Source organism: Coregonus lavaretus (genome assembly GCF_964263955.1).
Source record: "Coregonus lavaretus genome assembly, contig: HAP1_SCAFFOLD_276, whole genome shotgun sequence".
NCBI lineage: Eukaryota > Metazoa > Chordata > Actinopteri > Salmoniformes > Salmonidae > Coregonus > Coregonus lavaretus.
Window position 1 is genome coordinate 99,141 of NW_028157844.1, and position 144,179 is coordinate 243,319.

Genomic DNA, 144,179 nt, shown 5'->3' on the forward strand with positions numbered 1-144,179 from the left:
CCATATTTTCATACTCTAATTACGTTGGTAACCAGTTCAGAATAGCAATAAGGCACCTCGGGTGTTTGTGGTGTATTGCCAATATACCCCACCCCCTCGGGCCTTATTGTTTAATTATAAACTGGGTTGTTCGAGATCTGAATGCTGATTGGCTGAAAGCCGTGGTATATTAGCCCGTATTTTCATACTCTAATTACATTGGTAACCAGTTCATAATAGCAATAAGGCCCCTCAGGTGTTTGTGGTATATTGCCAATATACCACGGCTAAGGGTTGTTTCCAGGCACTCTGCGTTGCGTGGTGCATAAGAACAGCCCTTAGCCGTGGTATATTGGCCATATCCCACACCCCCTCATGCCTTATTGCTTAATTATCTTAGTAAATATGAGGCATAACCAGACCTGGGTCAAATACATGTAAAATACTTTCAAATGCTTGTGTTGCACTTGAATTGGTTTGCCTACAATGGGAATAATAGAATAGTCCCAAAAGTGCTAACTCCCAGATAAATCAAGCACATGTTAAAGTATTTGACTTATGTTTTTGATCCAGGTCTGGGATAGAACAGTCAAGGGGTAATTATATTGTTCAGCGTTCACACACAGCTGTCGCGAAAACAGCATTTACCTAAAAAAAAAAAATATATAATAAAGGGAAAAGAGAGGGACTCAAAACTCGTCGTGGAGGTCTCACTAGCAACAACATTTTTATTTTTATGAATGCATGACCTATCGTTCACACACACACACTCCCACTCAGCAACGAGGATTCCATCGGATCTCGAGCGCTCTACCTGAATGGTCAATGGGGGTCGTTTCAAATATGACTCGGTTGTGTGCACATCATTGCATTTGATTGCTCATTCACGTTTTTCCTATAAAGGAGCTTATAGATTCGTTTATTTTTTATCAACTACAATTAGACCGCTTAGAGTGTAAAGTAATAATTGTCGTTTCTGTAGGCGTACCATCACAACAACATTGTTTAAAAAGTTACTCAAGTGTATAAATGTATTAGGTCTAAACGTTTAGACTATTCGTTTATCTGCAGACTAATCATTATTAACCTGAATATACGCAGCAAAAAAATTAGACTCAATTGCAAGTTTCAGTTGAGAAAAATAACAGGCTATTCAACGTGGCCATGTATTTTTTTTAACTGGACTACTAGGCTCTACATTACCATTTGTTATTGACGCTATCCCTGTTATATGCAACGGGCCCCATACACAGGCTATGAGAAAAGAGCGCGAGAATACGACGACAGAAGTGAGTCTATGAAACAAATGTATTATACAGAAATGAATACAAAATCTTCATTAAAAGGTTATCTATAATACTATGCATGAAGTAAACCAATGTTGACGGGGGGTTTTGCCGATCGCAAAGGTGAAATGCATGTAATCCTTCCAAAGAGTTCTTATCAACTGAATGTAGTTCCATTATAAAAAGTTGAAATAACTCCCCAAACTATTTTTTTCACCCACAGAGCCTTCAAAAACATTGGTAAAACGGTACAAACCCTCCACCAATCCCATTGCATAGAAATTGTAAACAGCATTAGGTTGATAAACGTTACCTGTGAGGGAGCTTTTACGCACGAGAGTTATTTGGAATTCTGAAAAGCTGTAGACCCACCCAGCGTCGAATTCATAGCCTACACATCACCCCTTTCTCTCTCCAGTCCCTTCCCCCCCTTTCCCCTTTCCCAAACCACACCCATATCCTCAAACTTTTTCTTATCTTTAAAAAGTCAGGGACTTTAAAAGTCGATGACAAATAGGCAACGTTTCCCTCTGTCAAAACACTGCGTGAAGTCGAGTGATCTTCAAAGGGGCTCATTGAATTAATGGAATAACAATTACAGATGTGTCAGAATGTGTGCAGAATAGTCCCAGTTTGCAGTATATTCTTAATTCTAAAAAGAACCAAACAAACAAACATGTTGCGCTCCACTATAGCCCCCTTCCTGCCCTCAAAAGGGAGAGGCTATACCTCTCCCTTTTGCTATGAGCTCCAAACACATGAGCACAGTATTTTACTTCACATTCATATAACTAAACAACAACACTGTCACGATCGTCAGGGAGAGACCAATGCGCAGCGTGATGAACGAACATGTTTACTTTATTTAATTAAAGCAAGAAACAAAACAACAAACGACTCGTAACGTCCTTGGTAACAAATGACCAACACGGAACAAAAACCCACAAACACAAAGTGAAAAACATACAGTTTAAATATGGCTCCCAATCAGAGACAACCAGCCAACAGCTGACACTCGTTGCCTCTGATTGGGAGTCACTCAGGCAAACATAAAAATCAACAAACTAGAACCCCCAACATAGAAATAAACCACATAGAATGAACACACCCTGGCTCAACAAATAGAGTCCCAGAGCCAGGGTGTGACAAACACCCAATTCCCCTCTGTACGCAGTATCGACCCAAAATATGAATCATAGAATAGCCACACCCATTCCCTATCCATGTTTTGGGTAATGACATACTGCACACTTCATTGCATTTTTCCCACCACATGGTTTATGGAAGTCATTTTGTACTTAGGACTACTACTTTTTTTACCATCACTATTTCAAGGTGTTAACAAATGATTTCTACTGTATGTCTCTTTTTCTTCCATGATGAAATCAAATCAGATTTACGTTTTGTCTGAGTTAATTAAGGTGCGCAACATTTGCATAATCCGTTTGGAATTACAGCTGTCAGTTCCAATATACAGAATTGCCTGTAGAGTTTAACATTCTGAGGTCAAATTTACAGTGGTTCCAGTTATCCTAGATGAGTGTTTCCACCTCAAAGCTGTCCTTTTGTGCAGTAGGTAGGCCTACTTTGGACATGTCTTGGGGAGGTAAATGGTTGTATTGATTGTGTCAATCCCAGAGTCAAACACAGAGAGAAGTTCAGACGAACCAAGATCCGCAGAAAGGGACAGGTTCATGAAGTCCATTGTGAGGAGACAAGATGCTGTCTGGTATTCGTGTTGGAGTTAGTGTCCAACTCAAGTAACCAACCCAACCGTTTCCACACAATTGAAAGTAAATTACGCTATCACTGATAGCTGTTTGCGGTGTCATGCCTTTAAGGAAAACTGTTGCCAGTTCCCTGTGGACTGGAGAAGATTTGTGATTTATCCAGCACATAAAATGTAATGCCAACATACAGTTTAGGTTTAATGTCCCGAGTCAGTTACTTTACTGATGTGCTGTCTGTCATTACTCTGAAAATCTGCTTTGTTGTACTCAAACTGCTATAAGGTTGTTCTTAAGTCAAACAATGTGGTCCTCTGTAGCTCAATTGGTCGAGCATGGCACTTGTAATGCCAAGGTAGTGGGTTTGATCCCCGGGACCACCCATACGTAAAAATGTATGCACACATGACTGTAAGTCGCTTTGGATAAAAGCGTCTGCTAAATGGCATATTATTATTATTATTTAGTCAATCACAGGACCTCAGTGGGTGGCCCCTACCATGGTGATGTCCAACAGAAATATCAGCCTGACCATGACACCTTTTCAAGTAAGTAAATATATAGGCCTATTTAGGCTACAAAATAATACAAGTATTTCCTTATAATCTTACACAAATGATAATGAGCCTGTTCTAATGTAACCCTATGACCTGAAGATATTGCCTCAGTTAAACAGCAGATCTACTTACCAGGCCCCAGAAGGGACATCAAAAACATGTTACACACCAGTGGACCCCACTGTCCATTGTGGGAACGACATCCTGATGATCACATTCCAAAAACAGGACATTCCAAACTTCTTAATTGACAGATGTAAGTAAAGCCAGATATTGTAACACTAGTAGGCCTTGTGGAAGTCATATTGTAGTAGTCCTTGTGGAAGTCATATTGTAGTCGGCCTTGTGGAAGTCATATTGTAACACTAGTAGGCTTTGTGGAAGTCATATTGTAACACTAGTAGGCTTTGTGGAAGTCATATTGTAGCACTAGTAGGCTTTGTGGAAGTCTAATGTATTTTTTTATCGCATTTTTCTCCCCAATTGATGGTTACGATCTTGCTGCAACTCCCCAACAGGCTCGGGAGAGGTGAAGGTCGAGACATGCATCCTCCAAAACATGACCCGCCAAGTCGTGCTGCTTCTTTACACACTGCTCGCTTAACCCGGAAGCCAGCCGAACTCATGTGTCGGAGGAAACACCGTTCAACTGATGACCAAAGTCAGCTTACAGGCGCCCGGCCCGCCACAAGGAGTCGCTAGAGCGCGATGAGCCAAGGAAAGTCCCCCGGCCAAACCCTCCTCTAACCCAGACGGCGCTGGGCCAATTGTGCGCCGCCTTATGGGGCTCCCGGTCACGGCCGGCTGTGACACAGCCTCCCTTCGGGCTGTGGCCTCAAGCTGAAGACCTCGGACAGAGGCGGTCCTGATAGCACACTACAATGGATGCTTTGTTCACCAGGAGGTATTGACACTCTCCACTTCCTGTCCTTTCCCATCTGCCCCTCTCACTTATGAAGACTCTGTGGATTTCTGTTCTTACTGTTTTGGGCTACATGCTGTGTATGTTTGGTCCTGAATCATTCCTTGACATGTAATGCATCTGAACAATTCTATTGATGGTTACATTGCGAAGGAAGTTGAATAATGACTGTTTGCATTGCAGCTTTCTAGAATGAGTTGGCCACATTTCTGCTCATAGTAACATCCATTGCTTTTGCAGGGGACAGACTACATTATGCCAGTGTATTGGTATGGATCTCCAGTGAGGGCATTGTGTCCAGTCAGGGTGCCCTCTCCCAAGGCCACATGTCTGGGATCTGAGATGGATCTGATGACCTATGGAGAGGGGACCGTGGACAGACAAAGTCCTGAGTAAGTACTGCCATGGTAAATTAACATGACCATTTTGACTATGGCTGCATCCCGATTCTCCACACACATGCATTGGTGTAAGAAATGGTTTTAAAGCGAGTTTTCACCATTGTTAAATCCATGTCAGGGAGTGTGCATGTGCACGATTTGGGAGAAGGGTGGTCGGAGAATCAGGACTCAGCCTAAACCAGTTGAATAGGAGTCACTGAGCAATGTCTTTGACCTCTGACCTTCTCGCCCCCCTCATTGAATGGTGACTGGCTGCCGTTCCTGTATGCTGCGTCCTGGTGCTGGAACCCAACTGAAGACGCTACTGAGCCTCTGGTGTTTGTAGTTCCCTACACAACCTGTGGGGCTACAGTGAAGGTAAAGCTATGTATGGAACTGTACACAACTGCCATGACATAATACCTGCCATGACATAACAACTGCCATGACATAACAACTGTCATTGATGTATCTCAACCTAATTATAACGGTTTCCTGTACATTTGGATTAGGGGGTAAATGGGTAAACTGTCGGTACCTGCAATTCCAGAGGGGATTTTATTATTTGGTCAGTTTATTTTAAAATGTATACCTTACGTAAGGGTATTCTTTTCTCTCTCCTATAGAATGGCATGTATACTGTACAACCGGTCCAGGGAAAAGGAGATGTCTTTCTCCTGCCCGTTACAAACCCCTTACCCACGACACCCTAAACACCCCAACAACCCCGATTATGACTCTTATGACCCTGGTGCATCTCCAGACTCTATGTATTCTCTGCCTCACCAACCCTAAACCATTTCACACCACCCACCCATTCCCCAGGCCCAGCCTCTCCCACCATCCAACCCCCTCTCCCAGTTGTGCCTGTACTACAACAACACCAGAAGTTACCCGACACCCAAAAACATACCAGGGACAAGGCTGTTACCCCTTCCCCTCCCCCTCCACAGCCGCTCTCTCCCATCAAGTCCCCAGCTAAGCCCCCAACCCCCCCCCCCCCCCCCCATTCGCTTTCCCTTCATCCACTACAAACCCGAGTTACACATGCTACCCACTCCACCCCCCATCAAGCCTGTTCCTTTTAAGCCAGTTCCTTTCAAGTTCTCCCCTGAGTTTTCCCATACCACCTCGAGCCTGCTAAGACATCACACAGTCAAAGTGTTGAGCAGCACCAAGAGTATGTGCCTGTGGAACAGCAACATGCATTTGTGGCTTTGACATATGATTCTACTGTTTCTGTCACTAATCACCCCAGTTCTCCCCAGCAAGAGAAGCCTAATCAACATGTACACCAACACATCAGACCTGTCACTCAACCACCTGCTATCACTGCCCCTCCTCCTCCCGCTTCTCCTCTTAATCCTCAATATCATCAGTTTAGTCCCTCTATGTATCAACACCCACAGAGGAAGCATATTGCCCCTGTTCCTCCAACAAGCACACCATAGGATCCAGAGGTTCCACAACTCCCCCATATGGAGGCCGTCCAGCACCAAAACCAATGTTGTAAGTATGGCCCTCCAGCCCTCCTACCCCCACAGAATAGGCCTTCTCCTCCCTTTGGACCTCAACACTATCACCCTAGTTCACCCATCCACTATTCATACATGTACCACTACAAACACTCTAAGCCTGGTAGTCCCAGTAAGCCCACCACTGGCTCTCATCCTCCACTCTACCAGCAATACAGTGTCCCTGACCCCAATTTATAGTATTATCAGAAGCCCAAGTATGTAGCACCTCCAGCTCCTTCTAACCTTCCAAACATCCAGCATCACTACCCTCCATATCAATTCCACCAACAACGGCCAAATCCTAGGTTCCATGCCCCAGCTCCACCCCCACCTCGTGAAGAGAACCCTTCTTTCTCTCTGTATGGTTTTCGGCACCCTGAACCTGATGGACCTCCCCCTCCACCCCACATTTCTACATCTCCATACTTACCGTACCCGCGTGCCAAGAGAGAGGCCCACCGGCACCGCAGTCCACTGCTTGGTGAGCAGCATATGTCAGACAGTGTTTCAATCTATTTTGTTCTCTAAACCGTGAGAATAGTGAATGCACTTGTAACAGCTTTGAACTGTTTCTCCTTCTCAGGAAATGCAAGGTGACAAACCAAGACCATGCCTGGGAGGAAGTATGTTGTCACCAGATGTTGAATTTTGGAAATATAATGTCAATAAAGATGAGTTTTTTTTTAATTCCCCTTTGCTCCATTCATGGTCATATTGTAAGTAATAACTCCTTCACAACCTACTATCAATATGAAGCGAATATAATATTGAATAGAGGGTAATAAAACAGATATTTATATCCATTGATCTGAGATCCTGATGATTATACTGTGAAATACACATAATCAAATGAACCCATAGGCCTAGACAAACTTTGAGATGTGCATATAACTTGAGGCCTAGTAAATTACTAATTTGTGTATGAAACTCATAACATGAAGCCCCTGAGGCTTTACTAAGGCTGTGTTTAGACAGGCAGCCCAATTTTGATATTTTTCCAGTAATTGGTCTATTGACCAATCACATCAGATCGTTTCACAACAGCGTTTTTTCAGAGCTGATTTGATTGGTCAAAAATTCGTGGAAAAAAATCTGAATTGGGCTGGTTGTCTAAACGCAGTAGAATGTGTCTAGACTAGACAGTTCATGCAGCTTTGTTATTTTGATCATGGAATTACGAACGCGTCCACATTGTGGCCAGATTTCCTTTTCCCGAGCATTCTGCAAACGGTGCAACAGGCTAAATCTGATAACACAACAACAACTTGATGGCATTAGCCAACTACTGTAGCTAACTGGGCAGTGATAAGTTGCGTCAATTCAAATCTGGTATTGGAACAAAAAGAGGTCAATACACGTCTTCTAAAATAGACTAGTATTTTAATTAATGCAAAACACTTCAATAGTAAATATGATGTTCGTATATACGGGTCCACTGAAATACCACGCAGGGCAGACAGAGAACTGGTCCATTGTTATAAGTTCTTCTTTAAATACTCTGACAGAGATAGTTCCCGCTCCCTGCTGGCCTATCAGAGTAGAGGCTGAGCGTGGTTTAGACTTACTCAGCCTATCGTTGGCGCACAGGCTGGTCCCAGCCCCTTGGCGCTTCACTGTTGCCAGGTGTTTAGTTGTTTTCTCCACAACTTGTCCAGAGAGTCAGCACTTTTGCAGTACACATGTCCTTGAGCGGTCTAACAAAGAGGCAGTGTTTGTGTATGTGAGACACAAGCCTTATCTCCCCCTACTCCCTAACAGTTCCTCACATGAATCACAGCTTGTTATGTTAAACAGTCTATATCAGTACAGCACAAACCTATTATGTTTAATCATTAATGTATTCTTTCTAAGCTAAGCATCACATCTAGTTATAAGAAAATAGATCCCCACAGCAGCTAACCTCTGTAACTAGCCAGCAAAGCTAAACGGATTGCAAACAAGTTAGCATAACTCTTTTTTCGAAACAAGCTAACTGGCTAGCATTTATGAAGCCAGCTAACACGTTTCTCACATGCTATGAACTTGGTTGTTTCTCCCAAAACACTTGTGGGCGGAGTATTGCTGACGTTTTCTACTGTATGTGCTTTCGGTAGCCTGATTGCATCAAGACCAATGATGTGTATAAACCCTGGATGACTGAAAGGAGGCGGTGTATTGCAGCCATCGTGGTCCTCCTCAACTGTAAAAAAGATTTAGGAAGCAATAGAAGTGCATTTATTAATGTCTACCTTCGTTTGACGCGTTTATTCTATTACAGACACTTCAATACATACGGTTCAATTATATTTTGTGAGCTAAACATTTAAAATAAAATGATAAAACACAAAAACATTTTCTTAAAGTATTGTTTTTAAAGAGTACTAATGTTACTGTCCCACTAAAACAAAACATACTTAAATAAATGTAATTTTGTCCTTGAAATATTTAATTGAAATACTGTCGAATTCCATTAATTTCTATGGACTGCTCCTACTAGGGAGTGCCATTGCATCCCTGACCCCCTGAACACAATCCGACCACAATGCGACTTTTGTGCGTCTAGACATGTATTTTCAATGCAGTCTTCAATGCGATTCTGATAGCAGAAGTCACATGTAAATTGCGATTCTGATAGCAGAAGTAAATTGCGATTCTGATAGCCGAAGTCACATTTAAGTGTCAAGTGTAGACACAACCACAGACTTGCATGTTTTTTCAAAAAGGAACAACAGCTTTTTTGAAATGTTGGGAAACTTGTTGGAATGTGTTGGGAAAATTCCTTATCAAAGTTTTGTTGTAGTAAGGTTAATTGAGATGGAATCAGCCTTCTCATAACTAGCTGCCATCTGATCGGTCCTCACTAATTAGGCCTAATTAATTGCCCTGCAGTTGCTTTTACCTGCGTGTTGGCCTCCGTGCGCAAAAGCATCAACCTGGCAATGTCTTCCGAACAGAAGAGAAACATAATTGTGTTTTTATGTATAATAACTGTAGCATTTTCCAACTTGCTGTTCTGTGGTGCGTTGAGTGTAGAAAAGATTAATGTTCTCAATGGTTTTAATCCGGATCAAGAAAAGGCGTCAAATGCTGACAGAGAGTGGAGGATCAACAAAAAACAAGACGCTAAGCACAAATCTGAGTATCTGGGCGGATGGGTCATTCTTCGTCGCAATCTTCGACCTACTGTTAATAATTCCAGCATCCAAGAACAGAGTGCAGAGTTCACTGACGTTCCTGAGAACCTCATAAATAATTTCAGTCAACCCAACCTTGCGTTAAAGGCAACTGATTTGCGGGCGCCTTTGAATCTGCGTAACGGTTTCAACGTCCAGAAAAGATCTCTGGATTACAATGCTGGATATCAAGCAGGCTTCAAAGGTGAATATCTGTTTCTATTATTAGATTCGACGAGTAATAGTCACATGTGCAAGGTTGCAGGTGTAATTACAGGGTACAGTAAAAATCTTCACTCCGAGCAGGTCAAAGTGAAATAAAAACAAATGTAATAATAAAGAATATAAATAAAATATATACATATTAACACTAACAATGGTAAATGTCCATTGGCAGGGTACATGTCTGTTAAGGAGAGGGATAGGGGGAGCAGGTAACTGATTAGTGGTGGCTATTCAGCAGCCTGATGGTCTGGGGGTAGAAGCTTTTGGCCAGTGTTCCAGTTTTTGCCCGCATCTGAGTGATTGAAGCGGGGAGAACAGGCCGTGGCTGGGCTCCCTGATTTATCTTCTTGGCATTCCTGTGACACCTGGTGTTGTAGGTGTCCTGGAGGGAGACAGCGTGCACCCAATGGTGCATTCGACTGAGTGTAGCACCTTGCTATACCAGGCTGTGATGCTGCCCGACAGTATGGGTTCGTGTAGAACACTGAGGGTCCTCTGGGACAGGCCACATTTCTTCAGCATCCTGAGGTTGAAGAGTCGCTGTTGTTCCTTATTCACCAAGGTGTCCGTGTGGTTTGACCATTTCACCTTCCCAAGGAACTTGATGGTTTTTTTTTACCGTCTCCAAGGCGGCCACGTTGATGAGGATGGGGGCGTGCCCAGCCTGGTTCCTCCCTGTAGGCTGTCTCATTGTTGGTAATCAGGCCTACTATTGTCATGTTGTCAGCAAACTTGATGATGGAGTTGGAACTGTGTGAGGCCACGCAGTCGTGGGTTAATATCACATATTAGGATGATTTATCAGCAGTATATGCATTTTAAATAGGTGTTTGTACATGGATAAAGATCTCCTTTTTATCCAATAGGTTTTGAAGGCCATGGTTTTCAAGGGAAGGTCTATGGTCCATCAGCCGACCACAACCCCCACTCCAGTGAATGGCTGTCGATGAGGCCTCTGGTCCAGTGTGATGATAACCTCATGACACTCACTGCATCTGGACGAGGATACACAAATCTACTGGTAGATAGAGGTAAGCGTTAGAGACCCACCCAACATTCCTAAAAGACCATAACCTCCGTGTGAAAGCATCAGTGACTCGTTATGGAATATAATTAAATGGGATCATTAGTTTAGTTATGTCTGGGGCCAGGGGTGTATTTATTTATTTAGAAGATTCTGTTGCAAAACGTTTTGCAACGGAAACCATTTGCTCCAAACGGAACATTTTGCAATGAAAACTTGAGGTTTTATGGGACAAATGAATGTAGGTCCCCCCTGTTTGGTTCCATTTGTGCTGAATACAACCCAGGAGTTTTTCCTGGCAAGGTCATGTGGTCTGGAAACTCTTGGCCCTTAGGTCTCTTTACCTTGAATGTCCTGGGGCATATTCATTATGGAAACCATTTACTGTTTTAAGAACCAGACAGAAGCAAACAAGAGTTCCTGAATATTGAATACGCCCCTGTTTATCATTCCAGCGGACGCCTCTCCCATCTCCCTGTTCCAGCTGCCTCCGTCCTGCGGCTACCATGTGAAGACTACCTGGAGAGATATGGTGATGATGGCACCATACGATGGATGCTACATCATGCAGGAGGTAGAATATTTTCCCCAGTTTGCTTAAGGCCCCACACCCTCAGTGTAATCCCCCCCCCCCCCCCCCCCTTAATCATATCACAATCAACTTTTACCAGCTGACTGTAGACCCAACAATAATACCTTTTTGTATTAAAATATGCAAATGAGGCATTCTCATTAAATATGCACATATTTGCATATTGCGCAAATCAATTTTTTCTGGACACTTGAAGTCAGCCTAAAAATGCATATTCTGTCCAAAGCAGATTTTTCCAAAGGAAAGTGTGTGTGTGTGTGTGTGTGTGTGTGTGTGTGTGTGTGTGTGTGTGTACCCACACACACAGTACCAGTCAAATGTTTGGACACACCTACTCATTCCAGGGTTTTTCTTTATTTTTACTATTTTCTACATAGAATAATATTGAAGACATCAAAAATATGAAATAACACATATGGAATCATGTAGTAACCAAAAAGGTGTTAAACAAATCAAAATATATTTTATATTTGAGATTCTTCAAATAGCCACCCTTTGCCTTGATGACAGCTTTGCACACTCTTGGCATTCTCTCAACCAACTTCATGAGGTAGTCACCTGGAATGCATTTAAATTAACAGGTGTGCCTTCTTAAAAGTTAATTTGGAATTTATTTCCTCCTTAGTGCATTTGAGCCAATCAGTTGTGTTGTGATAAGGTAGGGGGGGGGGGGTATACAGAAGATAGCCCTATTTGGTAAAAGACCAAGTCCATATTATGGAAAGAACAGCTCAAATAAGCAAAGAGAAATGACAGTCCATCATTACTTTAAGACATGAAGGTCAGTCAATTTGGAAAATGTTCAAGAACTTTGACTAGGCCATTCCAAAACTGCCTGGAGAAAACCAAACTCTGCATTGATCCAAAACACACAATCAAGTCTACATGAAAATTGCTAAAAAGCAACAAATTGGAAGTTTTGGAATGGCCTAATCAAAGTCCAGACCTAATCCCAATTGAGATGATGTGGCAGGACTTGAAACGAGCAGTTCATGCTTGAAAACCCACACGTCACTGAGTTAAAGCAGTTCTGCATGGAAGAGTGGGCCAAAATTCCTCCACAGCGACGTGAGAGACTGATCAACAACTACAGGAAGCATTTGGTTGGAGTCATTGCTGCTAAAGGTGGCACAACCAGTTATTGAGTGTAAGGGGGCAATTACTTTTTCACACAGGGGAATTGGGTGTTGCATAACTTTTTATGAAATAAATATGTAATTGTTGTGTTATTTGTCCACTTATGTTCCCTTTATCTAATATTAGGTTTTGGTTGAAGATCTGATAACATTCAGTATCACAAATATGCAAAAGTAGAGAAAATTAGAAAGGGGGCAAATACTTTTTCATAGCACTGTATGTATGTATGTACAACAATCAATTCCCTCTGGGAAAATCTGGAGAATATACAGTGCAATTGGAAAGTATTCAGACCCCTTGACTTTTTAAACACTTTGTTACGTACAGCCTTATTCTAAAATTGATTAAATAAAAAAATGTCCTCATCAATCTACACACAGTACACCATAATGACAAAGCGAAAACAGGTTTTGAAAGTTTTGCGAATTTATTACAAATAAAAAACTAACACATTATTTACATAAGTATTTAGAACCTTTGCTGTGAGACTCGAAATTGAGCTCAGGGGCGTCCTGCTTCCATTGGTCATCCTTGAGATGTTTCTACAACTTGATTGGAGTCCACCTGTGGCAAATGCAATTGATTGGACGTGATTTGGAAAGGCGCACACACCTGTCCTATATAAAGTCCCACAGTTGACAGTGCATGTCAGAGCAAAAACCAAGCCATGAGGTCAAAGGAATTGTTCGTAGAGCTCAGAGACAGGATTGTGTCGAGGCGCAGATCTGGGGAAGGGTACCCAAACATTTCTGCTGCATTGAAGGTCCCCAAGAATACAGTGGCCTCCACCATTCTTAAATGGAAGAAGTTTGGAACCACCCGGCCAAACTGAGCAATCGGGGGAGAAGGGCCTTGGTCAGGGAGGTGACCAAGAACCTGATGGTCACTCTGAAAGAGCTCTAGAGTTCCTCTGTGGAGATGGGAGAACCTTCCAGAAGGACAACCATCTCTGCAGCACTCCACCAATCAGGCCTTTATGGAAGGGTGGCCAGACGGAAGCCACTCCTCAGTAAAATGCACATGACAGCCCGCTTGGAGTTTGCCAAAAGGCACCTAAAGGATACTCAGACCATGAGAAGCAAGATTCTCTGGTCTGATGAAACCAAGATTGAGCTCTTTGGCCTGAATGCCAAGCGTCATGTCTGGAGGAAACCTGTCACCATCCCTACGGTGAAGCATGGTGGTGGCAGCATTATGCTGTGGGGATGTTTTTCAGCATCAGTGATTGGGAGACTAGTCAGGATCGAGGGCTAGATGAACGGAGCAAAGTACAGAGATCCTTGATGAAAACCTGCTCAGGACCTCAGACTGGGGCAAAGGGTCACCTTCCAATAGGACAACTACCCTAAGCACACAGCCAAGACAACGCAGGAGTGGCTTCGGGACAAGTCTCTGAATGTCCTTGAGTGGCCCAACCAGAGCCTGGACTTGAACCCAATCGAACATCTCTGGAGAGACCTGAAAATAGCTGTGCAGCGACACTCCCCATCCAACCTGACAGAGCTTGAGAGGATCTGCAGAGAAGAATGGGAGAAAGTCCCCAAATACAGGTGTGCCAAGGTTGTAGCGTCATACCCAAGAAGACTCGATGCTGTAATCGCTGTCAAAGGTGCTTCAACAAAGTACGGCGCAAAGGGTCTGTATACTTGTGATATTTCAGTTTAGCAAAAATATCTAAAATCCTGTTTTTGCTTTGTCATTATAGGGTATTGTGTGTAGATTGATGTGGGGGGGGGGGGGGGACAATTCAATCCATTTTAGAATAAGGCTGTAATGTAACAAAGTGGAAAAAGTCGACAGGTCTGAGTACTTTCCGAATGCACTGTATCTAAGGATAACCACACAATACTTGGTGAATGCAGATGCTTCTGAAGCTGAGAAAAGTGAGTTGGCGTGTGGGGTGGTCTGACTTTCGGGAAATGGCAGTTAGTCAAGTACACTGAAATTAGACTGCCAAATGGCTATTTAGACCCAATCACCGTCTCTTCAAAGTAAGTTACTAAATATAGTCCGGTTTGTAACACTCTATGACATTAAATGAAGTGAGATTAAACATTATTGTATGTCCATTTTTAAAGTGGTTAAAATTAATTAAAATGTTGATTGTAGTTTGATAAACTAAAGGAAATATACATTTTCATCAAGTTTATTTTATTTTTATGTGTACTTTTTGAAAATACTAATATTTATGGACCAAAATATCAGCAAATCTCAAAATGTAACACTGTAGGTAGCTGCAAAAATATCATTTCAGCCTGTGGTGCCTGGCCTTGATGCTCTGTTCTTTTTGGAATCCTTCAGTCAGACTGCCTCCTGTCCATTCACTCTACAATCCACCCTGCTTTTGTACATAGTAGAACATGAGATTAATCTCTGTCTGTGTCTCTCCTCTCTCTTTTTCACTCACTCTCTCCCCGCCCCCATCAGCATGGTAGTTATGTCCTGCCCATGTTGTGGTGGGGCAGCCCTGTGAAGATCACCTGCCCAGTCCCCCATCCTGACCTCCGACCCCACCCTGTCCCCTCAGTACTCTGCTCCTACTTTGGCATGGCCATCCAGATACATGGAGGGGAGGAGGTCATACACACACTACAGGTCATAGGTGAGTTGGCTTGTTCTGCTCATGTTCCAATTTGGATTATGAGTCATTCATTCATTCTCTCTCTCTCCCCAACAGAGAACGGCAAGTGGGTGCCGTTTGTGTCTGAAGAGTGTGCCTACCAAGTTAAGTCACACTCAGAAGACCTCATATTTTATGTTCCCTTTACAGCATCATGTGTGACCATCGGAGTAAGTTTATAGGAAGTTGATACTCAATCATTAAATTCAGTACAACTTTATTAATCCCCTCTAACATTGAACTGAGCTTCTTCAGTGATCATAAACCTAAATATATATATTTTTTTCTAAATGTTTCCTCTTCCAGAATGGAGTTCATCGACTGATCCTATTGGACGGCCAGGACTTCATCCTCTCCTGCCCCTCACACCACCCTCCTCCATTTCCCTTCTTTCCCTCTCCTCCATTTTCTCAACCCTTCTCTCCTGGTGATCTGCAGCACCAGATACCTGACCCTGTGACCTTTGCTCCCACCGCCAGCCCTCAAGCGCCCCCTACCTCTCCTCCCATCACCCCTTATACCCCACCTCCAGCCCAGGAACAGAGGCCCCAACTTCCTGCGTTCCCCCACCACCTCCCTCATGGCATGTATCCCCAGTTCCCTTACCGTGGTGCTGGGTTTCACCCTCACCACCATCCTGGTCACGATCCATACCCTGGCTCCCATCAGCGTCTCCCATGGAGATACCCAGGCCAGCAGCCCTACTTCCCCATGGGGCCTGGGTATCACCCCGACGGCTCTGTAGACCACCCTGATTACCTTGACTCCTTTTACCTCCCCGCTACCCACAATCCTTCTATGCTCGGCCATTATAAAATCACACCTGGTGTCCACCGCCCTTCCGTTGTTGTCGATCCTACTCTTCTTATAGCTATCCGACCTCTTCCTCCTCCCTCTTATACCGAACAACCTCCTCGTCCCGCCTCTTATACCGAACAACCTCCTCGCCCCGCCTCTTTTACCGAACAACCTCCTCGCCCTGCCTCTTATACCGAACAACCTCCTCGCCCCGCCTCTTATACCGAACAACCTCCTCGTCCCGCCTCTTATACCGAACAACCTCCTCGTCCCGCCTCTTATACCGAACAACCACCTCGCCCCGCCTCTTATACCGAACAACCTCCTCGCCCCGCCTCTTATACCGAACAACCTCCTCGCCCCGCCTCTTATACCGAACAACCACCTCGCCCCGCCTCTTATACCGAACAACCTCCTCGCCCCGCCTCTTATACCGAACAACCACCTCGCCCCGCCTCTTATACCGAACAACCTCCTCGCCCCGCCTCTTATACCGAACAACCTCCTCGCCCCGCCTCTTATACCGAACAACCTCCTCGCCCCGCCTCTTATATCCCTCCAGCAAAGCTCCCTCCAGGTCCTCTGGACCCTACAATGCCCATAGTCTACCCACCCCACCACAGCTATTACCCATATCCCGTGGATGTGCCACACCACCCATATTCTCTCTACCTGACACCCCGCCCCCCTCTGGACCCCACTCTGACCACCCCAGCCCTTTACCCAACAGGTACAGCCCTGCCTGGTGCTACTCAACCACCCCAGACCTCACCAACCACCCCCTTACCCTCCTCCAGGACCATATCCAGCACTACTACTCACACTCCTTGGATGTCCATGAACACCCCTACTCTCCCCCCTCAGCCCTCCCTCCGCTGTCAAGCAGGACAGATGATGGTGTTGCTGCCCTCTGCTCTCCTGGACTCCATCCAGGTCAAAGGTCAGAATGTCCCTCTACTCACCACATGGTCAGTGTTACATTAATGCTCACTGACTTGCATGTGAAACGCATTTCTCTTTTCAGATCAGATTAATGGCTGGGTGTCTATCTCCAGTGCCCCTGCGGCTTGTAGATACATCCTGCAGATGAGTAAGGGTGGTGAAGTGATCCTCTATTCCCCTCTCCCTGCCTGCCACAGCCAGGCTATGGTGAGTCCCCCAACACTTTAATTCTGGGTCGTATTCATTACTGCACAGAGTAGAAAACGTAGCAAAACGTTTTTGCAACGGAAAATTAGTTCCTTATTGGACAGGTTCAGGTAGTCCCTCCCTGTTTGTCCGTTTTCTTCCATTTGGTGCTTGGTGAATATAACCCTGTTTTCATTTTGAAGTATTTGCTGTGAAAATGGATCTCACAGTTTGCTATTTTGGTGTGGCCCATTGAAGAGGGAGTTGTTGGTTTTGGCTGTTAAAGTACACCCAACATTTCCTCCCTCTTTCTCCATCCAGGCCCTCGACCCACACCACCTCTCCCTCCCCCTGAAGTTTTGGGACACAGTCCTGGGGCAATACAGAACTCTGGAGCTCCATTGCCCGTCAACCGTGACCCCATCACCTCACACCACTACCACCCCACCAACAACCCAGACCAGGCCTCCCACTCCCCCTAAGCCACACGTCTTCTGCTCTGCTCGCCACATGAGCGTGGAGCTGCCCCCAGGTCCCATATCTGGAATCGTTGTCAAGGGTAAGTGTGTGTCTGTTGGGGGGATGGTGAATGTTTCAGGTGCATATGGTTGTCATCATCCCTGCATGAGTTGAATTCTAACATGGTTGAGAGGACCTAAGCTTTTTTTCAGTATGTGGGGGGGAAATGTGTTGGTTTGTGCCATACAATGTTGCACCAGAACTGCAGCTTGGTCTTGAAAATGTAAATAATGGCTTTGTTTGAAAATAAAGGCCCATATTTTGTCTAAATGTCTTAGTAGTTGTGAAATAATGGCTACGTATCATTCTCAGACATCGAAGGGAATGAGAGGAGCCTGAAGGATGCCCCAAAGCATTGTGGGTATGTGGTGAGCAAGGGAAAGGACGGCATGATCACCCTGACCCTCCCCTTCAACTCCTGTCACATGACTGTCCAGGTGTGTGTTTATATGCTGATCTAGGATCAGGTCCTCCCCCGTCCATGTAATCTCATTTTATTATGATTTATAAGGCTAAACTGACTCCTACTCTGAGATGCTTTATGAATACGGGCCCAGGTAATCACCCAAGTCTGAATGCACCAGAACAACCATGACTACAGTAGTATTGTCCGATCTTTGTGCCTAACAGGGTAAAGAGCACCGCATTGATGTGATTTACTCCACGTTGAACGGACAAAAAGGAAAGGCCCAGTTGTCCTGTCCAGTTTCCATACCAGTTTCTAGTCAAGGTAAAACAACAGGTTAACCTCGTTCTGATGAATGCTTTGATGGCCCGAAACGTCAATCTTTTAAAAAATTTGTTTTGAATGGGGAGCGAGCGTTGCGCCTTTTCCTGTCCTGTGTTGTCTGAATGGAAATAAGGGAATATGTAGCTTGTTATATCCAGCTCATTCATATTGCTGGTCACTCCTGTCCATTGACATTTCCTGTGTATCCCCTGTAGAGTGTAACCTTCCCAGTGACCAGAGCCTCCCCTGCGGCCCCCGCCCTCAATCCAAGGCAAAGTGCCTCTCTCTGGGCTGCTGCTATAGCACCAAGCCCTCTGCTTGCTACTACCCCATGGATGGTAAGTATAACCCAAAATGAATCTCAATTTGTATTTTCTTGATTCTCGTGTCCTCTCCCAACCTTCTCCTCCAATGCATTTTGTGGAGGCAGGGAGAGGACATGAGGAATCAAGAAAATACAATTTAAGATTCACCCCTGCGATGAATCTTAATTGTCTGAGATATCTAGGGTCCCAATATCAGTCAGAACCTTAGGGAACGCCACTCTAGATCATGACCTTTATGTAACCTTTAGCTAACCCAGAGTGTATGCATGTCCTTTCCCAGAATGCACATTGGACCGCCACTTTGTCTTTTCGGTGCCCGCCTCCCTCACGGACCCCCCTCTGTCCCCCGCCTTGCTCGCTGCCGCCGGCAACCCCACCTGCACGCCTCAGAGGGTGACTCCCGACTATGCCCTATTCAAGATCCCACTGGGCGGCTGCGGGGCGCACAGATACGTGAGTGGCCCCTAATTATCTTCTTGTACCGTTTTGAGTAGATTTTTTTTAAGTCTGTTGATTAGCAATGTTTGGGACTCCATTAAACCTCATGGGTTACTGAATGGGTGCACTTCATTAATATCGCTCTCCAAAATGTCAGAATCTGAATCAATTTGTGTGCTCTGGAAAGCGCTGGGCTTAAAGCAACATTCCATTCAAACTATATTTTGGTATTTGTTTCATTAGTCCACTGTTGATACAGTCCCAAAATGTTTTGCATGTCAGCAAGTTTTCAAGATATAGGACTTTCAAAATACAGAAATACAGCGGGTATGATGCGGCTGTATTTCTGCCTGAGTTTCTGATTAAGAGCTCAGAGACACATGAAATGACCCCAGGAATCGATAGAACATGGCTCGGAGATGCCCCAAAACTATATATTTTTTAACTGTTCTGCTTGGTAAAGTCAGGTAGTGATTGACATCTGGGTAGGGTTCATGTAGCAAAATGTTTTGCAGTGGAAAACATCAATCTGTGTTTGTAATTGGACAAGTTCAGGTAGTATCACAGTTTTAAAACGTTTTCTCCCTGCTGAACTTGACCCTATTGTTCTAACAGGAGGTAGGCCAGACGGTGATATACATGGTGGAGATAATCAACACGGTCCAGTCCATCACCCTCAACTACGGCACCATCACCAGAGACTCTCCTGTTAGGTCAGTTATATTTAGTTTCTCCATTGGGGTTTATAGGCTGTTACTTAGCAAAGAAAAACACATTCCGATCAAACAAGAGGACATAATAATGCGTTGAATTATTTTGAGTGAAGCATTGTATTCAATAGGAATTACGTTTATTTTTTCAGTGCAGGAATGTATAAAGTAGCTGACTAATTCTGTAATCTGAGTTGACAATAGGTGAGTTGTGACCTCCCTGCTGCTGTTCCCGTTGCTCCTAGGCTGCTGGTTGAGTGCCGGTACACTCCTGGCTCTGTGGTGAGTGTTGGTTTCCTGGTCAAAAGCCCCTCCCTGGGCTCCTCCATTCAGGCCCAGGGGGTGTTGGGGGTCCAGCTCAGGATTGCCACAGGTATGCAGCTTCAGTTGCTCACATATCTCACCCATTTGCTGCCGTTGTTGGTTCCTCCAACTCCGCACTTCAAGTGGTAGTGGTTAGTCTTGCATGTAAACTTATGAGGATCACTTTTGGAGCATTTAACAGTATGTGAACCATTCAGTCAAGCACCTTGAAATGATACTTTGAAGTTGAACATATTAAAGTAACACCCTTTCCCCACTTCCTCTCCAGACGTGCAGTACAGTAGCTTCTACCCCCAGTACCACCGGCCCCTGCAGATGCTCCTGGGTAAACCCTTACACCTTGAGGTGCGTCTGCTCAACCCCCCAGATGACAAAGTGGTCCTGCTGGTACACTACTGCGTGGCCTACCCCAGATCAGGACAGACTGTCTGGGTACTCCTCTATAACGGGTACGCTGCAGGGTTACCTTTGACCTTCTAGGCTCCAACATGTCTGGGTTCAACAACTATAGCGAGCTCCAAAAGTATTTGGACAGTGACAGTTTTGTTGTTTTTGCTCTGTACTCCAGCACTTTGGATTTGAAATGATACTATGAGGTTAACGTGCAGACTGTCGGCTTTTAGTTGAGGGTATTTTCATCCATATCGGGTGAACCGTTTTAGAAATTACAGCACTTTTTGTACATAGTCCTCCCATTTTAGGAGACCAAAAGCATTGGGATAAATTCACTTATGTGTAGTAAAGTAGTCAACAGTTTAGTATTTGGTCCCATATTCCTAGCATGCAATGATTACATCAAGTGTGTGACTCTACAAACCTGTTGGATGCATTTGCTGGTTGTTTTGGTTGTTCAGATTATTTTGTGCTCAATAGAAATTAATGGTAAGTAATGTACACGTCACTCTTTTTGTAAATAAGAATAAAATGTTTCTAAACACTTCTACATTAATGTGGATGCTACCATGGTTATGGATAGTCCTGAATGAATCATGAATAATAAGTGAGCAAGTTAGACACATATCATACCCCCAAGACATGTTAACCTCTTACCATTAAAATAACAATAAGTGACTTCAAAATGACACAATAGATTGTTTACCATTCATTTCTATTGGGCACAAAATAATCTGAAACACAAACAGCAAATGCATCCAACAAGTTTGAAGTCACAAGCTTGATGTAATCATTGTATGCTAGGAATATGGGACCAAATGCTAAACGTTGGACTACTTTAATACACGTGAGTTTGTCCCAATGCTTTGTCTCCTAAAATGGGGGGAGACTATGTACAAAAAGTGCTGTAACTTCTAAACGGTTCACCCGATATGGATGAAAATACCCTCATTAAAGTTGAGTCTGCACTTCAACCTCATAGTCATTTTATAATTTCATTTCAAAACAACAAAACATTTCACTGTTCTAATACTTTTGTAGTGAACTATTCTTTGGGGTTCAATTTCAGTAATTCGTTTTACATTATAATATAGTGTAGACAAACTGTACATAGTGTCACTGGGCAGACCATCACTGTGATGGAGGGGGAAAAAGTATCTTCAGAAAGAGCTTTTCTTGTTGCGTTGAATAACCACATTCTCACCCCTGCCTCTGTAGGTGTCCTAACCACCTGGACCCGGCCCCTCAGAAGCCTCACCCATCTCCTCCACCCCCACCCTTCCACCAAGGCCAGACACGAAGGTTCACCATCTCCACCTTCCAGTTCCTCACCTCTAGACAGACCCAGAACATGGAGGACCATGAGGAGGTGAGGGCTGCCCCCTGCATTAGACCCTTAACCTGGAGGCAATGGCTGTCTTAATACTTTTAAAGGAGGGATCTTCCCCTGTTTTCTTTGCTCCATTCTCAGTGATCTGGCAGGGCATGACAGTGAAATTAATGGTGGGAAACTTATCTAGCCCTTTCATCTATCAATAGTCATGAAGAACAGGAGTCTTGAGACATAGCCAAAGGCCAAAAAGAGGCCAGTAAGCAGTACTGTCTGCAGGTGTGGCTGACTTGCTTCTCATCTGACCCTCCCTTTTCCTCTGTTCTCTCTCTCTCCTTCCCTCTTCCTCTTAGATTTACTTCATGTGTTCTACTGAAGTGTGTTCACCGCTGGATGGCAGCCTGTGTGTAGAGGGATGTTTCGGCCAGTGACTGTAAGGAACCATACGGACACGATGTTCAACCACTGGATACGGACCAAATGAGAGGGCAGAGCCCTTGTCAAAAGTAGTGCACTATATAGGGAGTAGGGTACCGTTTGGACGCATCCATAATAACATTCACATGCAATTTTTCATAATGATTTAATTTCCAGAAATGGAGCGAAAGGCTGACGTTTGGTGCCATACAGGAAAAATATGGTTTTGTAATTAAGGCTACTTGAATTATTTAAAAGAGAACTAATGCATTTCCTGTCTCTCCGTTCCACAGAGAAAAGACAGACAGAAAGCAATAATCAAGGAAGATTAACTGGTAAGATTTTCTTTGTCGGCAGTGGAACAGATTCAACTTTACTAATACATCTCCATTGTAACTTTTCTCTTTTCTTTCCTCTCCATCTCTCTGTTTTCATCTCCAGGCCCAAGGCTGCTCGTTCACCACTAATAAAAACCCTTAAAAGGAGACTGTGTGTTTCTTGCTCCCAGGCAGTCTAGTGTAGTTTGGATGGCATGAAGCTGACTCCACCAGACTCCTCAATTGTTTACGTTCACACTGACTCGGCCTATGGAGGTTCTAGGGAACAGCATGAACTAACATCCTGGATTTCCAGTGTTGGTCCATACATTGTTATAGCATTCAATGTGATTACTGTGTAAAATAGATTTTGAATAGATTTATAGGTTAGTATTTAGATAAGTCAGCAGACCTTTTCCATATTGCCTATACATACATTATTTCAGCCTATATTCATTAATTCCCATGAAGACCATACATTTTGACCACTGGGTGTCAGCCAAGCTCTAAACAACCAGGATATAGAATGCCTCCAGAGGCTCTTGATTTGTTCTTGAGGGGTCCAAAGACCTTGACCTGGCTATTGTGTAATAATAGGAGCGCAATCATGTAACCTTATTCAAAATATTTATTTTATTTACAGCACAGGTTAGTAGGCCTATAGCCTATTCCAAAGGAGGAGCACGAGAATCATGCGTCATTCATACTCTGCTCGTTAAAGAAATCTAGGTACAACTTCAAAATGCTGTGAAAATGAACATGGCCCTCACATGCCCCCCATTTGAAATGTTTGTAAGCACTGCGGCACACTGCGTTTTTTTATTGCGTGTGTGTGTTTGTTTTCTAAGGGAGAGAACGGAAGATATGAGGGCGCACGACCAAGGGGAACGAGGGAGGGAACTACACGAGAGCACCAGAGAGGGGGAGGGAAGATAATTTCCTTTCTGTAACGTACACGCCGCGAGAATACACCGGGATAAGGACGAAAAAACTAGGGAAGACTAAAGGAAATACCGCAGCCCCGTTGTCTTTTGTTTTGGGAATTCACCGAACACAGAACGGAAGACTAACATGGGGAGAGTTCTTCTCGAGGATTGACTTTCAATAACCCTCTCACCATGCGAAAGTCTGGCGAATAGACTGAAAAAGGCAATAGCAGTCAGGGAAGACATGTTTAGTGATTTTAGTCCTGAGCTTGAGGTAGGATGTTGATGTTTTTTCGTAAAATATTTCTGTCTCGGGCACAAATAAGGGGTCAGCGGTGAATGGTCATATTATTCCAGGCACAGTATTTGTATTGTATTTTAGTAGTCTAGTTGTTAATTAGAGGTTAATAAAACGATGTAATAGCCTAGGCCTTCTGCAGACTGAATATTGCTGTACATGACTAACGTTAGTAGGCTAGGCCTAAACACAAGGCTATGAATAGGTGAAAATTAACTACTTTTTTAAAAATATATTTTTAAACTGCGTCTTATCAATTGCAGTAAGGGCAACAAAAATACCCTTTGACAGAAACAAGCAGTTATCAGTGCTTATATCGAATTTCTTTATCAGATTATACATATCTGATCATCTTTCAAATCAAGGGTTGCATAACAGTGGATATATAGGGGCAGACTATATAAAACCGCAATCGGTTTCTTACAAACAATTTTGACCACAGAAAAGAGTTCGACAGAGGCCAAGGAAAAAGGGATAGGTGATCATTCTAACAATAGACAGGGAACATCAGGCGTTTTTAAATGTTAATGTCGACCGACGTAGCATCAATCATGCTGCCTGTATCTCGGCCTATCATGGACCGGGATCGAGAGCTCCAGGACACAATGGCCGGGGTGCATCCCAACTCGACCGGGGCTCCTGGCGCAGCTGTCCGGGGAATGAAGCGAGGAGACCCGGCATCTGACGCGCAGACATCGGCAGCTCTGGTGGAATCGGCAGGCGCAGAGTGCAAGCGTCCGCGGATTGACGGATCTGGAGGAGTCGCAGAGGTCGGCCAGGTGAGAGGGAACCGAGAGAGGAGTGGGCAGTTGAATTGACAGTTTTTCGAATTAATACGCCCACTGGCATGCCTTACAGCCAAAACACACAAAGCAAAGCGCTGTGTTATAGATGGCATTGATCTCAAGCTGCTGTTTTCAAGTTAGTTAGCCTGCTAATAGCCTAAATATTCGCTACTGTAAGCATTAAAACGATACATATGGCACGGGAAACACCATGCTAACCCAAGCTATCTAATCTAGCACTCGAATGAGGTCGCTAGGTTAGTTATCTTCCGACCATTTTAATCTATTCACTGGTGTGATTAATTAGCATGTCGCCAGAGAGATATAGGTGTAGGCTATCTCTGCTTTTAGCTCTCCGCCGACTCCGCAAGCAATATATATATAGCCTACTAATATCGACGACTACGGAGGCTGCTACAGTGTTGCCATGTCTTTTGACGTGTACTCAAAACTGTTACATTTTCCTAAAACGTTACAACGCTTCAGCTCTCCTTTCTAATTGTAGGCCTATTCAACGACATTTTTACTTGACTATGCTCTTGCTCTAGCGGTTACATTATTGTGCCCCCTCGAAAGCAGCGGTACTTGGCCTATCTCTATCACTGAGAAAAGGCATGTTTTCAAATAGCAAGTATGTAAACAAAAGTGACCTTTTGTTATGCTAAAACAGTCGTACTTCGTCTGGTGTCTTGGTGTTTATAGAATTAGGTTTATAATGGAAGTGAAATGTTTGCGTGTGTGATTTGGGGGGTTGGGATGAAGGGGAGTGGGGGGGGGGGGGGGGAACTCAAAGTAAACAAAGACGTCCCATTTTATTACTGGGATACAATCACTGACTGTTTATTTAGGCCTTTAGTCCTACTGTAACATAAGTCAAACCCACATGCTGTAGTCTATTGCACTTGGCGGTGACATTTGCACCACTTAATGATGCAATTGATGGAACTACCAGTATCATCACAACGGATTTATTTAAACCAAATCAAATTGGTCCGGCTACCCAGTAATTTTCAGTGTTGTCCCATATTTTCCACATCTCTAGAGAAATACATAGGCAGGATGTCACGTGACGCACTAAATGTATCATGTTGCGTTATTAAGTTGCAGCAGGAGGTTAACCGATCCATCCAAAGGTAAAATGCCCATCTCTTTGCCATTGTAAATAGCGGTAATGGAGGTGAATTGGCCAGTTTGCTGCCCTCATGTAATAGTGAGGGAGACTAATGGCTTTAGAGGCAGTTCACCACTATACTCTCCTTCTACAGGGGTGCTGAACGACAGTCTTATAGCATCTAATTCACTTAAAACAGACAGCATGGATGGAAGTGTGTGTGTGTGTGTGTGTGTGTGTGTGTGTGTGTGTGTGTGTGTGTGTGAGGGAGAGGTATGGATGGATCAATGGCCCCTTAGCTCCTAAAAAGGAATTGATAGTCTGTGAGTTGGTCAGTCAGGAAAGGAGCGAGAGACAGAGAACCAGGGAGAAAGATCTCTCCCCCCTCCCTGTTGGATCCCCCCGGTAGACCACCCCTCCCTGGTAGTAGGGAGCAGATTTGCCCTATCACCAGCAGTAAAGAGGCTTTGTTCGCTAGGCTAACGGGATCACCGCTTATTCAGGAGGGGGCATTAGAATCACACTGATCCCTGAGATCCCTATCTACAGGGGGAGGATTAATCACACACACACTGCCTAATGTAGGCGCTAGAGCTTAGTATCATATTTTGGCTACAAAAGCTGGTGATGTACATTTATTGACATTGCATTACATTCCTATTGTCTATTGTAATCAATAGGCTTACACAGTATTATCATACAGACTGTTCATTCTTACTACATTAGATTGAGTACTGTTAATAATTTTCAACTTAGTGAAGACGAGGTACCAGTGCTGTGTTCTTATTCCCCTGACCTGATGCCTCCATTAATATTTCAGCTGAAAGTAGGTTAAGAGATATTAAGCTCTCCTTCCTTAAGCAAGAGCAGCGCTAAGCTTTCCAAGAAATGACTTCATAAATGCATGCTTGCATTTCTCCACATCTAACTTCTTTCCTCTTCCCGGCCTCTCCCCCATGCGTAGGATGAATCATGGAAAGTGTTGTATTATAGGTGACGTTATTCCTCTTAAAGTAGTCAAGTAACTGGACACGTCTCACACACTTCTCTCTCTCAACATTCCCGCTCTCTTTCTTTCTTTCTCTCCCTCTCTCATTCTGTCTTAACCTGTACTGAGTGTTATCACATAATGTTTGGCACGCTGCTCATCACACCACATCATGACCTCTGGTTAATGCCAGTAGAATGGGATGTGGTGGTGATAAGCCATCCTGTTCCACCATCACGCAACAGAGGACCATCAGCCATCGCACACTTTGTCATAGACACTATTCAAGTTAGTGTGTGTCTCAAATGGGACCTTATTCCCTACATAGTGCTCTACTTTTGACTATTGGTACCTATTCCCTAATTGGAAATAGTGTGCTTGTGCTATTTTACACATTAAAGGGGGGGGGGGGTCAAAAGTAACAGTCAGTATATAGTATGGCCACCAGCTGCATTAAGTACTGCAGTCCATCTCCTCCTCATGACCTGCACCAGATTTGCCAGTTCTTGCTGTGAGATGTTACCCCACTCTTCCACCAAGGCACCTGCAAGTTCACAGACATTTCTGGGGGGAATGGCCCTCACCCTCCGATCCAACAGGTCCCAGACGTGCTCAATGGGATTGAGATCCGGGCTCTTCGCTGGCCGTGGCAGAACACTGACATTCCTGTCTTGCAGGAAATCACGCACAGAACGAGCAGTATGGCTGGTGGCATTGTCATGCTGGAGGGTCATGTTAGGATGAGCCTGCAGGAGGGGTACCACATGAGGGAGCAGGAGGTCTTCCCTGTAACGCACAGCGTTGAGATTGCCTGCAATGACAACAAGCTCAGTCCGATGATGCTGTGACACACCGTCCCAGACCATGACGGACCCTCCACCTCCAAATCGATCCCGCTCCGGAGTACAGGCCTCAGTGTAACGCTCATTCCTTCGTCGATAAACGCGAATCCGACCATCACCCCTGGTGAGACAAAACCGCGACTCATCAGTGAAGAGCACTTTTTGCCAGTCCTGTCTGGTCCAGTGATGGTGGGTTTGTGCCCATAGGAGATGTTGTTGCCAGTGATGTCTGGTGAGGACCTGCCTTACAACAGGCCTAGAAGCCCTGAGTCCAGCCTTTCTCAGCCTATTGCGGACAGTCTGAGCACTGATGGAGGGATTGTGCATTCCTGGTGTAACTCGGGCAGTTGTTGCCATCCTGTACCTGTCCTGCAGGTGTGATGTTCGGATGTACCGATCCGGTGCAGGTGTTGTTACACGTGGTCTGCCACTGCGAGGACGATCAGCTGTCCGTCCTGTCTCCCTGTAGCACTGTCTTAGGCGTCTCACAGTACGGACATTGTAATTTATTGCCCTGGCCACCTCTGCAGTCCTCATGCCTCCTTGCAGCAAACCTAAGGCACGTTCACGCAGATGAGCAGGGACCCTGGGCATCTTTCTTTTGGTGTTTTTCAGAGTCAGTAGAAAGGCCTCTTTAGACCTTAATTGCCTACCGTCTGTAAGCTGTTAGTGTCTTAATGACGTTCCACAGGTGCATGTTCATTAATTGTTTATGGTTCATTGAAGAAGCATGGGAAACAGTGTTTTTTAAACCCTTTACAAGGAAGATCTGTGAAGTTGTTTGGATTTTTATGAATTATCTTTGAAAGACAGGGTCCTGAAAAAGGGACATTTCTTTTTTTGCTGAGTTTAGTTCAGTCATAACAATAAAAGCTCTAACCTGACTGGGTTTATCCGAATGATACAATTTATGAAGCTGCTATTTCATATTCTTACCCTGGAGCTGCATAGCACTTTAAAAACCTTCATATTTCACTTTGGCTGCGATCCAAAATGCATAGGTAGAAATTAGAATAAGAACCGCAAATCAAGATTTCGGAGATGTCGAGGTTGTCAGATCCAATTTGATTCCTTATGCAGAGCTCCCTGCGTCTGATGTCACGCAGCGTGCGACCCGTGTTCCTAACCTAATAGGGACACGCCTGGGGTGACAGCGGCCAGGATGAATGACTTGACTACAACATTAATGTAGGTGGAGGATCACAGAGCAGCAGACCTGGGTTCAAAACTATTTGAAGTCTTTCAAATGCTTCGAGCGTTTGCTCTAGTCATGCCCAGAGAGCCAGATGGGCCGGGTTTATATATTTGGGGCTATACTTTTGGTCCATTAAAGTCAGGCCAGCTCAATCCAGCACATATTAAATGCTTTGGAATTTGGAATGATTTTGAATAGTGTTTGAACCCAGGTCTGCGGAGTAGTGAGCAGCAGCGCTCAAATGTACTTTCATTTCAGTCCGCCCGACCGAAATAGAATGAAACGTCAGCAAGAAAAATGTTCTCCTCTCCTGCTGTGAGTTTGAGAATATTTATTTAGTTTTGGTCCCATTTCTTTCAGAGGATGATGACGGTCTCCTCCACTGACTCAACCCCCAAGTTGTTTATTTTGGGTTCTGTGTAGCTGGGGTTCATTTGTTATCAGTGTATTGCAGGTTGACATTGTCTTGATAAACTGGAAAAAATCTAGAATCAGATTTTCGTGCCCCAGTTCTAGCATCAACCATCAGCAGGAACCATTCAAACTGATCCAAGAGCTGCACATACAGGCAACCTCCACTAAAACCAGCTAAAGCCCCTCTGAAAGCATAGGTCTGAAAGTGTAGGTTTTCTGTGTCAAGGGACAAAAATGGGTATAGAGCGCTATAATATACTATTGGATCTTCTGGCTGGCTATGAGGCTTAGAATGTAAGGGCTCTGTGGATGAAATGGAGTCACATCCTCCTGAGTGCATCATGCCTTCTTGGCCCTCAAGTTCTTTGGGAAAAATGGAATGAAATTTGATGTGGTTTCTACTTGGAGTCTACACCATAAGAAAGTGATCCTGTATCACATGATGAGTGAATAACCAGGTGGCCTGTGAAATTAAAGAATCACCCCTACACACACACACACACCCTGTGGTTTTGGGAGAGCACTGGATCCATGTGTACAAGAGATTACCACAATCCTGTGAACTGGTGATGTGAGTGAGAAACTTGGACCATTGGAAGTAACGGAACTCCTGTTCACGTTGACACACACACACCTTGCCCTTCTCAACCCATACCTCTGTTTTTGGGTTCTTTTTCACCTCCATCAAGCCCTATCCCGTTCCCTATCCCCCAGGAGTCCCCCCTCTCCTCCTCCATTTCACCATCTGTTGACTTCAAAGACATCTTGTTACTTTCTCCTGATCTCTCCCTCTTTTTCCTCCTCCAGTTTGTCTTCAGCTTCTCCTCAACAGAAATAGCCCATTTGTCCATGTGACAAAGACAGAAGGCATAAGTAGAAGTAGCATTTACATACTAGGATGGTTTCTTAAAAGGCTGCAGATGCTAGATGGAGTCACTCCAGTAGATTCACTGTAATGTGTGGGGATAGCACAACTGGTGTGTGTGTGTATTTATGAGAGTATTTTGGGTGGTTGTGTGCATTAGATTATAGCAACGCCGTTATCCAGAGTGCACGTGTGTATGCGCGTGTCTGAATGTGAGTGAGAGAGAGTATGCATTTTTGTATTAGTGTTTGTCTGAGTGGACATGCTCTGATCAGACAGCTCTACTCTCTCCCCCTCTCCTCTTCCCTCCCCCTCTCCTCTCCTTAAGGAAATTAAGCGCATGACTCTGCTTATGTATGACTTACTGTCTTTGTCCTCATCTGCATCCCAAATGGCACCCTATATAGTGCACTACTCTGACCAGGGCCATATGTACTTTGTAGGGAATAGGGTGCTATTTGGGACACAGTCCTCGTCTCCTTTGGACAGTTCTTTTTAAACCCCTTTTCTATTTCTCTCTCTTCGTCTAGCCCGGGTTCTTCCCTCGCTTTCCACTCCCCCCTTTTCATCCCTTCATTCTCCTCGATCGCCCTCCTGTTTTTGTTTTTTTTAGCTATTCCAGAAATATTTATTCCAGATGTGTTTTTACTGTCTCGCCCCGGCCCTTCCCCCATCCATCTTTCAACATAATTATCCCATTTTGCGGTGCCCCTTAAAAAATGTGTCTGGATTTGACTAGTATTCTTGCGTGTCTGTCTTCATGACTACAACAGTTCAGGGAATTTACCCACCATTTCAAATAGATGTTTATACTTTATTCATGTTAGTCAGGCTTCTAAAAGGCAATTAATAATTTACTGTTGCCTCAAAAGTCTGTTCTCGCTAAGTACATTTCTGGCTCTCCAGGACACTTACTCAAACGGCAGTGAACAAGCAGAGCAACTCTTCTCTTTACTTTCTACTTTTGAATTCCATAAAAAGTATTATGATGGAGTGTTTGTGTAACAGCGCCTGGGGCTTAAGGTAGATGGCTACAGCACTTATTGTGAGGGCTCAAGCTGTGATGCGCGCGGAGCAAAGTGTTCCCTCCGGGGACAACACAGGCGAGGGCCATTGGTTCCAGATGAAAGGGAGATGGGGTGGGGGGAGGAGAAAAACAGAAATGAGAGATGGTTTCTATGTAGCGATACAGAAAAAGACACAGCCAAGCCAATATATTTTATTCCCCTCAAACCAGGCGTATAGTAATTGCTGTAAAAAAGCGCATGCCGTATTTTAATAGAACACATTGCATAAATGCCAGTACATGGTGTTATGCGTGTGAATAAAGTGCATTACAAGTGTGTGTTTTATAATAGACAGTCACAGTTTAATTAACATCGGGTAACCTAACATTAACTGATAGCACAATTGGGGTAGAGGAGATCTTAATGAGGACACTAGGCAAATACTCACCAAATATTTTTTAGCTAGCCTACATCTCTCCTTCCATTGTCTCCCTTTCTCTTGCAACACCACCAATTATAACGGAGCAAATAAATGAGCGGAATCGGACAGCGGGTTGCATCAGGGCAGATGATGTGAGGCAGGCAGTATACTCCATGACACTTGTGACCTATTTCTGATTTAAGAGCTACTGTGAGTCTCTCTCTCTCTCTCTCTCTCTCTCTCTCTCTTTTGCCCCCTCCTCCTCCCTCGCTCTTTCTCTCTCTCCCTGTCCTCTCATCTCTCCTAACTAACACACAATAGCTCCACTGGGGTGAGAAGAGAAGAGGACACACCAGGACATTGAGTGGAGGAGCTAGCTAGAGGAGTGTGTGAGGCACAGGCAGAATTAATTTGATTAGTTTGGCCCTTAATGCATCAATTAACTAGAACATGGAATATACTGGTGAGGAGAGAGAGATGATTGGCTGGAAAGAGAGAGGGAATAAAGGAGTGAAGATTATAGAATTTAAAACGGACACAAAAAAGGGTCGAACTTGTAAAATGGATGTAAAAATTGATAATAATTGGTGACCTTTGTTTTTGGCTGGACAAACTAAACTAAATTTTTCTTGTTTTTAAATGTCTGCTCTCTTCTATTTCAGAACAATGACCCCCTGACCCTTGGTTACCATGGATACCCACCCCACAGTCAGGTAAGACTACGGTCTCCTTAACATAATTGCATACATATGAGACATTCACATATTTTATGATATATTTTCATTATCTTATGTCCTCCATTGTCCTCTTCCATATATGGGCAACGACATATTTACATTTTTTCTAAGCTCTTCAAGCCACAAGTTGGTGATGTAGATTTAGATAATTTCTGATTGGGAGCCTGACAGCTTCATATAACATTCACTGTATTAGTTTTCTCTTTGTCAATATGGGTTTACATTAGGTATATGGTTGCTCTCTAGATTTATTTTGATTTCCTATTTGCCCTTGGATAGCCATAAAATATGTTAGGAATTTAGATGCAATTCAATATCAAGATATGCGCAAACATACGGCATGGATGACGTACAGCTATCCTGCCAGTAGCTTCAATTTCTCCCTCACTATTCTAACACATAAGGGAGTTTGTTTTGAGTATATACTACAGTGTTTTCTATTATACGTTTGGACACACCTACTCATTCCAGAGTTTTTCTTTATTTTTACTATTTTCTACATTGTAGAATAATAGTGAAGACATCAAAACTATGAAATAACACATGGAATCATGTAGTAACCAAAAAAGTGTTAAACAAATCAAAATATATGTTATATTTGAGATTCTTCAAAGTAGCCACCCTTTGCCTTGATGACAGCTTTTGCACACTCTTGGCATTCTCTCAACCGGCTTCACCTGGAATGCTTTTCCAACTGTCTTGAAGGAGTTCCCACATATGCTGAGCACTTGTTGGCTTCTTTTCCTTCACTCTGCTGTCCGACTCTTGTCATTCTCTCAACCAGCTTCATGAGGTAGTCACCTGAAATGCATTTCAATTAACAGGTGTGCCTTGTTAAAAGTTAATTTGTGGAATTTCTTTCCTTCTTAATGCGTTTGAGCCAATCAGTTGTGTTGTGACAAGGTGTGGGGGGGGGGGTAGTATACAGAAGATAGCTCTATTTGGTAAAAGACCAAGTCCATATTATGGCAAGAACAGCTCAAATAAGCAAAGAGAAACGACAGTCCACCGTTACTTTAAGACATGAAGGTCAGTCAATTCGGAAAATTTCAAGAACTTTGTCGCAAAAACCATCAAGCGCTATGATGAAACTGGCTCTCATGAGGACCGCCACAGGAAAGGAAGACCCAGAGTTACCTCTGCTGCAGAGGATAAATTCATTAGAGTAACTGCACCTCAGATTGCAGCCCAAATAAATGCTTCACAGAGTTCAAGTAACAGACACATCTCAACATCAACTGTTCAGAGGAGACTGCGTGAATCAGGCCTTCATGGTCGATTTGCTGCAAAGAAACCACTACTAAAAGACACCAATAAGAAGAAGAGACTTTCTTGGGCAAAGAAACACGAGTAATGGACATTTAGAGCGGTGGAAATCTGTCCTTTTGTCTGATGAGTCCAAGTTTGAGATTTTTGGTTCCAACCGCAGTGTCTTTGTGAGACGCAGAGTAGGTGAACGGATGATCTCTGCATGTGTGGTTCCCACCATAAACCGTGGGGGTGCTTTGCTGGTGACCCTGTTGGTGATTTATTTAGAATTCAAGGAACACTTAACCAGCATGACTACTACAGCATTCTGCAGCGATACGCCATCCCATCTGGTTTGCACTTAGTGGGACTATCATTTGTTCTTCAACAGGACAATGACCCAAAACACACCTCCAGGCTGTGTAAGGCCTATTTTACCAAGAGGGAGCATGATGGAGTGCTGCATCAGATGACCTGGCCTCCAAAATCACCCGACCTCAACCCAATTGAGATGGTTTGGGATGAGTTGGACTGCAGAGTGAAGGAAAAGCTGCCAACAAGTGCTCAGCATATGTGGGAACTCCTTCAATACTGTTGGAAAAGCATTCCACATGAAGCTGATTGAGAGAATGCCAAGAGTGTGCAAAGCTGACATCAAGGCAAAGAGTGGCTACTTTGAAGAATCTCAAATATAAAATATATTTTGATTTGTTTAACACTTTTTTGGTTACTACATGATTCCATATGTGTTATTTCATCATTTTGATGTCTTCCCTATTATTCTAAAATGTAGAAAATATTAAGAATAAAGAAAAACCCTGGAATGAGTAGGTGTCCAAACTTTTGACTGGCACTATATATATATATATATATATATATATATATATATTATTATTTTGTTTTATTATTATTATTATTTTGTTTCTAATTTTTGGGGTGGTAAAATGTTTTCAATGTAAACTTAAACCAGATATAAAGTATTTGCCACCGCTGCTGAAAGAAATCCTAGCGGAAACACTGTACTAACTGAGATACATTACTGTTTGTGTGTGTGCCCTGCAGTTTACACAGCCCATATGACAATAAAAACAATACATAGGGTCCTACCTCATAAATGTGTGTGTGTGTACCGTATGTCCAGTGTGTTTACTAGGGTGTGTATTAGTGGCTGATTGTGTTATTAGGTGGTTTAGTTGGTGTTGTTAATCCTCAGATCATCCTCCATTCATCCTCCATGCTCTTTCCATAATCCCCTCATCCCTCTCTCTCTTTATCCCTCGCTCCCTCTCACTACGGATGCCGTTGACCATCATTCATCATGACCGTTTCACTTGGTTGACCATGTATGCATAGAATTAGAATTACTAGAATGGATATTCCCATTCCACTGTCTATATATCTATATACAGTAGGGGGGAAAAATATTTAGTCAGCCACAAATTGTGCAAGTTCTCCCACTTAAAAAGATGAGAGGCCTGTAATTTTCATCATAGGTACACGTCAACTATGACAGACAAAATGAGAGAAAAAATCCTGAAAATCACATTGCAGGATTTTTAATGAATTTATTTGCAAATGATGGTGGAAAATAAGTATTTGGTCACCTACAAACAAGCAAGATTTCTGGCTCTCACAGACCTGTAACTTCTTCTTTAAGAGGCTCCTCTGTCCTCCACTCGTTACCTGTATTAATGGCACCTGTTTGAACTTGTTATCAGTATAAAAGACACCTGTCCACAACCTCAAACAGTCACACTCCAAACTCTACTATGGCCAAGACCAAAGAGCTGTCAAAGGACACCAGAAACAAAATTGTAGACCTGCACCAGGCTGGGAAGACTGAATCTGCAATAGGTAAGCAGCTTGGTATGAAGAAATCAACTGTGGGAGCAATTATTAGGAAATGGAAGACATACAAGACCACTGATAATCTCCCTCGATCTGGGGCTCCACGCAAGATCTCACCCTGTGGGGTCAAAATGATCACAAGAACGGTGAGCAAAAATCCCAGAACCACACGGGGGGGCCTAGTGAATGACCTGCAGAGAGCTGGGACCAAAGTAACAAAGCCTACCATCAGTAACACACTACGCCGCCAGGGACTCAAATCCTGCAGTGCCAGACGTGTCCCCCTGCTTAAGCCAGTACATGTCCATGCCCGTCTGAAGTTTGCTAGAGTGCATTTGGATGATCCAGAAGAGGATTGGGAGAATGTCATATGGTCAGATGAAACCAAAATATAACTTTTTGGTAAAAACTCAACTCGTCGTGTTTGGAGGACAAAGAATGCTGAGTTGCATCCAAAGAACACCATACCTACTGTGAAGCATGGGGGTAGAAACATCATGCTTTGGGGCTGTTTTTCTGCAAAGGGACCAGGACGACTGATCCGTGTAAAGGAAAAAATTAATGGGGCCATGTATCGTGAGATTTTGAGTGAAAACCTCCTTCCATCAGCAAGGGCATTGAAGATGAAACGTGGCTGGGTCTTTCAGCATGACAATGATCCCAAACACACCGCCCGGGCAACGAAGGAGTGGCTTCGTAAGAAGCATTTCAAGGTCCTGGAGTGGCCTAGTCAGTCTCCAGATCTCAACCCCATAGAAAATCTTTGGAGGGAGTTGAAAGTCCGTGTTGCCCAGCGACAGCCCCAAAACATCACTGCTCTAGAGGAGATCTGCATGGAGGAATGGGCCAAAATACCAGCAACAGTGTGTGAAAACCTTGTGAAGACTTGCAGAAAACGTTTGACCTGTGTCATTGCCAACAAAGGGTATATAACAAAGTATTGAGAAACTTTTGTTATTGACCAAATACTTATTTTCCACCATAATTTGCAAATAAATTCATAAAAAATCCTATAATGTGATTTTCTGGAAATGTTTTTCTCATTTTGTCTGTCATAGTTCACGTGTACCTATGATGATAAATTACAGGCCTCTCTCATCTTTTTAAGTGGGAGAACTTGCACAATTGGTGGCTGACTAAATACTTTTCCCCCCACTGTATGCCTGTATCCTTGGTTGTTGTTCTGCAGCCAAATGGAAGAATACAGACTGTCCTCAAGTCCACTTACTGTATACCTCTGTGTAGTGTGGAATGACAGCTAAGGGAAAACAATGGCATGGTATCCTTTCACTGAAGATACCTAAAATGTGTACATTCTTAAATGACTCCTGCTCAAGGAAGCAGTATAAAGGAAAAAGCTATTTGGACCACGGAGGTATCGTGAGGGGATGTTTGCCTGAAGAGGTTAAAAACACGAGACAAGATGACAAGTCACTCACAAAGCCCCCTGAGGTAGAGGTGCTAAACTGTCACTGACAGCATGAGACGAGGTGATCAAAGACTTTCCGATGGAAGAGAGTGTCACGCAGGAGACGAAGAGAGTGAGAGAAAAACAGAGAGGAGAGAGGGAGGAGGGAAACAAGCTTCTGTTCTCTCTTTCTCTCACGCTGTAGTCTCGCTCTCTCTCTCTGTGGTCTCTCCCAGTGGTGCGAGCAGCCCCAGTTTAACTCACCTACATGGAGAGAAAGAGAACAGGGGGAGGGAGATACTGCGACACGCAGGGAGAGAGAGAAGTAGGGGAGGGGAAAGTTTGCAGGTGTGACAGCAAGGGAAAGGAGGCAGCGTAGAGGGAGGGGAGGAGGAGGTGTGGCTGGGGAGCGTCAGGCTATCTGGGTGAGCGAGGGAGAGCGAGGGATGAGCAGTGAACAGGCAAGGGCACAGCAGCGAAACAGAAGGCTGGGGGTAGAGGGAAAGGAAAGCACGAGAGAGGGGGAAAAAGGGAACGAGGGAGAGTGACAGGGACAGAGAGCGGAGGAGGTGGGGAGGGGGGATTGGCATGGTATACGGAGCAAGCGAGGGAAGAGGAGGGAGATTTTGAATCTGTGAAGAGCGACAGATAGACGGGAGAGTGAGCTGGAGAGGGGACACACACTCAGATAGAGAGAGGAGGAAAGGAGAGCGAGAGAGGAGAAACGGATATTTCCAGTTTTTGCATAAATACGATGATGGGACTGTACTATCCTTCCGTGTTGTCGGTGAGTTCCTATCTTGAAATCCCCTTTCCTACTGCTCTGCATGGCTTATTCTACTGTTTCGGTTGCTATTTTTAAGGAACAACAATTCAATTACATAAATTAGGTCTGTCTGTTCTTTAGCAGCGATTCTTAATTCAGTGCAAATGCCAAGCGTTGTGTCTGACCCCTTTTACTTGAGCGGTGTGCTAGTGAGGTCGTTTCATGCATGACTTTCCACCCAATCATCAGTCGGAAGCGTCGGTAAATAGGAAATAAACACTGGAATACTGCGCTGCACTAGGAGAGGGACAGAGATGGCAGCCTTTAAAGATAGAATGTGTATTATAATATGCTGTGAGCTTTGCTGTACCGTATTGTTATGGCATCTGTTCTCTTGCCCTGGGCCACTAGTGCTAACAGATACATTCACTGGGTACATTTGTATTCTGATTTCTCAATTCATCCTTCATAGAGTGTATATGTTTATATGCAGCATGTATGTGTAGGAATATTTGTTCCTACAATTCTGGAGAACAGGGAAAGGGATGTGTACATGTGTGAGAATAAGGATTTGTTTAGGATGACCGTGTAAGTACAGGCCTCTAGCCTACACTGTTCTCGGTATCTGAGTAAGCCTCAAGACATGGGTATAGGAGAGGGAGTACAGAAGGAATAGGGGAGGAGGAGAGAGGGAATGGGGGGGAGGAGCGAGAGGTAAAGAAATTCTGCAGCTGTCTCTGTATACGTATCCCTCTATGCTCTGAGCGAAAGGGACAGGTGCCCCAAGAACAGTTGTCTCGCTCTCACTCTGTCTCTCTGTCTTGCTCTCTCTGTTTCTTCTCAACCAACACCCCCCCACTCTCTTATCTCTCTGAGACACACACACACACACTTTGTTGAAGGTCGAGACTCTCGTGTGTGTGTGTCAGACTATCGTCATATCATTATATTTGAGGGGTGACTCAGTGGTCCCATCAGTGTGTTCCACCAGTGTCTGACTGAATACCCTGCTCAGTGCTCTGCTCTGCCTGCATTCATGCGTTGGCCTGTACACTTCTCTTTCAGCAGTACCTTGGAATCCTGCTCCCTTTACTGTTTGACCTCTTTTCCCTCTGCCTCTCCCTGGGGCCCTAGCAGCTGTTATCGCAATGTTTTCCTTTAAGAGCCCCAGAAAGAGGGGGATGGGACGGAGAGAGGGAGAACAGGAGAATGTAAATTGATTTTAAAGGTGACAGACAGCCCACCCTTGTCTTTGCAGGAAGGCCCATAGGAGTCATAGTTGTTCCAAAAGGATAGATTATACACAGATGGACTGATAGAGAGAGATATATGTATAAGCGAGGTAGATGGGTGTAGCCATATAATCGAGACAGTGAGATGGATAGTTCACTGGATAAAGCTAGTTTGTTGTGTGACGCAATAGAATGCTGAATCGCTGACTTTGCAGTTCTGTGGATCCAAAGTTGCAATTCACTTGAAAGGGGGATTTTTTGTGGAGAAGCACTGGCACAGTAAATTATAGTTTCTGTTTATTACGTGCTTTTACTACAGAGCTCTTTGTGCTAATAGGGATAGCCTAGCACTGAGAGAAAAAGAGAGGGTTGGAGAAATAGAGAAATATTTGCAGAGCCCCACCCAAGCGTGTGCCCTAAGGCATGGGAGAGACGCCTACCTGGTTCACCAGAGACACACACACACACACACACACACACACACACACACACACACACACACACACACTTACATAAACTATGGAGGTCAAAAGCTCTTGACATTCTGCACAGGCTTACAGTACCAGTGATTTATGATTCTGCCCCCTTCAAAATGGTCTATTAGTGTTGTTGCTATGACAATCATTCATTGATCTAGGTAGGCGTGAAGTGTAACAACTTTGCACAGGCCCACATGGCATGAAGCATACACAATGTCTTGAGCCATGCTTCAAATGTAATAATAATGGATTATTTAATGGATCCGGTTAATAGTGCAAAAGCTTTTACTATTGGGATTGTGGAAGTCATCTTCGCTGAGGTCCATTTGAATGTCCATTTGTATCCACTATGGCAGCACTAAAGGGATTTACTATTGAAAACGAATGATACACTTTCCAAAGGAGGGCAGAATGTGAAATCAACAAGCCTTGCTCCAACCGCTCAGTGCACAATGTGATTGACAGGACAACTGTCATCTAGGCACTAGTTTATGTACACATATGAACACGTTGGACATGGGAAAGCCATTTCGATTTGGTGTTGAGCACTTCCTGTCTTCTGAACAAGATTAACTAGTTCCATGGTCAATGACAATGCATTAGAAGAGGCGGAACGTCATATGTAGTGTCAATAGACTCCTGTGTGTGTTCACCTGTGTATGTGTGTGTGTGTGTTTGTCTGGGTCTGCGTGCGTAGTTGCATGGTTGACAAGCGGTACAGGAAAGCAATATTGATGACAAATATTGTCAAGCATGTCTGTCTTGAATGTGTACCTTTCATAAAGAGTTGCACTGGAGCCTAACGGACCAGTAATAATAGACACAATACAGGAGAGATGACAGAGAAAGTGGTGTGCGTGTGATAATCTGGAGCATGCATAAGACCCTACAAGGAAATGGATGTGGGGGTGGAGTGGGAGGGACTTCATGACAAGCAGACATGTTACCCTATAAGGAGATGTGGAGTGGGAGGAGTTTACGGGCGAGCTAATGTTCTGTTGCTATGAGGATGCCTGGCAGCGAGGTTGATTGGGGGGGTGGGGGGCAGGATGGATGTACGGTCCCGTCTGGATTTTATGAAGCGTAAAAAAAAAAAAGGGTGGAGTTGAGGGGGAGGACAGGGAGAACAGCAGCAGGAGGAGAGAGGGAAAGAAAGAGCGAGAGAGTGGGAGGGAAGGAGAGTGATGGGGAGAGGGGGCGGCTTAGGAGGATGGAATTATTTAACAAGGAAGGGGGGGGGGGGTACTTCTGCTTCTGCAGGTCATCTTTATGTTAGAAATGTATAGCTAGAAATGTGAAAAACGATAGCTGGTAAACGTGCCAAGAATGTTTTGAATTGTATACTGTTAGGTTCTGTGTATAATGTACTGACAACAGTACTGCACCTTTCAATTCCTGCATCATCTACAGTTCAGTAGTATCCATTGAATACCACCGACCCCCATACTTAATACACTCCAGTTCTTTAGAATTAGGCTGTAGACTAATGCCATACACCCATTAGATGAAGAGATCCCTGAAAAGTCATTATTCATGTCACACAGCCTAGATCTGGCCTGCTTAGCCTCGGTTATCTACACACGGACGGACGGACGGACGGACACACACACACACACACACACGCACACACACAGTGACACTGCTGCAGTCAGACAGGGCAGAGGAGTGCATTTTATAACATGCCACTCTCCTCAAACTCACTAGCTAGCCGGTGCTAACTGACCCGAAAGTAAGTCAGCTGCAGCTACTGTCTCTGAATCACAGGCTCTGCTGAACTGACGGCATAACCTTACACAACCAGGGACACGCGCGCATTTACAAGTGTGAGTTGACAAGATGCGTGACACATATCTGTCTACAGGACACCCCACATCAGTGACTATCTCTCCCTCTCTCCATCCCTCTTTCTCCATCCATCCCTCTCTCAGCCATCCCTCTCTCCGTTACGCAATCTATGTATGTATTCAGCAGATGCACTTATCCAGAGAGAATGACAAAGCAACTTTCAGTCTAAATCACATAACAAGGCGTTCCTGACAGACCAGGAGACCATTTCAGTCTAAATCACATAACAAGGCATTACTGACAGACCAGGAGACCATTTCAGTTGACGCTTGTCCTCTTGACATGGCCCTTGCCCCAAATGCCACCCTATTCCCTATATAGTACACTACTTTTGATCAGGGCTCATAGGGCTCTGGTCAAAAGAAGTGCACTATACAGGGAACAGGGCTCCATTTGGGGCATACCCACGGTGTACAGTATCAGGGCTGTGGATGGCCTGTGTGGAAAATGGAACATGAATATTGTCTTTGAAAGGTCATGCAGTCGTTCAGCTAAAATAGAAGAGGTGGCTCTATTCTGTATTTTGATTTGGCAGAATTGGAAAACAAAGCACAGGGATATTATTTGCCAATAGTTCAGCTTCAAGGCTTTTTCCTAGTCTAAATAGAACAGTCCACTGTTAGAAACATGTACAGTGGGAAAGGACATGCTGTTTGGGATAGGGGCTTGGGGGTTGCCCTCTTTAAAAAATATATATATTTCTGTTTTGTAAGAATCAAAATGACCCAGGTTTGCCCAGCGTCCCTGGCTTGTCACAGGTGCAAGGCAGAGAAAGGTCAGGAGCTGAGACAGATGGCACACACACACACACACACACACACACACACACACTCCGTCCTAACACTCCCTCAGGGACTCGGAATATATTGTACCACACAGCAGGAAAACGCTTCACCCAGTCTCTCACTCACTCACTCACACACACACACACACGCACACTCCATCCTAACACTCCCTCAGGGACTCAGGATGTATTGTACCACACAGCAGGGAAACGCTTCACCCCATCACACACACACGTTTTAGATATCACACCATTATTGCTATATGAACTGATGCTTGTTATTATCTATAGACAATGCCACAAAACATTGTCAGCTAGCTAGCAGCAATGACAAGAAGCTGACATTCCGCTAGTTTTCTTGTTATTGATTTTACATTTTAGTCATTTAGCAGACGCTCTTATCGAGAGCGACTTACAGTAGTGAGTGCATACATTTTCGTACTGGTCCACCATGGGAATCAAACCCACAACCCTGGCGTTGCAAACGCTATGCTCTACCAACTGAGCCACACGGGACCACGGCTGTGAGATCATGTCTTGTTTTGACTGATTTCATGTCAATGCTAATATGGCAAACATTTGCTAGCTAGCTAACCAACAACTGTAACAATGTATTTCAGAGAAAAGTAATCATTGTGCAAATGTATTTGTTTTCAATAAAGATTTGGCCACCAATTGTGCAAGTTCTCCCACTTAAAAAGATGAGATAGGCCTGTAATTTTCATCATAGGTACACGTCAACTATGACAGACAAATTGAGAAAAAAAAATCCAGAAAATTACATTGTAGGATTTTTAATGAATTTATTTGCAAATTATGGTGGAAAATAAGTATTTGGTCACCTACAAACAAGCAAGATTTCTGGCTCTCACAGACCTGTAACTTCTTTAAGAGGCTCCTCTGTCCTCCACTCGTTACCTGTATTAATGGCACCTGTTTGAACTTGTTATCAGTATAAAAGACACCTGTCCACAACCTCAAACAGTCACACTCCAAACTCCACTATGGCCAAGACCAAAGAGCTGTCAAAGGACACCAGAAACAAAATTGTAGACCTGCACCAGGCTGGGAAGACTGAATCTGCAATAGGTAAGCAGCTTGGTTTGAAGATATCTACTGTGGGAGCAATTATTAGGAAATGGAAGACATACAAGACCACTGATAATCTCCCTCGATCTGGGGCTCCACGCAAGATCTCACCCCGTGGGGTCAAAATGATCACAAGAACGGTGAGCAAAAATCCCAGAACCACACGGGGGGACCTAGTGAATGACCTGCAGAGAGCTGGGACCAAAGTAACAAAGCCTACCATCAGTAACACACTACGCCGCCAGGGACTAAAATCCTGCAGTGCCAGACGTGTGCCCCTGCTTAAGCCAGTACATGCCCAGGCCCGTCTGAAGTTTGCTAGAGTGCATTTGGATGATCCAGAAGAGGATTGGGAGAATGTCATATGGTCAGATGAAACCAAATAAGAACTTTTTGGTAAAAACTCAACTCGTCGTGTTTGGAGGACAAAGAATGCTGAGTTGCATCCAAAGAACACCATACCTACTGTGAAGCATGGGGGTGGAAACATCATGCTTTGGGGCTGTTTTTCTGCAAAGGGACCAGGACGACTGATCTATGTAAAGGAACGAATTTGCATGGAGGAATGGGCCAAAATACCAGCAACATTGTGTGAAAACCTTGTGAAGACTTACAGAAAACGTTTGACCTGTGTCATTGCCAACAAAGGGTATATAACAAAGTATTGAGAAACTTTTGTTATTGACCAAATACTTATTTTCCACCATAATTTGCAAATAAATTCATTAAAAATCATACAATGTGATTTTCTGGACTCTTTTTTTCTCATTTTGTCTGTCATAGTTGACGTGTACCTATGATGAAAATTACAGGCCTCTCTCATCTTTTTAAGTGGGAGAACTTGCACAATTGGTGGCTGACTAAATACTTTTTTCCCCCACTGTATAGTTACATGTTGTCAAAAATCTAAGCCAACCCCATATTTGAGTGCGAATCGGTTTTGTTGCTAAACAACCAAACCCGTCAATAGCAATCTGATATAGTAAATTAATGAAACACGTTGAATCTGTTATTTAATGGATCGTGGATCCGTAGCTGGACTTTTCTGTCAGTCTTCACCACTCCTGTCCTCTCCCTGTCCATATCCCATCCCCCTTTCCTCTCCCCCTCTTGTCTCTGTCATCTCTTTCAACACTCTCACCATTTCCATTTAGGGTAGCGATGCCCCTCTGCCAGTAAGCTAGGAATGCACTGTAGTGCGTGTGTGTGTGTGTTTATGAGAGTATTTTGGGTAGTTGTGGGCATTAGATTATAGCACAGCCGTTATCCAACAGTCAGCCTTTGTGAATTTTTAGGCGTGTGGGCGTTTGCATGTCAGAGTTAGTGTTAGGTGTGTCTATCTGTGTGTGGGCGTCGCCATCCATTGTGCTGCTTTTCTGTGTGGATGCTGCTGACCCCCTCAATAATAGATGGGCCTGTAGTGAATATTTAATGGACAACAGTACACGCGCACACACACACACACACACACACCGGGGGGATGGAAATATAATATCCGTGCCTGTAAGACTTTTAAACTGAACCTCTTGGGAAAGTGGTCTTACCCCTAGTGATGTTTTCTCTCAGGCTCTCTGTCGGTAAAGGAATACGGTGGAGTATAGCCAGCCAGTTACTTAAGACCACTCACCTCTCTCTCTCTCGCTCTCTCTTCCTTCTCGCTCGCTCTCTCTCTGGGCTCTCAGGATGCAGCTGGTGGTCAGGAGGGTCTAGTCCCCCCATCCTTCTCCGCCTTCCCCCCTCCTCCCCCTCCGCCCCCCCAGAACGGCTTGGCCCTGGAGTACGGGGCCAGTCTGTACGCCGCAGGGGCCATCCAGGGGTCGGTGGAGGCCGGACAGGCAGGCCTTAACACCCCGACAAGCGTCCCAAACAGCTTAACGACCCACGTGAGTTGTCTGGTTGTTTTAGCCACTCATTTGTTGGGTTTTTTATTTGCACAAACTTTACAAGAGTTTGTTTCACGCAGTGAATGAGGGAGTAAGTGTCTATTAAACGCCCTACTTTCTCTGCCTCTCACTCTGCCCCTCTCTCTCTGCCTCTTTCACTCTTTCTTTCTCTCAGCAGTCAGATGTGTCGTCACAGATTGATACCCAGTTGGTGGGTACAGGAGGAGGTGGCAGCGGGGGGTCCGTGGGTGACGACTCAGAGAAGGGGACCCCCAAACGCCTCCACGTTTCCAACATTCCCTTCCGCTTCAGAGACCCCGACCTCCGGCAGATGTTTGGGGTACGAGACCAGGAATATTGTCCTTTTTCCCATCCACAACCCTGACATTCTAGTGAAGTAATCTGTGATTGATACATCCATTTTGGGACTTTTAAATGAGGGTTTTAGTTAAGCTTCCTTAACATGGAGCAGGAAAAAGAGCAGATAATTGAGAGAGGCACTAAGGAATAGCATTAAAATGTACAACATGATTTATGCTAGTTTATATGTCCAGTACAATACTGACGCCTTGTGTTCAATTGTTGTATTTCATTTTCAATGCAGCGCTTTGCAGTGCCATGCTTATTGATGCTCCCCCCCTTTTTTTTCTTCAGCAATTTGGAAAGATCCTTGATGTAGAGATCATATTCAACGAGAGAGGATCGAAGGTAGTACACATCAAAATACCAAACCTGTTCATTTTAACTTACATTACATAATACTCTGCACAGAATTGACATAGCTTACACATATTTCTTCATCTCCCTTATCCCCCTCTCTTATATTCCAACCCTCTCATTTTCTCTCCATCCCCAACCCCATTCCCTCTCTAGGGTTTTGGCTTTGTGACGTTTGAGACGAGCGCGGATGCAGAGAAGGCCAGAGCCGCTCTCCACGGAACTCTGGTGGAAGGACGCAAGGTTGAGGTAATTTACCCTCCAAGAACGGTGGCCATTTGGTTTTTCGTCTTTGTCCCATGTTCAGCAGTGAAATTAAGTCTGGTTGGCTTAGTATGCTCTTCCATCTCCAGTTGAACTGTCTCAAGTGGTTTCGGGAATTCTGTTTGTGTTATAATAACCCCCTTCTAGCATGGTGCTGTGGTGCCTCGCAGAAAGATCAATGCGCACTATGTCTTGGTTTTACATCACTTCCTGTTTCGTGCACTGTCCATTTGCACGTTTTGATCTTCAGCTTTATGGGTCTGCCTGGATTGCAAAGCATGCTGGGTGGTTTGGCAACAAAATGATCTGGGAACAGTGTTTTACGTGACACCTTTACACACACTGTGCCTCTGAACGCTGCTTATGACACGGCATGCGAGAGGGCATATCTTGTTTTCTCTGCTGCACCCCTTCTTCTTATCAATCACCACCATCACTTCCACGATCAGAAGCCGGGGTTTATTGGTGTTCACTATTTTAGACAGGACATTCTCCCTCTCTTCCTTATTTTCTTCTGACAAACAACCATGCTTGCTTGTGTTTGTGAGAGATTCTCTTGCATGGGCTACCAATCGTGTTTCAGAAGACCGGTCAGGTGATGTCATAAAAGATGGCCGCCTTTTCTTTCCCCTACATTCAGATGCCTGTGTGCTTGATTGTGAGTCAGTGCACAGTATTGAAGTAGTTTGATTACGTTGCTGTATGTTGACATTGCTGCATGCATTAGGTGTTGGCAGGTGCAGATATTGGAATGAGGCTGCCATAAGGGAGTGTGGTGGTGAAGTGTTTGATCTGCTGTTTTTAGATTCACTATTGATTTTGGGTCTATATATCAGTTATTAAATAAAGGCAACCCACACTAATGCTCACCCACACCTCATACCCTCACTTGCATCCCCTATTTCTAAGAGTAATACCTGGTTTGATGGGAATGAGTTTCGCTGCGATGCCTCAATGTTTCTCTTTGTCAGCATGACTTGGAAGATCTTGGAAGAAAAACACCTCATGCTCTGCCATCGCTTTGGCTCTTGGTTTTCTTGGTTTTAGAGCCATGCTTTATTGTGAGCTCTTCTGCATGTTCTCAACTGTTATGCACTCCTCTGTTGTGTGAATGAGGGCGTAAGCATGTGGGTGTGAGTGAGAAAGAGAAATACGGGGGAAGAGGCGGAGAGAGAGTCGGAGAGAGTGAAGAGGGATGATGATACGGCTGTCTTCCCCTCCTTTTCCTTTTCCTCCATCTCTTTCTCCACTCTTTCTCTATCTTCATGCCAGTCGGTCTGTCTATCCTTGTTTGTCTCTCTCACCTTATCAACCTGTGTTTGTTTGACCCTCCACAGCTGTCCATATTAGGCTTGGGCGGTATCCAGATTTTCACACCGTCATACCGTTCTTCTGCCATCCCAGGATTTACGGGATTACCGGCATAGCACACAAGGGGCGCTAAAAATGCAAAAAAAGCCTGTTGGGTGTCTATTACTAGAATGCTAACCAAATAAGCATAAGTAATAGGGAAAACATAGATGCTGTTCGCTAAATGCTAACGAGCGAAAACGAACAAACGAATTGCAAAGACAGGCAAATCCAACTCATAATGTTATACAATCATAGCTAGTAGCTACCGAATGTCATTTTCGGTGAGTGTGGACATGTACAAGGGAAGGTGAACGAGAGAAATTATGCAAATGAACAAAGTTGTGATGCATGCTTTTCTGAAAGATCAGCATGTGTACACCGAGCAAAGGGGAGAAGAACAGAGGGGAAAATAAATGCTAGTAGGAAGCACAGGGGAAAATGGCAGCTGTACAGATAACTAACCAAGAGCTCTTTGACTTCTCAAACGCAGCAGAAAGACGTTTATAAGATATTCGATGGCAAACATTTAGTAGTGAGTTGTGTAAGTGTAACTTCATTACTTCATGTGTGCTGCAAAAGAGAGACGGCGATAGATATAGAACGCTATGGACTCCGCTTTCTCCCGTTGTGCTATTTACAGACAAACACTTGACTGGCTCAACTGTTCTGGGGAACTACGGTAAACTTCAGAATGTAAAATAATTTGACCGGTGAAATGAAGAACGCAATCTGCTTTATCTCCTAATGTATTGCACAAGTTGACTGCAGGTATTAACTTAAAAAGTAGCTACAAATATTCACATTTATTGAAAAACTTCAAATAAATAGTTTTGAAGGTATTGGAAAATCATCCCTTGGCTTTTTCCAAATACCCCAGTATACGGTATATATGGTATACCGCCCAAGCCTAGTCCATATACCGCTCTCTCTGTCCGTCCATTCTCCTTTTTAAGTGTACTCCAAAATAGTAGTTAGTTATGTGCAGTGTTGCGGTCGTTATTTTAAAAAAGTAATAGATGACCTATTCTTTCAGCATTAATTAGTTAATTTACTTATTACTCCCTGGGAAAAGTAATTAGTTACACTACTCTTTACTTTTGCGTTACACCACAGATGGTTGTGCAACCTCACTCAATGTAAACAATGTAACGCTACATAGGCCTATGCACCAACACAATTAGCCGAATAATGACAGACACAAAATCTACCATGGATAAGGGCAGCATTTCCTCTACTACAAGCTTGCTCAGCTCTCCCTGGGTTACAGCCTGTCCTCCTGAACGATTGAAATCAAACCTTGGATGTTTGGATGAGGTAGGCCCACAGTCATCTTCAGCAGCAGTGGAGAGGTGTTTCTCACCTGGGCGCAGTGTACATTTTTACAGTGTTATTCTTGTCACTTTGTCCTTCCAAACCAAAGTAATGGGAGTACTTCCACGCTGGGAAAGTACATGTTTTAGAAGCGTCTGCCGTTTTTCCATCTCCCTTAAGCAGTTAGTAGTAGAGTGAGCATGCATAAACAGGAACTTGGTGAGAGGACGAAAACAATTAGAATCGGGGACGTTTTATTTTATATTGCGCCAACAGAGGGAATAATAATCACATGTATTTGGATCAATAACTGTAATAGGAAGGGAATGATAACAGAAGTAACTGTAATATTATTACTCAAATTTGAACAGTAACTCCATTATATTACTCGTTACCACAAAAAGTATTATATTATTACTGTAGCACGTTACTTTGTAACGCGTTACCCCCAACACTGGTTATGTGTTGATAAGTTCTTAGAATATCAGTGAAAGCTGGGCGGTGACTTCTCCCTGACCCATAGGCTTCTAGATTGATCCCTCAACTGTCCCTCTCCGTCTCCCATGTGTATGGCTGTATCTGCTCATATGAATTGGGTATTTGTAGTAGTTGCATCAATAGAGGTCAGCTTTATGTCAAAAGGCGACCAATCACCTGTGTCTTCCTGTTGACTCAGGACCTATCTCATGACATCACTTCCTCTGTATACCTCAGGATGGGGGTGGTTGCTTTTCATCACCTCATTGGTTGTTTTGGTTTTGGTTAATTTCTTATTATATTTTCTCTATTTCCCCCTGATGATTTCTGTGTTGTTGTCAGTCTCCACGGTAACCGCTCGCGTGTCCTCACACCGTTTCCCCAGCAATGGTAAGTTGTGTACACATGGCATCATTTTTGAATGTCCCCCCCCCCCCCCATCCGCCAAATAAAGATAAAGTGCACCCTATACACACAAAAAAAAAATACAATAAAAGAGTCCTTGACCCGGCAGGGTTTGATCGAAAGGATCTGATTGGCTAATCCTGTGATTGATTGTGGAGCTGGCAAATAAAATGCTGATTAGATTAGAAAACCAATGGCATTTGACCGCATGGCCTTCCAGCCTCTATGTAACATTAAGATAACCTGATATAAAATGCATCTGTAAGCGCACTATAACTACCACTTTATGCATTAATTCCATTCACCACTCTAACTGCATTCAAACATTAATTCTAGCGCTATTTACTTCCTGCATGGTTGACTATGTCTCTTGTCATCTGTATCATATAGTGCCACTGTCATCTCTATGTTATGTATTAGCTACCTTTCTTTAGTGAATACCAAACGGTAGATTCCTTTGATTCAATTTGTTTGGTACATTAGTAGTGGATTGGCATGATAAAGCATGAATGCGATGTTGTAGAATAGAAGTCAGTCTTGGTAACTAGACAGTAGGTTTTGTGCGCTGGCTGTAGTTGTCACTGTAGCAGGCCTAAGGGCAGAGAGTAGTCTATTCTTCACATTAAAAAGGTCAAATGACTTTGTACAAGCTAAGGATATGCAACTGATGTACAGTACATCAAACTAGTGACCAATGGAGACCACCGCTAGAGAAGATAATCTTGAAACCATCATCAGTACCACGTCTGACTCTTAATAGGATTTTATTGAATTGGATGATGTGCCCAGACTTGTTTTTTTAGTTGTTTTTTTTGTAGTGGTTTGGTTTTGGATGGTGTGTGATGGTGGTGTCTGCTTCTAGTTATTTGTAGTGTGACACTGAATTGCAATGCCTGAAAGTGTTTCACGGTCACGGTCATGGTTTGATTTGTTTTTTTGAGGAATGACATTTGCATCCCCATATCCTCTCTCTCTCTTTATTCTGTCCTCTCTCTGTCTCATCCCTCTCTCTATCCCAGCTCATGTATTGGATCTTATATCTAGGCAAACGGTCAGACGTTTTGTCTTTGTTTTGATTAGTTTGTTCCGCATCTTGGTATTCGTTTTTTTGTTCATGAAAAAAAGGATTGCACATGTGGATGAATTTCTCTCTCTCTCTCTCTCTCCATCATTTATGTGTTCCCATGTCTTTTAATGTGGACTGGCTATTCTTCCTGCATCCCACTCTCTTTTTCTCTCCTCCCCCTCTCTCTGTATGATGTGTGTGACTTGATTGGGAAGGCTGCCAGAATGTTTTGATTGGTCTATATATGCTGCATCTGATGCTTGCTGATTGGCTGGTTTTGCTCACCTTCTGGTCATGTGATGCGCTCTTGATTGACTGGCTGCGTGTAATCTGTGTAGGACCTGTTCAAGTGATGAAACGTTTTGCATCGTGTTCAACAGAAGCTTACTTCACCCTCTTTTCCCTCTTTTTAAAGGTAGCAATGCCTGTAATGGTCTTGGATTTCTTTTGAATGCCTTAATCTGAAATGTTTTTAATTTTTGTTTTGTGTCAATGGTTAAATTATTGTATGTGCAAAGCTGCCTGTGAATACTCACACATTCCTTGTTTTTCTCCTTCAAAGGAACGCATGTATCAATCAATTACCATCACTTTACATCAGAACAATTAACCTCTTATCCAAGTGTAAACACTACTGTCACTTTATTCAATTCATACGACTCACACAGTAGCAGATAAATGTTGACAAGTACAAACTTAGGTTTTCTAGTGATCTCAATGTATTTGCGTTAGTTACATATGTATTAATAATCTGTGTTAGTAATGTCATAGCCAGTTCAATAAAGTGTATTTAGGCACTCATATTTCAAATATCTAGGGCCTATTTGTTCTGGTAGTACTGAAGGTTATGTTGGTGTCTGTATTGTGGGGTTTGGGCATAGAAATAGAATGAATAGAATGGGTGTCCCCATTCAAGTCAGTGATGGCATAATGGGTGGACTGGCAGCCATTGCGAGTGTACCAATAGGACCAAAGCAGGAAGTAAAAGCAGGAAGTGTACCCATCAGTCTGTGCTGTTTTTGTTTTTCTTGTTGTTTTTTTACTCCACTGACATTACAAAAAAGACAGTACATTCCATTGCATGAGCCACATTACGACATCAGTTAGCATTATTTGAATACCAGGCAACCATTGTGAGTGTACCCATGAGTTTAACAGTCAAATTTCCAGGGTTAGAGGTTCCAAGCCTGTTCTATTCATTCTATTTATATGGGTTTGAGTATACAGGAGGAGCCCATGTTTGTGCATGGAGCAGGCGTGTGTTTGTCCCTCTAGTCCGGTGTGACCCCTCGTCGTGTTGTCTTGACCTCTGACCTCTCTCTGACACCCAGGTCAACAACGCCACAGCCAGGGTGATGACCAATAAAAAAATGGTCACCCCATATTCTAATGGAGGAGAGGGGCTCGCCGCTCTACCTTATGGTAAAGATAATACTACTGGTTAAACTGCTAAATATGACCAATATCCTGCTGAATGATAACTTTTCTGCTTGTTATACATTAGCAGCAATGTAGTTACTGTGTAATAACTACATCAGTGTAGTTGCATAGTATCTGTTTTAACTTGTTGAGTTGAGCTGTTGTGTGACTCATATTTCTTATCCTCTTTTTCCTCTAATTTACTTTAGGGCTACTAAATGCCAACTCCCCTACAGCCGGGTGGAAGTTAAGTCCAATGGTTGGAGCCATGTACAGTCCAGAGCTCTATACAGGTGAGATGCTAACATTGTTAGACTAATTTCATCAACACAGCTGATGCCATGAGATGCTAACATTGTTAGCTTACAGTGTCTTCGTAAAGTATTCAGACCCCTTGACTTTTTCCACATTTTGTTACATTACAGCCTTATTCTAAAATGGATTACAAAAATATATATCCTCAGCAATCTACACAAAATACCCCATAATGACAAAGCGAAAACAGGTTTTGCAAATGTATTACAAATAAAAAACACCTTATTTACATAAGTATTCAGACCCTTTGATATGAGACTCGAAATTGAGCTTGGGTGCATCCTGTTTCCATTGATCATCCTTGAGATGTTTCTACAACTTGATTGGAGTCCACCTGTGGCAAATTCAATTGATTGGACATGTTTTGGAAAGGCACACACCTGTCCATATAAGGTCCCACAGTTGACAGTGGATGTCAGAGCAAAAACTAAGCCATGAGGTCGACGGAATTGTCAGTAGAGCTCCGAGACAGGATTGTGTCGAGGCACAGATCTGGGGAAGGGTACCAAAAAATGTCTGCAGCATTGAAGGTCCCCAAGAACACAGTGGCCTCCATCATTCTTAACTGGAAGAAGTTTGGAAGCACCAAGACTCTTCCTAGAGCTGGCCGCCCGGCCAAACTGAGCAATCAGGCGAGAAGGGCCTTGGACAGGGAGGTGACCAAGAACCCAATGGTCACTCTGACAGAGCTCTAGAGTTCCTCTGTGGAGATGGGACAACCATCTCTGCAGCGCTCTACCAATCAGGCCATTATGGTAGAGTGGCCAGACGGAAGCCACTCCTTAGTAAAAGGCACATGACAGCCCGCTTGGAGTTTGCCAAAAGGCACCTGAAGACTCTCAGACCATGAGAAACAAGATTCTCTGGTCTGATGAAACCAAGATTGAGCTCTTTGGCCTGAATGCCAAGCGTCACGTCTGGAGGAAACCTGACACCATCCCTACGGTGAAGCATGGTGGTGGCAGCATCATGCTGTGGGGATGTTTTTCAGTGGCAGGGACTGGGAGACTAGAACCCAATCGAACATCTCTGGAGAGACCTGAAAATAGCTGTGCAGCAACCAGAGCATATGAGCGGAGTGGAGCGGTGAGAATCTCAGCTCTTCGCTCACGGAGTTGTTCACCCCTCCGCTCCCCCGCTCAAAGCCACATGAGGCCAGTCCGCTCATTATCGCTCAGCGCTCAACGCAGTTTGCATCGCGCTCCACTCAAATCGCCCCCGCTCACTCCAAAAAAGGAACGAAATCTGCATGTATTTCACTTTTAGCTTAAACCACAGCCTTACTTTATCTCCTCGAATTTGTTGCATACAGACTCATCTCGGATTATCCATTCTGTCTTGAAACGGGGATCTAACACTGACGCTAAAATGAGATGTTAATCAGTATAGTATATTCCATAGCGAATTGACACGTTGTTTGCCAATGTTTCTGCAAAAGCAGCGATGCCCATTGGAAGTGCAGCGTGAGTGTAATCGGTGAGCAGGGATTTGATTTCTGTGACAGCAGGGAGGATCATCCCCAGGTTCCCCAGCTCCTTCTGCATTTTGTCTGTGAGGTCTGCTAGTGGTGTCAGCACACGGACAAGGTGCGTCAGCTGCGGTACTTGATTCAGGGTGATGTTAGCAACATTAGACTTGAGTTTGTTTTGCCATAACGGGTGTTTTTGGAACAACCGGATGAACGACTGAATCATCCGCAACATTTCTAAAAAACTGTTTTTGCTTTGTCATTATGGGGTATTGATTTTAGAATAAGGCTGTAACGTAACAAAATGTGGAAAAAGTCAAGGGGTCCTCATTCAAGTCCTCATTTCATCAGTATAGGTGAAATGCTAACATTGTTAGCTTAAGTCCTCATTTCATCAGTATAGGTGAAATGCTAACATTGTTAGCTTAAGTCCTCATTTCATCAGTATAGGAGATGGGTGAGATGCTAACATGACTAGCTTTAGCCCATATGTATTCTGTTATATTAGGACACTTCACCCCACAATGGAACTCAATCAAAATTGCCTGTTTCCCTTTTCAGTAGACTAACTGTTTGTTATTTTTGCCTCTCTCTGATTTCTCTGGCCTGTCTCTATCAGTCCCTGGTTTCCCGTACCCTGCGGCGGCTGCACAGGCTGCCACAGCGGCAGCGACCTTTAGGGGCGCCCACCTCCGGGGTCGTGGCCGGCCGGTCTACAGTGCTGTCAGGGCAACCCTACCCCAGCAAGCTATACCCACATACCCAGGGTAGGTGTTACTCAATTAAACACACACACACACACTTTTGCTGCATGGTGTGATATAACAAATCCACTTGAATTAATTGTGTTAGTTTGGTGCTGCACTGAAATACCATTTCTTTGTATCAACATTAGATAATATTGCTGTCTACAGCGCAGTGGTCACAAGCAGTCCAGTACGACTTGTAGGGCTACGTTTGGCCAAACAAGAGAAGTGGTAATTTATCTTGCATGTTTCACGTGTGTGTATTAATCTCTCACCTCTTTTTCTCTCTCTTTTCTCTCTTTCATACTCCCTTTTTTGCTCCTCCTCACTTTTATTTCCTTCCACTCCTCAATCACCATCCATCCCTTCTCTTCTATCCGTCTCTTTTTCTTGTCTTTCCTCCTCCTCCTCCTCCTCTCTCTCAGCATGATGTATCAGGAAGGGTTTTACGGTGCAGCAGACATCTATGTAAGTATACCTCTCTCCTCCGCTCTTTCTCTCTCATTCTCTCCTTTCCCCCCCTCCGTCTGAGGAGAGTTTTCAAGTGTGTGTGTGTGCATGGACCAAATCCACAGAGCTGTGTATATGTGGGTGATGTAGTAAACTTGACAATTTAACACACATTTTTTAAAATCATTTTATTAATTACATTATTTTAATTAGACAGATCTATAATAGCTGTTACACATTTAGTTATTGATGAATCCTATTGCTATATGAAGCGGTGCATGCCATGTGGAACATCCAATCTTCCAGGATCTACACTACACACCCTCATAAAAGTTCTATACATTCATGAATAGACTGCTCTATGCGTCGTTTGCCTGCGTGTGGAGTGTGATTGTGTACCTGTGTGTGTGGTACCAGGTTGACCATAGCTGTTCTCTGTTCTCTCTGTAGAATAGTGTTTCAGGACATTAGTGGCAGATTGCCCCAGGTAGGGTCCCATCACCACGTCACTGTGTGATCAGCCAGTGTGCATCCATCCTATTACTATGCGTTCCACTGACTGACTTGCTGCTACTGGTGTTTTATTGACCATCCCAGATGGAAATGCCTCTTTTTATTTCTGTTTCTATTACTAACTCACTGGATTCTGACATGGGTGGAGTTGCAGAACGTGGGAGAAAGGGAATTGTTATAACATGAATGACAATATTACCTTTAAATTTTTTTTTTTACATAACATGATGGATATGGATATGTTCAGTTTTTAAAAAGAAATAGTACAATAATATATATATCTATGTACACAGATAAAAACAATATAGGATTTTGCTACGATGCTTATGCAGGCTTTATAAAGGCTTTATAACAGCCACCCTTAGCTTTGAAATATAGCCAAAATGAGAGGTACACTTTGACAGTTATGGCTGACATGGTTTCTGAAAGTTGAGACTGAGTAGCTTAAAGCCAGTTTACAGAGGATCTCCAGGATCTGAGGATCAATGCAGGCCCACAGACTCTCAGGGACATGGGATATTCATCTTAATCAGTCATTCTGACCCCTTCCCAGTATCTCCCTATATCAGTTCCACCTGTGGCATGCTAACTGAATCAATGTTGGCATGCAGACACACTTATACCCCTCTCCCCTCCTCTTCCCCCTTCTCCTCCTCTCCCCTCCTCTCCCCTCCTCTCCCCCTTCCCTTTCCACTCTCTATATCCTCCTCTTCCTAACCCTCCCCTCCAGCAGATGTGTGTGTTACTGAATACTGGGACTTGGTCCTGTACTGATCTGTAGGGTAGAATGCAGTGGTGTGTTGCCTAGGAGATGACCTCCTCTGTTTTGAGTTTGGGTTGCATGCTGTCCAGCGTCAGTGATTGGTTGTGGCCATGCGAGTGTGTATGTGTCCCCTCCCCCTTAATCGGATTGGCTGACCGTCTTCTGTGTGTTCATCATCCGTTTTTCCACATTAAAGGAATAATGATCCCGATCATCTGTTTATTCATCCCCCTTTTCTTTAATGGTGTGTTTTCGATGGGAAGGAGGGGATTTCACACCTGAGGTTATGCACACTTTCGCCCATCTTTCTCTCCCTCCATGTCAAACAAAACATAAATGATCAGATTAATTGAATGAAGAAAAGTTTCAGCACACTGATGCAGGGCCTATGTCATGGCCACAAACCCAGGCTCTAGAGTGTTTTGTTTGTCATGGAGGGAGACCAACACAGGGAAAAGGCCTCCGCTACATTCTCTGAATGCCATGTTGCACCAGATTACCTGTTGTTGCTGCTTGTGTTAGTCTCTCTTTTTCTGCTGTTATAAAGTAACATAACTTCACTATCATTCATTCCTGGGCTATAGTATGAGGAAGTTAATAAAATCCACTAACAACCGTGTTCTGTCTGTCTCTCTCTCTCTCCCTCTCTCTCTCCCTCTCTCGGTCACTTCTTTAGGGTGGCTATGCTGCGTATCGCTATGCTCAGCCGACTGCAGTAGCCAGTCCTGCAGGAGCAGCAGCTGCCGCAGCAGCTGCCTACAGTGATGGGTGAGTGATAGACACAATATATTACACGAAATAAAGCAGTAGCTCACCGTACTATGACTACATATAGATAACAGATATTAACATATTCAAATTAAAAGTAGTGGGCCTACTTCACTTTCTATTTTGGAACACGTTTGGTTGCATATTTATGGATTTGTAATGTACTAATCTCTGCTCTCCAGCTACGGACGGGTGTACACGACAGACCCCTACCACGCTGCACTAAACCCTGCCACAGCTGCAGCCTACGGTGTGGGAGCTATGGTAAGAACGATTGTCTATTTACATTACAATCCACAGGAAAGTAAAGATCATAGAATTAGAATGTCCATTCTAGTAATTCTAATTCTATGGTAAAGATCTAGCCATTCACTAACTGCCATCTTACCTCCTCTCCTCTGTCTCTACCAGGCCACACTGTACAGGGGAGGCTACAGTAGATTTGCACCCTACTAAAGAGAACTACATTTCCCAGGAGCTCTCTCATCCTGTTTGAACAATCTCTAAAAGAGCTCCCTCTGCTGTCCAGGACGGGGATTGCAACATGTTGACGGAAGTTTGTAGCCTACCATGGAAAGTTTATATTTCAAAACCTCCCCAAAATCTCCTGCTGTCCACTCTTTTTAGCTTCAAACAAAAATAGGAATGCTGTTTTAAAGACTGGTGGAAAGCCTTGACAAAGGAAAAAAAAAAAGAGGAAAAATACGAACTTGTTTTTGAATCCAAATGGCCGCTTGTTTCCATTGCACGGCTGTATTATAGTCCCCCTGTGTCTCCCTCTCGACACTCTCAGCAGCACAAGACACAGAATGGTCGCCCCCAGCTAGCATACCTCCAGAACCTATCATGTAACTGGTGCACGGACAGATAACTGAACACTGAGACAAACCCCCGACCACACGTATATCAGCCAAGGTGTAATGTGACATGTACTGTACACAATTCATACATCAAGAATGGAGGTGGAGCCTAGTTATGGAAGACAGAACTGTGACTGCCAGTGTCTGCACGTCTGTGGAGTCTGAACGAGCGAGAAACCACAGCAACCGAGCACCAAAATCATTTTGGAACTGAAAGACAAGTTGCAAACAAAATGGAGGATCTGACTCCATGTTTCCTCTTGTGGGGTGAAGGAGAATGAGAGAGGAAATGACATCATCATTGTAGAGAGAGAGAGAGGGATGGACTGATGTTTTTTGTAACACTATTAGAAATTACTCACTTCAAACTGAGCAGTAAAAGGATTATCATAGCTGTACCTTACCTCAAAGTTTTCTTAGTCCGTGAAAATGGTGAACCGTAAAAAATTTAATTGTTACAATTATGCAAATAAATTAGTTAGAGAGAGGAAAAGTTACCAAATTATTATTATTATTGCTGATTTATAGCGTTGTCTTTATTGCCTTATTATTGTTAGTTTCAGTGGTTCTCTGAGCACACCTCTACATACATTTTCCACTTCCCTAGAAACGAGGTATAGGGGCTACGACTACAGTGTAGATATCTGTCAGCCATTCACTACAGTGGGCAACACTACACGTCCCCTCTACAGAACACTTTATTACACCAAACTAAACTTCCAGTGCACAACATCATATTCTTACAATACTTCACGCTATACACAAATCACTCAGAACTATATAATATTTCATCACTATTATAGAGGTACAGGCTAGCTTTTTATTGCATTGTCAATGTTAGGCTTAGGCAGTTACGTCACAATGATATCATTGAAACAATCAGAACCTAGTGTCCTAGAATTAACTTATTCAGTTATATTTCTTTGAAAAGTTATGATAGAGATTTATTATTTGGCTATATGATTGATTTCCCTGACTTGTTCTGTCTTTTAGAAGAGCAGGTAAACATCAAGTACAGTCTTCCTGAGAATAGCTACGTTGGTAATAGATAGTGAGATTCTGTCAACAGGCGCTGAAAGAGGGACACCATCAATATGAAAAATATTTAATGCAAAATACCATACTATTGTGCATATTTCTATATCCTTATATCTATTTCCAAATGTGGTTGTTTTTGCCTTTTTTTTTGTTCCAAAGATTTGTAGAAAGCACACTTAGTAATGTGGATGATAAATATATTATCGTTATTGTGGTTATTATTATAAGTGCTGTCTTTTTATTTGTTGCATTAGCTCTTGTTATATTTTTTCTATTTCTAAATGTTGTAGTTCCCCCTAAAGTAAGGTGACATGTTCATTTCCTCCATCAAAAAGATTTGTTGAAATCTGATATTTTTTCCTCCTGTGTTGTTTTCTTGGACAGAGGGGAATGGACTCTTTTTAGTAGTTTCAAAGAGGGAGGGAACCATAGAGGTATGCCACTATGACATCAGCCTATCTAGTGTTCTTTATCTATGGAGCGAACAACCAGGGAACGCATGTAAAACTAAACTACCAAACTCATTTTCTCAATGGAAGAAACTGGACTTTTCGGTCCAGACTGAAATAGGGTGATGGGGTTGGCAAACATTGGATTGAGTTTTTCCACAAAAAATCGGGAAGGGCTGACATTTTCGGGCCTCAGAATTTATTCCAAGTCCAAAGTTTACAGTAGACAAGACTCCTTTGGAATGAATGGTGGCCTGACGAGCACTTCTTCTGACCTGGTGAAGAAACCTAGTCGCTCTGTTGTAGACAAAAAGGACTCCTAACATTTCAGTGCTGAAATTAGTCGGTTGAGGTTTAAAATGGATGTGAAGAGCGTAGCACTCATGCTCTCTAGGTTAAAGGGCATGCGGTTTTGAATGATCTAAGTATACAAAAGGTTGTAAGTGTTATCGTTTGGTTTGTACAATGGTAAATGTTTCAAAGCAGTTTTACAAAGAAAATGTTATGTGGGGCATGAACTAAGTACTATGAAACAATATTCAAAATGCTGCAGTCATTATTTTGTAATGTTTGCTCTATTTTTCATTTTATCTTCAGTTTTCTGCCTGTGTGTACCACTTCTCAGTGTGAACTTAATCTAAGACATCAACAGGGGTCAAACTCTTCTTCTCTGGTCATTTGACCTTATAATCATGTATTGCAAAAGTGGATTGAAATATGAATAACTGAAAAGATACAGCCAAAGATAGATATTTATGCCCTATTTCTATGGTTGCCAAATTAAGAAACGCAGAGCAAAGTGGAGAAATTATTGACAACCTATTGAACCAATCAAAACATGGGCAACCAGCATGATGTCGTTCTCCAGGAAGTAGAGTTTGAGACCCCTGACCTAACTGTTTTGCATGATTTTTCTGTCTTTTGAGATCAGACTGCAACAGCACTAGGTTGCAGTAGTCGTCGTCTTTTACCACTAAACCCCATTGAGAATGCTAGGCAGCTAGCCCTTTTTTACGCTAATGATGCTAGTGTAGCGAAGAAGAGCGCAGTGCTGTTTGTCTCAGGCCCAGTGATCGGCAAAACAGAATGGCAGCCGCAACGAGGCAAGAACGCCATGGCTACGTTCTAATTTCCATACTTGCATATTACTTTGAATTCATACCTTGATACAGTGCTTCATACTAAGCAGTATGCTTGTGTGGATATTGGAACAGAGCCATGGCGTAGACGCAGTCCTTGTCATGGTTTTCTTGTCCTTGTATTATATTATACAGTGAGGTGGTTCTTCTTAATCGCTATAGGTTTCCAATGGAAGTGACTGTCCTCTTACGAATCTCTTCCCCTCTGTCATGTTTATCCCTTGGCTGCCATTATGCTATTTTGTTATTGATTGTCCATATAAAATCTTTTATATAAAATCTATTGTGGTTTGTTACTTTCATTTTGTTATTTTGTTGTCCAATTTTTGTATGTTGTCCCGTGTTTTAAAGAATGTGTGTTTGAGTCGCTGGTGCTTTTATTTTGTGTTATTGAGGAATCAAGATAAGAAATTAAAATTTTAGTTGATAGCTTCTGACAAAGTATTGCCAAAGTACCAGTAGAAGTAGCTGTTTTTCAATTGGTTATACTTCAGTTTGATCCAAACACCCATGTTCATATAATTCCAAGAGGGTTCATATGTGATTGACCAAGTATTGAGTATTCTACTCTGCAGGATCATGTATTCTATTGACACATTGCATGAGTGATCAGCTCTCGAATGAACAGTCGAATTACACAAGACATTGACATTCACTGTAAAAAAAATAAAAATGGATTGATTTATTTTGTACATAAATATATATTTCTGTATATATAGAGTGCTTTCAAGGAGAGAGGGTGCAGGTAGAAAGAAAAAAAAGGCAGGTGGGGGGAGACAAACTATCTTTGAGATATAAACAACGGTCAATCGAACCCTCTTTAAAAAATCTAGTCCAGCTTCTCTCTCAAGAAATGCACCATTGAAACTGTAGTATTAGTTTCTAGAAGTAAGCATCACTGCCATTTATTTACCTACCAGACTGCATAAAGCAAATGCACGTCACTATATATGTAATCTCCTTGAGTGTCATTTGACTTCCGTTGTTAGGACATTGCTTAGCTGGTCGTTTATGTGAGATTTCTACAGGAGGACAGTGGCAGGAGGAGGTTTGGTCATATGTGTCTTTTGTTTAAAGCTGGTGTGTGCATATTTTCCAAGTATCACTGTGTGTGTGACTGCACCAATTCTCTCAGGGTGAGTGCACCCTGGAATGCCCGGCTCTTAAACAATGAGCTGATATCAAAGTGGAAGTGCCTTGTACAAGATGGCGTAACAAAACAACAAGTCAGTTCAGAGGAGTGCTGGAATCCCTGACAGCAGGGTCCAGAAAGGAGGAGGTGAGGGGGAGTGAAGGAAAGAGAAGTGGAGGGGGGTGGTCGAGGGAAGGAAAGGAGGGGTAGGGGGTCTAAACAATTCCATATTTCGCCAGGTCGCTGAGTTCCATGTCACCGAAGGCTTCCCATGGGCAGACCACTGTGATGTCTGTGCCGAGACCCTCCATGCCGGGGATGTCGTCACCGAATCTGGTGGGAGAGGAGGGAGGGAGAAGTTCCATGAGCAAAAGGGATAGAGACACAGCAGACAGACAGTGTTGTAGTTGTGTGGTGGTAATGTAAAGTTGAATTCGAGAGAAAGATGTATTAAAGTGTGTGTTGGTACGGTCTAAAAGGAGTTGCATTTGATATGTAAGGATGGATGCTTGTTATATGTTAGTAGGCTTATGTGCAATTAGAGTTTTTGTTGTTGTAGAGTAGTAGTAGTTATTTGTGTGTTCTGAGTTTCCAACTCACCCCTTCTGGCCAGGCTTGGGGGCCTTGCTCTTGAAGGTACGGGTAGTCCTCTGCTTGAATTTAGGGGGGGCCTTCTTTTCAGCGGGAGTGGCGACATCTGCCATTTCTGTTAGTTACCAAGAGAGAGAGGAGAGAGGGTCAATAAGGTAGCTGGGAAATACTTAACTTAATAACAGTAATAAATCCCATCAAATATCTTTAACTCCATTGGTTTTATCCTCTGTCTTACTCCAAACCCCTCTCCCTAGTTATCACCCCCTCCCTCCCTCTATCCCCTGTCGCACCCCAAGAGTGATAATCCCTCCATATTAGGTGAAATTAGACCAAATCCCTGGCCTGTAATTCTGTGTAAGACCCTGTCACACAGACAGACCCCAGGTAACCTCCTCTCAGGTCTAAAATACACCTCAGCGGTCTACTGTATGTTGATCCAATCTCTACCAGATTAGATTTGGCACCAACCCATACTGTGCTAACCAAGACCAAAATAGTACCAAAGCTACTTGTTAGCGTTACAATCTGTAGTTCAGCTGAGTTCACTTCAACCAGAACATTGTGTAACTAGAAGGTTCTTCTAGACCTTCTAAACCAGTAGTAGCCTATCCCGGTCTTCATTTCAACTGCACTCTATACATTGTATATATTCTACCGTAGAATACATTGCACACAGAAATGCTTCTTGAGAGTTCATTGTCCATGGAAGCCATATTGTACACCCAAACACGTTTTGTTCGACCACTCTAGACATGCATCCTGTACAGGTGAATGACATTCTGTTGTCAAGTCAACAGCCAATCAACATCTCTCTTACATCACATTCCACAGCTGCTCTAGTGATCTGCATGTGTTCATTCTATAGTGTCCACAGGGTGTACGGCTGAACATCAGTGTGTATGTGTGTGTCAATGTTATTGTGTCTGTGTCTACACTACACTATCAAGTGTTTGAGCTCTGCTGTGCAAGCCTGTTCTATCCTTCCTCTTCACCTTAACATTTTGTTAAGTGTCCTGGTATTGCCTGTTTGTCTGCTGGTCTCCTCCTAGTGTCCTGGTATTGCTTATTTGTCTGCTGGTCTCCTAGTGTCCTGGTATTGCCTATTTGTCTGCTGGTCTCCTAGTGTCCTGGTATTGCCTATTGGTCTGCTGGTCTCCTCTTAGGTCCTCGAGTACAATTCAATTCCCTGTCTATCAGTGTATTGAATGAATAGCTCCAGCCGCGCCACTAGACTGCAACTACTCAAGAAGTCCATTGTCTGTTATCCTGCTCTGCTCATCCTCAAAAGTCAGTTGTGTGAGCTGTATCAAGTCCACAGCATACCAGTCTGCCACAGGAGGCTGCTGAAGGGAGGACGGCTTATAATAATAGCTGGAATGGAGTGAATGGAATGGTATCAAACACGACCATGTGTTTGAGTTCGAAACCATTCAATTTATTCCGTTCCAACCATTACTATGAGCCTGTCTTCCCCAATTAAGGTGCCACCAACCTCCTGTGAAGTCTACAAAGGTCCTTCTCCAGAGCCAGCACTATAGCAAGTGCATTGAACGCTACCCAGTCAATGACCATCAGCAATGCAGCACGATCTCAACAAGACTACTCCATGGAAACAGCGCAATCTCTCCAGTGAATTCTCTACACTCTAAAATGTTTTCTGCAAGTGTCTAAGGCATTGAATCCAGGGCCTGCAATAAAGGTAACCAATGCTCAGAGCTGAGCGTAGAAGGAAGCTGTAGTTTCATCCTACCTGTCTTTGCAGTCAGTAGTGAACAGTTCTCCGGGGTTGGGTTGATCCTACTGAGATCAGAGAAGCAGAACAAAGATGGCTTATCTTTCTTTCTGCTGTATCTCTGTTCCTCTCTTCCTCCTCTCTGACTGTCCTCCTCTTTTATACACCTCTGACCTAATCCCCTCTGACCTTTGCTCTGTCGCTCACACACTCTTTTTCCTCCATCCCTCTCCCATCGCCCCGCCCCTACACATATACAGAGTGAGAGAGGTTTATTTTAAGATGGACTTATGGAGGATATAGCCTGCAGGTGGTTTTTGTGAGCATAGGTGCAAAACACGTGCCGGTAATGTTGTTCTCAGTCGATGTGTCAGAAGTGGGTCGTATATTTCGGTTTAGGGTAGTCATAGTCAGGTTAAATCGAGGCCGAAATCTGGGAACTTTGCGTCCATGCACAAATAAATTCATTTGAATGTTGCATTATGGCATAATTATCATATGTATGGACAGATAGTGGTAAATAACTGTTCCATTTTTGGAGTTGCAAGGATGTTCCGTTGACTTTATCAGCCTATATTGTGAATTTTATTTCATGCACTTAATCAGCAATCAGTAATCAATTTATTGTTATGTTACTATGTATGATCCAGTACAATCTGAGTGACTGATTTTATTCAAAGCCAAGACCTCGTTATGCTGAAGCAGGCCTATGATATGGTGCATCAACATTGTAATAGCTAAGTGTGGTTATATATTGGCATGTAATAACAAAAGCTTATGAAAAAAAAAAATATCAACAGGACACTAAAAACTAGCTTGGTTAAAGAGAAAACAAACAAATGTGACCCTTAGGTCCCAGAGGTGAGAATTAATCTCTGCAGGTAAACTGGAGGTAAACCCAGTGGCCAATCCATGACCGTGTGTACGGTGTATCCTACTGGGTGTTTACTGGCCACCAGCCCATCCCATGCTGCTAGCTGGCCTGACATAACAGCCAGAGCATATTGTGAGTCCCAAATGGCACCCAATTCCCTACATAGTGCACTATGTTAGACCAGGGCCCAATGGCACCCTATTCCCTACATAGTGCACTATGTTAGACCAGGGCCCAATGGCACCCTATTCCCTACATAGTGCACTATGTTAGACCAGGGCCCAATGGCACCCTATTCCCTATATTGTGCACTACTTTTGACCAGATCCCTATGGGTAGGCAATAGAGTGCCATTTGGGATGCAGAATACAGTTGAAGTCGGAAGTTTACATACACTTAGGTTGGAGTCATTAAAACTCGTTTTAATTTCTTGTTAACAATAGTTTTGGCAAGTCGGTTAGGACATCTACTTTGTGCATGACACAAGTCATTTTTCCAACTATTGTTTACGGACAGATTATTTAATTTATAATTCACTGTATCACAATTCCAGAGGGTCAGAAGTTTACATACACTAAGTTGAATGTGCCTTTAAACAGCTTGGAATATTCCAGAAAATTATGTAATGGCTTTAGAAGCTTCTGATAGGCTAATTGACATAATTTGAGTCAATTGGAGGTGTACCTGTAGATGTATTTCAAGGCCTACCTTCAAACTCAGTGCCTCTTTGCTTGACATCATTGCCAAAACTATAGTTTGTTAACAAGAAATTTGTGGAGTGGTTGAAAAACGAGTTTTAATGACTCCAACCTAAGTGTATGTAAACTTCCGACCAACTGCATAGGGAGAAAGGGACTGTTTTAGTCGGGGTGAGGGTAGTGTATCAGTGGTCTGTAGTTGTTGCAAGGGGTAATTGTGTTAACTGCAGAGATACTGAGAGAAGAGCTTGCACTGCTTTTGTAGTCTTATTAAGGCACCAGTTTTTTTCCAGCAAGGAGTAAAACACCAAAAACATAGCTAAAACAAACTGTTTATGTACTATTTACACTAGGGCTGAAGTGTTACAGATTGCGTGATAGAAATGTGAAGGTAATTTCCTATTGAGCTGAGATATGCAGTGTTTACCGTGAATGCAGTCCCCGCTAATTTCATTCACGCTGTAATGCTGAACTTCCGCGATACGGATTGAATAGAGCACTTAGTGTTTTATAATTTCTTCCAACTTAATTTAAACGTTTTGTTTATTCCTCAATGTTGAATTCCCCTTTTGAAAAAACGGGTCCAAACGCTAAGCAAATCTGGGCCTAAATATTTAAAATGATGGGCATATCATACTAAGGATCTGTGTTTGCGTGAGCTTTACTATGAATTTAACCTAACCCTGCTGCCCTGTGAACATAGTCCATGTTCTATTATGTGTTTTGTCCCAGGAACAATAATGGATTGAGTTGAGGGGGGACATTCTACTTCAGGCATACTTGTAATCAACTTCTAAGCACCCATTAGGAACAATTAGAGAGCTATTCCACCTCCCCATAATGTCCTCCATTAGCAAAAGACAAACGTAGGCCTAGACGAGGACTGGGAGGAGAATGTTTGTGTGTGGATGTTTTGTATTTCTGTGTGACATTTCATAAAGCCTTTGTTAAATTCCACCCTATACCACTCTCCGCTTTTTGGTGATTCGTTTTCAAATTCAAATAATTTTTCATGTGAAACGTACGATGAAATTCAGAGTTTCTTGTTCAATGTTCCCACTATCTACAGCTGAACTAATGGTTTCAGTGTGTCTTCTGAGGTTAAACAAAGAAATCATCCAATGTTATTTATTTCATGCTCTCTCTTAAATATATATGTGTTAGACAACCAACTTTGTGTTGGGTAAGTTTGTTTATGATCTTTATCTGTTCTTGCGATCGTTGGTGTATTGCAATATAACAAAACAGATAGATTCTCAGCAACCTGCCAATAGCAACTCAATGTAATTTCTTCAATGAGTGGTCTCTTCAAATGTCTTACATAATATTGTCTACACAATCTCCATAGAGACTGGGGCCATGTTGTGGAAATCGATGACTCCCTGGTTCTCGGGACTAGTTGTACAGATGTTGGATCTTAATTAAAACTTTCCTGCAATGGAAATAAATACAAGAAAATCCACTTTGACATTTCAGACTTGATTTTCCCTCATTGTAACTTCTAGTAATAATAATAATAATGATTGATTGCATTTATATAGCGCCTTTGATCCACTGCTCAAAGCGCTATACATAGCAAGGGGAAAACTCACCTCTTCCACCACCAATGTGTAGCGCCCACCTGGGTAATGCACGGCAACCATTTTGTGCCAGAACGCTCACCACACATCAGCTATCATGGTGGAGAGGTGAGGAGTGATATATGCCAATTGGGAATCAGGGGGATGATTAGGTGGTCATGATTGAAAGTGGCCAGGTTGGGAATTTGGCCAGGACACCGCACCGGGGTTAACACCCCTACTCTTATGATAAGTGCCATGATATTTTTAATGACCACAGATGGTCAGGACACCCATTTAACGTCCCATCCGAAAGACGGCACCCTACGCAGAGCAATGTCCCCTTCACAGCCCTGGGGTATTGGGATCTCCTAAGACCAGAGGAAAGAGTGCCCCCTACTGGCCCTCCAACACCACTTCCAGCAGCATCTGGTCTCCCATCTAAGGACTGACCAGGGTCTGGTTTCCCAAAAGTAATTTGTCTCAATATATTTCATCATGTGTAGCCTAACATGTGTGCAATAATGTCCCAAATCTTGATTTAGTGCATTATTATAGGGTAAGCATTAGAATAAGTTGCTTCACTATTTGCAGCCATAGGTGGTAATGCTGTATCTTTCTAGGAGCTGATCCGTTGTCAGTATTGTGGAATAATTATCATGTTAAAGGTGCAATATGCTCCGCTATTTCCTGGTTTCTAAAATTCTAATAGTTCGCCTAATTTCAGTTTGTGACAAAACAAGCAGTCATTGTGTAGAGAATCATTGTACCATCTAAACCGCTGTGAAATATTTTTTCCATAACCAAAAATATTGTATTTTCAGCTGTTTGAAGCTGGTGTACAAAACCGCTCAAAAAGTGACATATTGCAGCTTTAAGGTAAGATTTGAATGGAGAAAGCTGTCCTTTCTTTCTATCCTATCAGTATCGACACATGCCTCAACAACGCACTTAGCGAACGCTCTCTCTGCGTGGTGTTTTGGGAAACCTATGTTACATCTTTGGCCATTGTAGGAAAGATGCATTGTTAAAACACTTGTAAGGCTAAGTTCCAACGCTATCGGGAAACCGGGCCCTGGACTGACCCTGCATAGCTTCAGAGAAAAGCCAGCAGTGGGACGCTGGGTGTTATGCTGCTGGTACTTTACACATATGGCTAATAAATGATTGTGACGTAACTGTATGTTTGCTTACTTTGCATCCCCATGTCATAGTGTTAAAGGCAGAAGTGTCACAGCTAACTTCCTGCAATTCTACACGTTTTGCCATGGGGCAAAGAGAAAAATGTGCAGTAGTATAGCTAATCTCATGCTATTCTACACATTTTGCCATGAGGCTGAGAGAAAAACTTGCTGTTTTAAAAGCTAATTTCCTGCAATTCTACACATGTTGCCATGGGGTAGAGAGGCAAATGTGTAGTTTTATAGCAAATCTTATGCTATTCTACACACTTTGACATGAGGCTGAGAGAAAATGTTGCATTCTTAAAGTAAATTAAAGCTAAAATATAGGTGTGTTGACTGTGATAAAGACACTGGATTATTAGCTGTCTTGTTTGCAGTGGCATGGTGCTTATAGCCATAGAAGCACAGTGACATTTGCCTCAATGCGGTCATATTCATGGCTTATTGGGAGTGTGGCTTTCAGTTAGTTATTTTTGGCCACCCATCGCATGAGAGTGAATGCCATTCCAGTGCACTGCTTGCTTTGAATTCAATCTTGCATGTTGGAACTGACAAGTAGAGAGCTTAAAAAATATAAATAATCGGCGGATGTGCCATCATGGGTGTATCGCAGTGGCGGCTCCTGAAAAAATTCTCAGGAGGGGCAATTTTTCTGATGATTTAGGTGACCTACACACATTTAAAAAAAGATATGTCCAGCAACAACATGAAGACAGGGGCAGCATATAAGTCAATACCAGAAGCATTTATTGACTGATCTGGGGAGATGGATTCCAGTTTCTGTGACAGATTATAAATAATCTCTGATGCCTTTGTTATATTAGCTTTTGGTTGAATGTACTGTCGTAGTAAATATATAATGTTATAGCTTGGTCTGACTAAAATCTTGTGCATGACCCATTTTGTGTTGGGCGTTTGTTTTCAATCAATGCTGTTCCTATCCTATAACAATGGACAAAAGAGTCCTATCTTGTCAGCCTTGTCAGCAGGTGGCCAAGGACAACACCCACGCCATAGGTCTCTCAGTTCTTCCAACTCACAAGTTCTTGCTCTGAGGACACACACACACACACACACACACACACACACACACACACACACACACACATCATCACTGTTAAACACACACACACACAAAAATCCCCTCTCTTTAGGCTGAACATTTGAAGACAGAGAACCCGACTCAGAGCCAATGCAACAGTGGAGGGGACCTCGCCCAACTCATCAGGACCAATCAGAAGATCAGAACTACTAGATTCAACCTACATCATTTATTGTATAAAATGTCTGCACAATGTTTTCGGGGCTCTCTTCAGATAGCTCCCTAAGAGTTTGACGAACGGGTCCGTGCACGCGATTCCAGATATCTTTACCTCTGAATAAACTGCCTTTATTATACCATATCCACCCTGTCCAAAGTCTCTACTTGGTCTCAGTTCTCCAGTAAACTTGTGATTATCAACAGTACACAACGGTAACAAACAATTGGGGGAACTCACGGGGCAGATAGTAAGGTCGCAGTGACACAGAAAGCAGTTCAATGTCGGGGTACAGAGTCGCTCTCTTACCAGGATCGCGGTCCGCTCTGACCAGGGTGAAGCCGGCCGGCTCCACTTCTCTGTCCGGGACTCTGTCATCCAGCCAAGTCTCCCAGCTGTATTGGATTCCGCTGCCAGCAGCGTTTTCATTATTTAGTCCGTTCGTAGCGGGTATGTACACGATCAACAAGATCAGTCCAAAACCAACCACTGGAAATCCATGGTTGGCAGAATGTTTGTAAACTAAGTCTACAAATTAAAAACATAAAATAACGCCACACTGCAGGTCGCAAAAGAGACGCTGCTAGCCGCCATTTGCTTAGTTACGTTCATGGTTATGTCACGTATGACGAAAGCGCGTAAGTGCAAGCCCACAGACACCCATAGAGAATGTATTGAAAGCTTTGAAATTTGAAAAAAATAGATTTTACATGACAGGCTATGAGAGACTTCTGGGCGATTTTCAACTTGACTGAAATCGCCCCAAAAACGGGCGGGGCCATTTGAAGCACGACTTTAGCCTGATTTGACATTTAGTGGCAGTCAGATCAGATTACAACACTGATAACTACTGTTGCCGTGATATAATTGATTAGAAAAAAATCCCTTCCTTTTCCCGTTTGGCAGTGCGTCGCCCATATCGCCCTATTGAACAGGCCGTCCCTGGGTGTATGGGTGGTCATCTGTAGCTCAGCTGGTAGAGCACGGCGCTTGTAACGCCAGGGTAGTGGGTTCGATCCCCGGGACCACCCATACACAAAAATGTATGCACACATGACTGTAAGTCACTTTGGATAAAAGCGTCTGCTAAATGGCACACGAGCCTGTGTGTATTATTAACTCTGTCTCACGACTATCAGTGTCAGAGCCATATTAATACTCTCACGTCTGCCTCTTTCATCATCCATCCATCATCTCTTTCTCAGATTACAGGTGTCTATAAATTCAAACTCAGTCACCATTAATTCTCTCTCTCTCTCTCTCGCTCTCAAGAAATCAGAAGATGCACGAATTTAAACATTAATTTGTCCCTGTTTTCCCTCCACTCCAACTCTCTCGCTTTTCTCCCCTCATTCCAAATGTTTTTGGCAGTATTTCTGTGTTAAGAGTTTACAACATGTTTTAAAACACCCGGGCCAGTTTACAGTAAAGGCCTTACATTTAATTAGTCTCTTTAACAAAGCATTTGTTTCCAAAAGCTAGAGGTTACTCTAGGACTGTGGTGGAAGGGAACCTTTAGATTCCCTAGACTGTGAAATAACGTCAGAGGCAAAAGGAAGAGTGAAAAAGAGGGAAGAGGAGCAGAAGAGGAGCAGGAGATCAGCCAAGTGGAGTAGAACAGAGAGTGAACATTGAACAGCGAGTGAACATTCAACAGCGAGTGTTACGGTGAAAAAGGATGTTGACTGAGAAAAACGTTGCTGAATTGGAGTTCGAGGTCAACACAGTTGGGGGAAGGATATCATGCAGCTATGGATATCTAGATACATACAGATACTGTACAGACATATGAGATCATGCAGCTATGGATATATAGATAGTGTACATACATATGAGATCATGCAGAGATATGCGAAAGAGAGTGGCGACCATCTGAGGACATGAGTGATGCTGTGACACAACACAAGTGACACAACATAAGTTTTGAGGCTCTCATGCTTTTAGCTCTTAAGAAGCCTTACTGGCTTAATATGGCGTGTCACTAATTCTCTGAGACGGTGTTAATAATACACACATGTACAGGCCAACGTACAGTAGATTCACATGCAGACATTGAGATGGTTAGAAAGAGGCAAAAGGTAAATAGAGACTTAGAACACTGCAATCTATACTCTCATGTGGTTTATTGGCAACGTTTTGACCCTTATTAAGTCTTAATCAGGTTACTTATTATCTGATATTAAGCACTTGTTCAGAAAAATGGGATATGTGTATGTAAGTTTCTCCAATATTGATTGGAGAGAGGAAGAAAGAAAAAAGTGCATGCTTGAGACCCGATATGAGATGTAAATAGAACATATTGAGGGATCTTTTGCTATAAGTTCATAAGTTCACATCGTCAAAGAGGGCTAAGCCAGTATCAACACATATCACAATACTTGACACTGCAAGGTATTGCACAACCAACAGATTATACCTATTCATGTTGACTATACTGTAGTGTAGATACAGGAAGTTACAGTATGTAAGAGGGACATGAAGCACTTGGAATGTGGCAAGCAACACACGCTACAGTCGTGGATAATATGTAATTAACTCCCATTTTTATTTTCAAGAACAACAATGATACCTTACCATAGAGACTCAATGTTGAGTTTGTTTTCAAAATTATATATATATATTTATATATTTGTTGTTCCTATTTCTTTTAGAGTACATGTTCATTATACAGTTCAATTGTTTTACAATATTATAAACAAGTACAAATATGGTAAAATCGTTTTTTTTTTTTTTTCATATCCAGTTGTGAGAACTCTATAGGGTCACTTAGGTTCTTGTTGATAGGGATGTCCCACTACTCATCACTAAGGAGGACTGGTCTTTGCTATCTGGAATTCTTGGGATGTCCCTACCCCATTGAAGTTTACATTTAATATGGTTAAGGCTATGGTTAAGGTTAGGGTAAGGGTTAAGGTTAGGGTAAGGGTTAGGGTAGAGATGTCCCAAGGATCCTGGGTAGCACTAACCAAGGAGGACTCCCTATGGATTGAGGACAGTACACACCTGGCAAACTGCCCTCACTATGACAGGTCTTAAGCTGGTTACAAGCTGCTTATGAAACATCTAGCAGGACCTCGACACATATGACTCTGGTATTAGAGGGCAATCTTTTCAAACGTGGGAACTACTTTCATTTTAAAGGAATAATCCACTAAAAAACAATGTATACAGTGGGGAAAAAAAGTATTTAGTCAGCCACCAATTGTGCAAGTTCTCCCACTTAAAAAGATGAGAGATGCCTGTAATTTTCATCATAGGTACACGTCAACTATGACAGACAAATTGAGAAAAAAAAATCCAGAAAATCACATTGTAGGATTTTTAATGAATTTATTTGCTAATTATGGTGGAAAATAAGTATTTGGTCACCTACAAACAAGCAAGATTTCTGGCTCTCACAGACCTGTAACTTCTTCTTTAAGAGGCTCCTCTGTCCTCCACTCGTTACCTGTATTAATGGCACCTGTTTGAACTTGTTATCAGTATAAAATACACCTGTCCACAACCTCAAACAGTCACACTCCAACTCCACTATGGCCAAGACCAAAGAGCTGTCAAAGGACACCAGAAACAAAATTGTAGACCTGCACCAGGCTGGGAAGACTGAATCTGCAATAGGTAAGCAGCTTGGTTTGAAGAAATCAACTGTGGGAGCAATTATTAGGAAATGGAAGACATACAACACCACTGATAATCTCCCTCGATCTGGGGCTCCACGCAAGATCTCACCCCGTGGGGTCAAAATGATCACAAGAACGGTGAGCAAAAATCCCAGAACCACACGGGGGGACCTAGTGAATGACCTGCAGAGAGCTGGGACCAAAGTAACAAAGCCTACCATCAGTAACACACTGCGCCGCCAGGGACTCAAATCCTGCTGTGTCCCCCTGCTTAAGCCAGTACATGTCCAGGCCCGTCTGAAGTTTGCTAGAGTGCATTTGGATGATCCAGAAGAGGATTGGGAGAATGTCATATGGTCAGATGAAACCAAAATAGAACTTTTTGGTAAAAACTCAACTCGTCGTGTTTGGAGTACAAAGAATGCTGAGTTGCATCCAAAGAACACCATACCTACTGTGAAGCATGGGGGTGGAAACATCATGCTTTGGGGCTGTTTTTCTGCAAAGGGACCAGGACAACTGATCCGTGTAAAGGAAAGAATGAATGGGGCCATGTATCGTGAGATTTTGAGTGAAAACCTCCTTCCATCAGCAAGGGCATTGAAGATGAAACGTGGCTGGGTCTTTCAGCATGACAATGATCCCAAACACACCGCCCGGGCAACGAAGGAGTGGCTTCGTAAGAAGCATTTCAAGGTCCTGGAGTGGCCTAGCCAGTCTCCAGATCTCAACCCCATAGAAAATCTTTGGAGGGAGTTGAAAATCCGTGTTGCCCAGCGACAGCCCCAAAACATCACTGCTCTAGAGGAGATCTGCATGGAGGAATGGGCCAAAATACCAGCAACAGTGTGTGAAAACCTTGTGAAGACTTACAGAAAACGTTTGACCTGTGTCATTGCCATCAAAGGGTATATAACAAAGTATTGAGAAACTTTTGTTATTGACCAAATACTTATTTTCCACCATAATTTGCAAATAAATTCATAGAAAATCCTACAATGTGATTTTCTGGAATTTCTTTTCTCATTTTGTTTGTCATAGTTGACGTGTACCTATGATGAAAATTACAGGCCTCTCTCATCTTTTTAAGTGGGAGAACTTGCACAATTGGTGGCCGACTAAATACTTTTTTTCCCCACTGTATATATATATTATTTTTCTATTTTTTCTTTTTTAATTTATTTATTTATTAGTCCACTGTTGATACAGTCCCAAAAGGCTTTGCATGTCACCGATCAAGTTTTCAAGATTTAGGACTTTCAAAAAGCTAATTGTAACTTGCCACATCATGATGATGATGCGTTTTGCAAGTTAGTTCAACAGTGGACTAATGTAAAAAATACCAAAATATCATTTTTGAATGGATTATTCCTTTAAGCTGCTCATTGTTTTATTTTTAAACGGACCATTGGCCCCCATAGGCCACATAGTGTACTATACTTTGGGTAGTTTGCATTCTCAGAATCTATAATATAAAGAATCTATACACCTTAAACAAATTCTCTAATTTTCAGCACACACTTCCCCTTGGAATCCTCAAATTGCTTTTAATTGAAACTTTATTTAAAATCAATAAATCACACTACATATTCAACAATCTAAAATACTTTTCCTGCTTAATTTATGTCTTCTAGCGATATCTCTGATAAACATGTTACATAAAGGTGTGGTTTGTTGCGTGTCCGTGGTGTACTAAAATAGCTGGCTGGCTAATTCTCTAGGTTTAGTCAGACCAAACAGCGGCCTGTTTCGTGCCACCACTATTGCCAGACCAGTGGCACCAGTAGGTAAACACCCTGCTGATACAGAGTGCAGTGTTGCCAAGTCACCACAGGAGGGAGTGCCACATCCAACCCTGCATTAGTTTGAACGGCATACACACATGCACACAAATCGAATTCCTATAAAGTGGCATTGCTGTGTCCGAAAAACAATGCTATATTTTAGGTGAACAGCAGGAAATTACAGAATGAGTATGGAAAAAGGGATTGAAAAAAAAAGATGCCCACTTCAAATTGACTAGACAATTTATATATTTACAACTACAGATATTTATGCACCGTACAATCTGGACTATACTAGAGATATGCATCCTTGTTGAGTGAGGTGTCTGTATAGGCTGTAAATATGTGACAGATTTGACTTCTTTTGATTTTTCCCGATTGAGATTCAGAAGTAAAAAAAAAAAAAAAAACATTTTGCATGGGTATCGTCATGTTAGGAGGTACATTCTTAGTCATACACGTGTGTATGCACGCCCACCCACCCACCCACCCACCCACACACCCACCCACCCACACACACACACTGATGAACTGACACAGTGACACGTAGTCCAACACTCACTGACCTTAACGTATCAATAACACCTGTCAGGATCTCATACAGGCACCAATCAGCAGCACGAGGAAACGGCCATGTGGCAGACCCTGAGGTACAGAGGGACGGAAGGGGGGACACGACACACACATGGACAGACGGACACAGACTCCAGCCTAAAACTCACACTGTCCGGCATAGAATCAAAAACGGACAAACTTTCTAGAGCACTTCTCTGTCTACAGCCTGCCGATAAAGTTATGATGCTGCTGCGCTCTCTGTTTCTCTCCCTCCTGGCCACCTCAGCCATAACTGAAGGTAAGAACCTCTTTGCCTTTGGTCATGTACATGTCTTTAGATTTCCTAGACATCCATCTTTATTTCCTGTTTTCTTCTCTTTAAAGTCCTTCCTCTTCTCTCTTTTTGACCTCTATGTTACAATATGCACACTAGTTTACCCCTTAGAGTATATGCCCAATACATTGCTTCATTCTAAATGGTATGCTGGTATGGGCATTGGGATTGAGCCTATGACTGGCTTTCTGAGAGGCATTCTACAGATTAATGCATTTCTCATCTGCTCTGTGTTCCTAAAGAGACAGAACTAGTGTGGGTAGAACTAATTCCATCAACCCCCCTCTCTCTCTCTCCCTACAGACAGCGCCCTCCCAACCCTGAGTGATGTCACTGCAGCCGAGGCCTTCATCGAAGCCTCCGAGGTGGTCGTCATCGGGTTCTTCGAGGTCAGACAGGAAACAAGCGTGGGAAGGGCAGGATGGGAGGGGAGGGAGGGAGGGAAATGTAACGTGTACAGTAACCTACTGTAGGCTGAGTAGGGTTGAAACATCACAATGGTACAAACCCACAGCAGATTTTTAGCATCGTTGGCTAGCCGCTACACCGCTAACGTGCGGCCGGACGTGGCCAGCCAGATATAACCGAGGTCAGATTAGACCATAACTCAGATTTGAGACAAAAAAACAAACATGCATTCCTTCCTGTGTACTGTTCATAGCTACAGTCCCAGCTGCTGTCAGGTTTTGGCGGGAAACTATTTCCTGTGGCCACACAATTGGCACAGGAAGTGACTAGCTGGCATTGCCGTGGGGATAGTAGGCGGCCGTCCCAGAGTGCCAAGCGGCGGCCCGAGCCCTTTGGCCTAACTGTGTGCGGGGGACGATGGTTGGCAGGCTGCGGCCCGCTGGACAAGGAAATGAGGACGCATCTGAGGAATTGTGGGATTGGCACAGAGTAGGTCGCAGTAAACAAGTGTAAACAGAGCGTGGGTGAAGGGTGGAGAGAGGGAGTGGTGGAGAGAGAGAGGAGTGGAGGAGAGGAGAGCGAGAGGGAGTGGAGGAGAGAGAGATGAGTGGAGGAGAGAGAGAATGAAGGAGAGAGAGAGAGGGGTGGAGAGGGAGGAGTGGAAGGGAGAGAGAGAGAGAGGGGTGGAGAGGGAGGAGTGGAAGGGAGAGAGAGAGAGCAAATGAGAGTAAATGGTGGACTGCCATGTTGCTGCTGGGGACCAAAATATTATTTCAAGACATTCTTTGAGGATGATTCTATGACAAATACAAGGCACCAAAATATTATTCACTGAAATTCACTGGGGCCAAGTGGCAATTTGAATCTCAAAAACAGACTTCAAGAGTATTTCACTATAGTGAGTGTTATTAGACTAACATTCTCTCTCCCTCTCTGTCTGCCCCCTCTCTCTGTCCCCCCTCTCTCTCTTTTTATCTCTTCATCTCTTTCCCTCTCTCTCTCAGACTCCCTCAGAGGAGACTTTTGGCTATAAGGAGTTTGTGGAGGCAGCTAAGACTGTGAAACCTATCGCTGTGGCTCTGTGCAGCGACAAGGAGGCATGGGCCAAACTCAGCATTGTGTCTGACACCATCGCCATCTTCAGAAAGGTAAACAACTACACCACACCTTTCACTTTGTCCATCAGAAATCACCTGCTTGAGTCACATTACAACTACTTCGACGGCAAATTTACAAGAAAATATCAACTGAAAAATGTGATTTATGTGTGTGTGTTCAGGCAGATAACCACCAAGAGAACCTTCAGCTCTCTCAGACTAAGAAGGTGGAGGCGGACGGCCTTGCTCGCTTTATCACCATGAACGAGCTTCGCTACATCACTGAGTACAACCAAGTGGTACTGTCACTGACCACGGCACGGTCCATCTACACCTTCCACACGACTCTATACAACAGCACCTATTAACAGTTAAACCAGCCTTGTTAAAACTACACCTTGGCATCACATCTTTGTATTATTAGCCTTTCATGTTCAGTCATATAACCAGACTTATAGACAGTTAATGTACTGGCACATGCCTATTTCTCTCTCTCTCTCTCTCTCTCAGACAGCAGTGGGTCTGTTCCAGTCTGAGGTGAAGGCGCACCTCCTGCTCTTCATCAACAGGGGGAGTGGTGACTATAAAGTGCTCAAGGAACGGCTAGGAGCTCTGGCCCCAGAATTCATTGGAAAGGTGAGAGCAGGCAGGCAGCAACTGGACCTGAAAAGAGCGACTCACCAAAACCCTTATTATATTGGCCATTTGATTCAGATATTGAGATAATGTCCCTAATCCCTTATTTGGAATCGGTTATTTTGAATCAACTCTTTAATTGAATCTTGAATTTAATTTGTAAATTGGATCAATGGAGTCAGATGTTTTGAGTCCCAGAATCTCAATATACTGTATATTATATATATTATGGTCTCGTCCAATAAAATCACAGATTTTAGTTTTAGTTTCTGTTACCAAACGTTTTTGCTACAGTGTGCTCAAATGAACATGACCATGATTTATTTGTCACAGTTGTTGTTTGTGCTGGTACACGGGGTGAAGTCCAATGAGAAATCTCTGGGCTACTTCGGCCTGACGTCACGTGACCTTCCCCGCGTGGGCATTTACGATGGCGGCTCAGACATGAAGTGGCTCATGCCCGAGGGAGAGATCTCCACAGAGCGCGTGCGGGAATTCTGCCAGTCACTCATACGAGGCGATCTCAAGGTCAGAGGTCAAAACAAACCTGAGTTCAAATAGTATTGGTTTTCTTTCAAATGCCTTTGAGGGTTGATTGAGCCTACCTGGAGTGCCAGATGGACGGGGTTTGCACTTTTGGGACTATTCTATTGGTTCCATTGTGCCAGGCAAGCTCAATTAAGAGCAGTTAAATAAGTATTTGAAAGAAAACAAATACTATTTGAACCCATATCTATGGAGCAGTATACGTTTCAGTGGCTTTGATAATATGTAGAAAGCATTGCTTCTCAAAAACCTTTTTCATATTTTTAGGAGGTGAAGCAGGCAGGAGAACCTGATCCTAAAACTGAGTTGTAAAACAAACAAATAAATCAATGTAAATAATAAGCTTTGTGACAATTATTGTGTCTGTTTTGGAGTGAGTATTGTTTTCTGCCTGAATCTTATGTAGGCTACTATCTCAGTGTGTGCTCTGGAGGGCATGAGTGTGTCTTTATGTGACGGCTAGTCCGCTGTCTACAGTCTGAGTTGACCACAGGTCAGTGGCTCCTCACCACTGAGATTTTGGCCGAGTTTGTTAGCGTTGGCACTGATCTGATGGTTACAATCACAACTGAGTGACCTCTGAAGACTGACAGGGCCTGGAGGGTCTAACAGAGAAAGAAGAATTGGAATCTGTCTTAGGAAAAAATAACATTAGAAGATTCCAAATGCAATCACAAAGAAACAACAAATACAATAGAATAAAATATGATGCAATACAAAACATTTTTTTGTATTTTCATAAAAATGCTACATTTAAGTGCAGACCTGTGTTAAAATATATGTGTATTTGAGTATCTGGTATTTAAAATACTTTTTCTGTGTATTTGAGTATTTTCAAATAAACAGCCCAAAACAAGAACTTTTATTTTTGTATTTGAATGGTTATTTATGGAAAACCAAATAGTCTGCCAAATTGTAGTATTTGATATTATGTTCAAATACTTATTTCAAAATGTCACATACCAGGGTTAAATGCATGGGAGTGTATTTGAGTCAGTGTTTCCAAGTGTATTTCCAAATACATCAAAAATAATTATACTAATTATCTTTTCAAATAAAAGATATCTGAATACTTCCTTTGCATGTATGTGAAATGAATTGAAATATTTTAAATAGTATTTGAACCCAGGTCTGATTAAGTGACATACATGAAAGATCCAGTCACAGTAGGCCAGTCTACAGCAGTGGAAGAGGGGAATGAGTACAGATTTCTAGACATTAAGGGCCATACAATAAAGTAAAGAAGGATTGGAGCACTTGGGGTGAATATAAAATACCAGAAAAAAGAACAGATTGTCTGCCTGCTGTGCTGAAAGAAACAGGACAAGAAAACGACACACACCAAAGAGAGAGAAAAGTTGAACGGTTGATCACTAAAAATTCCTATAAAAGGAGAAGGGAATTAAAAAAGCCCAGACTTGGAATCAAGGATAATTAGCAGGTTTGGAGTGCCAAGCGGAAACATCAGCCGGAATAGGGAAAACACTACTTGGCAGATGTTGTGTTTAAGGGGGCTGGAGATATATGCATAGCTATCTATACAGTTGCATGCGAGTGAGTGGATGTGTTTCTGGATGTGTACTGCAATCCAAGTTGAGACATTGGAAAAAACGCATCCACAAAAGAGGGTAGATGGTCAGAGGATGATGAGATGGGTTGTTGTCTTGTTTTTTATTTCATCCACATGAGGGAGACCTTTTATGGAGACAGTGGGCACCTTCATCGGATTACTATTGTTAAGTCGGTGACAATTGTTGGTCACCACCATTCAAAGTGTGTTGCATTCTAGGGATAAAAAATGTCAGACTTGAGTCTACATGTCGACTGCATGAACTTTACAAAAATGATGTGATCAAAGGTAGTAAACTGCAAGTTTCTGTGTTTATGTTAATGTTTATACCCCCAAGCAATAAGACTCCTGAACAGCTAATCATGGCTACCCGGACTATTTGCACTGCCCCCCCACCCCATCTTTTTACACTGCTGCTATTCTGTTAATTATTTATGCATAGTCACTTTAACTCTACCCACATGTACATATTACCTCAACTACCTCAACTAGCCGGTGCCCCCGCACATTGACTCTGCACCGGTACCCCTCTGTATATAGCCTCCCTACTGTTATTTTATTTTACTTCTGCTCTTTTTTTCGCAAACTTTTTTGTTGTTGTTGTTTTATTTTACTTTTTTATTAAGAAATAAATGCATTGTTGGTTAAGGGCTGTAAGTAAGCATTTCACGGTAATGTCTACAGTTGTTGTATTCGGCGCATGTGGCAAATCAAATTGGATTGGATTTGATTGGATTTGATGTTTAACCCACACGAACGTGACCAAAGACGTGACTGAAACAGGAATTTGCAGCAATTCATTTGTAGCCTACAGTGAAGAAATGTCTGTTATTGAGGCTCTCTCACTAATCGATTGTATAACGTACACACATACAGTTGAAGTTGGAAGTTTACAGACAATTAGGTGGAGTCATTAAAACTAGTTTTTCAACCACTCCACACATTTCTTGTTAACAATAGTTTTGGCAAGTCGGTTAGGATATCTACTTTGTGCATGACACAAGTAATTTTTCCAACAATTGTTTACAGACAGATTATTTCACTTATAATTCACTGTATCACAATTCCAGTGGGTCAGAAGTTTACATACACTAAGTTGACTGTGCCTTTAAACAGCTTGGAAAATTCCAGAAAATTATGTCATGGCTTTAGAAGCTTCTGATAGGCTAATTGACATCATTTGAGTCAACTGGTGTACCTGTGGATGTATTTCAAGGCCTACCTTCAAACTCAGTGCCTCTTTGCTTGACATCATGGGAAAATCAAAAGAAATAAGCCAAGAACTCCGAAAAAATGTTGTAGACCTCCACATGTCTGGTTCATCCTTGGGAGCAATTTCCAAACGCCTGAAGGTACCATGTTCATCTGTACAAACAATAGTACGCAAGTATAAACACCATGGGACCACGCAGCCGTCATACCGCTCAGGAAGGAGACGTGTTCTGTCTCCTAGAGATGAACATACTTTGGTGTGAAAAGTGCAAATTAATCCCAGAACAACAGCAAAGGACCTTGTGAAGATGCTGGAGGAAACAGGTACAAAAGTATCTATATCCACAGTAAAACGAGTCCTATATCAACATGACCTGAAAGGCCGCTCAGCAAGGAAGAAACCACTGCTCCAAAACCGCCATAAAAAAGCCAGACTACGGTTTGCAACTGCACATGGGGGCAAAGATCGTACTTTTTGTAGAAATGTCCTCTGGTCTGATGAAACAAAAATAGAACTGTTTGGCCATAATGACCATCGTTATGTTTGGAGGAAAAAGGGGGCAGCTTGCAAGCCGAAGAACACCATCCCAACTGTGAAGCACGGGGGTGGCAGCATCATGCCGTGGGGGTGCTTTGCTGCAGGAGGGACTGGTGCACTTCACAAAATAGATGGCATCATGAGGAAGGAAAATTCTGTAGCTATATTGAAGCAACATCTCAAGACATCAGTCAGGAAGTTGAAGCTTGGTCGCAAATGGGTCTTCCAAATGGACAATGACCCCAAGTATACTTCCAAAGTTGTGGCAAAATGGCTTAAGGACAGCAAAGTCAAGGTATTGGAGTGGCCATCACAAAGCCCTGACCTCAATCCTATAGAACATTTGTGGGCAGAACTGAAAAAGCGTGTGTGAGCAAAGAGGCCTACAAACCTGACTCAGTTACACCAGCTCTGTCAGGAGGAAAGAGCCAAAATTAACCCAACTTATTGTGGGAAGCTTGTGGAAGGCTACCCAAAATGTTTGACCCAAGTTAAACAATTGAATGACAATGCTACCAAATACTAATTGAGTGAAAGTAAACTTCTGACCCACTGGGAATGTGATGAAATAAATAAAAGCTGACATAAATAATTCTGTCTACTATTATTCTGACATTTCATATTCTTAAAATAAAGTGGTGATCCTGACCTAAGACAGGGAATTTTTACTAGGATTAAATGTCAGGAATTGTGAAAAACTGAGTTTAAATGTATTTGGCTAAGGTGTATGTAAACTTCTGACTTCAACTGTATGAGTGGGTTTTGGATACGTTTTTTTTTACATGATAAAGAAAACCTTTTATAAACAATGCTAACACTGCAATGCTGTTGGAAAACGACATTAGTGTCTGACTTTCGGCTGTCGCAGATGCACCTCTCCTGACGTTGCTTCTCGACTTTGGTCTAGTCAGTTGCTTTAGCATTACCATTCAAACGCGCCCTGTTTGCCTCTGAAACATAAAAGACTCAGATCATCAAAAGCATTGGTGTGGTGTGTTTATATAATGTCAGTACACTTACATTTACCAGACGCTCTTATCCAGAGCGACTTACATTATTTTATAATTTTTTTGTATATATATATATTTTTCATACCCCCTGTGGGAATCGAACCCACAACCCTGGCGTTGCAAACACCATGCTCTATCAACTGAGCTACATCCCTGCCGGCCATTCCCTCCCCTACCCTGGACGACGCTGGGCCAATTGCGCGCCGCCCCATGGGTCTCCCGGTCACAGGCCGGCTACGACAGAGGCTGGATTCGAACCAGGATCTCTAGTGGCACAGCTAGCACTGCGATGCAGTGCCTTAGACCACTGCGCCACTCAGGAGACAGTATTTAATTGGTGTCTGTTTGTCTGAATTCAAAATTTGTCCAAGATGTTGCACTATGTGCAACTGAAACTGTTAAACAGCTAAATATTGCTATCCTAAATTACCGTGTTTGGCAGCAGGGGAGACGGAAAACCCAACAGATTTACCACGTGAAGAGGTGGCACATTAGGACACCCTTGGCCGTGTTGTGGTCAAAACCTGGGACATCGATAGGACCAGTGGTGGTCCCGAGCAATGAGGACCTCAGACCAGCCCAGAAGCAAGAGCTCCGGGAGCTCATTGATCTGAACACTACAGTGTTTTCAGAGAAATCGGGCCGAACGACCCTCATTGAACACCACGTCCACACCCGGCCCGGAGAAACGGTACGAAAGAGGCCATACCAGATCCCCGAGGCCCGAAGGAAGGCAGTGAAGCAGGAGGTGGAGGCTGTGCTGAGGATGAGAGACGCCGAGGAGTCCCACAGCACATGGTGCAGCCCCATAGTGTTGGTGCCCAAACCGGACGGTAGTCTGCGTTTCTGCAATGACTTCTGGGGGGTGAACGACATCAGTTTGTTCGATGCCTACCCCATGCCGAGGGTGGACGAGCTCATCGACCGGTTGGGAAAGGCCCGGTGTATCAGCACCTTGGACCTGACCAAGGGATATTAGCAGGTACCCTTGGCAGCCTCCTCCCGGGAGAAGACGGCATTCTCGACACCGGACGGCTTATACCAATACCGGGTCCTCTCGTTTAGTCTCCATGGAGCCCCGTCCACATTCCAGCGCCTAATGGACCGAGTCCTCTGACCCCACCTACAGTACGCAGTGGCCTTTTTGAATGACATCATCATCCACAGCCAAGGTTGGGAAGAAAACCTGACGGGCCTCCAGGCGATACTGGACGCGCTCAGGCAAGACGGGTTCACAGCGAATCCCAAGAAATGCAAGCTGGGGTTCGAGGAGGTAGAGTACCTGGGGTATCTGATTGGACGGGGGAACGTCAAGCCCCAGGAGAGGAAGGTCCAGGCGGTTCGTGACTGGCCTGTTCCCACACACAAAGACACAGGTCAAGTCCTTCCTGGGGCTGGCGGGATACTATAGCCGGTTTATCCCCAACTTTGCAGCTATAGCCTCCCCCCTTAACGATCTGACCGGGGGGGGGGGGGGGGGGGGGTTGTGTGGCGTACCACGGACAAGCCACCAGGGGGAGTCCACAACGCGGCGGTGGTTCCCTCTGCTGGACGTGCCAGGGCTCGACGGGTCCTCCAGCCAGGACTAATTGAGGCTGGTGAGTAATCAAGGGGCTGATTGCTCACCAGCCGTATGGGGCCCATAAAGCTGCCAGGAGGGCAGCACAGGGGAGAGGTTGGAGGTAGTGAGAGGTTGCTACCGGATAGACGTCCTCACAGTCTGCTAGAACCGAGGGGCTTCGTGTTCTACCCCAGAGGAGAGTATTCACAGGAGCGGTTCCTGGAGGAGACCTGTTTTCTTTTCTTTTTCTTTGTTTTAAATAAACACCCTTGAAACTGAGGTATCACACTTGTGTCTGATCTGTGTAAACGTTTAGATCAAACCCCCTCGTCTGCCATTGCTTCTCAAATACTTTTTTCTTATTTTTAGGAGTTGAAGCAGGCAGTAGTACCTGATCCTAAAACTGAGTTGCAAAACAAACAAATAAATGAATGTAAATAATAAGCTTTGTGACAATTGTGTCTGATTTGGAGTGAGTATTGTTTTCTGCCTGAATCTTATATATGCTTATATATGCTACTATCTCTATTTTCAAGCAAATGCTACATTAAGTGCAGACCTGTGTTGAAATACATGTGTATTTGAGTATCTGGTATTAAAAATACATTCTGTGTATTTGACCCAAAACAAGTACTTTTATTTTAGTATTTTAATGGTTATTTTTAAAAACCAAATAGTCTGCCAAATTGTATTTAACGGTATGTTCAAAAACTGATTTCAAATGTTCAAATACCAGGGTTAAATGCATGGGACTGTTTTGAGTCAGTGTATTTGAGTTTTTCAAATACTTTCCAATTGTATTTCCAAATACATAAAAAGCAACTACTTATCTTTTCAAATAAAATATATCTGAATACTTACTTCGAATGTATGTGAAATTTACTTAAATATTTTAAATAGTATTTGAACCCAGATCTGATTAAGTGACATACAGTGCCTTCTGAAATTATTCAGACCTTGACTTTTTCCACATTATATTACTTTACAGCCTTATTCTAAAATTGATTAAATTGGTTTTTTCCCCCTCAATCTACACACAATACCCCATAATGACAAAGCAAAAACAGGTTTTAAAAATCACATTTCCATAAGTATTCAGACCCTTTACTCAGTACTTTGTTGAAGCACCTTTGGCAGCAATTACAGCCTCGAGTCTTCTTGGGTATGACGCTACAAGCTTGGCACACCTGTATTTGGGGAGTTTCTCCCATTCTTCTATGCAGATCCTCTCAAGCTCTGTCAGGTTGGATGGGGAGCATTGCTTCACAGCTATTTTCAGGTCTCACCAGAGATGTTTGATCGGGTTCAAGTCCGGGCTCTTGCTGGGCCACTCAAGAACATTCAGAGTCCCGAAGCCGCTCCTGCGTTGTCTTGGCTGTGTGCTTAGGGTCATTGTCCTGTTGGAAGGTGAACCTTTGCCCCAGTCTGAGGTCCTGAGCGCTCTGGAGCAGGTTTTCATCAAGGATCTCTCTATACTTTGCTCCATTCATCTTTGCCTCGATCCTGACTAGTCTCCCAGTCCCTGCAGCTGAAAAACACCCCCACAGCATGATGCTGCCACCACCATGCTTCACCGTAGGGATGGTGCCAGATTTCCTCCAGACATGACGCTTGGCATTCAGGCCAAAAAGTTCAATCTTGGTTTCATCAGACCAGAGAAATCTTGTTTGTCATGGTCAGAGAGTCTTTAGGTGCCTTTTGGCAAACTCCAAGTGGATTGGAGCACTTAGGGTGAATATAAAAGAACAGATTGTCTGCCTGCTGTGCTGAAAGAAACAGGACAAGAAAACGACACACACCAAAGAGAGAGAGAAATTTTAAGGTTGATCCCTAAAAGGAGAAGGGAATTTCAAAGCCCAGACTTGGAATCAAGGATAATTAGAAGGGTTGGAGTGCCAAGTGGAAACATCAGCCGAAATAGGGAAAACACTACTTGCCAGATGTTGTGTTTAAGGGGGCTGGAGATATATGCATAGCTATCTATACAGTTACATGCAAGTGTATGTGTTTGTGAATGTGTACTGCAATCAAAGTTGAGACAACATTGGGGAAAAAAATGCTTCCACATGAGGGTAGATGGTCAGAGGATGATGAGATGGGTTGTTGTATTGTGTTTTATTTCATCCACATGAGGGAGACCTTTTATGGAGATAGTGGGCATCTTCGAGCTGATCACTATTGTCAAGTCTGTGACAATTGTTGGTCACCGCCTTTCAAAGTGTGCTGCATTCTGGGAATAAAACATTTCCGACCTGAGTCTATATGTCCACTGCATTAACAAAAATCATGTGATCAAAGGTCATGAAGATTTGACTCCAAGTTTCTGCAGTTGCTCTTCACCAAGTTCATCCTGCAAACATCACCTGCATTGAGGGAGGCTCCATTGTCAACCAATCATTTTTACATTCTAAAGAAAACTTTTTATAAACAATGGCAACACTGCCATGGTGATCTGAGCCTTGCTGTTGGAAAACGACATTAGTATCCGACTTTCGGTTGTCATAGATGCACCTCTCCTGACTTCGGTCTACAGTCAGTTGCTTTAGCCTTACCACTCAAACGTATGGAACGCCGTTTGGATCTTTGCATGTCAAATAAGCTTTTAATTTGACACGTTAAATAATACAATTCTATTATATAATGTTGTGTGTGCTGAATTAGCATGTGCAAGCTAAACGCCACCACTACTATCAGTAGCACTGTCAAAGCTGTACAAAAAAAAGTCTGCAAACAAGGACACACCGGCCACCAACGATGTGTTTACAATAGCGCTTTGGTAATAATGTATTATTTGTTTAACCGAATTGGAAAACGTTTGTGTGAGCATTTGAAATAAGATCAATGTTTACAAATATCTTTGATACAGATGTTTGTTAGAAGCTTTTGGGGTAGCTAGCTAGCTTTAGCTTGGTAACGTTACCTAGCTAGCAACAAACGTTAGCCTAAAAACAATGACCAATAGAAACTGCAGTCATTTTCAATATTCTTATCAATGATTTAGGAATCCATGTGACTAAGTATTAGCTAGGTAGCCACTTGAAATTGAACTTCAGTTCATTAAAATAACTAGCTAGCCAGCTACTTAACCCTGTTGCCCAAAGCTAATGTTATAAACAGCCAGTAAACTTCATCTGGCTGGTGTGGCTTGACTGGACCGGGTAATGTGTTGTGAAAATAGCCACAATAAGGATTAGCCGCAATAGTGGAATTTGCGGTTTGCCTTCTAAATAAAAGTACCTATTTGAAAGTGATGCAGAAGGTTACAATTGGTGAAATCTTGCAATATTTAGACTAGATAATGTTAAACAAGGTTGGAATGTGGAGCAATGAAATTGAATATCAGTCTACTCGGTGACACCCACAGAACACAACTGTGAAGAGTTTATGCAAATATTAGCGTTGTAGCTCTTATCGCGGGACTGTGACTGTGTGAAATCACCTCCCCAGTCAGCCTATTGTGCGTATTGACATTCATATTGGGGATCAATGAAATGGGGTATCAGTCTACTCAGTACCCAATAGCTTTTTTCCCCCATCGTCCTCCTCAGAGTTATCAGACTCCAAAAAATCCACGCTGTTTTGTTTTTCCTCTGGAATAGTTTTCAATACACGTAGTAAGTTGACAATAAATGTGTCTCAATTCACAGTTGTTTCAGAGTCCCGCAATAACAGCTACGACGCTAATGTTCTCTGGGTGTCACTGAGTAGACTGATACCACGTCATTGATCCACAATCCATAGGTAAGGCTGTACCGTGAAATAAGTATGCCCCCAAATCAATTCTAAAATCTAATACATCCAGTGTGATTTCAACAGATTTGTCAAATTAACAAAATTATTGTCTTTTGTTGATTTTATATAACAACATTCCAACCTCGTTTAGTATGATCTATTCTATTATGGCAAAATTCTACTATTTGTATTCATTTGCATCACTGTCAATAACGTACTTTTATTTTGAAGGCTAACCGCAAAGGCCACTATTGTGGCTAATCCTTATTGTGTCTAGCTTCACATAGATGGGTCCGACCACCATTAATCAAATAAGAACTGTCTTATCAATTAGGGTTAATTTAGATGATGACACCTAGCTAGATAGTTAGCTAGCAAACTATCGCTATTGAAACAGATTGTGTCGTTTTGTTATGTTTTTGGGGAAGAACATTGTTTGCCTCCATCAGCTAGCTAGCTTTTTAAATGACCAGCACTGTAGGTGCTCGAGACATCTTTACCAGCATCATAGCATACGTATCGATGAATCGTTGTCACATATGAAATACTAGTGATCGTGTAATTAGTGTGTAATAACTACGTAAAAAATTAATGAACGCGTTAAAATATTATGTGACATGCAGTCATATTCAGGTCCTGATTGGTCAACAAGCTTATTTGACACGTCAAATAGTATTAGGTTTTTTGACATGCAAAGACCCAAACGGCGAACCATACAAACGAGCCCTGTTTGCCTCTGAAACATTAAAGACTCAGATATTCAAATGCATTGGTGTGGTGTGTTTGCATAACGTGAGTGTTTTAATTGGTGTCTGTCTGAATTGAGAATTTGTCCAAGATTTTGCACTATGTGCAACTGAAACTGTTAAACAGCTAAATGTTGCTATCCTAAATGAACCACACTGTTTAAAAGAAGGCATGTGTAAAATAGTGGTGCATAACTGCTCATTTAGCCTCTAATCTTCAAATAAATCAAGTGAATTTTGTACAAGCAATAATTTAAACCGATCAATGAAGTGCTGTCGTGTATTGAGATTATGACGTTGTTAATGTTTTAAGTGGAACCAAAGAGGACGTTAATTTTAGTATCAAGAGGGAATGTTTTAGTGTAACGCCACATACAACAGACAGGAAGTGTGTTGTAGACAGGGGAGACTGGTGATTGGCCAGAAGAGGGAGCCCATCTTTTTGCATTGTTTATAAGTAGGGGTTAAACGAAGAAGGCAGAACGGCCATTACAATCTGGGACGCCGTTCTCCGGATGTCGTGACATCTGTCACTTATGCTGAAGCTTGTGATATGAATAAACCTTATGATCCAAGTTCAGTATGAGCGGACTCCTTTGTTCATCAGCAATAATTGCCACCATTCACCCGATACGACAGTGCCAAGACAAAATGTGTTTCTTACTTTAGCGCAGTGGTGTCAAACTCATTCCATGGAGGGCCTAGTGTGTGTAGGTTTTTGGATTTTCCTTTCAATTAAGACCTAGACAACCAGGTGAGGGAAGTAATTAGTGATCTTAATTCAGCAATCAAGTACAAAGAAGGAGTGAAAACCCACAGACACTCAGCCCTCCTTGTAATGAGTTTGATGCATGCTTTAGAGTAAGGGCTGTCAAACCTGTCAAAAAGAGAAAACGCAAGCAATAATTTATTATGGTCCTTTGTCAGGAACTCAGTTAGAGAATCAACCACACCTGAGTAAATTTCTGAATTCCAAATCAACCCTTAGCCCCGACACCTACCACTTAGTCACTTATGGGCATTTGAAATGATCAGATAGGTTAAAGCAATATGGAAATTGCTTCACCTTGCCTTCTGATAGGCTGGATGCAATTGTGGCCATATTGCTTATACCTATCCAATAATTTGTGTCTAGGCCAGGGTGTAGGATTTAGGGGTAAATTTGGAATTAGGAATTAAATGTAGTTCAGTGGCTGACAGCTGTCCTTAATTAGCAAACCATATTAGAAGGGTCTGGGATTTCTTTAAATGAGCAACCAAAAGACTGGCAGATACAGCAAAAGCGAAATTCTGGTAGGGCTTATGTGCAACATCAGTTCTGACTACTGGTGAGGGTTTGAGGCGCAAAATGGCTGTGATGATAGGGATCTATTTCAGGTATGTTTTAAAAGTATTGATCTTATTTGTTTCCCTTGTCCTTCAGTTGTTATGTTTAACACTTTATTTTTTTCTTAAGCGTTTCTTGGCTTTGTCTGCTAATTGGAGGGATAACCTGCTCTACATCAAAAGGTGAGTTTCTACACATTTCAAATAACAGTTATATAGTTCCAACAACTTCAAAGGCTGGTATTTTACAGTTTAGAGATTTTTATTGCCTAGATTATTGATATCCTGCACAAAGTTCTGATGCAGCATGGCTCTATGCAGGATCACTTGGGTCTATAGGATATTACAACTCTCCAGCAGCTCCAATGCAAGAACAGCTGACCACCGAGCCACAGAAATATCCGGCCGCCATCCTGCAGAAGCAACCGGCCCCTATGCCACCTCAACAAGTGCGGCATCCAGCTCAAATTCCCCTGCAGCAAAAGCATCTGGCTGCCATGCCTCAGCCACAGCAACCTCAGCAAGTGTGGTATCCAGTTCAAATGCCCCAGCAGCAGAAGCAACCGGCCGCTGAACCTCAGCAGCAGAAGGAACTGACCCCCATACCCCAACAACGTCAGCAAGTGTGGCATTCAGCTCAAATGCTGCAGAAGCAACCAACAGCCATGCCCCAGCAAGCGTGGCATCCAGCTCAAATGCCCCAGAAGCAACCGGCCTCCATGCCTCTACCACAGAAGCAACCCACTGCCATGCCACAGCAAGTGTGGTATCCAGTTCAAATGCCCCAGCAGCAGAAGCAACCGGCTGCTGAACCTCCGCAGCAGAACAAACCGACCACCATATTACAGCTACCTCGGCAAGTGTGGCATCCAGCTCAAATGCCTCAGCAGCAGAAGAAACCAGCCACTGAACTTCAGCAGCAGAAGGAACTGACGGCCACACCCCAGCAATGTCAGCAAGTGTGGCATCCAGCTCAAATGCCCCAGCAGCAGAAGCAACCGGCCTCCATGCCTCTACCACAGAAGCAACCGAATGCCATGCCACAGCAAGTGTGGTATCCAGCTCAATGTCCACAGCAGCAGAAGCAACCGGCCGCTGAACCTCCGCAGCAGAAGGAACCCACCTCCGTACCTCAGCAAGTGTGGCATCCAGCTCAAATGCCCCAGAAGCAACCAGCCACTGAACCTCAGCAGCTGAAGGAACCAAACGCCATACCTCAGCAAGTGCGCTATCCAGCTCAAATGTCCCATCAGCAGAAGCAACCGGCCCCAATGCCCCAGCAAGTGTGGCATCCATCTCAATTTCCCCAGCAGCAGAAACAACCGGCCTCCATGCTGCTACCACAGAAGCAACCGACCACCATACCTCAGCAAGTGTGGTATCCAGCTCAAATGCTGCAGAAGCAACCAACGGCCATGCCCCAGCAAGCGTGGCGTCCAGCTCAAATGCCCCAGAAGCAACCAGCCACTGAACCTCAGCAGCAGAAGGAATCCACCTCCGTACCTCAGCAAGTGTGGCATCCAGCTCAATTTCCCCAGAAGCAACCGGCCTCCATGCCTCTACCACAGAAGCAACCGACCACCATGCCCCAGCAAGAGTGGCATCCAGCTCAAATGCCCCAGCAGCAGAAGCAACCAGTCCCAATACCCCAGCAAGTATGGCATCCAGCTCAAATGCAGCAGAAGCAACCGGCCTCCATGCTGCTACCACAGAAGCAACCGACCGCCATGCCTCAGCAAGTGTGGTATCCAGCTCAAACGCCCCAGCAGAAGCAACCGGCCGCTGAACCTCCGCAGCAGAAGGAACCCACCTCCGTACCTCAGCAAGTGTGGCATCCAGCTCAATTTCCGCAGAAACAACCGGCCTCCGTGCCGCTACCACTGAAGCAACCGACCACCATACCTCAGCAAGTGTGGTATCCAGCTCAAATGCAGCAGAAGGAACCGACTGCCATGCCACAGCAAGTGTGGTATCCAGCTCAAATGTCCCATCAGCAGAAGCAACCAGCCCCAATGCCCCAGCAAGTGTGGCATCCAGCTCAATTTCCCCAGCAGCAGAAACAACCGGCCTCCATGCTGCTACCACTGAAGCAACCGACCACCATACCTCAGCAAGTGTGGTATCCAGCTCAAATGCAGCAGAAGGAACCGACTGCCATGCCACAGCAAGTGTGGAATCCAGCTCAAATACCCCAGCAGCAGAAGCAACCGGTCCCAATGCCCCAGCAAGTATGGCATCCAGCTCAAATGCCCCAGCAGCAGAAGAAACCGGCTGCTGAACCTCAGCAGCAGAACAAACCGACCATATCACAGCTACCTCAGCAAGTGTGGCATCCAGCTCAAATGCCCCAGCAGAAGCAACCGGCCGCTGAACCTCCGCAGCAGAAGGAACCCACCTCCGTACCTCAGCAAGTGTGGCATCCAGCTCAATTTCCGCAGAAACAACCGGCCTCCGTGCCGCTACCACTGAAGCAACCGACCACCATACCTCAGCAAGTGTGGTATCCAGCTCAAATGTCCCATCAGCAGAAGCAACCAGCCCCAATGCCCCAGCAAGTGTGGCATCCAGCTCAATTTCCCCAGCAGCAGAAACAACCGGCCTCCATGCTGCTACCACTGAAGCAACCGACCACCATACCTCAGCAAGTGTGGTATCCAGCTCAAATGCAGCAGAAGGAACCGACTGCCATGCCACAGCAAGTGTGGAATCCAGCTCAAATATCCCAGAAGCAACCAGCCACTGAACCTCAGCAGCAGAAGGAACCCACCTCCGTACCTCAGCAAGTGTGGCATCCAGCTCAATTTCCCCAGCAGCAGAAACAACCGGCCTCCATGCTGCTACCACTGAAGCAACCGACCACCATACCCCAGCAAGTGTGGTATCCAGCTCAAATGCAGCAGAAGGAACCGACTGCCATGCCACAGCAAGTGTGGAATCCAGCTCAAATACCCCAGCAGCAGAAGCAACCGGTCCCAATGCCCCAGCAAGTATGGCATCCAGCTCAAATGCCCCAGCAGCAGAAGAAACCGGCTGCTGAACCTCAGCAGCAGAACAAACCGACCACCATATCACAGCTACCTCAGCAAGTGTGGCATCCAGCTCAAATGCCCCAGCAGCAGAAGAAACCAGCCACTCAACTTCAGCAGCAGAAGGAACTGACAGCCACACCCCAGCAATGTCAGCAAGTGTGGCATCCAGCTCAAATGCCCCAGCAGCAGAAGCAACCGGCCTCCATGCCTCTACCACAGAAGCAACCGACTGCCATGCCACAGCAAGTGTGGTATCCAGCTCAATGTCCACAGCAGCAGAAGCAACCAGCCGCTGAACCTCAGCAGCTGAAGGAACCGACCGCCATACCTCAGCAAGTGTGGTATCCAGCTCAAATGCAGCAGAAGGAACCGACTGCCATGCCACAGCAAGTGTGGAATCCAGCTCAAATACCCCAGCAGCAGAAGCAACCGGTCCCAATGCCCCAGCAAGTATGGCATCCAGCTCAAATGCCCCAGCAGCAGAAGAAACCGGCTGCTGAACCTCAGCAGCAGAACAAACCGACCATATCACAGCTACCTCAGCAAGTGTGGCATCCAGCTCAAATGCCCCAGCAGAAGCAACCGGCCGCTGAACCTCCGCAGCAGAAGGAACCCACCTCCGTACCTCAGCAAGTGTGGCATCCAGTTCAATTTCCGCAGAAACAACCGGCCTCCGTGCCGCTACCACTGAAGCAACCGACCACCATACCTCAGCAAGTGTGGTATCCAGCTCAAATGCCCCAGAAGCAACCAGCCACTGAACCTCAGCAGCTGAAGGAACCGACCGCCATACCTCAGCAAGTGCGCTATCCAGCTCAAATGTCCCATCAGCAGAGGCAACCGGCCCCAATGCCCCAGCAAGTGTGGCATCCAGCTCAATTTCCCCAGCAGCAGAAACAACCGGCCTCCATGCTGCTACCACTGAAGCAACCGACCACCATACCTCAGCAAGTGTGGTATCCAGCTCAAATGCAGCAGAAGGAACCGACTGCCATGCCACAGCAAGTGTGGAATCCAGCTCAAATGCAGCAGAAGCAACCGACCACCATACCCCAGCAAGTGTGGTATCCAGCTCAATTTCCCCAGAAGCAACCGACCACCATGCCCCAGAAAGGGTGGCATCCAGCTCAAATTCCCCAGCAGCAGAAACAACCGACCACCATGCCCCAGCAAGTGTGGTATCCAGCTCAAATTCCCCAGAAGCAACCGGCCGCTGAACCTCAGCAGCAGAACAAACCGACCGCCATACCCCAGCAAGTGTGGCATCCAGCTCAAATGCCCCAGAAGCAACAGACCGCCATGCCACCGCAGCAACTGACCCCCATGCCTGAGCAATTATGGCATGTAGCTCAAATGCCCCAGAAGCAACTGGCCTTAATGTCTCCGCAGAAGCACTACGAAAGCACTGAAGATGGTGCCTCTAGCTCTCAAGCCAGCGTCGTTGAACAGTCGGTTCTCATCCCAATTTATTCCTACAGTTCCAAATCGCGCTACGAGAATGGCAAAACTGTCTTCTCCCAAACCCGCTACACACCTAGGGAGGCAATGCCTGTTGATAGTGGAAATTCTCTCAAGGACAATCATGTTGGCATTGCTGCACCAAGCATATACCCACCACTAGTAAAGGATCCTGCAAGGTAATGTACAACTTTAACCTGATCTGAACTTTGCTTTCTGAATTTGAAGTCCTTTGTAATAACCATATATCTATCAACAGGAAAATCTAATGGTGGATTCGTCTTCTAGAAGCTCTAATGGTGAGAATTGATTTAATGACAAATTGTTTACATAACATTCTGCGTTGCTGACATTGTTCGACTTTCTTTCAGGTTTTGGTCTGCTTTTGTTTCGACCAGGAAGTTGCTGGTACTCTAGCATGACTGAATCAATAAACAATTTTACTTTCAAAAACGCCTAGTCTCTTTGAAATACTGAGGTTTCTCTTGTACCCACTGCTTGCTGATTGGAAACAGTGTGCAGTCTGTAGTAAAAAGGAATGCTGTTCAGTTAATTATTTGGTTTTTGACTCGTTTTCACGTCTGCTACTGGTTGTTCAAATTAAAAGATTAGCTCTACAATAGTTTTGTCAAGTGGTGGTATGTCTGACATTCGTCATATGTTCATACTTTAGATGTAGGCATGCATTATATACAGTGTTGCAACAATATTGACTTCAACCTCAGTCTAAGCTTTTAAGATGGTCAGACCATGGCTCACTTAACTATTTGAATTTTTAGTACCCTTTCGGTATCACTATTGACTTTGGCCTTATACTATAGCCCGTAAAACAAATGGTAAAGGGTCAAATAAATCAGTTTAGAAGTGTCTTCTATATCTAGGTGAAAGCTAAGATGGTGTTTTGGACACTTCAAACCATTTGCACAACTACCTCCATACCTCTTTGTATGGGTTACATTAAGCTGATTCTTGACACTTGTGGGGGTCATTGAGCAAACCGAACAATGTTTGAGTCTCCCCTTTCCCTATTGGTCATAGTTTGTAGGCCAATCCGTTTGGACGATATAGATGTTCCTGTGAGTCCACTTTTCGGGACGTCTGACCAACGGCACTGTCCACCGCAGATTCGTAAGGGCGACCTAGGCGGATGCAGTGGATTTAGACGCAGCCCATACAAAACTTTATTTCGATGGGCTTTTTTGTTACTTTGACGTGCATCAATATTCCTCCTGCTAGTCCATTTATTGTACCACAGGCTCCAATAGAAAGGATTCAGTGTACTTTATCTTTACAATGCCTGGAACGGTTTAACCTATCAATTAACAAATATATTCTGTATAGAACATGTACATTTTTCTAAACCAAGTATTGTTGATCTAACTGCGTAGTATGGGAGTTCAGACCGTAGATGGAACCATTAAGTTTCAAAAGCGGAAGCCGGTAGGCACTAGCAGGGAAGCTTAGCTAGCCTAAATTGTCACCTGGGAATTATTCATTGACAACTTGACAGATTTGCCTGTTTTAGTTGACTGACTGTTTGGCCAAAGACTCATGAACATGGACGAAATTGTATATGCATTAAATTGTCTGCTTTCCTGTAAAACGTTACTCTTGACGGACAATCTCTTCTAGCATACGTCAACAGGCGACTTCAGTTAATTTGTCACTATGGAATGTTTGGACAGTCTTACTGTGTCCGCAACCTTTTTGCACAACACATATCTACCTGACCACTGAGGTTGCACCTGCAAATGCCCCTGGCAGAAACTTAATTAGCCTGCATTAAAAGGTGCACTTGATTAAGCTCACCCAGTGCAATGGGTAGTTAGATTTCACTCTATAAAACCATCGGATTGGTCCATGATGCGCTAACCCTCCAGCACACCAGCTGAATGAAATCAAGTGCACCTAAACTCAATTGGACCAATGGAAATTATGTTCGGTGGCTGGCAGCTGTACCTAATTAACCAGACAGATTAGCAGGGTCCAGGATTCCTTTATAAGGCGCAGCAACAACAAAAAAAGATGATCAGCTACAATAAAGGAGATATCCTGGTAAGGCTTCTGGCTACCATTAGTTTTGAATACTGAGGTTTTGATTTCAAAAAGTGATTTGACTTTTGTAAGCGAATTGTGTTGCTTGAGTTTGTTTCCCTTCTCTTCCAGGTAGCAGTGTCTAACTGAATAGGACTTTATAACATTTTATTTGTATAATTTATTGGATTTGTTGCCTGCTAATTGGAGGGATAACCTGTTCTCTTTTACCTAAAGGTTTGTTTTATAGAAAGTAATTCAGTTCAAATAATACTATAGTTCCAATAACTTAAAATGCTGGCATTTTACTATTTTGAAGTTTTTGTCATTTGTTTCCTAGGTAATTATAGATCTATTCCCAAAACTGCATTAAAAGGTACCGGCTCTTATGCCCCAGCAACAAAAGGAACCGGCACTCTTTCCCCAGCAACAGAAGGAACCACAAGGAAAGGCTCATGGGATGCAATGTACAACTTTACTCATCTGAACTTCGCTTTCTGATTTTGAAATCCGTTGTACTCATTATCTATCAACAGAATTCTAATGGTGGAATCCTCTTTTGGATGCTCCAATAGTAGGACTTGATTTTAATAACCAAAAATGATGACACATTTTAGTAGTTGCTGACACTTCCTTTTAGGTTCCACTGTATGCTTTTGATTTGGCCAAGGAGTTGCTGCTGCTCCTACCCTGCATTACTTGAACAATAAAATATTTTACATTTTATAAGTGCCTCCTTGTATTTGAAATACTGAGTTCTTTAATGTCTACATTTGGCTTGCTGATTGCGAACAGTGTTGGTTGCCAGTGCAGTTTGTAGTAAAAGGGAATGTGGTTCAGTTCCTAATCTTCTGGTTTTCAAATATCTGTTTTTTATCTTTGCTACTGGTTGTTCAAATTCCAAGATTGGCTCTATATCAGAGCCACTGACCACGTTTACATGCACACCAATATCCCATTATTTGGGATACTGAATTATTCGGTTTGCATTGACACAAACATCATATCCCGTTTACAATATCCTGAAAAAGCTTGTAGCCCGGTTATCAGAAACCCGGATGAGATGTCTGCGATATGCTGATCGAAGATGGTTACTGTTGCATGTAAACATCTTATCCTGTTTTTGAGTTCTGCGCAGGCTACTTTTCGCATATCGTGGGTGCTGTGATTTCATCTGTCAAACAAATCTCTTCAAAAGTAGGCTACCTGAGCAGTTCGATCCACCATAATTGAGCTTATTTAATAATGCATTGGAAATCATAAATCATAAATAATGCGTGGTCCTCTGTAGCTCAGCTGGTAGAGCACAGCGCTTGTAACGCCAAGGTAGTGGGTTCGGTCCCTGGGACCACCCATACACAAAAAAAATGTATGCATGCATGACTGTAGTCGCTTTGGATAAAAGCGTCTGCTAAATGGCATATTATATTATTATTATGAAATCGAACACTTAAAATTCTGTTTGGTTTAGGGACCAGGTACAACGCTGTAACACAAACCGTGGAAACATTGGTCCTGTGCCGAATTTCATTTGGACAGGTTTTAAGGAAATGAAAAGCTGAGAAAGGGAACCAGTTAGTCTTGGTTGCATATTTTACATGGTTGAAATGCTGTCTGCTTGCAAAAGTGTCAAAGATAACACGTGCATTCGCTTTTTTACCGAGATGTTGATTGAAATATTTATCCACTCTTGTTCCCAAGATATTTTGAAGTTACATTTGTATACTGTCACTGCAAGAAAATGCATAATTCTGCAGAAGTTAATATATTACATATGTGACGTTATAGGCCTGCAGTCAGTGTCCATATTTTGGTAACTATTCCATTTAACCCATACACTTAAGAGAAATATTCTGTTTATTCATGGATACTCATGAGCGGGATATCAAAGGTGCATTGTCGTGTATTAGGATTATGCCTTTGTTAAATGTTTTTAAGTGGAACTGAAAGAATGTTGATTTTAGTATCAAGAGGGAATGTTTTAGTGTAACGCCACATACAACAGACAGGAAGTGTGTTGTAGACAGGGGAGACTGGTGATTGGCCAGAAGAGGGAGCCCATCTTTTTGCATTGTTTATAAGTAGGGGAAAAACGAAGGAGAGGGCAGAGCGGCCATTTCAATCTGAGGCGTCGCTCTCCGGATGTCATGACATCTGTCACTTACAGTGGGGAAAAAAAGTATTTAGTCAGCCACCAATTGTGCAAGTTCTCCCACTTAAAAAGATGAGAGAGGCCTGTCATTTTCATCATAGGTACACGTCAACTATGACAGACAAATTGAGAAAAAATTATCCAGAAAATCACATTGTAGGATTTTTAATGAATTTATTTGCAAATTATGGTGGAAAATAAGTATTTGGTCACTTACAAAAAAGCAAGATTTCTGGCTCTCACAGACCTGTAACTTCTTCTTTAAGAGGCTCCTCTGTCCTCCACTCGTTACCTGTATTAATGGCACCTGTTTGAACTTGAAATCAGTATAAAAGACACCTGTCCACAACCTCAAAAAGTCACACTCCAAACTCCACTATGGTCAAGACCAAAGAGCTGTCAAAGGACACCAGAAACTAAATTGTAGACCTGCACCAGGCTGGGAAAACTGAATCTGCAATAGGTAAGCAGCTTGGTTTGAAGAAATCAACTGTGGGAGCAATTATTAGGAAATGGAAGACATACAAGACCACTGATAATCTCCCTCGATCTGGGGCTCCACGCAAGATCTCACCCCGTGGGGTCAAAATGATCACAAGAACGGTGAGCAAAAATCCCAGAACCACACGGGGGGACCTAGTGAATGACCTGCAGAGAGCTGGGACCAAAGTAACAAAGCCTACCATCAGTAACACACTACTCCGCCAGGGACTCAAATCCTGCATTGCCAGACGTGTCCCCCTGCTTAAGCCAGTACATGTCCAGGCCCGTCTGAAGTTTGGGAGAATGTCATATGGTCAGATGAAACCAAAATAGAACTTTTTGGTAAAAACTCAACTCATCGTGTTTGGAGGACAAAGAATGCTGAGTTGCATCCAAAGAACACCATACCTACTGTGAAGCATGGGGGTGGAATCTTCATGCTTTGGGGCTGTTTTTCTGCAAAGGGACCAGGACGACTGATCCGTGTAAAGGAAAGAATGAATGGGGCCATGTATCGTGAGATTTTGAGTGAAAACCTCCTTCCATCAGCAAGGGCATTGAAGATGAAACGTGGCTGGGTCTTTTAGCATGACAATGATCCCAAACACACCTCCCGGGCAACGAAGGAGTGGCTTCGTAAGAAGCATTTCAAGGTCCTGGAGTGGCCTAGCCAGTCTCCAGATCTCAACCCCATAGAAAATCTTTGGAGGGAGTTGAAAGTCCGTGTTGCCCAGCGACAGCCCCAAAACATCACTGCTCTAGAGGAGATCTGCATGGAGGAATGGGCCAAAATACCAGCACCAGTGTGTGAAAACCTTGTGAAGACTTACGGAAAACGTTTGACCTGTGTCATTGCCAACAAGGGGTATATAACAAAGTATTGAGAAACTTTTGTTATTGACCAAATACTTATTTTCCACCATAATTTGCAAATAAATTCATAAAAAATCCTACAATGTGATTTTCTGGATTTTTTTTTCTAATTTTGTCTGTCATAGTTGACATGTACCTATGATGAAAATTACAGGCCTCTCTCATCTTTTTAAGTGGGAGAACTTGCACAATTGGTGGCTGACTAAATACTTTTTTTCCCCACTGTATGCTGAAGCTTGTGATCTGAATAAACCTTATGATCAAAGTTCAGTATGAGCGGACTCCTTTGTTTATCAGCAATAATTGCCACCATTCACCCGATACGACAGCATCTAAATCGCTCATCCCGAATAAGACCTGGAGCTACTATCCAGAATAATGTGTGCATGTAAACATGGTCACTGTCCAGTGGTGAAATGTCAGACCTTCCTCATATGTTCATACTTTAGATGTAGTTTTATGTAGGCGTGTGTAGTAACCTTGTAAATTATATTTACTGCTTTCAGTACCCCTTTAAATGTCTGCCATTAACCGTGCACAAAAAAGCCGCATGTAGCTTACTCCAGATGCGCTCCTGTAATGTTATTCTTAGTTACAATTAAATACTAATACGTACTTGCGTGTCTGGAGTCCTCGAGCTAAGAAGCATCCTAAGATACTACAGCATGCATTGTATATGGTTTTGAGATAATCTTGATTTATTCTTTAACCTGTAGCTCATTCTTCTTGTTAGTCCATTGTTAATCTTAGTTACTACAGGCTACTAAAGAATGGATTCAGTGTACTTTATCTTTACAATGCCTGGAACGGTTTAACCTATCAATTAACTAATATATTCTGTACAGACTACAGATCGTCTTTGAACATGTACATTTTCTAAACCAAGTATTGTTGCTGAAATCATTCACTAACTGCATATTATGAGAATTCGGACCTTAAATGTATCTATTCATTTGGAGGGATAACCTGTTATTCTACACCTAAAGGTGTTTGTTCTACACCAATTAATTCAGTTAAAATAACAGTATTTGTATAGTTCCAATAACTTCAAATTCTGGCATTTTACTATTTTGAACTTTTTGCATTTGTTTCCTAGGTAATTATAGATATATTCCCCAGACTGCATTATATTGGTTTTCTTTCAAATGCCTTTGACGGTTGATTGAGCCTGCCTGGAGTGCCAGATAAGCTCAATTAAGAGCAGCTAAATAAGTACAGTGGGGAGAACAAGTATTTGATACACTGCCGATTTTGCAGGTTTTCCTACTTACAAATCATGTAGAGGTCTGTCATTTTTTTCATAAGTACACTTCAACTGTGAGAGACGGAATCTAAAACAAAAATCCAGAAAATCACATTTTATGATTTTTAAGTAATTCATTTGCATTTTATTGCATTACATACGTATTTGATATATCCGAAAAGCAGAACTTTAATATTTGGTACAGAAACCTTTGTTTGCAATTACAGAGATCATACGTTTCCTGTAGATCTTGACTAGGTTTGCACACATTGCAGCAGGGATTTTGGCCCACTCCTCCATACAGACCTTCTCCAGATCCTTCAGGTTTCGGGGCTGTCGCTGGGCAATACGGACTTTCAGCTCCCTCCAAAGATTTTCTATTGGGTTCAGGTCTGGAGACTGGCTAGGCCACTCCAGGACCTTGAGATGCTTCTTACGGAGCCACTCCTTAGTTGCCCTGGCTGTGTGTTTCGGGTCGTTGTCATGCTGGAAGACCCAGCAACGACCCATCTTCAATGCTCTTACTAAGGGAAGGAGGTTGTTGGCCAAGATCTCGTGATACATGGCCCCATCCATCCTCCCCTCAATACGGTGCAGTCGTCCTGTCCACTTTGCAGAAAAGCATCCCCAAAGAATGATGTTTCCACCTCCATGCTTCACGGTTGGGATGGTGTTCTTGGGGTTGTACTCATCCTTCTTCTTCCTCCAAACACGGCGAGTGGAGTTTAGACCAAAAAGCTCTATTTTTGTCTCATCAGACCACATGACCTTCTCCCATTCCTCCTCTGGAACATCCAGATGCTCATTGGCAAACTTCAGACGGGCCTGGACATGCGCTGGCTTAAGCAGAGGGACCTTGCGTGCGCTGCAGGATTTTAATCCATGAAGGCGTAGTGTGTTGCTAATGGTTTTCTTTGAGACTGTGGTCCCAGCTCTCTTCAGGTCATTGACCAGGTACTGCCGTGTAGTTCTGGGCTGATCCCTCACCTTCCTCATGATCATTGATGCCGCACGAGGTGAGATCTTGCATGGAGCCCCAGACCGAGGGTGATTGACCGTCATCTTAAACTTCTTCCATTTTCTAATAATTGCGCCAACAGTTGTTGCCTTCTCACCAAGCTGCTTGCCTATTGTCCTGTAGCCCATCCCAGCCTTGTGCAGGTCTACAATTTTATCCCTGATGTCCTTACACAGCTCTCTGGTCTTGGCCATTGTGGAGAGGTTGGAGTCTGTTTGATTGAGTTTGTGGACAGGTGTCTTTTATACAGGTAAGGAGTTCAAACAGGTGCAGTTAATACAGGTAATGAGTGGAGAACAGGAGGGCTTCTTAAAGATCAAACTAACAGGTCTGTGAGAGCCGGAATTCTTACTGGTTGGTAGGTGATCAAATATTATGTCATGCAATAAAATGCAAATTAATTACTTAAAAATCATACAATGTGATTTTCTGGATTTTTGTTTTAGATTCCGTCTCTCACAGTTGAAGTGTACCTATGATAAAAATTACAGACCTCTACATGCTTTGTAAGTAGGAAAACCTGCAAAATCGGCAGTGTATCAAATACTTGTTCTCCCCACTGTATGTAGGCATGCATTGTATACGGTGTTGAGACAATCTTGATTTACTCATCAACCTCAATCTAAGCCTTAGGGAGAATACTAAGCTAACATATGGAATTGTTTTAAATGGTCATACATGATCATTTAGCTATATGAATTTGTGGGACCCTTTAGGTATCAAAATATTAAATTATTTGATAAAATACATAACTTTGCCTTTACTACTATAGCCCATAGAAACGCATTGAATGACACCTTTATAAATGCAAAGTTTTGAAGTCTGTCCTATATCTACGTGATGGCTCAATAAATGTTTTTTGGGCACATCTTTAACCCCTTACGTATGTTGGCAAACCTACCTCCATACTTCCATTTGTTTGTATGGGTTACCTTCAGAGGAGTCTGTGAAAGTTGTGGGGGCCATAGAGTAAAACGGAACCATGTTCGTGAGTCTCCCCTTTCCATAGCACGGCTGGCCCTTAAAAGTACACGGAGAGCTGACATTGATGACATGCATGTCAGTCTCTCCTGTCTCAGAGTGGAAGAGAGATTTACTCACTGCTTGTTTATGTGAGAGGTGTCGACGAGCTGAATGTACCGAGCTGTCTGTTTGGAACACTGGCACACAGCTCTGACATCCATACATAACCCACAAGACATGACACCAGAGGTCTCTTCACAGTCCCCAAGTCCAGAAGGGACTATGGGAGGCGCACAGTACTACATAGAGCCATGACTACATGGAACTCGATTCCACATCAGGTAACTGATGCAAGCAGTAGAATTAGATTTTAAAAAACAGGTAAAAATACACCTTGTGGAACAGCGGGGACTGTGAAGAGACACACTCACAGGTACATACACACATGCATATAGACGCTCACTCTACACACGTACACATGGATGTAGTCCCATGTAGCTCAGTTGGTAGAGCATGGCGTTTGCAATGCCAGGGTTGTGGGTTCGATTCCAACGGGGGGCCAGTATGAAAATATATGCACTCACTAAAACTGTAAGTTGCTCTGGATAAGAGCGTCTGCTAAATGACTCAAATGTAAAAAATGTAATGTTGTATTGTAAATATGTGATAGTGGAGTAGTGGCCTGAGGGAACACAATAAATGTACTGGGTAAAGTGTTATGAAATATAATGTGTTTTAAATTGTATAACTGCCTTAATGTTGCAGGACCCCAGGAAGAGTAGCTGCTACCTTGGCAGCAGCTAATGGGGATTCTTAATAAATACAAATGCAAAATAGTGGTCATTATAGTTTGTAGGCCAAACCGTTCAGACGCTACAGATGTTGTCGTGAGAAGACCAATTTTTGTGATGTCACATGGTCTGACAAACTCTGCTGTAGCTCGGCCCCCATCCACCGCAGATGCGGAAGGGCGACATAGGCGGATGCAGTGGATTGAGAAGCAGTCCATGCAAAAACCTGATATTTCTAGCTTAAACTGATGGATTTTTTTATGTTACCCAAATTGATTCACATGTGCGTCAACAGATTTTTAGCATGTAGCTCATTCCTCCTGCTAGTCCATTTATCGCACCACAGGCTCCTAAAGAATGGATTCAGTGTACTTGATCTTTACAATGCCTGGAACGGTTTAACTTATCAATGAACTAATATATTCTGTACAGACTACAGATCGTCTTAGAACATGTACACTTTTCTAAACCAAGTATTGTAGGTGAAACCATCGAACTGCATAGTATGAGATTTCAAACCTTAAATGGATCCATTAAGATCCAAAGAGAATGGCAGTAGGCACTAGCAGGGAAGCTTAGCTAGCATAAGGTGTCACCTGGGACTTATTCACAAACATTGACACAACTAAGACACATTTGCCTGTTGTAGTCGACTGTCTGTTTGGCCTCATGGACATGGATGAAATTGTATATGCATTCAATTGTCTACTTTTATGTAAGAAGTTAGACTCTGTGTTGATGGACAATCTCTAGTCTAGCATACGTCAACAGACGACTACAGTTTATATTTTGTCACAATCTTACTGTGTCTGCAGCCTTTTTGCACAACACATTTCTACCTGACCACTGAGGTTGCACCTGCAAAAGCCCCTGGCAGGAACTTCATTAGCATTCATTAAAAGGTGCACTTGGTTAAACTCAACCAGTTCAATGGGTAGGTAGAGTTCACTCTTTAAAACCATCGGATTGGTCCATGATGTGCAAACCCTCCAGCACACCAGCTGAATGAAATCAAGCGCACCTAATCTCAATTGGGAAGTTGGACCAATGGAAATGATGTTCAGTGGCTGGCAGCTGTACCTAATTAACCAGCCAGATTAGAAGGGTCTAGGATTACTTTATAAGGCGCAGCAAGAAAAGATAATCAGATATAATAAGGGGGATCTCCTGGTAAGGCTTCTGGCTATCACTTCTGAATACTGTGTTTTTTTGTTTTAGAAAAAAATGGCTGTGAATTTTGGTCTGTCTTTGAGGTAAGTTGTATCGCCCTAGTTTGTTTCCCTTGTCTCTCAGGTTTTACAGGTAGCTGTGTTTAACTGATTAGGATGTTTATTTAATTTTTTTAGAATTACTTGGATTTGTTGCCTGCTGATTGTAGGGATAACCTGTTATCCTCCACCTAAAGGTGTGTTCTACACATTCAGTTAAAATAACATTATTTTGTGTAGTTCCAAGAACTTCAAATGCTGGTATTTTACTATTTTTGACATTTTGTCTTGTTTCCTAGGTGACTATAGATATCTTCCTCAAATTGCAGCAAAGGGAACCGGCTCCTACGCCCCCGCAGCAGCAAAGGGAACCGGCTCCTACGCCCCCGCAGCAGCAAAGGGAACCGGCTCCTACGCCCCCGCAGCAGCAAAGGGAACCGGCTCCTACGCCCCCGCAGCAGCAAAGGGAACCGGCTCCTACGCCCCCGCAGCAGCAAAGGGAACCGGCTCCTACGCCCCCGCAGCAGCAACGGGAACCGGCTCCTACGCCCCCGCAGCAACGGAAGCACCCGGCCCCTCAGCAACGGAAGCACCCGGCCCCTCAGCAACGGAAGCACCCGGCCCCTCAGCAACGGAAGCACCCGGCCCCTCAGCAACGGAAGCACCCGGCCCCTCAGCAACAACTGACCCAAATACCTTAGGTGAAGCGACAGGCGCCCCTGCCTCGGCAGAAGCTACAGGCGCCCCTGCCTCGGCAGAAGCTACAGGCGCCCCTGCCTCGGCAGAAGCTACAGGCGCCCCTGCCTCGGCAGAAGCTACAGGCGCCCCTGCCTCGGCAGAAGCTACAGGCGCCCCTGCCTCGGCAGAAGCTACAGGCGCCCCTGCCTCGGCAGAAGCTACAGGCGCCCCTGCCTCGGCAGAAGCTACAGGCGCCCCTGCCTCGGCAGAAGCTACAGGCGCCCTTGCCTCGGCAGAAGCTACAGGCGCCCTTGCCTCGGCAGAAGCTACAGGCGCCCTTGCCTCGGCAGAAGCTACAGGCGCCCTTGCCTCGGCAGAAGCTACAGGCGCCCTTGCCTCGGCAGAAGCGACAGGCCTTGAACAGGAGGGCCAACTTCTCAAGCAACTTGGATTTTAGCAGCAGTGATGGTTCTGAGGATGTTTGGTCCGATGTCGGTGACAATGAAAGCACTCAAGATGTCAGCTCCAAGTAGCACTCAAGGCAGCATCGTTGAACAGTCTGTTCTCATTCCAATCTAGTTACAAATCGATTTATGAGAATGGCAAAACTGTCTTCTCCCAAACCTGCTACACCCCTGGGGAGGTTATACCTTTTTGGATTGCAGAGATGCTCCCAAGGACTGTAGTGATGTTGGCATCTCTGAACCAAGCGTATCCCCACCTGCTAAACTCTCAACCTGCTAAAGGAACCCCACCACAAGGAAAGGCTCCTGGGAGTGTAAAGTTGTACATTGCATCATCTGAACTTTGTTTCTGATTTTGTAGTCCTTTTGTACTAATTATCTATCAATAGAATTCTAATGGTGGATTCATCCTTTGGCTGCTCCAATGGTAGTACTTGATTTAAATAACCGGAAATGATGACAATTCTGAGTTGTTGCTGACGCTTTCTTTTGTTCCACTGTATGCGTTTGATTCGGCCAGGGAGTTCCTCCTGCATTACTTGAACAATAAAATATTGTTGTGCCTACTTGTGTTTGAAATACTGAGTTCTTTAATGTCTACCTTTGGCTTGCTGATTGCGAACAGTGTGGGTTGCCAGTGGAGTTTGTAGTGAAAGGGAATGTGGTTCAGTTCCTAATCATTTGGTGTTGAAATCTTTTGTTAAATTCCAAGATTGGCTCTACATTAGCGCCACAGACCACGTTTACATGCACACTAATATCCCGTTATTATTTCGGATACTGACTTATTCTGTTGACGCATATAAACATATCCCGTTTACAATAACCTGAAAAAGCTTATCCCGGTTATCAGAAACCTGAATAAGATGCCTGCAATATGCTGATCGATGAAGGGGATACTGTGGCATGTAAAAATCTTATCCCGTCTGCAGGCTCAGTTTCGCATATCATGGGTGCTGTGTTCATCTGTCAAACAAATCACGTCAAAGTAGGCTACCTGCGCATTTCAATCCACAATGTAGCCTATTGAATAATGGCTACTTTCACCCCTAATATAGACAAGCTTCTGGTTATTTCTGACATTAGGTAGGCCATTTGTCTACTCTAGTTTAATAGATGCAGCTTCCTGTCATTACGTGTTGCCCCAGAAGACTAAAGTAGTGATCACTTGATGTTTTACATTGAGAGAATTAATGCATTAGTAATCAAATACTGTTAAAAGTATATATTTAGAGACCAGGTAGAACGCTATAACTCCAACCGTGGAAATGAGAAGCTGAGAATGGGAACTTCAGTTTGTCTTGGGTGCTTATTTATTGTGGTTGAAATGCTGTCTGCTTGTGAAAAGTCAAGGATAACACATTACACGTGCATTCGCATTTCCCCAGAGACGCTGATATAAATATTTATCCACTCGTGTTCCCAAGACAATTTAAAGTTACATTTGTATCATTTCACCGCAAGAAATCCATAATTCTGCAGAAGTTAATATTACATGTGAGGTTAAATCAAATCAAATTTATTGGTCACATGCGCCGAATACAACAGGTGCAGACATTACAGTGAAATGCTTACTTACAGCCCTTAACCAACAGTGCATTTATTTTAAACAAAAAAAGTAAGAATAAAACAACAAAAAAAGTGTTGAGAAAAAATGAGCAGAAGTCAAATAAAGTGACAGTGGGGAGGCTATATATACAGTAAAATAAAGTGACAGTAGGGAGGTTATATATACAGGGGGGTACCGTTGCAGAGTCAATGTGCGGGGGAACCGGCTAGTTGAGGTAGTTGAGGTAATATGTACATGTGGGTAGAGTTAAAGTGACTATGCATAAATACTTAACAGAGTAGCAGCAGCGTAAAAAGGATGGGGTGGGGGGGCAGTGCAAATAGTCCGGGTAGCCATGATTAGCTGTTCAGGAGTCTTATGGCTTGGGGGTAGAAGCTGTTGAGAAGTCTTTTGGACCTAGACTTGGCACTCCGGTACCGCTTGCCGTGCGGTAGCAGAGAGAACAGTCTATGACTAGGGTGGCTGGAGTCTTTGTCAATTTTGAGGGCCTTCCTCTGACACCGCCTGGTATAGAGGTCCTGGATGGCAGGGAGCTTTGCCCCAGTGATGTACTGGGCCGTACGCACTACCCTCTGTAGTGCCTTGCGGTCAGAGGCCAAGCAGTTGCCATACCAGGCGGTGATGCAACCAGTCAGGATGCTCTCGATGGTGCAGCTGTAGAATTTTTTGAGGATCTGAGGACCCATGCCAAATCTTTTTAGTCTCCTGAGGGGGAATAGGCTTTGTCGTGCCCTCTTCACGACTGTCTTGGTGTGTTTGGACCATGATAGTTCGTTGGTGATGTGGACACCAAGGAACTTGAAGCTCTCAACCTGTTCCACTACAGCCCCGTCGATGAGAATGGGGGCGTGCTCAGTCCTCTTTTTTTTCCTGTAGTCCACAATCATCTCCTTTGTCTTGGTCACGTTGAGGGAGAGGTTGTTGTCCTGGCACCACACGGCCAGATCTCTGACCTCCTCCCTATAGGCTGTCTCATCGTTGTCGGTGATCAGGCCTACCACTGTTGTGTCGTCGGCAAACTTAATGATGGTGTTGGAGTCGTGCCTGGCCATGCAGTCATGGGTGAACAGAGAGTACAGGAGGGGACTGAGCACGCACCCCTGAGGGGCCCCCGTGTTGAGGATCAGTGTGGCAGATGTGTTGTTACCTACCCTTACCACCTGGGGGCGGCCCGTCAGGAAGTCCAGGATCCAGTTGCAGAGGGAGGTGTTTAGTCCCAGGATCCTTAGCTTAGTGATGAGCTTAGAGGGCACTATGGTGTTGAATGCTGAGCTGTAGTCAATGAATAGCATTCTCACGTAGGTGTTCCTCTTGTCCAGGTGGGAAAGGGCAGTGTGGAGTGCGATAGAGATTGCATCATCTGTGGATCTGTTGGGGCGGTATGCAAATTGGAGTGGGTCTAGGGTTTCTGGGATTATGCTGTTGATGTGAGCCATGACCAGTCTTTCAAAGCACTTCATGGCTACAGACGTCAGTGCTACGGGTCGGTAGTCATTTAGGCAGGTTATCTTAGAGTTCTTGGGCACGGGGACTATGGTGGTCTGCTTGAAACATGTTGGTATTACAGACTCAGTCAGGGACATGTTGAAAATGTCAGTGAAGACGCTTGCCAGTTGGTCAGCACATGCTCGGAGTACACGTCCTGGTAATCCGTCTGGCCCTGCGGCCTTGTGAATGTTGACCTGCTTAAAAGTCTTACTCACATCGGCTACGGAGAGCGTGATCACATAGTCGTCCGGAACAGCTGGTGCTCTCATGCATGCTTCAGTGTTGCTTGCCTCGAAGCGAGCATAGAAGTGGTTTAGCTCGTCTGGTAGGCTTGTGTCACTGGGCAGCTCGCGGCTGTGTTTCCCTTTGTAGTCTGTAATAGTTTTCAAGCCCTGCCACATCCGACGAGCGTCAGAGCCAGTGTAGTATGATTCAATCTTAGACCTGTATTGACTCTTTGCCTGTTTGATGGTTCGTCGGAGGTCATAGCGGGATTTCTTATAAGCGTCCGGGTTAGAGTCCCGTTCCTTGAAAGCGGCAGCTCTACCCATTAGCTCAGTGCGGATGTTTCCTGTAATCCATGGCTTCTGGTTGGGGTATGTACGTACGGTCACTGTGGGGACGACATCATCGATGCACTTATTGATGAAGCCAGTGACTGATGTGGTGTACTCCTCAATGCTGTCTGAAGAATCCCGGAACATGTTCCAGTCTGTGCTAGCAAAACAGTCCTGTAGCTTAGCATCTGCGTCATCTGACCACTTATTTATTAACCGAATCACTGGTGCTTCCTGCTTCAGTTTTTGCTTATAAGCAGGAATCAGGAGGATAGAGTTATGGTCAGATTTGCCAAATGGAGGGCGAGGGAGAGCTTTGTATGCGTCTCTGTGTGTGGAGTAAAGGTGGTCTAGAGTGTTTTTCCCACTGGTTGCACATTTAACATGCTGGTAGAAATTAGGTAGAACGGATTTAAGTTTCCCTGCATTAAATTCCCCGGCTACTAGGAGCGCTGCATCTGGATGAGCGTTTTCCTGTTGATTAATGGCCTTGTACAACTCATTCAGTGCAATCTTAATGCCAGCATTGGTTTGTGGTGGTAAATAGACAGCTATGAAAAATATAGATGAAAACTCTCTTGGTAAATAGTGTGGTCTACAGCTTATCATAAGATACTCTACCTCAGGCGAGCAAAACCTCGAGACTTCCTTAGTATTTGATTTTGTGCACCAGCTGTTGTTTACAAATATACAGAGACCGCCACCCCTTGTCTTACCAGAGTCTGCCGTTCTGTCCTGCCGATGTAGCGTATAGCCTGCTAGCTGAATGTTATCATTGTTGTCGTTCAGCCACGACTCCGTGAAACATAAGATATTACAGTTTTTAATGTCCCGTTGATAGGATAACCGTAATCTTAAATCGTCAATTTTATTCTCAAAAGATTGAACGTTGGCTAATAGGATTGATGGGAGAGGCAGTTTACTCGCTCGCCGTCGGATCCTTACAAGGCACCCGGATCTGCGTCCGCGATATCTCCGTCTCTTCCTCACGCGAATGACGGGGATCTGGGCCTTGTCGGGTGTCTGTAGGATATCCTTCGCGAACGCCTCGTTGAAGAAAAAATCTTCGTCCAATGCGAGGTGAGTAATCGCTGTCCTGATATCCAGAAGCTCTCTTTGGTTATAAGAGACGATGGCAGAAACATTATGTACAAAATAAATTACAAATAACGCGGAAAAACACACATAATAGTACAATTGGTTAGAGGGCTGTAAAACGGCAGCCATAGGCCTGCAGTCAGTGTCCATATTTCAGATACTATTCCATTTAACCCATACACCTAAATGAGGAATATTCTGTTTATTCATGAATACAGGGTGTTGCATCCTAAGATGCTGGGTCCTTTTACGGAAGACCCCGAAGCATACTTACTGTATAATAAACAGAACAGATTTATTTAATGTTCTCCTTAACACATTCCAGTCGACCACTCTCTATAGTGTCTTCAGCCCAGCTCCCCAACACATCATTGAACTTTCACCGCCCTTGCATCACCTAATCCAGTCACTTCAATGCAAGAACGGAAAGCCCATTGTCATTTGTTAATTCAAATAACTCAACCCCTGCATACAAATCCCATTGACTACTTGCAACCATTTTAAATCTAAACTCATTAACACATAATACATTTCTCAATACACCACACTCCTCCCCGGAATTTCCCACTTCCTCTGAAAACATCATGGGTTTTCCAAAACAGTGTTTCACTTATCAACTCATATACAACCTGTTTACAGATCCAACTGGTCCGAAGGCCTTCTGACCCTTTATGGCCTCTCATGACGCTCTGGACCCTCAGGCTCACGGCCTGGCACAATCTGTGTCTCTGTATGCGTGCCCATCACAGTCGTAGTGTCTAAGTCCCAATCAGAGATGTTCCACTCTGACACATTCTTTCATTGTCTTGCATCATCAAGTAGGTTACAGGACCAAGTACCCTTTTCACAACCCTGTGTACCCATTTCTCTCTGTCTCCTCCCCGGTAATCTCGGACAAGCACTAACTGTAAGACGCTCTTATCCAGAGCGTCTTACAGTTAGTGAGTGCATACATTTTCATACTGGCCCCCCGTGGGAAACGAACCCACAACCCACTTGATGTGTTTCACCCCATTCAACTAGAAGAATGTCTCCATCTCTTTTGACACCAGCTGTGGCCCATTGTCTGAAACACACTCCTCAACTAACCCGTAGGCTGAGAACATTCCCCGGAGTGTCTCTACCGTGGCTGTAGCTGAAGTATTGTATTTCATACTTATATGCAGCTAGTATTAACGCCCACCTCTGGAGTCTGGCTGCTGCTGGAGCTGGAACTCCTGTTTTTGGTCCTAGTATTTTCACAAGAGGCTGATGGTCTGTCAGCAATGTAAACTTACCACCATATACAGTGGGGAGACACTGCCGATTTTGCAGGTTTTCCTACTTACAAAGCATGTAGAGGTCTGTAATATTTATCATAGGTACACTTCAACTGTGAGAGACGGAATCTAAAACAAAAATCCAGAAAATCACATTGTATGATTTTTAAGTAATTAATTTGCATTTTATTGCATGACATAAGTATTTGATACATCAGAAAAGCAGAACTTAATATTTGGTACAGAAACCTTTGTTTGCAATTACAGAGATCATACGTTTCCTGTAGGTCTTGACCAGGTTTGCACACACTGCAGCAGGGATTTTGGCCCACTCCTCCATACAGACCTTCTCCAGATCCTTCAGGTTTCGGGGCTGTCGCTGGGCAATACGGACTTTCAGCTCCCTCCAAAGATTTTCTATTGGGTTCAGGTCTGGAGACTGGCTAGGCCACTCCAGGACCTTGAGATGCTTCTTACAGAGCCACTCCTTAGTTGCCCTGGCTGTGTGTTTCAGGTCGTTGTCATGCTGGAAGACCCAGCCACGACCCATCTTCAATGATCTTACTGAGGGAAGGAGGTTGTTGGCCAAGATCTCGCGATACATGGCCCCATCCATCCTCCCCTCAATACGGTGACCTCTGGATCATCCAGATGGTCATTGGCAAACTTCAGACGGGCCTTCAGCGTGTTTATAGTCAGGAAATGCTTTGACTCTTGATCTACATTGGCTTGCGAAAGTATTCACCCCCCTTGGCATTTTTCCTATTTTGTTGCCTTACAACCTGGAATTAAAATGGATTTTTGGGGGGTTTGTATCATTTGATTTACACAACATGCCTACCACTTTGAATATGCAAAATAATTTTTTTTGTGAGACAAACAAGAAATAAGACAAAAAAACTGAAAACTTCAGCGTGCATAACTATTAATCCCCCCAAAGTCAATACTTTGAAGAGCCACCTTTTGCAGCAATTATAGCTGCAAGTCTCTTGGGGTATGTCTCTATAAGCTTGGCACATCTAGCCACTGGGATTTTTGCCCATTCTTCAAGGCAAAACTGCTCCAGCTCCTTCAAGTTGGATGGGTTCTGCTGGTGTACAGCAATCTTTAAGTCATACCACAGATTCTCAATTGGATTGACGTCTGGGCTTTGACTAGGCCATTCCAAGACATTGAAATGTTTCCCGTTAAACCACTCGAGTGTTGTTCTAACAGTATACTTATGGTCATTGTCCTGCTGGAAGGTGAACCTCCGTCCCAGTCTCAAATCTCTGGAAGACTGAAACAGGTTTCCCTCAAGAATTTCCCTGTATTTAGCGCCATCCATCATTCCTTCAATTCTGACCAGTTTCCCAGTCCCTGCCGATGAAAAACATCCCCACAGCATGATGCTGCCACCACCATGCTTCACTGTGGGGATGGTGTTCTCGGAGTGATGAGAGGTGTTGGGTTTGTGCCAGACATAGCGTTTTCCTTGATGGCCAAAAAGCTCAATTCTAGTCTCATCTGACCAGACTACCTTCTTCCATATGTTTGGGGAGTTTCCCACATGCCTTTTGGCGAACACAAAACGTGTTTGCTTATTTTTTTCTGTAAGCAGTGGCTTTTTTCTGGTCACTCTTCCGTAAAGTCCAGCTCTGTGGAGTGTACGGCTTAAAGTGGTCCTATGGACAGATACTCCAATCTCTGTTGTGGAGCTTTGCAGCTCCTTCAGGGTTATCTTTGGGTTTTATTGTTGCCTCTGATTAATGCCCTCCTTGCCTGGTCCATGAGTTTTGGTGGGCGGCCCTCTCTGGGCAGGTTTGTTGTGATGCCATATTCTTTCAATTTTTTAATAATGGATTTAATGGTGCTCCGTGGGATGTTCAAAGTTTCTGATATTTTTTTATAACCCAACCCTGATCTGTACTTCTCCACAACTTTGTCCCTGACCTCTTTGGAGAGCTCCTTGGTCTTCATGGTGCCGCTTGCTTGGTGGTGCCCCTTACTTAGTGGTGTTGCAGACTCTGGGGCCTTTCAGAACAGGTATATACAGTGGGGAGAACAAGTATTTGATACACTGCCGATTTTGCAGGTTTTCCTACTTACAAAGCATGTAGAGGTCTGTAATATTTATCATAGGTACACTTCAACTGTGAGAGACGGAATCTAAAACAAAAATCCAGAAAATCACATTTTATGATTTTTAAGTAATTCATTTGCATTTTATTGCGTGACATAAGTATTTGATACATCAGAAACCTTTGTTTGCAATTACAGAGATCATACGTTTCCTGTAGGTCTTGACCAGGTTTGCACACACTGCAGCAGGGATTTTGGCCCACTCCTCCATACAGACCTTCCCATCCATCCTCCCCTCAATACGTTGCAGTCGTCCTGTCCCCTTTGCAGAAAAGCATCCCCAAAGAATGATGTTTCCACCTCCATGCTTCACGGTTGGGATGTTGTTCTTGGGGTTGTACTCATCCTTCTTCTTCCTCCAAACACGGCGAGTGGAGTTTAGACCAAAAAGCTCTATTTTTGTCTCATCAGACATTTACATTTTAGTCATTTAGCAGACGCTCTTATCCAGAGCGACTTACAGTTAGCGAATACATATTTTTTTTATACTGCCCCCCCATGGGAATCGAACCCACAACCCTGGCGTTGCAAACGCCATGCTCTATCAACTGAGCTACATCCCTGCCGGCCATTCCCTCCAATACCCTGGACGACGCTGGGCCAATTGTGCGCCGCCCATGAGTCTCCCGGTCGCGGCCGGCTGCGACAGAGCCTGGATTCGAACCAGGATCTCTAGTGGCACAGTTAGCACTGCGATGCAGTGCCTTAGACCACTGCGCCACTCAGGAGACAGACCACATGACGTTCTCCCATTCCTCCTCTGGATCATCCAGATGGTCATTGGCAAACTTCAGACGGGCCTGGACATGCACTGGCTTGAGCAGGGGGACCTTGCGTGCGCTGTAGGATTTTAATCCATGACGGCGTAGTGTGTTACTAATGGTTTTCTTTGAGACTGTGGTCCCAGCTCTCTTCAGGTCATTGACCAGGTCCTGCCGTGTAGTTCTGGGCTGATCCCTCACCTTCCTTATGATCATTGATGCCCCACGAGGTGAGATCTTGCATGGAGCCCCAGACCGAGGGTGATTGACCGTCATCTTGAACTTCTTCTCTTTTCTCATAATTGCGCCAACAGTTGTTGCCTTCTCACCAAGCTGCTTGCCTATTGTCCTGTATCCCACCCCAGCCTTGTGCAGGTCTACAATTTTATCCTTGATGTCCTTACACAGCTCTCTGGTCTTGGCCATTGTGGAGAGGTTGGAGTCTGTTTGATTGAGTGTGTGGACAGGTGTCTTTTATACAGGTAACGAGTTCAAACAGGTGCAGTTAATACAGGTAATGAGTGGAGAACAGGAGGGCTTCTTAAAGAAAAACGAATAGGTCTGTGAGAGCCGGAATTCTTACTGGTTGGTAGGTGATCAAATACTTATGTCATGCAATAAAATGCAAATTAATTACTTAAAAATCATACAATGTGATTTTCTGGATTTTTGTTTTAGATTCCGTCTCTCACAGTTGAAGTGTACCTATGATAAAAATTACAGACCTCTACATGCTTTGTAAGTAGGAAAACCTGCAAAATCGGCAGTGTATCAAATACTTGTTCTCCCCACTGTATATACTAAGATCATGTGACACTTAAAGTACACCTGTGTGCAATCTATTTAACTAATTATGTGACTTCTGAAGGTAATTGGTTGCACTAGATCTTATTTAGGGGCTTCATAGCAAATGGGCTGAATACATATGCACGCACCATTTTTCCGTTATTTATTTTTTAGGATTTCTTGAAACAAGTAATTTTTTTAATTTCACTTCACCAATTTGGACTATTTTGTGTATGTCCATTACATGAAATCCAAATAAAAATCCATTTAAATTACAGGTTGTAATGCAACATCACAGGAAAAACGCCAAGGGGGATTAATACTTTTGCAAGGCACTGTACCTCCACTTGCTGGTAGGCCTGTAATAGGTCTAACTTTGTGAACTGTTTACCCCCGGCTAGAGTAGCAAACAAGTCCTGGGTCTTTGGTAAGGGGTACAGGTCCACATCCACCCATGCATTTACAGTCACCTTGTAATCATGACATATTCTGACACCCCTGTTTGTCTTTGGAACGCAAACTATAGGTGCTGCCCATTCACTATATTCTATGGGTGTGATCACTCCTTGTTTTTCTAGCTCTGTAAGCTGTTTGTCTACTGCCTCACTGAGTGCATAAGGCACAGGTCTAGCCATACAAAACTTTGGAACAGCTTTCTCTGACACTTGAATTTAGGCTTTAACTCCATTTACTACACCCATTTCACCACTAAACACCTCTGTATATTTATCGCACAGCTGTGCAACTGGGTCTGACAGATGGTTCACTCTTGACCAATCTAATTTTAGGTGCTGAATCAAGTTTCTCCCCATTAGCGTAGGACCCTTCCCTTTTGACACTAATAGGGGTAGTGGTAACACCTGAGCACCCCATTTAACTTTAACCTCCAGCTTTCCCAATAAGTGAATAGGCTGAGCTGAGTAAGTTCTCAAAACAACATCACATGGTTGCAGTTTATGCTTCTTAAATCTGCTGCTGTACAGCTTCTCTGAGATAATAGACATGGCAGCCCCAGTATCTACGTCCATCTTTATATTTTCCCCATTACATCTCACCATGACCATATATGGTTTCACAAACTCACGATCACTACACACAGTAAAAAGTCCCAAGTCCTTTTCTGACTGGTAATTTCCGACTGTGCTGGACCCTGCAGGCAATAGCAGATGTTAAAATCTCCCCGTATATGCCGCGCTTAACATCTTGCCCTACAGCTCCTTACTGGCAACTCCATAAACTAGCTGATCCCTCAGCTGCTCCTCTAGTGCAGCCCCAAACACACATGTAGCCGCCAGTCCCTTTAGCGATGCTATATACTCAGCTAACGTCTCTCCCGCCAATTGTTTCCTATTCCGAAAAACATACCTCACGTAATACATTTCTCAATACACCACACAGGGATACTCATGAACAGGATATCAACTCCATATTAATGCCCATAATTTTGAAAAATGTACACAGGTGTCCACATAGTTTTGGTCATGTAGTGCACTTTAGATGTAGTTATATGTAGGCATGCATTGTATACGGCGTTGAGACAATCTTGATTTACTCATCAACCTCATTCTAAGCCTTAGGGAGAGTACTAAGCTAACATATGGAATTGTTTAGCTATATGAATTTGTGGGACCCTTTAGGTATCAAAATATTAAATTATTTGATAAAATACATAACTTTGCCTTTACTACTATAGCCCATAGAAACGCATTGAATGACACCTTTATAAATGCAAAGTTTCGAAGTCTGTCCTATATCTAGGTAATGGCTCAATAAATGTTTTTTTGGGCACATATTTAACCCCTTACATATGTTGGCACAACTACCTCCATACTTCCATTTGTTTGTATGGGTTACCTTCAGAGGAGTCTGTGAAACTTGTGGGGGCCATAGAGCAAAACGGAACCATGTTCGTGAGTCTCCCCTTTCCATAGCACGGCTGGCCCTTAAAAGTACACGGAGAGCTGACATTGATGACATGCATGTCAGTCTCTCCTGTCTCAGAGTGGAAGAGAGATTGACTTCATCACTGCTTGTTTATGTGAGAGGTGTCGACGAGCTGAATGTACCGAGCTGTCTGTTTGGAACACTGGCACACAGCTCTGACATCCATACATAACCCACAAGACATGACACCAGAGGTCTCTTCACAGTCCCCAAGTCCAGAATGGACTATGGGAGGCGCACAGTACTACATAGAGCCATGACTACATGGAACTCGATTCCACATCAGGTAACTGATGCAAGCAGTAGAATCAGATTTTAAAAAACAGGTAAAAATACACCTTGTGGAACAGCGGGGACTGTGAAGAGACACACTTACAGGTACATACACACATGCATATAGACGCTCACTCTACACACGTACACATGGATGTAGTCCCGTGTAGCTCAGTTGGTAGAGCATGGCGTTTGCAACGCCAGGGTTGTGGGTTCGATTCCAACGGGGGGCCAGTATGAAAATATATGCACTCACTAAAACTGTAAGTTGCTCTGGATAAGAGCGTCTGCTAAATGACTCAAATGTAAAAAATGTAATGTTGTATTGTAAATATGTGATAGTGGAGTAGTGGCCTGAGGGAACACAATAAATGTACTGGGTAAAGTGTTATGAAATATAATGTGTTTTAAATTGTATAACTGCCTTAATGTTGCAGGACCCCAGGAAGAGTAGCTGCTACCTTGGCAGCAGCTAATGGGGATTCTTAATAAATACAAATGCAAAATAGTGGTCATTATAGTTTGTAGGCCAAACCGTTCAGACGCTACAGATGTTGTCGTGAGAAGACCAATTTTTGTGATGTCACATGGTCTGACAAACTCTGCTGTAGCTCGGCCCCCATCCACCGCAGATGCGGAAGGGCGACATAGGCGGATGCAGTGGATTGAGAAGCAGTCCATGCAAAAACCTGATATTTCTAGCTTAAACTGATGGATTTTTTTTATGTTACCCAAATTGATTCACATGTGCGTCAACAGATTTTTAGCATGTAGCTCATTCCTCCTGCTAGTCCATTTATCGCACCACAGGCTCCTAAAGAATGGATTCAGTGTACTTGATCTTTACAATGCCTGGAACGGTTTAACTTATCAATGAACTAATATATTCTGTTCAGACTACAGATCGTCTTAGAACATGTACACTTTTCTAAACCAAGTATTGTTGGTGAAATCATCGAACTGCATAGTATGAGAATTCAGACCTTAAATGGATCCATTGAGATCCAAAGAGAATGGCAGTAGGCACTAGCAGGGAAGCTTAGCTAGCATAAGGTGTCACCTGGGACTTATTCACAAACATTGACACAACTAAGACACATTTGCCTGTTGTAGTCGACTGTCTGTTTGGCCTCATGGACATGGATGAAATTGTATATGCATTCAATTGTCTACTTTTATGTAAGAAGTTAGACTCTGTGTTGATGGACAATCTCTAGTCTAGCATACGTCAACAGACGACTACAGTTTATATTTTGTCACAATCTTACTGTGTCTGCAGCCTTTTTGCACAACACATTTCTACCTGACCACTGAGGTTGCACCTGCAAAAGCCCCTGGCAGGAACTTCATTAGCATTCATTAAAAGGTGCACTTGGTTAAACTCAACCAGTGCAATGGGTAGGTAGAGTTCACTCTTTAAAACCATCGGATTGGTCCATGATGTGCAAACCCTCCAGCACACCAGCTGAATGAAATCAAGCGCACCTAATCTCAATTGGGAAGTTGGACCAATGGAAATGATGTTCAGTGGCTGGCAGCTGTACCTAATTAACCAGCCAGATTAGAAGGGTCTAGGATTACTTTATAAGGCGCAACAAGAAAAGATAATCAGATATAATAAGGGGGATCTCCTGGTAAGGCTTCTGGCTATCACGTCTGAATACTGTGTTTTTTTGTTTTAGAAAAAAATGGCTGTGAATTTTGGTCTGTCTTTGAGGTAAGTTGTATCGCCCTAGTTTGTTTCCCTTGTCTCTCAGGTTTTACAGGTGGCTGTGTTTAACTGATTAGGATGTTTATTTTTTATTTAGAATTACTTGGATTTGTTGCCTGCTGATTGTAGGGATAACCTGTTATCCTCCACCTAAAGGTGTGTTCTACACATTCAGTTAAAATAACATTATTTTGTGTAGTTCAAAGAACTTCAAATGCTGGTATTTTACTATTTTTGACATTTTGTCTCGTTTCCTAGGTGACTATAGATATCTTCCCCAAATTGCAACAAAGGGAACCGGCTCCTACGCCCCCGCAGCAGCAAAGGGAACCGGCTCCTACGCCCCCGCAGCAGCAAAGGGAACCGGCTCCTACGCCCCCGCAGCAGCAAAGGGAACCGGCTCCTACGCCCCCGCAGCAGCAAAGGGAACCGGCTCCTACGCCCCCGCAGCAGCAAAGGGAACCGGCTCCTACGCCCCCGCAGCAGCAAAGGGAACCGGCTCCTACGCCCCCGCAGCAGCAAAGGGAACCGGCTCCTACGCCCCCGCAGCAGCAAAGGGAACCGGCATCTACGCCCCCGCAGCAGCAAAGAGAACCGGCTCCTACGCCCCCGCAGCAGCAAAGGGAACCGGCTCCTACGCAACGGAAGCACCCGGCCCCAACGCCCCCGCAGCAACGGAAGCACCCGGCCCCAACGCCCCCGCAGCAACGGAAGCACCCGGCCCCAACGCCCCCTCAGCAACGGAAGCACCCGGCCCCAACGCCCCCTCAGCAACGGAAGCACCCGGCCCCAACGGCCCCTCAGCAACGGAAGCACCCGGCCCCAACGGCCCCTCAGCAACGGAAGCACCCGGCCCCTCAGCAACGGAAGCACCCGGCCCCTCAGCAACGGAAGCACCCGGCCCCTCAGCAACGGAAGCACCCGGCCCCTCAGCAACGGAAGCACCCGGCCCCTCAGCAACAACTGACCCAAATACCTTAGGTGAAGCGACAGGCGCCCCTGCCTCGGCAGAAGCTACAGGCGCCCCTGCCTCGGCAGAAGCTACAGGCGCCCCTGCCTCGGCAGAAGCTACAGGCGCCCCTGCCTCGGCAGAAGCTACAGGCGCCCCTGCCTCGGCAGAAGCTACAGGCGCCCCTGCCTCGGCAGAAGCTACAGGCGCCCCTGCCTCGGCAGAAGCTACAGGCGCCCCTGCCTCGGCAGAAGCTACAGGCGCCCCTGCCTCGGCAGAAGCTACAGGCGCCCTTGCCTCGGCAGAAGCTACAGGCGCCCTTGCCTCGGCAGAAGCTACAGGCGCCCTTGCCTCGGCAGAAGCTACAGGCGCCCTTGCCTCGGCAGAAGCTACAGGCGCCCTTGCCTCGGCAGAAGCGACAGGCCTTGAACAGGAGGGCCAACTTCTCAAGCAACTTGGATTTTAGCAGCAGTGATGGTTCTGAGGATGTTTGGTCCGATGTCGGTGACAATGAAAGCACTCAAGATGTCAGCTCCAAGTAGCACTCAAGGCAGCATCGTTGAACAGTCTGTTCTCATTCCAATCTAGTTACAAATCGATTTATGAGAATGGCAAAACTGTCTTCTCCCAAACCTGCTACACCCCTGGGGAGGTTATACCTTTTTGGATTGCAGAGATGCTCCCAAGGACTGTAGTGATGTTGGCATCTCTGAACCAAGCGTATCCCCACCTGCTAAACTCTCAACCTGCTAAAGGAACCCCACCACAAGGAAAGGCTCCTGGGAGTGTAAAGTTGTACATTGCATCATCTGAACTTTGTTTCTGATTTTGTAGTCCTTTTGTACTAATTATCTATCAATAGAATTCTAATGGTGGATTCATCCTTTGGCTGCTCCAATGGTAGTACTTGATTTAAATAACCGGAAATGATGACAATTCTGAGTTGTTGCTGACGCTTTCTTTTGTTCCACTGTATGCGTTTGATTCGGCCAGGGAGTTCCTCCTGCATTACTTGAACAATAAAATATTGTTGTGCCTACTTGTGTTTGAAATACTGAGTTCTTTAATGTCTACCTTTGGCTTGCTGATTGCGAACAGTGTGGGTTGCCAGTGGAGTTTGTAGTGAAAGGGAATGTGGTTCAGTTCCTAATCATTTGGTGTTGAAATCTTTTGTTAAATTCCAAGATTGGCTCTACATTAGCGCCACAGACCACGTTTACATGCACACTAATATCCCGTTATTATTTCGGATACTGACTTATTCTGTTGACGCATATAAACATATCCCGTTTACAATAACCTGAAAAAGCTTATCCCGGTTATCAGAAACCTGAATAAGATGCCTGCAATATGCTGATCGATGAAGGGGATACTGTGGCATGTAAAAATCTTATCCCGTCTGCAGGCTCAGTTTCGCATATCATGGGTGCTGTGTTCATCTGTCAAACAAATCACGTCAAAGTAGGCTACCTGCGCATTTCAATCCACAATGTAGCCTATTGAATAATGGCTACTTTCACCCCTAATATAGACAAGCTTCTGGTTATTTCTGACATTAGGTAGGCCATTTGTCTACTCTAGTTTAATAGATGCAGCTTCCTGTCATTACGTGTTGCCCCAGAAGACTAAAGTAGTGATCACTTGATGTTTTACATTGAGAGAATTAATGCATTAGTAATCAAATACTGTTAAAAGTATATATTTAGAGACCAGGTAGAACGCTATAACTCCAACCGTGGAAATGAGAAGCTGAGAATGGGAACTTCAGTTTGTCTTGGGTGCTTATTTATTGTGGTTGAAATGCTGTCTGCTTGTGAAAAGTCAAGGATAACACATTACACGTGCATTCGCATTTCCCCAGAGACGCTGATATAAATATTTATCCACTCGTGTTCCCAAGACAATTTAAAGTTACATTTGTATCATTTCACCGCAAGAAATCCATAATTCTGCAGAAGTTAATATTACATGTGAGGTTAAATCAAATCAAATTTATTGGTCACATGCGCCGAATACAACAGGTGCAGACATTACAGTGAAATGCTTACTTACAGCCCTTAACCAACAGTGCATTTATTTTAAACAAAAAAAGTAAGAATAAAACAACAAAAAAAGTGTTGAGAAAAAATGAGCAGAAGTCAAATAAAGTGACAGTGGGGAGGCTATATATACAGTAAAATAAAGTGACAGTAGGGAGGTTATATATACAGGGGGGTACCGTTGCAGAGTCAATGTGCGGGGGAACCGGCTAGTTGAGGTAGTTGAGGTAATATGTACATGTGGGTAGAGTTAAAGTGACTATGCATAAATACTTAACAGAGTAGCAGCAGCGTAAAAAGGATGGGGTGGGGGGGCAGTGCAAATAGTCCGGGTAGCCATGATTAGCTGTTCAGGAGTCTTATGGCTTGGGGGTAGAAGCTGTTGAGAAGTCTTTTGGACCTAGACTTGGCACTCCGGTACCGCTTGCCGTGCGGTAGCAGAGAGAACAGTCTATGACTAGGGTGGCTGGAGTCTTTGTCAATTTTGAGGGCCTTCCTCTGACACCGCCTGGTATAGAGGTCCTGGATGGCAGGGAGCTTTGCCCCAGTGATGTACTGGGCCGTACGCACTACCCTCTGTAGTGCCTTGCGGTCAGAGGCCAAGCAGTTGCCATACCAGGCGGTGATGCAACCAGTCAGGATGCTCTCGATGGTGCAGCTGTAGAATTTTTTGAGGATCTGAGGACCCATGCCAAATCTTTTTAGTCTCCTGAGGGGGAATAGGCTTTGTCGTGCCCTCTTCACGACTGTCTTGGTGTGTTTGGACCATGATAGTTCGTTGGTGATGTGGACACCAAGGAACTTGAAGCTCTCAACCTGTTCCACTACAGCCCCGTCGATGAGAATGGGGGCGTGCTCAGTCCTCTTTTTTTTCCTGTAGTCCACAATCATCTCCTTTGTCTTGGTCACGTTGAGGGAGAGGTTGTTGTCCTGGCACCACACGGCCAGATCTCTGACCTCCTCCCTATAGGCTGTCTCATCGTTGTCGGTGATCAGGCCTACCACTGTTGTGTCGTCGGCAAACTTAATGATGGTGTTGGAGTCGTGCCTGGCCATGCAGTCATGGGTGAACAGAGAGTACAGGAGGGGACTGAGCACGCACCCCTGAGGGGCCCCCGTGTTGAGGATCAGTGTGGCAGATGTGTTGTTACCTACCCTTACCACCTGGGGGCGGCCCGTCAGGAAGTCCAGGATCCAGTTGCAGAGGGAGGTGTTTAGTCCCAGGATCCTTAGCTTAGTGATGAGCTTAGAGGGCACTATGGTGTTGAATGCTGAGCTGTAGTCAATGAATAGCATTCTCACGTAGGTGTTCCTCTTGTCCAGGTGGGAAAGGGCAGTGTGGAGTGCGATAGAGATTGCATCATCTGTGGATCTGTTGGGGCGGTATGCAAATTGGAGTGGGTCTAGGGTTTCTGGGATTATGCTGTTGATGTGAGCCATGACCAGTCTTTCAAAGCACTTCATGGCTACAGACGTCAGTGCTACGGGTCGGTAGTCATTTAGGCAGGTTATCTTAGAGTTCTTGGGCACGGGGACTATGGTGGTCTGCTTGAAACATGTTGGTATTACAGACTCAGTCAGGGACATGTTGAAAATGTCAGTGAAGACGCTTGCCAGTTGGTCAGCACATGCTCGGAGTACACGTCCTGGTAATCCGTCTGGCCCTGCGGCCTTGTGAATGTTGACCTGCTTAAAAGTCTTACTCACATCGGCTACGGAGAGCGTGATCACATAGTCGTCCGGAACAGCTGGTGCTCTCATGCATGCTTCAGTGTTGCTTGCCTCGAAGCGAGCATAGAAGTGGTTTAGCTCGTCTGGTAGGCTTGTGTCACTGGGCAGCTCGCGGCTGTGTTTCCCTTTGTAGTCTGTAATAGTTTTCAAGCCCTGCCACATCCGACGAGCGTCAGAGCCAGTGTAGTATGATTCAATCTTAGACCTGTATTGACTCTTTGCCTGTTTGATGGTTCGTCGGAGGTCATAGCGGGATTTCTTATAAGCGTCCGGGTTAGAGTCCCGTTCCTTGAAAGCGGCAGCTCTACCCATTAGCTCAGTGCGGATGTTTCCTGTAATCCATGGCTTCTGGTTGGGGTATGTACGTACGGTCACTGTGGGGACGACATCATCGATGCACTTATTGATGAAGCCAGTGACTGATGTGGTGTACTCCTCAATGCTGTCTGAAGAATCCCGGAACATGTTCCAGTCTGTGCTAGCAAAACAGTCCTGTAGCTTAGCATCTGCGTCATCTGACCACTTATTTATTAACCGAATCACTGGTGCTTCCTGCTTCAGTTTTTGCTTATAAGCAGGAATCAGGAGGATAGAGTTATGGTCAGATTTGCCAAATGGAGGGCGAGGGAGAGCTTTGTATGCGTCTCTGTGTGTGGAGTAAAGGTGGTCTAGAGTGTTTTTCCCACTGGTTGCACATTTAACATGCTGGTAGAAATTAGGTAGAACGGATTTAAGTTTCCCTGCATTAAATTCCCCGGCTACTAGGAGCGCTGCATCTGGATGAGCGTTTTCCTGTTGATTAATGGCCTTGTACAACTCATTCAGTGCAATCTTAATGCCAGCATTGGTTTGTGGTGGTAAATAGACAGCTATGAAAAATATAGATGAAAACTCTCTTGGTAAATAGTGTGGTCTACAGCTTATCATAAGATACTCTACCTCAGGCGAGCAAAACCTCGAGACTTCCTTAGTATTTGATTTTGTGCACCAGCTGTTGTTTACAAATATACAGAGACCGCCACCCCTTGTCTTACCAGAGTCTGCCGTTCTGTCCTGCCGATGTAGCGTATAGCCTGCTAGCTGAATGTTATCATTGTTGTCGTTCAGCCACGACTCCGTGAAACATAAGATATTACAGTTTTTAATGTCCCGTTGATAGGATAACCGTAATCTTAAATCGTCAATTTTATTCTCAAAAGATTGAACGTTGGCTAATAGGATTGATGGGAGAGGCAGTTTACTCGCTCGCCGTCGGATCCTTACAAGGCACCCGGATCTGCGTCCGCGATATCTCCGTCTCTTCCTCACGCGAATGACGGGGATCTGGGCCTTGTCGGGTGTCTGTAGGATATCCTTCGCGAACGCCTCGTTGAAGAAAAAATCTTCGTCCAATGCGAGGTGAGTAATCGCTGTCCTGATATCCAGAAGCTCTCTTTGGTTATAAGAGACGATGGCAGAAACATTATGTACAAAATAAATTACAAATAACGCGGAAAAACACACATAATAGTACAATTGGTTAGAGGGCTGTAAAACGGCAGCCATAGGCCTGCAGTCAGTGTCCATATTTCAGATACTATTCCATTTAACCCATACACCTAAATGAGGAATATTCTGTTTATTCATGAATACAGGGTGTTGCATCCTAAGATGCTGGGTCCTTTTACGGAAGACCCCGAAGCATACTTACTGTATAATAAACAGAACAGATTTATTTAATGTTCTCCTTAACACATTCCAGTCGACCACTCTCTATAGTGTCTTCAGCCCAGCTCCCCAACACATCATTGAACTTTCACCGCCCTTGCATCACCTAATCCAGTCACTTCAATGCAAGAACGGAAAGCCCATTGTCATTTGTTAATTCAAATAACTCAACCCCTGCATACAAATCCCATTGACTACTTGCAACCATTTTAAATCTAAACTCATTAACACATAATACATTTCTCAATACACCACACTCCTCCCCGGAATTTCCCACTTCCTCTGAAAACATCATGGGTTTTCCAAAACAGTGTTTCACTTATCAACTCATATACAACCTGTTTACAGATCCAACTGGTCCGAAGGCCTTCTGACCCTTTATGGCCTCTCATGACGCTCTGGACCCTCAGGCTCACGGCCTGGCACAATCTGTGTCTCTGTATGCGTGCCCATCACAGTCGTAGTGTCTAAGTCCCAATCAGAGATGTTCCACTCTGACACATTCTTTCATTGTCTTGCATCATCAAGTAGGTTACAGGACCAAGTACCCTTTTCACAACCCTGTGTACCCATTTCTCTCTGTCTCCTCCCCGGTAATCTCGGACAAGCACTAACTGTAAGACGCTCTTATCCAGAGCGTCTTACAGTTAGTGAGTGCATACATTTTCATACTGGCCCCCCGTGGGAAACGAACCCACAACCCACTTGATGTGTTTCACCCCATTCAACTAGAAGAATGTCTCCATCTCTTTTGACACCAGCTGTGGCCCATTGTCTGAAACACACTCCTCAACTAACCCGTAGGCTGAGAACATTCCCCGGAGTGTCTCTACCGTGGCTGTAGCTAAAGTATTGTATTTCATACTTATATGCAGCTAGTATTAACGCCCACCTCTGGAGTCTGGCTGCTGCTGGAGCTGGAACTCCTGTTTTTGGTCCTAGTATTTTCACAAGAGGCTGATGGTCTGTCAGCAATGTAAACTTACCACCATATACAGTGGGGAGACACTGCCGATTTTGCAGGTTTTCCTACTTACAAAGCATGTAGAGGTCTGTAATATTTATCATAGGTACACTTCAACTGTGAGAGACGGAATCTAAAACAAAAATCCAGAAAATCACATTGTATGATTTTTAAGTAATTAATTTGCATTTTATTGCATGACATAAGTATTTGATACATCAGAAAAGCAGAACTTAATATTTGGTACAGAAACCTTTGTTTGCAATTACAGAGATCATACGTTTCCTGTAGGTCTTGACCAGGTTTGCACACACTGCAGCAGGGATTTTGGCCCACTCCTCCATACAGACCTTCTCCAGATCCTTCAGGTTTCGGGGCTGTCGCTGGGCAATACGGACTTTCAGCTCCCTCCAAAGATTTTCTATTGGGTTCAGGTCTGGAGACTGGCTAGGCCACTCCAGGACCTTGAGATGCTTCTTACAGAGCCACTCCTTAGTTGCCCTGGCTGTGTGTTTCAGGTCGTTGTCATGCTGGAAGACCCAGCCACGACCCATCTTCAATGATCTTACTGAGGGAAGGAGGTTGTTGGCCAAGATCTCGCGATACATGGCCCCATCCATCCTCCCCTCAATACGGTGACCTCTGGATCATCCAGATGGTCATTGGCAAACTTCAGACGGGCCTTCAGCGTGTTTATAGTCAGGAAATGCTTTGACTCTTGATCTACATTGGCTTGCGAAAGTATTCACCCCCCTTGGCATTTTTCCTATTTTGTTGCCTTACAACCTGGAATTAAAATGGATTTTTGGGGGGTTTGTATCATTTGATTTACACAACATGCCTACCACTTTGAATATGCAAAATAATTTTTTTTGTGAGACAAACAAGAAATAAGACAAAAAAACTGAAAACTTCAGCGTGCATAACTATTAATCCCCCCAAAGTCAATACTTTGAAGAGCCACCTTTTGCAGCAATTATAGCTGCAAGTCTCTTGGGGTATGTCTCTATAAGCTTGGCACATCTAGCCACTGGGATTTTTGCCCATTCTTCAAGGCAAAACTGCTCCAGCTCCTTCAAGTTGGATGGGTTCTGCTGGTGTACAGCAATCTTTAAGTCATACCACAGATTCTCAATTGGATTGACGTCTGGGCTTTGACTAGGCCATTCCAAGACATTGAAATGTTTCCCGTTAAACCACTCGAGTGTTGTTCTAACAGTATACTTATGGTCATTGTCCTGCTGGAAGGTGAACCTCCGTCCCAGTCTCAAATCTCTGGAAGACTGAAACAGGTTTCCCTCAAGAATTTCCCTGTATTTAGCGCCATCCATCATTCCTTCAATTCTGACCAGTTTCCCAGTCCCTGCCGATGAAAAACATCCCCACAGCATGATGCTGCCACCACCATGCTTCACTGTGGGGATGGTGTTCTCGGAGTGATGAGAGGTGTTGGGTTTGTGCCAGACATAGCGTTTTCCTTGATGGCCAAAAAGCTCAATTCTAGTCTCATCTGACCAGACTACCTTCTTCCATATGTTTGGGGAGTTTCCCACATGCCTTTTGGCGAACACAAAACGTGTTTGCTTATTTTTTTCTGTAAGCAGTGGCTTTTTTCTGGTCACTCTTCCGTAAAGTCCAGCTCTGTGGAGTGTACGGCTTAAAGTGGTCCTATGGCCAGATACTCCAATCTCTGTTGTGGAGCTTTGCAGCTCCTTCAGGGTTATCTTTGGGTTTTATTGTTGCCTCTGATTAATGCCCTCCTTGCCTGGTCCATGAGTTTTGGTGGGCGGCCCTCTCTGGGCAGGTTTGTTGTGATGCCATATTCTTTCAATTTTTTAATAATGGATTTAATGGTGCTCCGTGGGATGTTCAAAGTTTCTGATATTTTTTTATAACCCAACCCTGATCTGTACTTCTCCACAACTTTGTCCCTGACCTCTTTGGAGAGCTCCTTGGTCTTCATGGTGCCGCTTGCTTGGTGGTGCCCCTTACTTAGTGGTGTTGCAGACTCTGGGGCCTTTCAGAACAGGTATATACAGTGGGGAGAACAAGTATTTGATACACTGCCGATTTTGCAGGTTTTCCTACTTACAAAGCATGTAGAGGTCTGTAATATTTATCATAGGTACACTTCAACTGTGAGAGACGGAATCTAAAACAAAAATCCAGAAAATCACATTTTATGATTTTTAAGTAATTCATTTGCATTTTATTGCGTGACATAAGTATTTGATACATCAGAAACCTTTGTTTGCAATTACAGAGATCATACGTTTCCTGTAGGTCTTGACCAGGTTTGCACACACTGCAGCAGGGATTTTGGCCCACTCCTCCATACAGACCTTCCCATCCATCCTCCCCTCAATACGTTGCAGTCGTCCTGTCCCCTTTGCAGAAAAGCATCCCCAAAGAATGATGTTTCCACCTCCATGCTTCACGGTTGGGATGTTGTTCTTGGGGTTGTACTCATCCTTCTTCTTCCTCCAAACACGGCGAGTGGAGTTTAGACCAAAAAGCTCTATTTTTGTCTCATCAGACATTTACATTTTAGTCATTTAGCAGACGCTCTTATCCAGAGCGACTTACAGTTAGCGAATACATATTTTTTTTATACTGCCCCCCCATGGGAATCGAACCCACAACCCTGGCGTTGCAAACGCCATGCTCTATCAACTGAGCTACATCCCTGCCGGCCATTCCCTCCAATACCCTGGACGACGCTGGGCCAATTGTGCGCCGCCCATGAGTCTCCCGGTCGCGGCCGGCTGCGACAGAGCCTGGATTCGAACCAGGATCTCTAGTGGCACAGTTAGCACTGTGATGCAGTGCCTTAGACCACTGCGCCACTCAGGAGACAGACCACATGACGTTCTCCCATTCCTCCTCTGGATCATCCAGATGGTCATTGGCAAACTTCAGACGGGCCTGGACATGCACTGGCTTGAGCAGGGGGACCTTGCGTGCGCTGTAGGATTTTAATCCATGACGGCGTAGTGTGTTACTAATGGTTTTCTTTGAGACTGTGGTCCCAGCTCTCTTCAGGTCATTGACCAGGTCCTGCCGTGTAGTTCTGGGCTGATCCCTCACCTTCCTTATGATCATTGATGCCCCACGAGGTGAGATCTTGCATGGAGCCCCAGACCGAGGGTGATTGACCGTCATCTTGAACTTCTTCTCTTTTCTCATAATTGCGCCAACAGTTGTTGCCTTCTCACCAAGCTGCTTGCCTATTGTCCTGTATCCCACCCCAGCCTTGTGCAGGTCTACAATTTTATCCTTGATGTCCTTACACAGCTCTCTGGTCTTGGCCATTGTGGAGAGGTTGGAGTCTGTTTGATTGAGTGTGTGGACAGGTGTCTTTTATACAGGTAACGAGTTCAAACAGGTGCAGTTAATACAGGTAATGAGTGGAGAACAGGAGGGCTTCTTAAAGAAAAACGAATAGGTCTGTGAGAGCCGGAATTCTTACTGGTTGGTAGGTGATCAAATACTTATGTCATGCAATAAAATGCAAATTAATTACTTAAAAATCATACAATGTGATTTTCTGGATTTTTGTTTTAGATTCCGTCTCTCACAGTTGAAGTGTACCTATGATAAAAATTACAGACCTCTACATGCTTTGTAAGTAGGAAAACCTGCAAAATCGGCAGTGTATCAAATACTTGTTCTCCCCACTGTATATACTGAGATCATGTGACACTTAAAGTACACCTGTGTGCAATCTATTTAACTAATTATGTGACTTCTGAAGGTAATTGGTTGCACTAGATCTTATTTAGGGGCTTCATAGCAAATGGGCTGAATACATATGCACGCACCATTTTTCCGTTATTTATTTTTTAGGATTTCTTGAAACAAGTAATTTTTTTAATTTCACTTCACCAATTTGGACTATTTTGTGTATGTCCATTACATGAAATCCAAATAAAAATCCATTTAAATTACAGGTTGTAATGCAACATCACAGGAAAAACGCCAAGGGGGATTAATACTTTTGCAAGGCACTGTACCTCCACTTGCTGGTAGGCCTGTAATAGGTCTAACTTTGTGAACTGTTTACCCCCGGCTAGAGTAGCAAACAAGTCCTGGGTCTTTGGTAAGGGGTACAGGTCCACATCCACCCATGCATTTACAGTCACCTTGTAATCATGACATATTCTGACACCCCTGTTTGTCTTTGGAACGCAAACTATAGGTGCTGCCCATTCACTATATTCTATGGGTGTGATCACTCCTTGTTTTTCTAGCTCTGTAAGCTGTTTGTCTACTGCCTCACTGAGTGCATAAGGCACAGGTCTAGCCATACAAAACTTTGGAACAGCTTTCTCTGACACTTGAATTTAGGCTTTAACTCCATTTACTACACCCATTTCACCACTAAACACCTCTGTATATTTATCGCACAGCTGTGCAACTGGGTCTGACAGATGGTTCACTCTTGACCAATCTAATTTTAGGTGCTGAATCAAGTTTCTCCCCATTAGCGTAGGACCCTTCCCTTTTGACACTAATAGGGGTAGTGGTAACACCTGAGCACCCCATTTAACTTTAACCTCCAGCTTTCCCAATAAGTGAATAGGCTGAGCTGAGTAAGTTCTCAAAACAACATCACATGGTTGCAGTTTATGCTTCTTAAATCTGCTGCTGTACAGCTTCTCTGAGATAATAGACATGGCAGCCCCAGTATCTACGTCCATCTTTATATTTTCCCCATTACATCTCACCATGACCATATATGGTTTCACAAACTCACGATCACTACACACAGTAAAAAGTCCCAAGTCCTTTTCTGACTGGTAATTTCCGACTGTGCTGGACCCTGCAGGCAATAGCAGATGTTAAAATCTCCCCGTATATGCCACGCTTAACATCTTGCCCTACAGCTCCTTACTGGCAACTCCATAAACTAGCTGATCCCTCAGCTGCTCCTCTAGTGCAGCCCCAAACACACATGTAGCCGCCAGTCCCTTTAGCGATGCTATATACTCAGCTAACGTCTCTCCCGCCAATTGTTTCCTATTCCGAAAAACATACCTCACGTAATACATTTCTCAATACACCACACAGGGATACTCATGAACAGGATATCAACTCCATATTAATGCCCATAATTTTGAAAAATGTACACAGGTGTCCACATAGTTTTGGTCATGTAGTGCACTTTAGATGTAGTTATATGTAGGCATGCATTGTATACGGCGTTGAGACAATCTTGATTTACTCATCAACCTCATTCTAAGCCTTAGGGAGAGTACTAAGCTAACATATGGAATTGTTTAGCTATATGAATTTGTGGGACCCTTTAGGTATCAAAATATTAAATTATTTGATAAAATACATAACTTTGCCTTTACTACTATAGCCCATAGAAACGCATTGAATGACACCTTTATAAATGCAAAGTTTCGAAGTCTGTCCTATATCTAGGTAATGGCTCAATAAATGTTTTTTTGGGCACATATTTAACCCCTTACATATGTTGGCACAACTACCTCCATACTTCCATTTGTTTGTATGGGTTACCTTCAGAGGAGTCTGTGAAACTTGTGGGGGCCATAGAGCAAAACGGAACCATGTTCGTGAGTCTCCCCTTTCCATAGCACGGCTGGCCCTTAAAAGTACACGGAGAGCTGACATTGATGACATGCATGTCAGTCTCTCCTGTCTCAGAGTGGAAGAGAGATTGACTTCATCACTGCTTGTTTATGTGAGAGGTGTCGACGAGCTGAATGTACCGAGCTGTCTGTTTGGAACACTGGCACACAGCTCTGACATCCATACATAACCCACAAGACATGACACCAGAGGTCTCTTCACAGTCCCCAAGTCCAGAATGGACTATGGGAGGCGCACAGTACTACATAGAGCCATGACTACATGGAACTCGATTCCACATCAGGTAACTGATGCAAGCAGTAGAATCAGATTTTAAAAAACAGGTAAAAATACACCTTGTGGAACAGCGGGGACTGTGAAGAGACACACTTACAGGTACATACACACATGCATATAGACGCTCACTCTACACACGTACACATGGATGTAGTCCCGTGTAGCTCAGTTGGTAGAGCATGGCGTTTGCAACGCCAGGGTTGTGGGTTCGATTCCAACGGGGGGCCAGTATGAAAATATATGCACTCACTAAAACTGTAAGTTGCTCTGGATAAGAGCGTCTGCTAAATGACTCAAATGTAAAAAATGTAATGTTGTATTGTAAATATGTGATAGTGGAGTAGTGGCCTGAGGGAACACAATAAATGTACTGGGTAAAGTGTTATGAAATATAATGTGTTTTAAATTGTATAACTGCCTTAATGTTGCAGGACCCCAGGAAGAGTAGCTGCTACCTTGGCAGCAGCTAATGGGGATTCTTAATAAATACAAATGCAAAATAGTGGTCATTATAGTTTGTAGGCCAAACCGTTCAGACGCTACAGATGTTGTCGTGAGAAGACCAATTTTTGTGATGTCACATGGTCTGACAAACTCTGCTGTAGCTCGGCCCCCATCCACCGCAGATGCGGAAGGGCGACATAGGCGGATGCAGTGGATTGAGAAGCAGTCCATGCAAAAACCTGATATTTCTAGCTTAAACTGATGGATTTTTTTTATGTTACCCAAATTGATTCACATGTGCGTCAACAGATTTTTAGCATGTAGCTCATTCCTCCTGCTAGTCCATTTATCGCACCACAGGCTCCTAAAGAATGGATTCAGTGTACTTGATCTTTACAATGCCTGGAACGGTTTAACTTATCAATGAACTAATATATTCTGTTCAGACTACAGATCGTCTTAGAACATGTACACTTTTCTAAACCAAGTATTGTTGGTGAAATCATCGAACTGCATAGTATGAGAATTCAGACCTTAAATGGATCCATTGAGATCCAAAGAGAATGGCAGTAGGCACTAGCAGGGAAGCTTAGCTAGCATAAGGTGTCACCTGGGACTTATTCACAAACATTGACACAACTAAGACACATTTGCCTGTTGTAGTCGACTGTCTGTTTGGCCTCATGGACATGGATGAAATTGTATATGCATTCAATTGTCTACTTTTATGTAAGAAGTTAGACTCTGTGTTGATGGACAATCTCTAGTCTAGCATACGTCAACAGACGACTACAGTTTATATTTTGTCACAATCTTACTGTGTCAGCAGCCTTTTTGCACAACACATTTCTACCTGACCACTGAGGTTGCACCTGCAAAAGCCCCTGGCAGGAACTTCATTAGCATTCATTAAAAGGTGCACTTGGTTAAACTCAACCAGTGCAATGGGTAGGTAGAGTTCACTCTTTAAAACCATCGGATTGGTCCATGATGTGCAAACCCTCCAGCACACCAGCTGAATGAAATCAAGCGCACCTAATCTCAATTGGGAAGTTGGACCAATGGAAATGATGTTCAGTGGCTGGCAGCTGTACCTAATTAACCAGCCAGATTAGAAGGGTCTAGGATTACTTTATAAGGCGCAACAAGAAAAGATAATCAGATATAATAAGGGGGATCTCCTGGTAAGGCTTCTGGCTATCACGTCTGAATACTGTGTTTTTTTGTTTTAGAAAAAAATGGCTGTGAATTTTGGTCTGTCTTTGAGGTAAGTTGTATCGCCCTAGTTTGTTTCCCTTGTCTCTCAGGTTTTACAGGTGGCTGTGTTTAACTGATTAGGATGTTTATTTTTTATTTAGAATTACTTGGATTTGTTGCCTGCTGATTGTAGGGATAACCTGTTATCCTCCACCTAAAGGTGTGTTCTACACATTCAGTTAAAATAACATTATTTTGTGTAGTTCAAAGAACTTCAAATGCTGGTATTTTACTATTTTTGACATTTTGTCTCGTTTCCTAGGTGACTATAGATATCTTCCCCAAATTGCAACAAAGGGAACCGGCTCCTACGCCCCCGCAGCAGCAAAGGGAACCGGCTCCTACGCCCCCGCAGCAGCAAAGGGAACCGGCTCCTACGCCCCCGCAGCAGCAAAGGGAACCGGCTCCTACGCCCCCGCAGCAGCAAAGGGAACCGGCTCCTACGCCCCCGCAGCAGCAAAGGGAACCGGCTCCTACGCCCCCGCAGCAGCAAAGGGAACCGGCTCCTACGCCCCCGCAGCAGCAAAGGGAACCGGCTCCTACGCCCCCGCAGCAGCAAAGAGAACCGGCTCCTACGCCCCCGCAGCAGCAAAGGGAACCGGCTCCTACGCAACGGAAGCACCCGGCCCCAACGCCCCCGCAGCAACGGAAGCACCCGGCCCCAACGCCCCCGCAGCAACGGAAGCACCCGGCCCCAACGGCCCCTCAGCAACGGAAGCACCCGGCCCCTCAGCAACGGAAGCACCCGGCCCCTCAGCAACGGAAGCACCCGGCCCCTCAGCAACGGAAGCACCCGGCCCCTCAGCAACGGAAGCACCCGGCCCCTCAGCAACGACTGACCCAAATACCTTAGGTGAAGCGACAGGCGCCTCAGCAGAAGCTACAGGCGCCCCTGCCTCGGCAGAAGCTACAGGCGCCCCTGCCTCGGCAGAAGCTACAGGCGCCCTTGCCTCGGCAGAAGCTACAGGCGCCCTTGCCTCGGCAGAAGCTACAGGCGCCCTTGCCTCGGCAGAAGCGACAGGCCTTGAACAGGAGGGCCAACTTCTCAAGCAACTTGGATTTTAGCAGCAGTGATGGTTCTGAGGATGTTTGGTCCGATGTCGGTGACAATGAAAGCACTCAAGATGTCAGCTCCAAGTAGCACTCAAGGCAGCATCGTTGAACAGTCTGTTCTCATTCCAATCTAGTTACAAATCGATTTATGAGAATGGCAAAACTGTCTTCTCCCAAACCTGCTACACCCCTGGGGAGGTTATACCTTTTTGGATTGCAGAGATGCTCCCAAGGACTGTAGTGATGTTGGCATCTCTGAACCAAGCGTATCCCCACCTGCTAAACTCTCAACCTGCTAAAGGAACCCCACCACAAGGAAAGGCTCCTGGGAGTGTAAAGTTGTACATTGCATCATCTGAACTTTGTTTCTGATTTTGTAGTCCTTTTGTACTAATTATCTATCAATAGAATTCTAATGGTGGATTCATCCTTTGGCTGCTCCAATGGTAGTACTTGATTTAAATAACCGGAAATGATGACAATTCTGAGTTGTTGCTGATGCTTTCTTTTGTTCCACTGTATGCGTTTGATTCGGCCAGGGAGTTCCTCCTGCATTACTTGAACAATAAAATATTGTTGTGCCTACTTGTGTTTGAAATACTGAGTTCTTTAATGTCTACCTTTGGCTTGCTGATTGCGAACAGTGTGGGTTGCCAGTGGAGTTTGTAGTGAAAGGGAATGTGGTTCAGTTCCTAATCATTTGGTGTTGAAATCTTTTGTTAAATTCCAAGATTGGCTCTACATTAGCGCCACAGACCACGTTTACATGCACACTAATATCCCGTTATTATTTCGGATACTGACTTATTCTGTTGACGCATATAAACATATCCCGTTTACAATAACCTGAAAAAGCTTATCCCGGTTATCAGAAACCTGAATAAGATGCCTGCAATATGCTGATCGATGAAGGGGATACTGTGGCATGTAAAAATCTTATCCCGTCTGCAGGCTCAGTTTCGCATATCATGGGTGCTGTGTTCATCTGTCAAACAAATCACGTCAAAGTAGGCTACCTGCGCATTTCAATCCACAATGTAGCCTATTGAATAATGGCTACTTTCACCCCTAATATAGACAAGCTTCTGGTTATTTCTGACATTAGGTAGGCCATTTGTCTACTCTAGTTTAATAGATGCAGCTTCCTGTCATTACGTGTTGCCCCAGAAGACTAAAGTAGTGATCACTTGATGTTTTACATTGAGAGAATTAATGCATTAGTAATCAAATACTGTTAAAAGTATATATTTAGAGACCAGGTAGAACGCTATAACTCCAACCGTGGAAATGAGAAGCTGAGAATGGGAACTTCAGTTTGTCTTGGGTGCTTATTTATTGTGGTTGAAATGCTGTCTGCTTGTGAAAAGTCAAGGATAACACATTACACGTGCATTCGCATTTCCCCAGAGACGCTGATATAAATATTTATCCACTCGTGTTCCCAAGACAATTTAAAGTTACATTTGTATCATTTCACCGCAAGAAATCCATAATTCTGCAGAAGTTAATATTACATGTGAGGTTAAATCAAATCAAATTTATTGGTCACATGCGCCGAATACAACAGGTGCAGACATTACAGTGAAATGCTTACTTACAGCCCTTAACCAACAGTGCATTTATTTTAAACAAAAAAAGTAAGAATAAAACAACAAAAAAAGTGTTGAGAAAAAATGAGCAGAAGTCAAATAAAGTGACAGTGGGGAGGCTATATATACAGTAAAATAAAGTGACAGTAGGGAGGTTATATATACAGGGGGGTACCGTTGCAGAGTCAATGTGCGGGGGAACCGGCTAGTTGAGGTAGTTGAGGTAATATGTACATGTGGGTAGAGTTAAAGTGACTATGCATAAATACTTAACAGAGTAGCAGCAGCGTAAAAAGGATGGGGTGGGGGGGCAGTGCAAATAGACCGGGTAGCCATGATTAGCTGTTCAGGAGTCTTATGGCTTGGGGGTAGAAGCTGTTGAGAAGTCTTTTGGACCTAGACTTGGCACTCCGGTACCGCTTGCCGTGCGGTAGCAGAGAGAACAGTCTATGACTAGGGTGGCTGGAGTCTTTGTCAATTTTGAGGGCCTTCCTCTGACACCGCCTGGTATAGAGGTCCTGGATGGCAGGGAGCTTTGCCCCAGTGATGTACTGGGCCGTACGCACTACCCTCTGTAGTGCCTTGCGGTCAGAGGCCAAGCAGTTGCCATACCAGGCGGTGATGCAACCAGTCAGGATGCTCTCGATGGTGCAGCTGTAGAATTTTTTGAGGATCTGAGGACCCATGCCAAATCTTTTTAGTCTCCTGAGGGGGAATAGGCTTTGTCGTGCCCTCTTCACGACTGTCTTGGTGTGTTTGGACCATGATAGTTCGTTGGTGATGTGGACACCAAGGAACTTGAAGCTCTCAACCTGTTCCACTACAGCCCCGTCGATGAGAATGGGGGCGTGCTCAGTCCTCTTTTTTTTCCTGTAGTCCACAATCATCTCCTTTGTCTTGGTCACGTTGAGGGAGAGGTTGTTGTCCTGGCACCACACGGCCAGATCTCTGACCTCCTCCCTATAGGCTGTCTCATCGTTGTCGGTGATCAGGCCTACCACTGTTGTGTCGTCGGCAAACTTAATGATGGTGTTGGAGTCGTGCCTGGCCATGCAGTCATGGGTGAACAGAGAGTACAGGAGGGGACTGAGCACGCACCCCTGAGGGGCCCCCGTGTTGAGGATCAGTGTGGCAGATGTGTTGTTACCTACCCTTACCACCTGGGGGCGGCCCGTCAGGAAGTCCAGGATCCAGTTGCAGAGGGAGGTGTTTAGTCCCAGGATCCTTAGCTTAGTGATGAGCTTAGAGGGCACTATGGTGTTGAATGCTGAGCTGTAGTCAATGAATAGCATTCTCACGTAGGTGTTCCTCTTGTCCAGGTGGGAAAGGGCAGTGTGGAGTGCGATAGAGATTGCATCATCTGTGGATCTGTTGGGGCGGTATGCAAATTGGAGTGGGTCTAGGGTTTCTGGGATTATGCTGTTGATGTGAGCCATGACCAGTCTTTCAAAGCACTTCATGGCTACAGACGTCAGTGCTACGGGTCGGTAGTCATTTAGGCAGGTTATCTTAGAGTTCTTGGGCACGGGGACTATGGTGGTCTGCTTGAAACATGTTGGTATTACAGACTCAGTCAGGGACATGTTGAAAATGTCAGTGAAGACGCTTGCCAGTTGGTCAGCACATGCTCGGAGTACACGTCCTGGTAATCCGTCTGGCCCTGCGGCCTTGTGAATGTTGACCTGCTTAAAAGTCTTACTCACATCGGCTACGGAGAGCGTGATCACATAGTCGTCCGGAACAGCTGGTGCTCTCATGCATGCTTCAGTGTTGCTTGCCTCGAAGCGAGCATAGAAGTGGTTTAGCTCGTCTGGTAGGCTTGTGTCACTGGGCAGCTCGCGGCTGTGTTTCCCTTTGTAGTCTGTAATAGTTTTCAAGCCCTGCCACATCCGACGAGCGTCAGAGCCAGTGTAGTATGATTCAATCTTAGACCTGTATTGACTCTTTGCCTGTTTGATGGTTCGTCGGAGGTCATAGCGGGATTTCTTATAAGCGTCCGGGTTAGAGTCCCGTTCCTTGAAAGCGGCAGCTCTACCCATTAGCTCAGTGCGGATGTTTCCTGTAATCCATGGCTTCTGGTTGGGGTATGTACGTACGGTCACTGTGGGGACGACATCATCGATGCACTTATTGATGAAGCCAGTGACTGATGTGGTGTACTCCTCAATGCTGTCTGAAGAATCCCGGAACATGTTCCAGTCTGTGCTAGCAAAACAGTCCTGTAGCTTAGCATCTGCGTCATCTGACCACTTATTTATTAACCGAATCACTGGTGCTTCCTGCTTCAGTTTTTGCTTATAAGCAGGAATCAGGAGGATAGAGTTATGGTCAGATTTGCCAAATGGAGGGCGAGGGAGAGCTTTGTATGCGTCTCTGTGTGTGGAGTAAAGGTGGTCTAGAGTGTTTTTCCCACTGGTTGCACATTTAACATGCTGGTAGAAATTAGGTAGAACGGATTTAAGTTTCCCTGCATTAAATTCCCCGGCTACTAGGAGCGCTGCATCTGGATGAGCGTTTTCCTGTTGATTAATGGCCTTGTACAACTCATTCAGTGCAATCTTAATGCCAGCATTGGTTTGTGGTGGTAAATAGACAGCTATGAAAAATATAGATGAAAACTCTCTTGGTAAATAGTGTGGTCTACAGCTTATCATAAGATACTCTACCTCAGGTGAGCAAAACCTCGAGACTTCCTTAGTATTTGATTTTGTGCACCAGCTGTTGTTTACAAATATACAGAGACCGCCACCCCTTGTCTTACCAGAGTCTGCCGTTCTGTCCTGCCGATGTAGCGTATAGCCTGCTAGCTGAATGTTATCATTGTTGTCGTTCAGCCACGACTCCGTGAAACATAAGATATTACAGTTTTTAATGTCCCGTTGATAGGATAACCGTAATCTTAAATCGTCAATTTTATTCTCAAAAGATTGAACGTTGGCTAATAGGATTGATGGGAGAGGCAGTTTACTCGCTCGCCGTCGGATCCTTACAAGGCACCCGGATCTGCGTCCGCGATATCTCCGTCTCTTCCTCACGCGAATGACGGGGATCTGGGCCTTGTCGGGTGTCTGTAGGATATCCTTCGCGAACGCCTCGTTGAAGAAAAAATCTTCGTCCAATGCGAGGTGAGTAATCGCTGTCCTGATATCCAGAAGCTCTCTTTGGTTATAAGAGACGATGGCAGAAACATTATGTACAAAATAAATTACAAATAACGCGGAAAAACACACATAATAGTACAATTGGTTAGAGGGCTGTAAAACGGCAGCCATAGGCCTGCAGTCAGTGTCCATATTTCAGATACTATTCCATTTAACCCATACACCTAAATGAGGAATATTCTGTTTATTCATGAATACAGGGTGTTGCATCCTAAGATGCTGGGTCCTTTTACGGAAGACCCCGAAGCATACTTACTGTATAATAAACAGAACAGATTTATTTAATGTTCTCCTTAACACATTCCAGTCGACCACTCTCTATAGTGTCTTCAGCCCAGCTCCCCAACACATCATTGAACTTTCACCGCCCTTGCATCACCTAATCCAGTCACTTCAATGCAAGAACGGAAAGCCCATTGTCATTTGTTAATTCAAATAACTCAACCCCTGCATACAAATCCCATTGACTACTTGCAACCATTTTAAATCTAAACTCATTAACACATAATACATTTCTCAATACACCACACTCCTCCCCGGAATTTCCCACTTCCTCTGAAAACATCATGGGTTTTCCAAAACAGTGTTTCACTTATCAACTCATATACAACCTGTTTACAGATCCAACTGGTCCGAAGGCCTTCTGACCCTTTATGGCCTCTCATGACGCTCTGGACCCTCAGGCTCACGGCCTGGCACAATCTGTGTCTCTGTATGCGTGCCCATCACAGTCGTAGTGTCTAAGTCCCAATCAGAGATGTTCCACTCTGACACATTCTTTCATTGTCTTGCATCATCAAGTAGGTTACAGGACCAAGTACCCTTTTCACAACCCTGTGTACCCATTTCTCTCTGTCTCCTCCCCGGTAATCTCGGACAAGCACTAACTGTAAGACGCTCTTATCCAGAGCGTCTTACAGTTAGTGAGTGCATACATTTTCATACTGGCCCCCCGTGGGAAACGAACCCACAACCCACTTGATGTGTTTCACCCCATTCAACTAGAAGAATGTCTCCATCTCTTTTGACACCAGCTGTGGCCCATTGTCTGAAACACACTCCTCAACTAACCCGTAGGCTGAGAACATTCCCCGGAGTGTCTCTACCGTGGCTGTAGCTGAAGTATTGTATTTCATACTTATATGCAGCTAGTATTAACGCCCACCTCTGGAGTCTGGCTGCTGCTGGAGCTGGAACTCCTGTTTTTGGTCCTAGTATTTTCACAAGAGGCTGATGGTCTGTCAGCAATGTAAACTTACCACCATATACAGTGGGGAGACACTGCCGATTTTGCAGGTTTTCCTACTTACAAAGCATGTAGAGGTCTGTAATATTTATCATAGGTACACTTCAACTGTGAGAGACGGAATCTAAAACAAACATCCAGAAAATCACATTGTATGATTTTTAAGTAATTAATTTGCATTTTATTGCATGACATAAGTATTTGATACATCAGAAAAGCAGAACTTAATATTTGGTACAGAAACCTTTGTTTGCAATTACAGAGATCATACGTTTCCTGTAGGTCTTGACCAGGTTTGCACACACTGCAGCAGGGATTTTGGCCCACTCCTCCATACAGACCTTCTCCAGATCCTTCAGGTTTCGGGGCTGTCGCTGGGCAATACGGACTTTCAGCTCCCTCCAAAGATTTTCTATTGGGTTCAGGTCTGGAGACTGGCTAGGCCACTCCAGGACCTTGAGATGCTTCTTACAGAGCCACTCCTTAGTTGCCCTGGCTGTGTGTTTCAGGTCGTTGTCATGCTGGAAGACCCAGCCACGACCCATCTTCAATGATCTTACTGAGGGAAGGAGGTTGTTGGCCAAGATCTCGCGATACATGGCCCCATCCATCCTCCCCTCAATACGGTGACCTCTGGATCATCCAGATGGTCATTGGCAAACTTCAGACGGGCCTTCAGCGTGTTTATAGTCAGGAAATGCTTTGACTCTTGATCTACATTGGCTTGCGAAAGTATTCACCCCCCTTGGCATTTTTCCTATTTTGTTGCCTTACAACCTGGAATTAAAATGGATTTTTGGGGGGTTTGTATCATTTGATTTACACAACATGCCTACCACTTTGAATATGCAAAATATTTTATTTTGTGAGACAAACAAGAAATAAGACAAAAAAACTGAAAACTTCAGCGTGCATAACTATTAATCCCCCCAAAGTCAATACTTTGAAGAGCCACCTTTTGCAGCAATTATAGCTGCAAGTCTCTTGGGGTATGTCTCTATAAGCTTGGCACATCTAGCCACTGGGATTTTTGCCCATTCTTCAAGGCAAAACTGCTCCAGCTCCTTCAAGTTGGATGGGTTCTGCTGGTGTACAGCAATCTTTAAGTCATACCACAGATTCTCAATTGGATTGACGTCTGGGCTTTGACTAGGCCATTCCAAGACATTGAAATGTTTCCCGTTAAACCACTCGAGTGTTGTTCTAACAGTATACTTATGGTCATTGTCCTGCTGGAAGGTGAACCTCCGTCCCAGTCTCAAATCTCTGGAAGACTGAAACAGGTTTCCCTCAAGAATTTCCCTGTATTTAGCGCCATCCATCATTCCTTCAATTCTGACCAGTTTCCCAGTCCCTGCCGATGAAAAACATCCCCACAGCATGATGCTGCCACCACCATGCTTCACTGTGGGGATGGTGTTCTCGGAGTGATGAGAGGTGTTGGGTTTGTGCCAGACATAGCGTTTTCCTTGATGGCCAAAAAGCTCAATTCTAGTCTCATCTGACCAGACTACCTTCTTCCATATGTTTGGGGAGTTTCCCACATGCCTTTTGGCGAACACAAAATGTGTTTGCTTATTTTTTTCTTTAAGCAGTGGCTTTTTTCTGGTCACTCTTCCGTAAAGCCCAGCTCTGTGGAGTGTACGGCTTAAAGTGGTCCTATGGCCAGATACTCCAATCTCTGTTGTGGAGCTTTGCAGCTCCTTCAGGGTTATCTTTGGGTTTTATTGTTGCCTCTGATTAATGCCCTCCTTGCCTGGTCCATGAGTTTTGGTGGGCGGCCCTCTCTTGGCAGGTTTGTTGTGATGCCATATTCTTTCAATTTTTTAATAATGGATTTAATGGTGCTCCGTGGGATGTTCAAAGTTTCTGATATTTTTTTATAACCCAACCCTGATCTGTACTTCTCCACAACTTTGTCCCTGACCTCTTTGGAGAGCTCCTTGGTCTTCATGGTGCCGCTTGCTTGGTGGTGCCCCTTACTTAGTGGTGTTGCAGACTCTGGGGCCTTTCAGAACAGGTATATACAGTGGGGAGAACAAGTATTTGATACACTGCCGATTTTGCAGGTTTTCCTACTTACAAAGCATGTAGAGGTCTGTAATTTTTATCATAGGTACACTTCAACTGTGAGAGACGGAATCTAAAACAAAAATCCAGAAAATCACATTTTATGATTTTTAAGTAATTCATTTGCATTTTATTGCGTGACATAAGTATTTGATACATCAGAAA

The 144,179-nt window shown here is 44.0% G+C and overlaps 4 protein-coding genes across 7 annotated transcripts in view; 2 read left to right on the forward strand and 2 right to left on the reverse strand.

Moving 5' to 3' along the window:
• emp1 (epithelial membrane protein 1) overlaps positions 1–1,649 on the reverse strand; it is a 4,259-nt gene extending 2,610 nt beyond the window's left edge. Inside the window, exon 1 of the mRNA XM_084198931.1 lies at positions 1,579–1,649. The gene's annotated coding sequence lies outside the window, so the exon portion shown is untranslated. The remainder of the gene's footprint in view (positions 1–1,578) is intronic.
• Positions 1,650–23,079: 21,430 nt separating this feature from the next.
• On the forward strand, positions 23,080–58,879 carry LOC311124837 (RNA binding protein fox-1 homolog 2-like). 4 transcript variants are annotated; one of them, XM_084198940.1, is made up of 13 exons: positions 23,080–24,551; positions 32,063–32,113; positions 44,519–44,719; positions 44,895–45,059; positions 45,374–45,427; positions 45,593–45,685; positions 51,644–51,734; positions 51,941–52,024; positions 54,134–54,281; positions 54,686–54,728; positions 56,663–56,754; positions 56,937–57,018; positions 57,166–58,879. In XM_084198940.1, exons 1-13 carry the CDS (start codon positions 24,294–24,296, stop codon positions 57,208–57,210), a joined length of 1,407 nt encoding a protein of 468 aa, XP_084055066.1. In that variant the 5' UTR covers positions 23,080–24,293; the 3' UTR covers positions 57,211–58,879. The 4 variants fall into 4 exon arrangements, with proteins under 4 accessions (XP_084055066.1, XP_084055065.1, XP_084055067.1 ...); XM_084198939.1 differs by having other exon boundaries at positions 23,502–24,551; positions 44,898–45,059; XM_084198941.1 differs by lacking the exons at positions 23,080–24,551; positions 32,063–32,113 and adding an exon at positions 37,090–37,428.
• A 2,708-nt stretch (positions 58,880–61,587) lies between these two features.
• Positions 61,588–62,076, reverse strand: LOC311124826 (retinal cone rhodopsin-sensitive cGMP 3',5'-cyclic phosphodiesterase subunit gamma-like; the record flags this gene model as incomplete). Its single annotated transcript, XM_084198923.1, has 2 exons — positions 61,588–61,705; positions 61,973–62,076. The coding sequence occupies 2 exons, from the start codon at positions 62,074–62,076 to the stop codon at positions 61,588–61,590; spliced, it is 222 nt and encodes a 73-aa protein (XP_084055049.1).
• A 13,284-nt stretch (positions 62,077–75,360) lies between these two features.
• Positions 75,361–78,594, forward strand: erp27 (endoplasmic reticulum protein 27). Its single transcript, XM_084198916.1, has 7 exons — positions 75,361–75,529; positions 75,869–75,954; positions 76,978–77,121; positions 77,253–77,369; positions 77,581–77,706; positions 78,040–78,234; positions 78,520–78,594. Exons 1-7 carry the CDS (start codon positions 75,472–75,474, stop codon positions 78,562–78,564), a joined length of 771 nt encoding a protein of 256 aa, XP_084055042.1. The 5' UTR covers positions 75,361–75,471; the 3' UTR covers positions 78,565–78,594.
• Positions 78,595–144,179: the final 65,585 nt, after the last annotated feature.

Coding starts and splice junctions, on each gene's coding strand:
- LOC311124837 (XM_084198940.1), top strand. CDS start 24,294: ATGTTAATGTCGACCGACGTAGCATCAATCATGCTGCCTGTATCTCGG. Junction 44,720..44,894: donor CAAACAGCTTAACGACCCAC/GTGAGTTGTCTG, acceptor TCTTTCTCTCAG/CAGTCAGATGTGTCGTCACA. Junction 57,019..57,165: donor CCTACGGTGTGGGAGCTATG/GTAAGAACGATT, acceptor TGTCTCTACCAG/GCCACACTGTACAGGGGAGG.
- erp27 (XM_084198916.1), top strand. CDS start 75,472: ATGATGCTGCTGCGCTCTCTGTTTCTCTCCCTCCTGGCCACCTCAGCC. Junction 75,530..75,868: donor CACCTCAGCCATAACTGAAG/GTAAGAACCTCT, acceptor CTCTCCCTACAG/ACAGCGCCCTCCCAACCCTG. Junction 77,707..78,039: donor CCCCAGAATTCATTGGAAAG/GTGAGAGCAGGC, acceptor TATTTGTCACAG/TTGTTGTTTGTGCTGGTACA.